Genomic DNA, 144179 nt, shown 5'->3' with positions numbered 1-144179 from the left:
CAAAGGAGAGGGAGGGGATGATAAGGATGAGGAGGGAGATGACAAAGAGGACAAGGAAGGACATGATGACAAGGAGGGTGGAGATAGTGGGGGAAAGATGGAGGGGATGACATTGAGGATGGGAGCGCATTTGATAGGGATGAGGATATAGGGATGGATACCCCAACAATAGATATAGATGAGGGTCCTTTAGATATGCTAGAGGAGATTCTAGTGCTTGTACAAGTAGGTCATAAAGAGCTAGAGGTTCAGATGATGGAAGTGATTAGAGAAATCCAAAGTGAGTTAGAGGAGTGTCAGATACCCTGGGATTGAGAGCAAGAAATATTCACAAGAAAGATTAATAAGTTAAGGATTGAGATAGACCAAGCTATAGTAGAGAGGGATGCAACAATAGCCTCTCAAAATATAGTAGTACAAAGGACACATAGATTAGTGCAAGAGTATAAAGACTTCATCAATAACATCAAGGATGTATCCATTCAAGAGGTATCTAGGATGGTGGGTGAGGCACCTGCAGAGGCATAGTACTGGAGGATTCATTATGAGATGGTAGTTCCTTAGGAGTGGAGGGTAGAGAGATATCAAGCATCAAGATCATAGTCTCGGTAGACATAGAGGACTTAAAGTATTAGAGGAGTGATAAGACCGATGAGGTCATCATAGACTGGCGAGGGGTCATCATCGAGCCCAAGTAGGGGCCTTGAATCTAGAGATAGCATAGGTTGACACAAATACACTCTTATGTAAAGGCTTTATTTATTTATTATTGATATGCTCTTACAAGGTTTATGCCTATGGGTAGTTAGTCTAGGTGTAAACCATGATCATGTACTTTGATACTTTTTTGAGACATTTATGATATGCATCTATGTTATGATGACTATATGAGATGTATTGCATACATGCTTATTATGGATGCATTTATGTTTTTCTATGTGAACTTTATATGATGACATCATGCTTTGGTTTATCACATGTTATGCTTAGAAAATGCTTTCTTTTTTTCCCACATGTTCATCTTGTAAAATAAATGCAAATGAAATGGAAAATGATGTGAATGCCATACATATATATGTATTGTTTTGGGATTTTTGGACTTTTGACATATGAAAAAATGCTAGATGAGGATGTTTTTGTTGCATTAGAGTACTAGACCATGGTGGTAGTGGATGAGAGGGACTTTATAAGATATAGGATATGAGATGAAGACCACTTAGTATGAGGTGATGAATTTTTTGTTTTCATAAAGTATGCTATATGTCAAATGAGATTTATTTGATATGGAAAATGGAATGCAATGCATCATGGCATAAAGAGCTAGAGCATAAATAAAATACTTTTTCTTAAACAAGTACAATGTAAAAAAAGAATGACCTTAACCCTCTGGAGGCATATATACATGCCCTAGAATCTCAAAGGGACATTCAACAAACAAAAAAGAAAAAGACAACCATGAGCCATCCCGACCACTCTTATGGATTCATTTATATCATTGAGTGGCATAGGAACATGAAGAAAAAATTAAACACTCACTAAACAACATGAGCCAACATCTATTCTCATCCATTATTTCTTTCTTTTAGTGTATTTTTTATTTTTAAAGGTGTTTATCAAATTGATTATGTGGTAGGTTTGATTTTTTGGTTCAGTTGATAAAATCATAGTGGAAATTTGAATTGATAATTGGTTCATGTTGATTAGAGGATGTTTCAAAGTGTGATTTTTGTTGAAGTGCAGTGCTTTGAGTTTTGGTTTGCAAATGCACAAGTGTTTAAGCAAAATGTGATTGCCCATAGTGATGACTGACAAGGTTTATTGCAAATTTTTGGTGGTTTTTTATTTTATTTGTACGGTTTTTGTGGATATTTTATGTTTTTTTTTTGCTAATATTTTTAGGACATTCTACAATTTTTAGAGTTTATTTCAAGATTTTTTATGTTTTTAACGAATTTTTTAAAGAATTTTTTATGATTTTTATTAATTTTTTTCCAAAAATTATATGATTTTTTGGTCTTTTCTTAGGATTAGTATATGATTTTTATCAATTTTTTTCAAAACATTATATGATTTTTAGGTCTTTTCTCAAGATCATATTTGAATTTTTAGGGATTTTTTTTAGGATCATAAATGATTCACAAATGTTAACTCCAATATGATATATGATAAGTCCAATGGATAATGTCTTGATAAGGACATGCCCTGGGTTCAATTTTAAATACACACACTGTGTAGGTAATATGACTTCAAACAAGATACAAACTATGTACAAAGGCCAAAGATAGAGTATGTGCTAACTATTGAGACTTGGGTAGGATAACAAGAGGTATTAACTAGTTTGTAGGCCATGATCAAGGACTAGGGATGCCTTGTAGAATGAGGGACGTGATTAGGGAATAAGAAGGGGAGGAAAACTAGATGGAGGAGAAACAACTAATTACACATGACACTTTTTTGCTAGGTTTTCACCATGGTACTTTCCCAAAGTGCATGTTTTCCAGGTTTTCACTTATGTATGGAAATTTTCTATTGACTCAATTTTTCTTGCCAAGATGCATGTTTTCCAAGTTTTCATCAAGGAATCAATTTTCTCATGACATTTCTAAAAAAAATTGAATATATATTTTTAGGACTTTTTTCCTTTTTTTGATAAATATTTAGGACTTATAGATAGAATCAAGTATGATACTTGTAGAGATGCATACCATTGATGGATACATGTAGTGGTTTTCTCTCCTAAGCTACACGATGATATAATCTAGATCCAAACATTGTAGTGACTACATAGAGTCATTACCAGTTAGGTTCAAATTTTCCTAATTTCTCTTTGTGTTATTGGGTCTTATAGTTCATCTTCAAGACCAAATTTTTGATCTCAAAGTGATTACCTCAAAATTTCTTTGTTATAGTTCCTCTTTAGTCAGTTTTAGTAAGCTTGTAAATGTTTTAAGGTAGCTCACCTCCACTCATCTATCATTTCAAGTTCATGTATTTTGGATACTTTGTAGTTCTCATCATCAACAATATCTTATAGAGATACTCTTTATTAATGGATTTTAAATCTCAATAGGAAGGCTAGCCTTAGTGCCATAGACTAGAAAGTATGGTGTTGTCCTAGTGGGAGTGCATACACACACACACACACACACACACACACACACACACACACACACACACACACACACACACACACACACACACACACACACACACACACACACAAACACACACACACATTCTATAGGCCCAAAGAGATGGATTTAATTAAAAGTGTTAGTCTTGATGAGATTGATTAATTGTATTTTGGAGTATCTTGACAATGGTATTATTAGATGCTTCTACTTGACCACTACCCCGTGGATGATAAATACTAGAGTATCCATCATTGGTATTGTACATTTCACAAATCTTGTCAATGTCCTTGTTTTGAAATGAACTACCATGATCAGTAATAATGGCAAGAGGGACTTCATAGTGGCATATGATATGATTTAGGATAAACCTTGAAATCTTCTTTCTAGTATTAGAAGTTAGAGGGACAACTTCAGAAAACTTAGTAAAGTATTTAGTTGTGATAATAAAATTATGGCTATTAGAGGAAGGAGGATTAATATCTCTAATGAGATCAAACTCCCACTATAAAAAAGACCATGGAGAGATAACTAGCTAAATTTCTTGCATTGGTGCATGAATCAAATTACTACGTATCTCACACTTATGAAATATTTTGGCAAAATTGTAAGCATCTTATTCTATGGTGGGCTACTAATATCTAGCTCTTACCATCTTCTTGGATAGACTCAAACCATTGAAATGGTCTCCACATATTCCTTTGTGTACCTCATTTAAGGTAGTTTTGGCTTCTTGGGAATCAAGGCATATGTGAAGAGTTTGGTCAAAGGATCTCTTGTAAAAGGTATCATTGATGATGATGTATCTAGTAGCTTGAAGGATAAAATCTTGACATTCATTCTTGGATAAGTTAGGAGGTATGATTTTTACATGTTGGTAGTCATAACTATCTTGGTACAAGGGGAATTGGGACCAACAAGTTCACACACAAATTTGGATTGAGAGAGATCAAATGCAAGAATCAAGAGTTGTTCTACTATAAACTCACAATATTCAACATTTTGTGCCATATCATGAATCATAGAAGAAATAGTGGCCATAGCTTTGAATTTCTTATTATGCTTTCTAGTAAGTTGAGGAAAAGAGATAGTGACAAAGTTAGACTTGAGGAATCTATCATCTATTTGTAAGGTACTAGCTTATCATCTTTGGTCTCATAGTCACCATTTACTTGTCAAATGAATAATTGGGAATCAATGTATACTTTTAGATGTTGTATATTCCATTGGATGGCTAGCTTCAATCTTGTTATCATTGCATCATATTTTTCTATTTTTTCGTATAGTTAAATGCTATCTGATATGACTTAGGGATTATACCCCTTGAGGTGTGACAAACATAATACTAGCTCCTAAATCATTTCTTGTGTCCAAGCCATCAAACTAAAGAGTTCCATTCATAAGGTATGTCCATGTTAAATATATCTTCATCTTAAAAATCTATTAACATGGGATGATCATTTTCTATAGGTGCTTCTTCTAATTGATCAACTACCACTTTCTGTGTGATTTATTTTTGATCCACATACTCTATGTCAAACTCATTGAGGATCATAACCCATTTGGCTATGCTCCATATGAGAGAGGCTTTAATTAGGAGATAATTATGAGATATTTTGATGGGTCTAACTTAGAGATGAGCATGGTTTTCTGATGTAGTATGTATTGCCATAGCTTTTGGGCTACAAAGACAACATCAAGGCATGCTCATTCAATGAGTGAATAGTTTAATTCATATCCCACAAGTGTTATATTGATGTAATAAATGGATTAGTCTCTCTCATATTCATCATTGTATTTTGAGAGATCTCCTAATGTTTTAGATTACAATAAAAGCAAGTTTTTAAGGGACCAAAAACCCTTTAGAAAGACTAAAGACAAACAATAAAGCACCACCAAGTTTTACAAGGACCTGACAGCTAAAGTTTAAAACATCAAAACTAGGTTTTATAGGGACTTGAAACCAAAAGTTTAAACCATAAAAAATGACTAGGTTTTACAAGGACCTAGAACCTATAGTTAAAACAAGATGGAAACCAAAAAGAAAAAACCAAAAAAATTGCCAAAACCAATAACTAGCACACCCGCTCCATAGCTAGTAGATACAATAGCTCTTTGATAATGCTCACCATCTCTTTAGCTAATCCTATAGAGCTCTAGATAATGTCAGTTGGAGAAATAACATGATCCGCAAGAGCCTCAACAACCTTTTTCCTTGTGTTCTGCTTGGTTCTCTTACTAGGGTCACCTAGACTCCCCAACCCTACATTACCAAGAGACATTATCTTCTCATTACTCTTCTTAGCTAGACTGGATGTTGTAACACATAGAATGGAAGTGACTTGTTCCATGTTTTGACCACTTTCCTTTATAAGTTAATGAAGCTCTTGCTCATATAATTTAAGCTTATCAGGGATGTTACCAATTTGCACTTCCATCTGGATTCTCCTAGTGCATTCAACATCTAATTCTTTCTACATAACTCCCATTTTCTTCTTGAGTACCATTATTTCATTATACAACCAAGAATCACTCTAAAGAGAAGTCTCCACTTTAAGCTTAGTACTTTGAAGAAAGGAAAGTTTAGCATCATCCCTCCCATCAACCACATTCCTAGGCTTAGAAGTGGTCATAGTATTGATCTAGGTATCGATATTAATGTCTAGATTCTTCATTCTTTCCTCATTTTCATCTTTACTCTGGCTATTGTCCTTACCCACAGGTCCTTTATCATCAATCTCCTTACATATATCCTCCTCCATTTTCTCCTTATTGGAATTATGAGAAGGGTGATCACTTTTTTTATCATCATCCTCCTCGAGGGTTTTCAACCCACATTTGAGTATGTATTTCTATCCTTACTTACCTCAACATTATCTTTATTAGTAGACACCCCTAACTCCTAGAGTATCCATCTAGGTTAGAACTAAGATCCCCCATTTCCATTTTCTCATCATTGTCTAAATTCTCAGATTTAGTAATTTCCTCAACATGTTTCTTAGTTCTCTCCCATCTAAAAACCTTCTTGCTGACACTAGCCCCTTCTTCCACCTTAATTCTCTTAGAGTGGGGCTCAATACTAGACCCTTCCATTTTTCAAGAACTAGAGAAGTCTTTATGTTGGAATACTTTAGAATAACTGAGAGGTTGGGGGGGGGGGGGGGGGGGGGAATTAGTTATCCAAAGTCTAGATGAATAAACAAATTTTTTCATAGCATAGTGAATGCATAAAACATTTATACTTATGCATGTATCCATAAGATTATGAAATCTCTAAAATCTTGTAGGTTACTACCTAATCAACTTGCACAAATGTAAAGCATGAAACATAACAGATTCATTAGCACACTTGACATAATGATTACGTGGAAACCCAATTTGGGAAAACCACCAGTAACATGCTACTATTTTCACTCTTCTAAAGTGATGCTTTGTAAAAGGCCAACCCTATTAAAGGATTTCAATCATCCTATTAGTAATGAGCCTTGTTAATGGACTGTAGACCATTCACTTGGAATGTCACCTAATTAAAGAATTTACAAATGACTATTAGATCAACCTTAATCCAAAGGATTTATCCTAGACTGATATAATTGTTAGTGTTGATATCTGATTGAAAAGATCATTGTTGAGAAAGATTATTGAAAAGAAGGAGATTGTTGAAAAAAACTATATGTTTCAATCATTGTTTTGTCACTGATGTCAAACCTGCTATTTTCTAGTAAGAAAAGTTCTTATAAGATTCAAGTACTATCACTTAGTTGATAGATGAGGAGGATTTGATCAATAAGAGGTAACAATAGCACCTAGAGGATAGGTTGAGTTATGATTATGTAATGAAGTACAAGGATTAGTTAAGACAATGATGACATGATGTATTGATAATCTACTCAAGGTTACAAAAGATGGTTACACTTAGAAAGTTTAGAAGAACAAGTTACACAAAGTTTTTTTGGTAAGTTTGACCAAGTGGATAGTAGGTTCCAATTGAAGTCAGTGCAAGCCAAGCAAAAAATTAGTTGGAGCTGAGTAAAAGATTCATTCTAGTGTATGCCAAGAAAAATAGTTAATGCCGAGTAAAGTTTATTTGATGCTAACTTTAGTAGGTGTTGAGTAATTTCATAGTGGATGCCAAGTAACATAGTATGTGTTGAGCATTAGAAGGTTGATAATGTCGAGATCTACATTATTTAAAAGATTAAAGATTAGATGAATCTAAGCTAAAAAGTTTTTTTTCTTTGATTTTTTGAACTAGGTGGAAGATAAGGTTGATGAGCTAGTGACACAAAATTTGAGGTAAACTAGTTTGAGGTGAATTCAAGTGGATTCTAGAAGAAGTTTCTAGAAGAGATATGAGATATGGGGTAGATACATTGTATCCTACCTAATTCATTCGAACCCTAAATCGAGATGATGGAAAATGAGTGGGAAAATATCTTAATTTCCTACTTATAGGAATGTCTGGTCATGAAGCAAAGTTGTCATGTGCGAGAACCTAAGGGAGACAAAGAGTCAAAGGTTTTCCTTCACCAAGTGACCTAAGAGAAGAGTTTGCAATAGCATGTTAAGAAAGAAGGCTTGAGGAGATGAATTCTTGAAGAGTGAACAAGCTATTAGAGCTACAAAATATGAAGGCCAAGTAGAATTGAGGACTAAATAGAGATCTATAATCTACAAGAGAAGTTGTAAGTTGTATCAAATCAAAACTCTACTATTACTCTCTAATAATTGTATCAGTATAGGGTAAATCCTTTGGATTAAGGTTGACCTAATAGTCATTTGTAAATCATTTAACTAGGTGGCATTCCAAGTGAATAGCCTAAAATCCTTTAACAAGGCTCACTCCTAACAAGGTGATTGAAATCCTTTAACTGGGTCATATTTAATAGTGTGTATTGTGTAGGGTTGGCCTTTCACAAGGCATCACTTTAGAAGAGTGAAAAAGAGTAGCATGTTATTGGTGGTTTTTGCCAAACTGGGTTTCCATAGAAATCATTGTGTCAAGTATGTTGATGAATCTATTATGTTTCATGCTCTACATTTCTGCAAGTTGATTTGATAGTAACATATAAGTTTTTAGTGATTGCATAATTTTATGGATGCATGCATGAGTATGAATGTTTTATGGGCTCACTAAGCTGTAAAAAAGTTTATTTATACATCTGGACCTTGGATAACTAATTCAATCCCCCTAGTTATTCTAAAGTATTCCATTAGTTAGAGAGTTACAATAAGGCTTTGATCTTATATAACTTAGAACTTCTCATGTAGATTATAGATCTCTATCCAATCCTCAATTCTACTTGGCCTTCATACTTTGCAGCTCTGATAGCTTGTTTACCCTTCAAGCATTTATCTCCCTAATCCTTCTTGCTTAACATGCCATTGTAGATTCTTCTCTTAGGTCACTAGATGAAGAAAAACCCTTGACTCCTTGTCTCCTTTAGGTTCTTGCACATGACAACCTTGCTTCATGACTAGTCATCCCTATAAATATGAAATTAAGATATTTTATTGCTCATGCTCCATTGTCCAATTTAGGGTTCGGATGGATTAGGTAGGATACAATGTATCTAACCCATATCTCATATATCATCTAGAAACTTCTTCTAGAATCCATTTGAATTCACCTAAAAATGCTTTACCTTTAATTCTATGCCACTAGCTCATCAACCTTATCTTCCACCTAATTCACACAATCCAATAAAATAAACTTTTTGTCTTAGATTCATGGAATCCAAGATCTTTTAAATAATGTAGCAGCTTGACATTATCAACCTTATGATGCTTGACACATACTTCATTGCTCAACATCCACTACAAAATTACTCAACACAAACTAAAGTTAATTGGTGCTTGAAACTCAACATCAACTATTCTACTTGGCATACACTAGAATGAACTTTTACTCGGCTCCAACTAATTTTCTACTCTACTTGCATTGACTTTTCTTGGCACCTATTATCCACTCAATCAAGTTTGGTGGACAAACTTTGTGTAACTTGTTCTTCTAATCTTTCTTAGTGCAACCAACCTTTGTAACCTTTAGTAGATTTTAAATACATCATGTCATCACTATCTTAGCTGATCCTTGTACTTTATTACATAATCATAACTCAACCTTTCCTCTAGGTGCTATTGTTACATAGTTTGATCAAATCCTCTTCATCAATCAAATAAGTGATTGCTACACCCTTAATATTATTGTATGAATAGTCAACTTTTGGCTATCTTAATCTTTAATTAAGTCATGTTATCATTATTATATTATAATTTAGGTAGGTAGGTCAGCCTAGGTGTTATGAAGGGTTGTGTCTATTCAACCTAAGCATAATTAGGTATATATAGGAGGTTGTGAGTCTTATTTCATCATAATATTGTGAAGTGTGTTCTCATTGGAGATATTTGGAGGTTACCCCATTGAAGTGGCCTATTACTCTCATCTATTATCAAGTATTTATATAATATTTCATATTATTTTTTCTATTGTGCAAGTTATTTCATTACAAGTGGTATTAGAGCATGATCTTGGCACCATAGGGGCAAGATTTTTTCTCAACATTGAGGCAATTTTGGGAAGAGCATAACTTTCAAATTTTAGAAAATTTTCAATTATTTTTAAAATTTTTTTGAATAAAATATTAAAGAATCTATAGTCCAAAATTTAGAGGAATTGGAGCAAATTTGAGCAAATTATTGGAGAATTACTATTTTTACACAATTTTTTGAGATCTTCATATCTCTCACATCTTGCTAAATTGGAGTATAACTTGTATTGGGTTTTTCAATACATAGTAGAGGAGACTAAATTCAAAGCTTGGAGAAATTGAAAAACAAAAATAATCAAGATATTGTAAAATTAGAAAAATTCTCTCTCAAGGCAACAAATTTGCTAATTTTTTTGGGGATTTTTTTTGAGTAAGGATTTCTTGGCCCAAGTAGGTTACAATAAAAAATAAATAAAGAAGATAATTTATATTTCATTTGTGTGATTTATTTCAAAAATATTTGTTTCCATCATGACAGGACCTCCAACAAGAGGCAAAAAGAATTCTACCACACTACTGAAACCCTTTGATCAAGATTGGGAAGCAATAGAGGATAGTGAGCCCAATGAGGAACTTAGTAAGTTTAAGGAAGAGGTTAAGAAGGATATGTGTGACCTATGAGAAGATATATTAGATATATAAAGCATGTTAAGCACCTATATGAATGAAACAAGGAAGGAGCTCTCAAGAAATCAAGGTGAAACCTTTAAATCAACTAATAATGACAAATTTTTTATTAATCCTATGAGATCTAAGAAATTTTTTCCAAAGGTGGATATGCACAAATTTGATGGCAAGGATCCTCTAACATGGATAAGTCAAATGGAGATTTTTTTGAAATACATCAAATCTCATATGGACAAAAGGTTATGATGGCTTCCTTATATCTAGAACTAGATCAATTCATTTGGTATCATTGGCTTTATACTCATAGGAGGAAAAAGGGTCTCATTGTATCATGGTCAATTTTTATAGAAGAACTCCAAGCACAATATAGCAATAGTGTGATAGAAAACTTCTTTAGCCAACTTGTTAAGCTTCAACAAATAGGATCAGTTAAAGATTATATTCAATAATTCCAAAATCTATCCTTAAGAGTGGATACAATTACAGAGGAGAACTTGAATTATTTATTCTTGGGAGGTCTTAAGGATCACATTCAACATGAGGTGTTATACATGTTTTTTCCTAGATTAGTAAATGAGTCTTTTATATTGGCACATAGGGTAGAGGAGAAGTTCTTGATTCTTAGAAAGAAGGGGGCTAATGTAACAAGAGACAAAGGATATTCAACACCTTATCTTCCTCAACCTACTAGGTTGATTCCATAACAAATTGAGGAGAAAAGAGCAAAAAGATTGTGTTTCAATTATGATAGAAAATATAGTTGAAGACATAAATATAATGAAAAGAAATAGTTCTATATTGAAGGTCCAAGTGAGGAAGAAGAGGATGAGCCTGTATCAAAGGAGGATAGGGAGTTAGGTGAGGAATCACATGATTGTCAACAATCATTTCTTGTCATGCACTTTTAGGTTTTAGTGCATGACAAACTCTCAAGGTAGGGGATTTCTTAAAGAAGCAAAAAGTAACAGTGTTGATCGACTCAGTTAGTACTCATAATTTCATCAACAAAAATTTGGCAAATCTTCTAAATTATTTTATATATCCAACCCCAAAATTTTAGGTTTTGATTGCAGATGGGTGCATGGTTAGTTGTTCAAGGAATTTTCATAGCATCAAATTATCCATGGGAGATTATCAACTTGATACCCCAAAGTATGCGATATCCATGGGTGCAGTAGATATTGTTTTGGGAGTACAATGGCTTACTACATTAGGAATAATTGAGATGAACTTCCAAGAACTATTCATGTGATTTCAATCAAAAGGAAAGGTAGTGGAGCTAAGGGGATTGAAGGAAAAATCCCCATAGATGGTAAGCTCTCATCAAATGCAAAAACTTCTTAAGAAAGGTGCAGATGGATTTGTGGCCCAAATATGTTCATTAGAAGTCTTTCAATCTAATGCACTTACTCATCTAGATTTACAAGAAATAATTGATCATAACTTAGTGATTCTTGGAGATATGCCTAAAGGACTTCCTCCTAAGAGGGATCATGACCTTTCCATACAACTAGTTCCATGGAGTTAGCAACCAAATATTAGGCCTTATAGGTACCCACACATAGAAAAAAGTGAGATAGAAAAAAATGTTGAGGAAATGCTAGAGGTAGGAATTATCAGGCATAGCCAAAGTGCTTACTACTCACCTATTGTGTTGGTGTGTAAGAAGGATGAAACTTGGTGCATGTGTCCAAATTATAGAGTGCTCAAAAAGTACACCATTAAAGATAAGTTTCCTATTCCAATAATTGATGATCTTCTAGATGAATTAAATGGAGCTTTGTATTTTACCAAGTTAGATCTTAAATTGGGTTATCACCAAATTCGGATTAAGGAGGATGATATTTGTAAGATAGAATCTCAAACTTATGAAGGTCATTATGATTTTTTTTGTGATGCCATTTGGTCTTACCGATGTACCATCTACATGCCAAAGTTTTATGAATTCCATTTTTAAGAAGTTCTTGAGAAAGTTTGTGTTAGTTCTTATTGATGATATATTAATTTATAGCAAGACTTGGGAAGAACATTTACATCATGTAGATCAAGCATTACAATTACTTAAAGACCATCAACTCTATGCTAAGCCATCCAAGTGTGCTTTTGGTCTTAAGGAGGCAGAGTATTTGGGACACATAGTATCAAATGAAGGAGTAAAGGTGGAACCTAACAAAAAATAAGGCTATCATGGAATGGCCCATTCAAAAAACTATTAAGAAGTTGAGGGGCTTCTTAGAATAGACAAGATATTATAGAAGATTTTTGAAGAATTATGGTCATATAGCAGCTCCTCTTACAACTCTATTGAAGAACGATTATTTTCATTGGAATGAATCCACTTATGTATCATTTGAGCAATTGAAGAAGGCTATGTGCACAACTCCAGTGCTTGCCTCTCCAAACTTCACCAAGGAATTCATTGTGGAATGTGATACTTATGGAAATGGGATAGGAGTAGTTCTCGTGTAAGAAGGTCAACCAATTGCTTTTTAGAGTCATTAATTAAAAGGTAAAAATCAACTCAAACTTATTTACAAGAAGGAAATGTTAGCAATCCTTCATAGAATTAAAAAATGGAGGCCTTATTTAATGGGTTGACACTTCAAGGTTAAGGTTGATCATGATAGCGTACAATATTTTTTGAAACAAAGACTATCATTAGAAGAGAAACAAAAATGGGTCACTAAGATGTTGGGATATGACTTTGAAATTGTATACAAGAAAAGGAAGGAAAATATTGTGGCCGATGCACTTTCTAGAAAGGATGAAAAAGATGAAGCCTTATTGTGTGCCCTTTCAATATTACAAGAAAATTGGGTTCTAGAAGCCAAAGAGGAGTGGAAAAATGATGTTGCAACAAGTAATCTCATCCACCAAATAAAAAGTGACCCTAGTAGTTCAGATACATTTTGTTTAAAGGGGGATAGTTTTTGGTATAAGGAGTGCTTGTATCTTTGCAAGAATTCCACTCTTAAACACAAGATTCTCAAAGAGCTACATGAGTCCCCAATTGGTGGTCATTCAAGATTTTTGAAGACATTACATGGTCAAGCAAGATTTTTTTTGGAAGGGCTTAAAGGTGATGTTCAAAATTTTGTGGCTAAATGTTTGGTTTGTCAAAGAAATAACGAGGAACAATTAAGACACTAGGTCTCTTGCAACCTTTATCTATTTCTAGCCAATGTTGGGTAGAGGTATCCATGGACTTCATCATAGGGCTACCCAAATCTAAAGGTCATAATTTCATCATCTTAGTAGTTGATTGCCTCACTAAATATGCATATTTTATTGCATTATCACATCCTTTTACAATGAGTATCGTAGAAAATTTTTTCTTGTAGAATATCCAAAAGCTACATGGTACACCTAAGGTTATTGTTAATAATTGTGATCCTATCTTTACTAGTCACTTTTGGAAATATTTATTCTCATGTTTGGGTACTCAGTTGGCTCATAGTTCTTCATACCATCCACAATCAGATGGGCAAACTATGGTGGTTAATAAATGCTTGGAAGGATATCTATGTTATTTCACTTTAGAAAAAAATCCCAATGGGTAGATTGGCTACCTCTTACAAAATTGTGATACAATACTTCTTTTCATAGCTCATCAAGAATGTCTCCATTTTTGGCACTTTATGTATATCATCCTCCTTCCATCACATCATCATTAAAGATGCCACCAAGAGTTCAAGCAGTAGAGGATCACTTGCTTCATCAAAAATAGGTACTTTCAGGACTTAAGGTGAATTTAGCTATGGCACAAATTTGAATGAAAGAACAAGTGGACTAACATTATAGGGAAAGAAATTTTCAAGTTTGGGATTGGGTCTTCTTGAGATTGCATCCTTATAAACAAATCTCAATGAAGCAACAAAAAAAGAATAATAAGTTGTCTCCAAGATATTATGGACTATACCAAATCATGCAAAATATTGGTAGTGCTGCCTACAAGATTGAGTTACCTCTGACAACAAAGAAACATCCAATTTCTCATGTTTCTTGTTTGAAGAAGGTAATTGGGTAGAATATTCCTATTCAAATAGTACTACTAGAACTTGATGAAGAAGGTAGAATAATTTTGGAACCAGAGTGCATTCTTCAAACATGCACAAAGAAATCGAGGAACAAAAACCTGACTCAATATCTCATATAATGGAAGAATTTACTAGTTGAAGAGGCCACATGGGAGGATGAGGAGTTCATTGACAAGAATCTACACTTGGTTAGCATTGAGGAAATTTCTTCTTTCAAGATAGAAGGCATGCTACGCCCTTAATATTTTTGTATATAGGGCTATGAATAGTCAACTTGTGGCTATCTTAATCCTTAGTTAAGTCATGTTATTATTATTAAATTATAATTTAGGTAGGTAGGTAGGCCTAGGTGTTATGAAGGGTTGTGTCTATTCAACCTAAGCATAATTAGGTATATATAGGAGGTTGTGAGTCTTATTTCATCATCATATTATGAAGTGTGTTCTCATTGGAGATATTTGGAGGTTTCCCCCTTGAAGTGGCATATTACTCTCAACTATTATCAAGTATTTATATAATATTTCATATTTTTCGTCTATTGTGCAAGTTATTTCATTATAGTAATAGTACTTGAATCTTATAAGAAATTGTTTTACCAAAAAATAGTAGGTTTGAAATCAGTGGAAAAACAATGGTTGAAACACGTAATCTTCTTCAACAATCTCCCTCTTTGGCATTGATGGCAAACCAAATTGATCAACCAAACCAACCAAATGGTAAATAACTTTGTTCAACCAAACTAACTAGGTTAAAGCAGTAAGATAATACCAAAAAGAAAATTTGTATTGAAATCTCTCCCTCTATCAGTAGCTTCCATCTTCTGATTAGATTACAAAATTGTTTCTTATAACTCCCTCTTACTATATCTCCCTCTGACTAGATAGATTAGGATTTCTCCTTCTTTCTTTATTCTCCTTTAATCAATAAAATCTCCCTCAATAATTATACAAAATGGCTTGATCTATCTCCCTTTTGATTAGTAAATCTCTCTCTCTTTGATAACAATGCCAAAGACATATACTAGAAACTTATCCTTTTAACATGAAGATATAGACTTTGTCAAGTTCATTTAGTTTCTCCCTCTGTCACCTTGCTTGTGTCTAATTTTAAGTTTCAACTTTTTGATTACTTTAAGCAACTCATAAAGTAAGATCCTGTGCACCAATGTGTAACATATGGACATCATCTTGTTTGATGTAGGAAAATCCTCTTGTTACTTAGATAGCCTTTGATAGGGGTATCACCCCTAATTTACTGCTTAGATACTCATGAGCATCCTTAGGTAATGATTTTGTGAAGATATCAACAATTTGTTCTTTTGTGTTGACATATTCCATCTTCACCTCTTTATCTTGAACTAACTCTCTCAAGTAATGATGCTTGATTGCAATGTGCTTTGTCTTTGTGTGCATCACTAGATTCTTTGATATCTTGATAGCACTAGTATTATCACTAGTTTTGTGATTTCTTCCTTCATACCTTTGAGTAGTTGCTTGATCCACACATTGTTTGTATAGTTTACAAAAAAAACAACATATTTAGCTTTAGTAGTAGATTGTGAAGTACAACTTTATTTCTTGCTAGTCCATGTAACTAGTCTCTTGCCTAAGAAAAAGACTCATCCACTAGTGCTCTTTCTATCATCAATGTTTCTAGCCCATTTAGCATTAGTGTAGTCTCTCAATTTAAATTTTTCATTTTTCTTTTAGTATAGACCAAAATCTTCTATTCCTTTTAGATATCTCATTATTCTTTTTACAGCCATTAAGTAATTCTCCTGGGATTAGCTGAGAATCTTGCAACTATCCCTATAGATACTGTAATATTAGATCTATTGTGTACTATTTATTGCAATTTTCTAATCATAGACCTATACAATGTTTGATTCACCTCAGTTGAATCATCATTCTTTAACAACTTGTGTCCTATCACCATATGTATAATTACTAGTTTAAAATCCTCTAATACAAAAGTTTTCAATATTTCTTTGACATACTTTTACTGAGTGATGTATATACCATATTTCATCTATATACTTGCAAACCCATAAAAAATTTGATTCCTCCAAACATAGACATCTCAAAATCTTGCTTCATCTGATTTGCAAAATTCTTACATAAAGAATCTTGACCTCCAAATATGACATCATCAACAAATATTTTAGATAAAAAAATACCTTTGCCTTTCTCTATCTTCATGTATAGATTGTTATTATCATTAGTCCTTTCAAATCCAATCTTCACAAGATAATTATGAAGTCTCTCATACCATGCTCTTGATGCTTGTTTCAAACCATATAGAGCCTTCTACAGTCTACATACCATGTTCTTATTGTTAACAACAACAAAACCTTCTAGCTATTCTATGTAAACTTCTTCCTCTGATATACCATTCAAAAATGTAGATTTAACATCCATCTAATAAACTTTGAAACCTTTGTATGCAGTATAAGCAAGTAGAGTTCTTACTCCTTCCAATCTAGCAATAGGGGCAAATGTCTCTCCATAGTCAATTCCTTCTTCATGTGCATATCCCTTGCAAACTAATCTTGCTTTGTTCCTTGTGACTTCACCATTATCATCTAGCTTGCATCTAAATACCCACTTGGTACCAATCACATTTTTGTCTTCTAATCTAAGAACTAGACTCCATGTTTTGTTCTTCTCTATTTTCTCAATCTCTTCTTCCGTGGCTTTACTCTAGTCAACATCTTCTAATGCATCTCTTACTAATTTGGGTTCCTTCACGCTTAGCAAGCATGTTTCAATTCTCAATATTTTTTTTGTCATTGGTTTAGCACCTTTATCTCCAATTATTTGAGTAGCAAGATGATGTCTTTTGACATATTTGGACAATCTTGGCTTAGCTCTTGTTTCTTCACTTTGTCTTTCAACTTTAGAATCACTGTGTATATCTTTGTCAAGTATCTCAACATCTCTTTCATGTTCACTAATCTTAGAATCAAAATTTCCATTTACTTCATTTTGTAGCTTGACATTTGAATGTAGCTCAGTTCCTAAATGCAATTCGACATGATAGAGTGTGATTCAGTAGTCACTAAAACTTATTGTTGATTTGTAGAATCTTCTTTACTAGGCATTTCTTCATAAAAGTATACTAATGATTTGTATTCTTCTAGCTTTTTCATAGTTTCAACATCATAAACTTTTTCCTATTCATCAAAGTTCACATCTACACTTTCCACAATTTTGTTAGAGTTAGTATTTAAACACTTATAAGCTTTACTTCTTGTGGAGTATCCTAGAAATACACCTTCTTCACTTTTTGCATCAAGCTTTCCATTCCTAATATCTTTTAAAACATAATAGTTACTTCTAAAAACCTTAAAGTATTTTACATTGGGTGAGTATCCATACCATAGTTCAAAATGTGTTGAATGAGTACCTTTATTGATTTGTACACAGTCAAGGTATAGATAGCTATACTTATAGCTTCTCTCCAGTATTTTAGAGAAACATTCTTCTCTATCATAAGTGTTCTAGCATAATCCATTATAGATCTATTTCTCCTTTTAGCTATTCCATTTTGTGGAGGTGTTCTAGGGGTAGATGTCTATCTTTTGATTCCTCTATCATTACAGAACATCTCAAATTCATTTGATGTCAATTCTCCTCCTCTATCTGATCTCAAACACTTCAAACTTTTACCTATTTCCTTTTCAACTCTTGCCAAGTACCACTTAAAAATTTGGAAAACATCAGATTTTAGTTTTAAAAACATGTCATCATCCTAGAATAGTCATCAACAAATAACATTATGTACTTATCTCATTTGTAGCTTTTCACTTCACTTGGTCCACATAAGTTAGTATGAACAATCTCTAGTATTCCTTTAGAGTTATAAGTTTTACTCTTAAAACTTGACTTTTTCATTTTGCCTAATTGACATTGTTTGCATACTACATTATCAAGCTTCTTCAACTTAGGAAAATCTCTAATTTTCTTCATGTTATTGATACTAACCAAGTTATCAAAGTTAACATGACATAACCTCTTGTGCCATAGCCATACATCACCAAATTTTACAACAAGACAAGTAGAATCTTCTATGTCAAGATAGAATAGATTACTTCTAGTTTGATCACATTTTTCAATTAGTTTCCCATTTATGTCATATATCTTAGCAATCTTGTTTTCAAACTCAACCTTACATCCCAAATTATTTTGTTGTTACACACTCAAAAAATTATAATTAAGTCCTTCAACATAGTAAGAATTGTCACACAAAATCTCATCTATGAGTTTGATAGAACCTTTTCCTTTTATCAAACATGGTGCATCATTACCAAATCTTACACTATTTCCATCATAACAATCTAGGGTAATGAACTTACTTTTGTCTCTAGTCATGTGATGTGAGAATCCATTGTCGATGATCCATCTATCACTCTTGTTCACACAAGTCACAAGTGTAGTTGCCTAATCTTTATTAGATTCATCCTTTTTTGCAACATACACCACCTCATCATCATGTTCATTAGAATCATCCTTTATTTCCTTTTCAACAATGTAGCAATACTTCTTGCCTTTGTCTTTGTAGTCCTTGTAGTCTTCATCTCTTCTACTTTTGTATTTCTCACCACCTTTGTAGTTCTTCTTCTCTAGACATCTAGCAGTAATATGACCAACTCCATTACAATTGAAACAAATGATGGGTAACTTTCCTTTGAAATTGCTTTTACCTTTGTGGAATCTTCTTTCTAGTAGTTCTTCAAGATGTTCAACATCCTCCTCATTGTATCATTGTCACTGGACAAATACTTCTTCTTCTTCTCATCAAGTTCTTCCAATGATACCTTAGCTTTGAAAGCAGATTCAATATTTTTATTCTTGTAATTATCAAAGTTAGATAGCTCAAAAGTAGTGAGTCTACCTACCAGACCTTCAAGTGATAACTTATTCCCTAGAGTACATCCCAGTTCTTGAATTGAAGAAACTCTAATATCATAAATAGGTAATAGTGTTCTCAAAATTTTTCTTAAAATAGTTTCATCATCTATATTACCGATAGCTCCTCTTATTTCATTAACAACTTCTTTTATTTTTTAAACATATTGAGCAATATTCTCAGCTTCTTCCATTCTCATATCATCAAACTTACCTCTGAGACTTTCATCTTTGGCTCTAATGACATTTGTATCTCCTCCATAGATAGTAGTTAGGTCATCCCATATTTTCTTTGCACTGTCAAAACCTTTGATATCATCAAAGTCGGCATAACTTAGGGAAGAAGAAATCTCTAGCATTGTCTACTTGTACTCTTTCTTCTTTCTCATATCTTCAACAGTTGGGGCACCAATAGGATCAACATGTTCCATAGAAATAGTAGATTATGCATGATCTCCAAGTCCTCAAAGGTGTAGCTTCATCAAAATTTTCCATGCAGGAAAGTTATCTCTATTGAGCTTGGGTACTTCTCTTTTAGAAATCTTGATCATTGTGCTTCTAATACATTTAAACTAGTTCTCTCACACAACTTGGCTTAAATACAATTTTTTGAAATACTTTAGAATAATAGGAGGGGGGGGGGGGGGGGGGGGTGGTTAAATTAGTTATCTAAGGTCTAGATGAATAAACAAAACTTTTCATAACTTAGTGAACCCATAAAACATTTTTACTCATGCATGCATCCATAAGATTTTTAAATCTCTAAAATCTTGTAGGTTACTATCAAATCAACTTGTAGAAATGTAAAGTGTGAAACATAATAGATTCATCAACACACTTGAAACAATGATTTAAATGGAAACCCAATTTGGGAAAAACCACCAGTAACATGTTACTCTTTTCACTCTTCTAAAGTGATGCCTTGTGAAAGGCCAACCCTATTAAAGGTTACAATGCACACTATTAAATGTGACCCTATTAAAGGATTTTAATTGCCCTGTTAGGAGTGAGCCTTGTTAGAGAAATTTAGACCATTCACCTAGAATGTCACCTGGTTAAAAGATTTACAAATGACTATTAGGTCAACCTTAATCCAAAGGATTTAACCTAGATTGATACAATTGCTAGAGAGTAATAGTAAGGCTTTGATCTAATAAAACTTACAACTTCTCTTGCAGATTACAAATCTCTATTTAGTCCTCAATTCTATTTGGCCTTCATACTTTGTAGCTCTGATAGCTTGTTCACCCTTCAAGCATTTATCTCCTCAAGCCTTCTTGCTTAACATGCCATTGTAAACTCTTCTCTTAGGTCTCTAGATGAAGAAAAACCATTGAATCCTTGTCCCTCAGGTTCTCACACATGACAACCTTGCTTCATGACCAGTCATCCCTATAAATAGGAAATTAATATATTTCATCGCTCATTCCCCAACATCCAATTTAGGGTTTAGATGGATTAGGTAGGGTACAATGTATCTAGCCCATATTTTATATCTTTTATAGAAACTTGTCCTAGAATCCATTTGTATTCACCTAAAAACAATTTGCCTTGAATTCTTTTCCACCATCTCATCAACCTTATCTTCCACCTAGTTCAAACAATCTAAGAAAACAAACTTTTTGGCTTAGATTCATTGAATCCACAATCTTTTAAATAATATAGCATCTCAACATTATCAACCTTGTGATGCTCAATACATACTGCATTACTTGGCATCCACTGTAAAATTACCCACCATGAACTAAAGTTTAGTAGTGCTTAGCATCAACTAAACTTTACTTGACATCAACTATTTTGATTGGCATACATTGGAAGGAACTTTTACTCAGCTGCAACTAATTTTCTACTTAGCTTGTATTGACTTTTCTTGGCACCCACTATCCACTTGGTTAAGCTTGGTAGACAAACTTTGTGTAACTTGTTCTTCTAATCTTTCTTTGTGTAACTAGCCTTTGTAGTAGATTATCACTATGTCATGACATCACTATCTTAGCTGATCCTTGTACTTCATTACATAATCATAACTCAACCTTTCCTCTATGTGCTATTGTTACATCTTTTGATCAAATCCTCTTTATCAATCAAATAAATGATAGTACTTGAATCTTATAAGTAGTTGTCTTAGTAGTAAATAGTAGGTTTGATATCAGTGAGAAAACAATAATTGAAACACATAGTCTTCTTCAACAATATCCTTCTTTCAATAATCTCTCTCAACAATGATCTTTTCAATCTATTTTCAACGCTTTATAGCCTTAATTTTACAATAGTTTTCAATAAGTAAAATTAAACCTTCATGAAGCATAGGACAAGACTCTTTCTTTCTATGTGCATAAAGGCTTAGAAGTAGAGAGTATTTCAAAAAAATAGAAATGAAATCCTATCTTTGTATCTAAAATGATTTAGGAAAACAAAGTGAAATTTATGGACTCTCTTCGGCCTACCATCAAGAATAAAATATTCATGGATACATGATAGCACATCCCTCCAGATAAATTTAATTTGATTTAGTTCATAGAAGTCCTAATTTTTCTCCAAATTCTTCTCTTCAGTTTCCTTCTTTGGAAATTTCTTGAATTTTGCATTGGATATACTAGTCTCCTTACTAAATTTGATCCCTTCCATAGGAAGCATCGTAACCTCAGTAATAAATTCTTCAGTCAATTTCACCATAACCCCATGCAAAGTAACCATATCTTCAAACCAATTTTTGAAAAAGGCTTTCATAATGTCAGGTTTATACCCATGAAGCCTTTCAATGTAGGTTGTCACCTTACCTTTCTACAAAATCTCCCACACAGAGGCCTTAGCCTTCCATACCCTACAATTTCTTGGCTCTTTCTTTCTTGGTTCCCCACCCATCTCAAAAACCTAATATTCTCTATAAAAATCCATAGAAGAAAAAACTAGAAAAGGTAATAAAGTATTGAAGATTACTGAAGAGCTAATAACTTTACTTACATGCCAAACACAAGTCATAATAGTGCAAAGGTACTTCCTAGGGAATCTCAAATTGTCCTCCATAAAACCACCACTCTTCTTCATAAATTTTCCAATCTTAGAAAATCTTCCATTCTATAGCATGTGTACTATCATAATTAACAATCATTGTTAGCTCCACATCCTTGCATAGGTCAACATGCCACCTCAACTTTCTTTCCCAATAGACAACTTGGTTGGCAATCCAATTGGCAACTGAATTACCCTCTTAGAAAATATGGGAGAATATAACATTATTAAATTTGTTAATAAGGTTTTTTGTTTCCATAATACTTGCTTCAATAGTCCAAGTAACCAGATTCTTATTATTGAGCATATTAATAATGTTAAGTGAATCTCCTTCCATCCAAAGATTTCAATAACCAGTTTCCATAGACAACCTCATAGTATATAGTGTTATCATTGCTTTGATTTATGGCTAGTAGAAATCCCAATAGGGATGGCAATAGCATCAACAATTCTGCTAGTATGGTCCCTCAAATCCCCTCCACAACTAGCATTTCTAGGATTACCTTTAGCATCACCATCAAAGTTACCTTTAATCCAATCCATAAGAGGAAATTACCATTTAACATTCTACCTCTGATCATCCATTTTGATTTTATAGCATTTAGGCTGCATAGGATTATTGATTTGGAAATCATCACTTAGTTTTCTATGAGAAATGAAGTTTTCCTTGATAGCTCTAATTATATTATGACCAAGAACGCACTTAGGAATTCTCTTGTCTCTAAAAATTCTATTATTTCTTTCTTTCTAGATTCCCCACAAGAGATGGGGAAGAGTAATTTTCCATAGAAAACCAATATTAACCTCCTTAGATGGACATGTCCAACTCTGGAAGCATTGATCAATATCATTCTATTGTATCCAATCTAAATTCCAGTAGTTAAGGATGTGACTCCACACTTTTTGACTATAATTGCAATTTAAGAAAAGATGATTTCTATCTTCATAGTCTTCTTTACATAGGCTACATCTGTTAACCACATTAACCCCTCTTTTTTTGCAAATTGTCCAAACTTAAAATTTTATTTTGAAGCAAGATCCAAAAAAAAAATGTTTATTTTAGGAATAAGACCTTTAACCAAAGCTTTAGTCCATAAAGTTCTAAATCCATTTTCCTCTGTTCTAAAAATAGTAGAGACTTTAAAACAACCTCTTGGTTCAAACCCCAAACCATTTTATCTTCCATATGAGGATAAAGGTTAAAGGCATTCAAGATTAACTAAATACTATAAAAAACTTTATTACTTTCAAGAAGGTTAACCCATTCGTTATTAATCTAATAACTCTCCAAAATAATACCAAAAGTCTATTTACATCTATCAACAAGAGTTCTATCCTCATAATCCTCAATCAAATGATAAGAAGGAGATAAAAAATTAGGATAAGAAAGAAAATTAGACAAAGAAAGAGCATTAATGAGGTATTTATGTTTCCAAATAGTGCTCCACTCCTTGTTGTCATGATGAATTCTCCAACCTTTCTTAGCAAGAAGATATTTATTCATATTTCTAATAGACCTAATCCCCAGACCACCATCCATTTGAGGCCTACAAATTTGGTCCCAAGCAATTAAAGCCATTCTCTTCTAATCCTCAGAACTAGACCAGAGGAAGTTCCTTTGAATTTTTTCAATAGAATCAACATATCTAGTTGGAATCCTAAAGAGACTCTAAACATATGTAGGAATACTTTGGAGACAAGATTTGAGAAGAATAATTTTACTAGCATGACTCAATAAATTACCTTTCCATCCTGCCAATTTCTTGATGAAAATTTTAATAAGATCTTCCCAAAAAGAATTTGAGGGATTAGGCTCCAGAGGGAGACTTAGATAAATACAAGGAAAATACCTTATGAAGCAACCAAGAATATTAGCAATCTTACTTTGTCTGGAGATAGGAGTATTGATAAAATACAATGAACTCTTATTCCAGTTGATTAGCTGACTTGAAGAAAAAGAATAGCTGACTTGAAGCAAAAGAATAGAGGTTAAGGGCCTTTTTGAGATTCCTTGCTTCCTAACCTGAACATTTCCAAAAAAAAAGTATTTTCCAAAAATTGTTCATGGTAGAAAATAAGAGGATGAGAAGAGGGTTGCAAACCTTTGATTTCCCCTAGAGAAACCAACTTCCTAATATATTTGCCCAAGAAATCAACTATAATAGTGAAGATGATAGGAGATAAAGGATCTCTCTATCTCAACCCCCTAGTAGGTTTAAAGAACTCTAAGGAACATCCATTAACTAGAATAACAATCATAGTAGTAGAGATCATCTACAAATTTATCTTCACCATATTAATAGTAAACCAAAAGATAATAAGATCTTATGAAGAAAGGACCATTCAACTCTATCATAGGCTTTAGCAATATCAACTTTCATAATAAAGCCCTGATTATTAGAAAGGGATAAAGAGTGAATATTCTCATGCATAGATATCATAGAATTAAGGATTTATCTACTAGGAACAAACAAACCCATTCTATTGCTCAGAAATAAGAGAAGGCAATAGAAGCAACAACCTCAAAGTCAGGAATAAGGCATAAGAAAGAAGAATTAATTTCCTTCAACATCCTTTTAGCCTCAAAAATTTCTTTAGTGACATTACACACATCTTTCCTAACCAAAGTCTATTCCTTTTAAAAAAACAACATAGGAAAACCATCCAGCTCTGGTGATTTATCCCAGCCTAGTGAACAAATAGCCTTATAAATTTCCTCTTCCTTAGGGAAAGAACACAACATTCTATTTTTCTCTTTAGTGACCAAAGAAGGAATAACATCCAACAACTCTTCTTGATGATTCAAGTCAATATTAGGATCCAAAGACATCAAAGAAGAGAAAAAAGAGACCATTTACTTTGAGATTTCCTTTTCCTTAGTTAAATTTGTGCTACCTTTATCAAGAATTGAAATACAAGTTTTACCTCTATGTTTTAAAGTAGATAAATGAAAAAAATTACTATTTCTTTCACCTTCATCCAACCAAACAGATCTAGATCTCCACCTCCAGTAAATTTCTTCTTTAGTAACAATATCATGATAATCCACCATCTTCTCATTTTCTTCCATCACTAAATCCAAAGAGTACCCTTTCCTCTAAATCCTATCTTGGATTAATTAAAAATCCTCTTTGATTTTAGATTTGTTATAAAAAAATGTTACCAAACATCTTTTATTCCTAATTTTAATTTTCTTTTTGACATTTCTAAGTTTAGAAGCCACTTGAAAAAGAGCAATTCCTTCAATATTAATCTTCCACCATTTAGCCAACTAGTCTTCAAAATGTGGATGTTGCAACCACATTTTCTCAAATCTAAAAGGAAAATTATTTTTATTATGGATAGTCTCAATAGTAAAAATTAGAGGAAAGTGGTTTGAACCAATCTTTTGAATAGCCTTAAGATTACACACAAAATCTTTAGTCTAATCTAGAGATATAAGAACTAGTGAGCTTGGATACATTCACCACCTTTCCTTTTGTTACTCCAAGTGAACTCAATATCATGAAGATCTAAATCCATTAAGTCTTCCTTGTTAATAAAATCAATAACATCCAGCCTACCATCCAGCTAACTAGTATTTCCCCCTTTTTCATGCTCATGAAGTGGAACATTATAATCCAACAAAAAAATCCATCTACCATAGTAATAATTACTCTTTATGTTAGAAAGATTAGCCCACAAATTTTTCCTTGCACTCTTGATGTTAGGTGCATACACATTGACAATATACCAATCATTATTTTGGGAAATACTCTTAAATTTGATCACCATAAAATGTTTATTAGCATTCAATAAGGTACCTAAGAACAAAGATCGCTTCCACAAAATCATTGCTCCCCCTAATGTTCCTTTTGAGCTACTAGCCATTATGGAGTAATTGTTTAAAGATTTAAGCTTTTTAGCTTTTTCTTTATCCATTTTGGTTTCTTAGAGCATTAAAATATCTAGCTTATGCTTTCTAACAAAATTTCAAACAATATCCAATTAATGAATACTATTCAACCCCCTTATATTCCAAGTGATAATATTCATCATAATTTTTTTTGGGTAAATTCCAAAATAGTTTCCTGTTTCTCATCATCAATATTCTATAAACCTTCACTTTCTCTAGTTTTTTTAGTTGTTTTCCTTCCAAGTTTCTCTAGAGAACCAACATTCAGCTTTAGTTTTGGAAACAACTCCAATTTACTACTTTGAGTCTCCACTCCTTTAGAAATGGTATTACCTTTCTTTTCTATTTTCTTTCTTTGAGTTTGTTTCTGTTTGGGTTCCTTCTTTTTAGAATTCTCATCCATTTCTTTGGATTTAAGGACATTCTTAAAGGAAATAATCTCTTGAAAAAGGGGAGAAACTTGAAATTGAAATTTAGTAGTCTGTGTTTCCTCTAAAGCCAGAGATTGAATCTTTTCCTCAAGATTTCACCTTCCTCTATCTCTTTTAATTCTTCTAGATCTTCTCATTCTAATTCATTTATCTGATAGATAACCAACTAATTCATAGATTCTACAATATTCTTAATTGAATCTTGATTTTCAAGGATATCTTTATCCTTAATCACATTCTCAGATATTGGTTTAGGTTTATATACCTTTTTTTGGATCTTTACTTCTTTCTTTTTCTCCACATTGGCCACCTTAGGTTGAATCTTGCTTTTGAAAGGGAAATTTTTTTCCCAATGACCCTATTTTTTACAAAAAGCAAGCATTTGGGAGATCTTCAAAAATTATCTCTTGCATCCTTTTACCAAGTTTTGAAATCAATTCCACCTTCTTGGGAAGGTCCTTCAAATGAGCAACTTTCACATAGATTCTAGCACACTAAAGGTTTGATTTTGAAGCCATGACATTGTCAATAGCAACAAGTTCATCAAGAGAGCCAACTATTCCTTTAAAAATATCTTCATGCCAAAATTCTAAGGGTAAACGAGGAATTCTTACCCATACCAAAGTAGTAAGGAAGAAGGTATCAGATAGATACATGTTTGGATCCCATTTTTGATCATAAGAGTACTATTACCAAACAACCAAGGTCCACCACAAAGCATCATGTTCAAATCTTTTTTATAGGTAAAAAAAGAGGAAAAGAAACCATTCATCATAGGTGCTATGTCAAATTGACCACGGATAACCCATTTATTTATTCATGTTTCTCGAAGCATCAATATCAGGCCTAACCTCCAAAAATTTTCCATCTAGTGTACAATCCATAGTCTAGATAGAGAAATCAACAATCAAATCTGGTATAAATATTTTAAACTCACCTTTCTCCTAGTAGGATCTTGATGTGACCAGAGGGAAAGATGATTTTCTTCCAAGTTTTCTCCAAACAAGGAAGATTGCTTCCTTTAATCATTTGGAAACTTCTCCTTTGTCTAGTCCTTTTTCCTACAAACATTTTCATTCTAATTCACATTCTCCAAAAAATTATTTTCCTGCACTAGGTCCCATCTAAAAATGTGATAGGAAAATAGGGGAAAGGAAAGAGGATTTCCATCCCCACAACTTGTAGAACAGGAACCTATAAGTTTGTCTTTTTCTTCCAATGTTCCATTAGACCCTATAGAACTTGGAAATATCCTCGCTTTTCAATTCCCTATCCATCCTCAATTAGACCCTACTGCTAAGTTTCCTCCTTCTAGATTCTTGCCTTATAGAGCTCTAACCATTTCAAAAAAATTGATATTGAGAGCTCCTAATGTTGTTTGTATAGCATAGATGTATCAAATAAATGCTTTTCATAGAATAAGATATGTTAGAACTGGTGGATTCAAAAGATATTCTTTGAGCTATTGAAAGGAATCATCACATTGGTTATTCTCTTGAAAGGATACTCCTTAACATGTTAGATGGTGAAAGGAGTGGTATTAATATGCCTATTGTGCAATTAATTTGCATATAGACTGTAGCTTCCCTTGTAGAATTCTTAATGTTCTTAAATTGGTTGGAGGAGGCATTTCAATTATAGCTTTTACTTTTTCACGGTCAACCTTGATGTCTCATTAAGACACAATATATCCTAGGAGTTTTCCAAAAACAACTCAAAAGGCACACTATTTAGTATTTACTCTAAGCTTATAGCCTTCCATTCTATTAATATTTTTCTCTAAGAAGTCAAAGTGATCTCTTGTTTTAGGGGAGTTTCATAGTAGATTATCTACATATTCTTCCATTAAGATGTGCATGTAATTGTGGAAGATAGTATCATCACTCCTTGGTATGTACCCTTAACATTTTTAAGGCCAAAAGGCATGACATTCCAACAATATGTTCCCCAAGGACATCTAAAATTTATTTTATGTTGATCTTCAAGAGCTATTTTGATCTCATTGTATCTCGAGAAGCCATCCATCAATGATAACATCTCATATCCAACTTTCATATCTACAATGATCTATATTTGTTAATGGAAAGTCATATTTAACACATTCTTTGTTGAGATCATGGAAAATTGTACATATTCAAATGACCTAAAGTGTTTTCTTATAGGTACCAGATTAGATATCTACTCAACATAGTCAATGGGTCTTATGAAGCCAACATCCATTAGTTTATTCAATTATACTTTGACAAGGAGAGCTACTTGGGGATGTATTTTTCTCAACTTCTGATTTATGAGTTTTTCTCCTAGTTTTAATAAAAAAATGATGTAGAACTAGTTTAGAATATAAGCATGACATGTTTGCATAAGATTAGAAGAACTTGATTTTTTTTTCTAGAAATAATTAGGAAAATTCATCCTTCTCTTCTTTTGACAAAAATTTTACTAAGTGTATGATCGTAGGATTGTCAAGTGTTCCTAGATCTATTTGTTTTGTCATTTCAATAAGAAAGGCTAGCTTTTCTTTAAGTGGGGTATGTCCAATCTTTCATCCCTAGGTGCCTCAAAGAGGTTTTCACCCTCAGATACATCATTTACTTTTACTTTTTCATGGTTTGATGTTACCTCTCAATTTTCACCAAGAGACCTACTCTTGTTTTTTTTTCATTTTTTTCAATTTTGCAACTAGATGATGGAGTTGACTCCCCAAAATATACCATGATATTCAAGTCACTAGAAAATCATAATTTGTGGTTACCTTGTAGTTTTCCTTCACAAAGTTCAAAGATTCTTGCAATGGCATCATTAGTTTAGAATCAATCAAAGGTCGGTGGTCCTTGTTGGTCCCAATCTGAGTTTGGGGTGGATTAGGGAAATGTGATCATTGGTGTTAAATAAGTTTTGGTCAAAGTTAAAGAAGTGGGTATCACTGTAATATGGATCATGGGCTCCATACTCAAAAGCAAGAGGACTTGGGTCCCCATGTTACCTTTAAGCTTTTCATCTAATTCAAAATACTCAAAGATATCTACAACGTTGAATATAGGTGAAATATCCATGTTTTCTAGTAATTCAACTTCAAAGGCATTTCTACTTTTAAACTTCCTTAGAATCTTACAAGGACCAAACTTCTTCATTTTTAGCTTATTGTAGGTACTACCTAGAAATCTATTTTTCTTCAAGTGAATCATTATCTTATCAACAAATTCAAAATATTTAGGGTCTTCCTCTTATCCACACTCTATTTTTATTCTGGATTGCTTGTCTTCCAAGTTCCTTTTAACTTCCTCATGTAAATTCTTCATGAAATTTATAAGCTCTTTAGCTTCAACACTTCTCTTTGTCTCAAGGTTCAGGTTCCTCAATTTAGTGGTTCCTTTAGGACTCATTCTAATAACTATCTCAAAAGGTATCTTCTTGGTGCTTCTATTCACATAATTATTGTATGCAAATTTTTCTTGTGCCAAAATCAAGTCCCAATTAGTAGGCTTATCTCCAACCAAACATCTCAATAGGTTACCTAGAGTTATGTTCACAACTTCTATTTGTCCATCTATTTGCAGATAAAATGTAGAACTAAGATTCATCTTTGTATTAAGATTCCTCCAAAGTGTTTGTTGACTATTTTTGCCCCCATTTGACCTGACATTGATAACTGATCTAAGATATTTTTATTGGGTTGGATTATTTGTAGATGGTTAACTTCATGCTATAGTTGGAGGCTAACAATTCATATTAGCCCAGTCCCTTTTTTGATCAAGTTGACTTGGTTTTTTCTTTAACCAAGTTGCAATTCTCCTTTCATTGAGCTGGCTTGGTTTGTTCTTGGTTGGGTTGACTCTTGCTATAAGATTTGATGACTCTCATGTTTTATCAAGCTATTTTCCCATCTTGTCAAAAGTGCAAGATGTTTCCATGTGTCGCCATTATGGTGCTTCCTCATATTGCAAAGCCTTCTCAATGCTCCAAAGCCTAGAATTGTGTCATGTTGCCATGCATCACCATTTTGGTATTTTCTCACTCTGTAATGCCTTCTCAAGGCTCCAAAGTCTAGAACTACACCACATGGTGGGGGGTCCCCATATTTTGTGCTTTATGCATCCTTTTTTGGAATAAGTCTCCTAGTGACATCTTAGTTATCTAGTAGAAATAGAGAGGATCTACATTGATGATTGTGACTTATCTTTTGTTGAGGAGATTTCACGATGAATCTGGGATGTTTGTTTCAAAGAGAAGATATTTATCAATGACTAACATTCATTTTTCAGAAATTAGATCCCCCCCATGGTCAACTCTACATGTTACAGGTGGATAACATGTCATGTTATCCCTTCCCATAGTTTTTTGCTAGCAACATGAATCACTCTCTTCTAGCTGACATGCCATTAGGGCCAGTTCTTCAATTCCTAGCTACTTCTTGGGCCTTTATTGGCATGACACCATTTTACTCCATTCCTCTTTAATGCATATAATGATAAGATTTTAGTAATTTGATCTCTTGTAGTTAGGTGCACTTGTTTTTCCCTACATGTCACTTCTAGCAACAATTACACTTCATGATCAAATTTTCTTTGTCATTCTTTAGTTATTGCTTCCTCTACAACTCAACTCCAACTAGTTAGGGTTCAAACTCATTGTGAATAGTAGGGTTATTACTAAACTCCATAAAGGAAAGTTGTAAATATGTTTACAAGGGTTCTTCTCTACTTGTATTTTGTAGTAGCATTATGTTCTACAACTTTTGCCTCCCATTAATGAAATAACGCTTTCATTATCTGTTCTTTCCATTCATTATTTTTGCATGTATATGCCTTGTGGTGAATGCTTCCTTTTCTATTTTTCTTGATTCATATGTTGTGTTAAGCCGGCTAGCAATTGCTACATAGTGAAATATCTTTCCTTTCATCATTTTAATCAGCTCCAAACCTACATGTGGTTCCTTAGAGATAGAATAGATTTAAGAATAGTGTATTTTGGGTGTTTCATTGATGTGTAGTGTAATTATAGGTAGGGTTGTAACCACATTTCAAATTTGGTGCAACATCCCCTTTCTATTTCAACATTTTAATATCTATTCTCCTTCTCCCTTTTCATCTCAAGTGGTAGTATAGGTGCATCTTGATTGTAAAGAAACCAACCTTCTCTAGAGATTCAGCCTCAGAGTGTAAGTGCCACACTTGGAAGTTGTTTCTATGTTACAAAAGGTCACTTGAGGGTCATACCTCAAGTAACGGTGTAGAATTTTGAGTCAAAATTTTTTGGCATGTTTGGTGGGATAAATAGATTCAGCTACATAAGTCTACTAGCTAGCTAGCTGAGATGTATTCATTGAGGAATTGGGTGTTTTTTTTATTTCAATGAGCCTTTAGAGGAATTCATCTAACACCATGGTGACTCTACACATCTACCACTTTCAAAAGACCATGTGCTAGTATGATTTTGATTTTTTATGTTTCTTTAGGATTTTTATGAAGGTTCTTATCTAAATTATTTATCATAGATCCCCTTCATAGAGATACCTCCCACTTTCCCCCATATCATGAAGAGGCTATTCCTCAGTCCTCCCATTCTCTATATCAACCACAGTCTGGTCATGACTAGCCAAATTATTAAGATCACTAGGAGGCTGATTTTAGTCCAACCCATCACATCATCTATGACCATGAATATGTGAAAATTTCCCCCTTCAAGTTTCTCATAGTCCAAAAGTTCCAAGAGTAGCAAGAGAGGAAGAAAAAATCAAGACTATGTATAGACTCTTCCTTGATTTCAGCTTCCACTACAAAATCAAATAACCAGCCTACTAAGCCTTCTATAGAACCCTATAATGATCTTAGGTAAAAGATAGGAGAGCTTTATGACCACATAATTAATTTGGGCCTTTGATTTTTTGAGATTGATAGGATTTTTTAATACATTCATAATCCTTATGAGGATAAAGAATATAAAAAAATTTCTTATGTTATGCTCATTATGACTTCTTGGCTTAATGATTTTTGTAATGAGAAGGAGACATGGGAGAATGACACCATGTTGTAATGTTTTTAATGAGGCTCACCAAGTCCTCAATATGTAGTAGGAGGAAGAGTTAAGATAGAGGCAATTTGAGGACGATCTTCTAAGAAGATTGGCTATTGCAAAAGAAGAGACAAGGCTCAAGATTTCTTAGGTGTAAGAAGTTGAAGAACAAGAGCATCCAAAGAGAAAATTTTCTAGCTTTAGGCATAGTAGTCCTCCTATTATACAAAACTCCAAACAAGAGCAAAAGGCCCACTTGCAAGTAATATTTCCAGATCCATCTAAAGAAGAGCCACCCAAACACAAGTTTTCTAACTCTAGAAGGAGTGAGCCTCCCTAGATTTCCATTCCATGCTACAATGATAAAGAGCCTACACTTACTCAACTTAGAATTGAACAATTGCTTATGAAGAGGAAGGAGATAGATGAGGATGTAGTGGTTCCTTCCCTTGAGGAACCAAAGATAGTTGATCAAGCTTTAGATGGGGAAGAAAGATCAATCCTTCTACAAGGAGAAGAAGATCAAAACTATCAGTTGTAGTAGGAAGTCAAGCATGAGTAGAATGAAGAAGAAAAGATAAATGTAGGTTATGATTTGGAAGATGATTTTTCTAGCATCATAACAATTTTTTTCTCAAGGCTTGACACCATACTAGTGACTCCCTACGAGGTGGCTCATGAACACAATGAAGACAAGGTGGAAACTATTTCTTCACAAGATTAGGAGTCACTTCCAAACCAATAGGATACTACCATTGTAGAGCACATCAGTGTGGTTAGGGCCAATTGCTTAAACCCAACACCATCAAGAGGATACCCCATAAGGCATCCAATTCTACAACAATGCAAGTTTCCCTTAATCATGCTCATTCTAGAGAATGAGGAAGATTATCACAAGAGAAAGCATATCTTGCTCAACAAGAAAATGCCTCAGTACTAGAAAGGTTCATTGTTTTCAACATTGGGAAGGAGATATTCCATGCAGCATTATGCTTGTCATACTTGCTGATCCATTTAGCTACCCATGTGCATATGAGAAACAATCAGCTTGTAAGGAATGGTTGCTACTTCAAAAAGCCAGTCAATGGCTTTGTTTGATTTTTTGCATTGTAAATACTTGTATGTAGTAGAGTAGGTGTTTTTCATCTTTCCAAGCAGTGCATGACCATAATTGCTTCCTTGTGGATATAGCAATTTTTTTAGTTTGTTGGTTGCAAAGGTAAATTTTGTGAAGTTGTAGCAAGGACAATGTAACATTCTCATTGGTGACTCCATGACCAATAAATTTCTTAAGGCCCCTAATCCTATGCTTAGCAAGAAATTATCCCCTCTGAGTCACCAAGAATATTGACTTTTTTTGCCCCCATTTAGCTTGACATTGATAACTGATTTGAGATATTTTCAGCGGGATGGATTCTTAACAGATGGTTAACTTCACTCTAAACTTGGTAGCTAACAATTTAGGTTAGTTTCATTCCTTCATTAACTGATTTGACTCAATTTTTACTTTAACTAAGCTATAATTCTTCTTTTTCCAAGCTAGCTTGGTTTGTTCTTGGTCAGATTGACTCTAGCTATAAGATCCAATGGCTCTCATGTTTTCATGACCTATTTGTCCATCTTCCTAAAAATGTGATATGTTTCCATGCATCACCATTCTAGTGCTTCCTCATATTGTAAATCCTTCTCAATGCTCCAAACCTTGTAATTGTGTCACATTACCACATGTCATCATTCTAGCATTTCTTTCTTTTGTAGTGCCTTCTAGAGCCTCTGAACTCTAGAACCATTCCCTATGGTGGGGGTCCCCCACCTTTCATGGTTTGTTCCTCCTTCATTGGAAAGAGTATAGTAGTGACATCGTAGTTGTCTAATAGAAATAAAGAGGATCTACATTGACAACTATGACTTATCTCTTGTTGGTGAGATTTCATGATGCATCAAGGCAATTTGTTTCAAAGGGAAGATCTTCATCAATGACCAACACTCTTTTTTAGGAAATCAGATCCCTCCCCCCACCCCATGATCAACCCTACATGTTGTGAGTGGATAACATGTCCTATTATTCTTTCCTATGGTTTTATGCCAGTGACATGAATCAATCTCTTATGGCCGGCACACCATCAGGGCTAGTTCTTCAATTTCCAACTACTTCTTGGGCCTTGATTGATATAACACCATTTCACTCCATGCCTCTTTAATGCATATAATGATTAGATTTAATAATTTGATCTCTTGATGCTAGGAGCACTTATTTTTCCCTTCTTGTCTCTTCTAGTGGCAATTACATTTTATGATCAGATTTTGTTTCTAATTCTTTGGCTATTACTTCCTCTACAACTCAACTCAACCTTTTTTTGATTTGAATTTGATGTAAACATTAGAGTTGTGCCTGAACTCTATGAAGGGAAGTTTTAAATATGTTTTCAAGGGTTCTTCTCTTCTTCTTAATGAAAAATTTGTTTCCTCATCTCTTCTTGTTATTCATTATTTGTGCATGTATGTGGCTTATGGTGAATGTTTCCTTTTCTATGTTTCTTGATTCATATATTGTGTTAAGTCTCCTAACATTTTTTGCATAGTGAAATATCTTTCCTTTCAACATTTTAATTAGCTCCATACCTACATGTGGTTCCTCAAAGATAGAATAGAGTCAAGACTAGTGTATTTTGGGTGTTTCATTCATGTGTAGTGTAGTTATAGGCAGGGTTATAACCACATTTCAATCTCATTGCATCACCCCCTTTCCCTTTCAATATTTTAATTTTTGTTCTCCTTCTCCCTTTTCCTCTTAAGTGGGTAGTGTAGGTGCATCCTGATTGTAAGGAATTTGACCTTCTCCAAAGATTCATTATTAGAGTGTAAGTCCCACACTTGGAGGTTGTTTCCATGTTACACAAGGTTTCTTGAGGGTTATACCTCAAGCAAGGGTACAAACTTTTGAGTCAACAATTTTTTGCACACCTAGTGGGACAAATCGATTCAACTACATAAGTCCACTTTCTAGCTAGGTTGAGATCAATTCATTGAGAAATTGGGTATTTTTGTCAATACAATAAGCCTTTAGAGGCATTCATCTATTACCATGGCAAATCTATGCATCTACTAATTTCAATACACCAAGTGCTAGTATGATTTTGATTTTTTATGTTTCTTCAGGATTTTTATGAAGGTCCTTGTCTAAATTCTTTATCATGGATCCCCTTCATAGATATACCTCCCACTTTCCCCATATCATGAAGAGGATATTCCTTAGCCCTCCCATCTTCTATATCAACCACAACCTAGTCATGACCAACCAAATTACCTAGATCAACTAGAGGATGATTTTACTCAAACCTATCATGTCATCTATGGCCATGAATAGGTGAAAATTTCCCCTTCCAAGTTTATCATATTCCAAGAGTTCCAAGAGTAGTAAGAGTAGAGTAAAAAATCAAGCCTATGTATAGACTCTTCCTTGAGTTTATATTTCCTTAAAATATGAAATGGCCAACCTACTGAGCCTTGCATAGATCCCTATTATGATCCCAAGTCAAAGGTAGGAGAGCTTTATGGCCTTGGATTTTATGACATAGTAAGATTTTTTAATACATTCATAATCATTATCGAATATGGGGATTCTTCTTACACCATGCTCATTTTAACTTCTTGGCTTAATGATTTGTGTGATTAGAAGGAGATGTGAGAGAATGACTCCCATATTTGTAGCATAGGGAAGAGTTAAGACAAAGGAAATTTGAGGAGGATCTTTCAAGTAGATGGGACATTGTCAAAGGAGAGACAAGGCTCAAGCTTTCTCAAGAACAATTAGATGAAGCACAAGACCCTCCAAGGAGAAACTTCATTACCCTTAGGAAGAGAAGCCCTCTTATTCTAAAAAATTCCATACAACAGCCAAAGGCCCACTCATAAGAATTATTTCCAAATCCATCTAAAGAAGAGCCACCCAAACACATATTTGCTAGCTTCAGAAGGAGTGAGCCTTCCCAAATTTCCATTCCATGCTTCAATGATAAAGAGACTAAACTTTCTTAGCTTAAGATTTAGAAATTTCTTATGGAGAGGAATGAGATAGAAGAGGATAAGGTGGTTCCTACCCTTAAGTAACCAAAGATAGCTAATCAAGCTTCTAATAGGGAAGAATGATTAGACCTACTACAAGGAGAAGAAGAACAAATCCATCAGTTGTAGCAAGAAATCAAGCATGAGTAGAATGAAGAAGAGAAGATAAATGTAGGTTATTATTTGGAGGATGATTTTTTCTAGCATCATAACAGATTTTTTATCAAGGTTTGACACCATACCAGTGGCTCCGAAGGAGGTGGCTCATGAACACAATGAAGATGAGGTGGAGATTATTTATTCACAAGATGAGGAGTCACTTCTAAACCAACATGATACTACAACTGGAGAGCACATTAGTGTGGTCAAGGCTGATTGCTTAGACCCAACAACATCAAGAGGATTCCCCATAAGTCATCTAGCTCTACAAAAATGCATGTTTCCCTTGGTTATGCTCATTCTAGAGCATTTGGAAGATTATCACAAGGAAGAGAAAGCATGTTTTTCTCAATAAGAAAATACTTTATTGCTAGAAAGATTCATTGTTTTTAGCATTGGGAAGAACTAGATATTCCATGCAACAATATACTTGTCATACTTGTTGATCCATTCAATTGCCCATGTGCATGAGAGAAAAAATCATCTTGTAAGGAAGGGAAACTACTTTAACAAGCCAATCAATGTTTGTTTGATTTTTTGCATTGTAAATACTTGTACATAGTAGAGTAGGTATTTTCCAGCTTTCCAAGAAGTGCATAAGCATAGCTATTCCCTTCTAGATATAACAATTTTTTTAGTTTTTTGATTGCAGAGGCAAATTTTGTGAAGTTTCAAGTGGGATAACATGTCATTTTCTTTGGTGACTCCATGTCCAATGGATTACTTAAGGCCATTGATCCTTTTCTTAATAGGCACACATCCCCTTTGAATTACCAAGAATGTTGACTATTTTGCCCCCATTCATCCCAACATTGATAATTGATCTATAAAAAATTATCGGGTTGGCTTCTTTGTAGATGGTTAACTTTGTGCTAAAGTTGGTGGTTAACAATTCATGTTAGCTTGGTCCCTTCATTGATTGAGTTGACTTAGTTCTTCTTTCACTGAGTTGGCTTAGTTTATTCTTGGTCAGGTTGAATCTAGCTATGAGATTTGATGGCTCTCATCTTTTTGCAACCTATTTTCCCATCTTCCCAAAATTTTAAGATGTTTCCACACATCACCATTCTGGCACTTCCTCGTATTGCAAAGCCTTCTCAATAATCCAAAGCCTAGAATTGCATCATGCTACCACATGTCACCATTCTAGTGTTTCTCCATTCCAATACCATGTGGTAGGGGGTCCAACCTTTCATTCTTTCTACTTCCTTTATTAGAAGGAGTCTCCTGGTCAACATCTCAATCATCTATTAGAAATAAGGAGGATCTACATCAACAATTGTGACTTGTCTCTCATTAAGGAGATTTCATAATGCATCTGGGTTGTCTATTTCAAAGACAAGACCTTCATCAAAGGCCAACATTCATTTTTAGGAAACCAAATTCCCCCTTCCCCCCTTGCAGTTAACCCACTTTATGTTTCAGGTAGATAACACATCATGTTATCCCTTCCCATTATTTTTTTCCAGTGACATGCATAAGTCTCTTGTGGCTAACATGTAATTAGGGCCAGTTCTTCAATACCTGACTACTTCTTGGGCCTTGATTGGCATGACACCATTGCACTCCATGCCTCTTTAATGCATATAATGATCATATTTAAGTGATTTAATCTCTTATGGCTAGGCACACTTGTTTTTCCTTGCCTATCACTTCCAACATCAATTACACTTCATGATCAAATTTCATTTCTGATTATTTAGATATTATATCCTCTATAACTCAACTCCACTTGGTTGGGGTTTGAACTCAATATAAACATTAGAGTTATGCCTTAACTCTATAAAGGAAAGTTGTAAATATATTTTTTTATGGTTCTTCTCTGCTTTTATTTTGTAGCAACATTATGCTCTACAACTTTTGTCTCCCATTAATAAAATATCTCTTTCTTTATCTCTTCTTATCATTCATTATTTGTGCATTTAGTGTCGTGTGGTGAATGTTTCCTTTTTATTTTTTATGGATTCATATGTTGTATAAAGTCTACTAAAAATTGTTGCATCGTTAAATATCTTTCCTTTCATCATTTCAATTAGCTCTAAACCTACATGTAGTTCCTTAGAGATAGAATAGAGTCAAGACTAGTATATTTTGGGTGTTTCATTGATGCATAGTATAGTTATAGGAAGGTTTGTAACCACATTTCAATCTTGGTGCATCACCCCTTTCCATTTCAGCATTGTAATTTATGTTTTCCTTCTCCCTTTTCCTCTCAAGTGGTAGTGTAGGTGCATCCTAATTTTAACGAAGTCATCCTTCACTAGAGATTTAGCCTTAGAGCACAAGTCCCACATTTGGAGGTTATTTACATGTTATACAATGTTGTTTGAGGGTCACACCTAAAGAAAGGGTGCATATATTTGTGTCAACAGTGTCCTCCAAAAGCAACCAATAAATTTAGTATTCTTGTCTAAAATATTAGTATTAGGAAATCCATGTAATCTCACCACTTCCTTAAAGGATGATTCAACTATGTGTATAGCATCAAATGTCTTCATAAAGGGTATGAAATGTGTCATCTTTGAAAACCTCTAAACTACTACCAAAATAGAATCATTCCCTCTTTAAGTTATAGGCAAACCAAGAACAAAATCCATACCAATATTTTCCCAAGGCTTATTTGTTGGATAATGTTGTCCTTAATGTCACACAAATGTCATATCAGTTATTATTCTTAGCTAACCGAGCTCACTCGGTCATCAAAGAAAATGTGGTAGATAGTGTCAACCGAGCTCACTTGGTCATTGAAGAAAATGAAGCAGTCAGTATTAACCGAGCTTACTCGGTCATCAAAGAAAATTAGGCAGACAAGTGTTAACCGAGCTTACTCAGTCATCAAAGAAAATAAGGCAGACAAGTGTTAACTGAGCTCACTCGGCTATCAAAGAAAATGAGGCAGACAGTGTTAATCGAGATCACTCGGTCAACAAAGGAATTTGGCAAAGACAGTTTCCACCGAGCTCACTCGGTCATCTATGGAAACTCAGTACTTACCAAGTTCTCCCGATGATTGAAGGGTTGTCACGGAGTTTGCTGTATTAACCGAGCTCAGTCGGTTAACACAAGAATTATTTTATGAATAGTATTAACCGAGCAGGGTCAGCCAGTAAAGGGATTTGTTAGTTTGTAATTTTAATTATTTCTAGCTAACTATTGTATTTGTTTGATTATTGGTCAGTGATTCGAGCTGACTAAGATAATCTAAAAGGTATATATGGTCACTCAAGTTGTAAATCAAAAGAAGTGTGAAAAGTTATGAAGGTGCATTATAGTGTGAAATGAAAAGGCGAATGTTGAGAAAAGTCTGATGAAGGATCAGATGCGTTGAAGGAGCTAAAAAGTTGTATTTGATCAGCAAGAATTCGGTCAAGAATAATAGAGATCTGTAATCAGCAAAGATAAGTTGCATATTGTATCAAATCACTTCATTTTTTCTTTCTAATCATTGTAATAGTGAACTCAAAATCTCTTAATAGAGTTGGTTTAACAGCCATTCTATAAATCCTCTAACAAGGTGATAGTTCAGTTGAATTGTTCTAAAGACCTCTAGCAAGGCCACTCCTAACAGGGTGATTAAATCCTCTAACAGGGTCACACCTAATAGTGTGTTTTGTAACCTTTAATAGGGTTTGCTCCTAACAGGGCTCACTTCGGAAGAGTGAAAAATAGTAACTAGTTACATTGGTGGTTTTTCCCATATTGGGTTTCCACGTTAAATCTGGTGTCTCTAGTGTTCATGATTGCTGAATTGTTTTTGGTTATCAGTTCTTAATAATAATAATTATTTGCTGCATTATCAAGTTTCAGTAATTTGTAACTAAGATCAAGCTTTTAGACATCTAAGGGACTGTGAAATGTTTTTGTGGTAACTGGTTCACCCCCTCCCCCTCTCAATTACTCCATTCTCATTTCCAACAATTGGTATCAGAGCTTTTGGTGCTTGCAGGAAAATATTTCAAGGTTCTAAGCCAAAGATCAAGATGTCTTACAAAAGAGAAATTCCAAAACTTAATAGAGATAACTTCTCAGCATGGCAAGGATTGATGAAACTTCATCTGGCTACTGCTTGTGATACTAGACTGAAATACCTTGAAGAAGAATATGAAGAACCTTCTGACACATTGTCAGTTAATGATATTGTTGAAAAGAAGACTCACAATAATATGATGATAGACATAGCATCTGCTCTCAGCTATGAAGAATTTGATGACATTAAGGACTGCAAAATTGCCTTTGACATGTGGAACAAGCTAAAAGAGATCTATATAGGAGATGATAATGTGAGAAGAGAAAAAGTAGAAAGTCTAAGAGGACAATTTGATCAAATGAGGATGAGAGAGGATGAAAACATTGCAAAGTATGTTGAAAGAGTTAAAGCATGTGTAAGTGCAATCAGGGCAACTAGAGGTGACATCAAAGGAGAAATAGTTATAAGCAAAGTTCTTAGAACCTTGCTTCCTGTTTATGTAGTTAGAGTCTCTGCAATTCAGGAAAGAAGGTGTGAAGCAAATCATAAGATAAATCTTGAGGCCATAGTCGGAAGACTAACTGCATTTGAACTAGATAACTTTGACAACTATGTTCCAGCCTCCAAAAACATTGAATCAACATTTCAAGCCAAGCTCTCACTCAAAGAGAAAAACAAAAAGAAGATAGAATCACAGTCAGAAAGTGAAAATGAATCAATCCAAAGTTCAGACAGTGATCTCGAAGTGATTGAAGCTCTACTAGCAAGGAAATATTCTAGAGGCAGAGGAAAATACAAAGGTAAAGTTCCTCTAATATGTTTTTCTTGTGATGAAATTGGTCATATTGCAGCAAGGTGCCCAAACAAGAAAAACAATGATGAAAAGAAAGATCACAAATGGAATGGAAAGAAAGACTTTAAATCATCCAAGAACAAAGGTAAGAAATCATCTTTCATGGCTGAAAATTCTAAGGATTTTGATAATAGTGAGGATGAAATTGTTTATATTGCTATTAAAGATGACTCTGACAGTGATGACGAAGATAAAATGGCTCTTATCTCTTATGTAAGTAAGAATGATACATGGATTATAGACAACGATTTCTCACATCATATGACTGGTGATAAAACTAAGTTTGATCAGTTTGAAGACTATGATGGTGGCAGTGTAAGGTTTGGTAATAATGAATCTCGTTTCATAAAAGGAAGAGGAAAAATCTGTCTATCCAAAGAACTTATATGTAATAATGCCTATTGGGTTGAAGGTCTCAAACATAATTTGCTAAGTGTTGCACATTTACTAAATACTGGATTCAAGGTGGAATTCATGCATGGAAAGGCAAGACTGTTGAATGAGCAAGGAAAACTGATAGGATCTAGCACCCAAACTAAAGGTAACTTGTTCTATCTAGAACTTGGTAAATGCTCATGTTTTATTGCTCAAATTGAAGAGAGTTGGTTATGGCATAAAAGGTTGTGTCATGTCAATTTTGATAATTTGGTAAAAATAAGAAAATTCAAGAAAGTAAGAGGCATTCCTAACATTAAGAAACTGTAGGTTGGTCTATGCAAGAATTGTCAGATTGGTAAAATGGGAAAGACTAGTTTTAAAGGTAAAAACTATCAGTCTGAAGATATAATAGAAATTGTGCATACTGATTTATGTAGACCCATTGGAATAGAAAGCTATACTGGAGAAAAGTTTTTCATTCTTTTTGTTGATGACTATTCAAGAATGATGACTATCATGTATCTAAGGAATAAATCAGAAGCATTTGAGAAATTCAAATGGTATTTGGCAAGAGTAGAAAAAGAAACAAGGAAAAGGCTGAAATTTTTAAGGTCAGACAGAGGTGGTGAATTCATTTCACATGAATTCAATAACTTCTACATTGAAAGAGGTATTAAAAGACAGGTTTCAGCACCAAGAACTCCAGAACAAAATGGAATAGCTAAAAGAAGAAACAGATCCATTATGGATTGTGCAAGAACCTTGATGATAGGGAAAAAAATTGCTATCAAATACTGGAAGGAAGCCATCAACACAACAGTTCATACCTTAAATCGAGTACAGTTGAAGAAGGACTCATTCAAGACTCCCTATGAATTATGGTAGGGCTACAAACCCAATGTAAGTTATCTGAAAGTATTTGGAAGCAAATGTTATATTTTGAAAGAATCTAGAAAAGGAAAATTTGATGTAAAAGATGATGAAGGAGTATTTTTGGGATATTCTTGCAAAAGAAAAGCATATAGATGTTTAAATCTATCCACTCACAAAGTTATAGAAAGTGCACATGTGAAAGTTGATGAGTTTGCAGACAAATCAGAAGAAGAAAGCAAAAAGATACCTGAAGACTACAAGAGATTTGTTTACATTGAACCAGATACTATACCAAGTATACCATTCACTCAAGAATTCTCAACTCCTGAGTCTTCAGTAACCAAGTTGCAAATAGTTCAAACTGAGCCACAGCAACATTCAGACACTACCGAGCAAGTATCTACCGAGTCTGAAGCAACCAAGCCAAAATAGCCTGAACATGAAATTGAAGCACCAGAAGATATCAATGAAACTCATTCAAGAGGTAAAGAACCTGTATTAGCTAAATATGTCAGAAGACATCATACACCAGATCAGATCATTGGAGACAAATCTGAAAGAACCCTGACAAGAAGTAAGTTGAAAAATACTTGTTTACTTGTTGATTTTGAACCTAGAAGTATTAAAGATGCATTGGCAAATGATAGTTGGATTGAGGCAATGAATGAGGAAATAAAACAGATAGAGAAGAACAAGACATGGACTCTTGTACCCAGGCCTAAAGATAAGAATATAATTGGAACCAAGTGGGTATTCAGAAACAAGTTGACTAAAGATGGTAAGGTATCCAGAAAAAAAGCTAGATTGGTATGCAAAGGATACTCTCAAGAAGAAGGCATAGATTATGGGAAAACTTTTGCTCCTATTGCAAGATTGGAAGGAATCAAAACCTTACTTGCATATGCTGCTCACAAAGGATTCAAAGTTTATCAGATGGATGTCAAGTCAGCATTCCTCAATGGAATACTGGATGAAGAGGTTTACATTGAACAACCTGAAGGTTTTGTTGATCCAGATAAAAGGAACATGGTCTGCAAATTACACAAGGCACTGTATGGTCTGAAACAAGCCCCTAGAGCATGGTATGAAAGATTTCATAAATATCTTATTCAGATTGGTTTTCAAAGAACTAATGATAATAGTAGCTTGTATATAAAGGAAGGACCAGATAATAAGATTGTCTTGGCAGAAATATTTGTAGATGATACTGTTTTCACAGGGAACGATGATCTTTGCAAAGAATTTTTAGAACAAATGAACAAGGAATTTGAAATGTCTATGTTTGGTGAAATAAAATTCTTTGTTGGTCTTCAAATTTAACAAAATAAGAATGGCATCTTCATTACTCAATCAAAATACATCCAGGAGATATTGAAAAAGTTTGGTATGGAGGACTGTAAACCTGTTGGAACTCCTATGTGTACTGGATTGAAGCTTACCAAAGATGATGAATCCAAAGAAGTAGATCAAACATCATATAGATCTATGATTGAAAAGTTGCAGTATGTCGTTCATACCAGGCTAGATATTGCTCTTGCGGTTGGTATTGTTGCAAGATTTTCAGCAAAACCAAGAGAAACTCACCTAATGGCAATCAAGAGAATAATGAGATATTTGAAAGGAACTAAAGATTATGGACTATGGTACAAATTTGGAGTTAATTTGGATTTGAAAGTTTTTACTGATGCTGATTGGGTAGGGAATCTTGATGATAGAAAAAGCACAAGTGGAGGAGCATTCTTTCTTGGAAAGAGATTTGTTTCTTGGACAAGAAAAAAGAAAAATTGTACATCCCAATCTACAGCAGAGGCAGAGTATGTTGCTACAGCAGTAAACTATTCCAACATTGTTTGGTTTAAGCAGTTATTACAAGGAATGAAGATAGAAATCAAAGAACCAGTTGTTATGTTCTGTAACAATACTAGTGCAATCAACATATCCAAGAATCTAGTGATGCATTCCAAGACCAAGCATATTGCAATCAAATATCATTTTGTTAGAGAATTGGTGCAAGACAAGGAGATCAGATTGGAATATGTTCACACAAAGGAACAAATTGCCGATATATTCACAAAGCCCTTATCTAAGGATGCATTTTTGTATCTTAGAGGTAAGTTAGGGGTCATTCCCCTATTTGAACTTCACTAAAATAAGTTTTAGTGATGCATCAATGCATATAAGATTGAAGATCTATCTGTTGATGTAGTTTAATCAAAAATCATTGCATATGAATCAGTACTAAAGGTACATTGCAATTCACTTTACTTCTGTTATCTTTGGCATGTGTTGTCAAAGAGGGAGAGATTTAATGTCATATCCTTCTGAAATTTGTGAAATTTGAAAAATCTGCTATGAAGTTCCTTAAAAGAGGGAGACTATTAAAAGAGGGAGAAGTCTGTTATCTTGTTGGACTTATTTCAAAATTTCATTCTGTTATGACATGTTGTGTTGCCATCAATGCCAAAGAGGGAGATTGTTGGATAATTTTATCCTTAATGTCACACAAATGTCATATCAGTTATTAGTCTCAGCTAACCGAGCTCACTCGGTCATCGAAGAAAATGAGGCAGATAGTGTCAACTGAGCTCACTCGATCATTGAAGAAAATGAGGCAGATAGTGTCAACCGAGCTCACTCGATCATTGAAGAAAATGAAGTAGTCAGTATTAACTGAGCTTACTCAGTCATCAAAGAAAATAAGGCAAACAAGTGTTAACCGAGCTTACTCAGTCATTAAAAAAAAAAAGGCAGACAAGTGTTAACCGAGCTCACTCGACTATCGAAGAAAATGAGGCAGACAGTGTTAACCGAGATCACTCGGTCAACAAAGGAATTTGGCAAAGACAATTTCCACCGAGCTCACTCAGTCATCTATGGAAACTCAGTACTTACCAAGTTCTCCCGGCGATTGAAGGGTTGTCACGAAGTTTGCTGCATTAACCGAGCTCAGTTGGTTAACACAGGAATTATTTTCTAAATAGTATTAACTGAGCAGGCTCGGCCAGTAAAGTGATTTGTTAGTTTGTAATTTTAATTATTTCTAGCTGACTATTGTATTTGTTTGATTATTGGTCAGTGATTTGAGCCGACTAAGATAATCTGAAAGGTATATATGGTCACTCAAGTTGTAAATCAAAAGAAGAAGTGTGAAAAGTTATGAAGGTGCATTACAGTGTGAAATGAAAAGGCGAATGTTGAGAAAAGTCTGATGAAGGATCAGATGTGTTGAAGGAGCTGAAAAGTTGTATTTGATCAACAAGAATTCGGTCAAGAATAACAGAGATCTGTAATCAACAAAGATAAGTTGCATATTGTATCAGATCACTTCATTGTTGCTTTCTAATCATTGTAATAGTGAACTCAAAATCTCTTAACAGAGTTGGTTTAACAACCATTCTATAAATCCTCTTAGAAGGTGACAGTTCGGTTGAATTGTTCTAAAGACCTCTAGCAAGGCCACTCCTAATAGGGTGATTAAATCCTCTAACAGGGTCACACCTAACAGTGTGTTTTGTAACCTTTAACAGGGTTGGCTCCTAACAGGGCTCACTTTAGAAGAGTGAAAAATAGTAACTAGTTACATTGGTGGTTTTTCCCATATTGGGTTTCCACGTTAAATCTGGTGTCTCTAGTGTTCATGATTGCTAAATTGTTTTTGGTTATCAGTTCTTAATAATAATAATAATTTGTTGTATTATCAAGTTTCAGTAATTTGTAACTAAGATCAAGATTTTAGACATCTAAGGGACTGTGAAATGTTTTTGTGGTAACTGATTCACCCCCTCCCCCTCTCAGTTACTCCATTCTCATTTCCAACATTATCATGTATAGGAAATGGTGAATATAATCCCAAATTCTATGTAGTTCCTTTTGATGTTTGATAAATTCTACAACTTCTTACCATTTTTTGCACATCTTTATATATCCATGAGAAAAAGTATCTATCTACAATCAACTTTTCTATTTTATCAATCCAAAGTGTCCAACAAGTCCAACACTATATTTTTATTTTTTTATGTTCTCTAGCATAGACCATTTAGGTATGCACAACTGAATTCCCTTAAACAACATATCTTCATGAATGAAATAATAAATCCACTTGTCCTTCACCATCTATTCTTTTCAATATTTTCAAAGTTCTACAAAATTAGGATTAGTTTCATATAAATACTTCAAGTCATCAAAACTAAGTACCTTAATTTTTTATTTTAGTCTATAAATTCCTTCCTCAACTCAAAGAATTAGCAACTTTATTTGAATTTCCACTCTTATATTTCAAACAAAATAAAAAGTGTTTCAAAAACTCAACCCACTTCATATGTCTTTGATTAAACTTATTTTGACTTCCCAAATACTACAAAGATTTATGGTCAATATACAATACAAAATCCTTAGGCATTAAATAGTGTCTTGGTTTCTTCAAAGCTTATAGTGTAGAATCCTTGACACAAACTAAATATTTTATCTTAGCATCATTCAACTTCTCACTAAATAAATCTACAAGTCTTCCTTCTTGACTCAAAAAAACTCCAATTCCATTTCCACTAGCATTGTATTTAACTTGAAAAACTATACTAAAATTAGGTAAATCAAGGGTAGGAAATTCTAAAATCTTTTGTTTCAATGTTTCAAAACTCTTCTTTACTCCATCTGTCCATTTGAAATCCTTTCTATATCATCTCATTGTTTTAGTAATAACATTACAAATGGAACTAATTTTTTTGATGAAATTTCTATAAAACCTTGCTAATCCATGAAATGATCTTACCTCCCCAAAATTATTAGGTGTAGGCCAATCAAGAATAACTTTCACCTTCTTAGGATGCATCTTCAAACCATCAGCTTAAAATAAAAACCAAGATACAAATTATCTTCCCTCATGAATGAACATTTCTTCAAGTTAATGAGTAGTTTCTCCTCTTTTCATATCAAAATACTTGTCAAACATGCTTAAGATGTTCATCGTTAGTCTTATTGAATATCAAAATGTCATCTAGATGTATAATCAAAAATTTACCCAAGAACCTCTTCAAGATCTCATTCATCAACCTCATAAAAGTACTAGGTGCACTAGTTAAACCAAAAGTCATAACCAACCATTCATACAACCCTTCATTAGTCTTAAAAGTAGTTTTCCATTCATCCTCTTCTCTAATTCTAATATGATGATAGCCACTGTTCAAATCAATTTTGGTAAAATATTTTGCTGCACTCAAAATATCCATTATGTCATCAATCTTAGGAAAATGCAATCTATATTCAATTGTTATCTTGTTTATAGCTCTAGAATCAGTTTACATTCTCAATTCCTCATTCTTCTTAAGTTCTAATACAATAGGCACTACACAAGGACTCAAACTTTCTCTAGTCAAACCCTTCTCAAGTAGTTCTTGCACTTTCCTATTATCTTAGGTGCATGCTCTAATTTGTCTTGTTTCTCAATATTTCTAGGAATCAAAGTAAAATAAAAATTATGTTCTTTCATATCTTTAGCAAATTGATTACTTTCAACCAAACATACTCTAACTATGGTATAGTGACTCTCCTTAGGTTTCTATACTAAGGGAAATAACATTTATTTCTTTCCATCTACCCAAATAGTATATTGATTCAATCTACTATCATGCAAAGTTTGTCTATCAAACTGCCAAGGTCTACCCAAAAAAATATGACAACAATCCATAGGCATAATATCGCACAAGAATTTATCATGATAAATTGAGTTTAACAAGGCATTGTTTACTTACAAGTAACTTATGCTCCTTTTAGATTGAAACAACATGATAAGGCTTAAGATGTATCAATCTCTACAACTGTAATTTTTTAACCAACTCTTTAGATGCCAAATTGTCAAAACTTCCACTACCAATGATTACCTTACAACATTTTCTAGCTACCTTACATCTAGTTTTGAACAAACTTCTTCTTAAAATAGGTTCTCCATAAATTTCCTCATTCCATAATATTCTTCTTAGCATCATATTTTTACCATTTTTAGGTTTGTTAGGTGTTTCAACAACTTCTTCATAAGACAAAGTGCTTATGTTGTTACCTTTAATATTCTTTCCAGAGTTAGCACATGTAAAGGCCCTATTTCCTTCTCTAGATTCATAACAAGTAACTTTAAACCAAGATCTTTCTTCTCTTTTCCACCATTATTATTCCTTGTGTAACCAGTATAGCTACCTCTAGTGTAGTTACCTCTTCTACTAGTAGGTTCTTCCTTTCTTTATCTTGAATTAGATTGTTAGATATACCACCTTCTCCATATGTTCTTCCTTTTATTCTTTGAAATATACCACCTCTATTAGAATTCCTTATAATAATAGAGAGGGGGGGTGAATTAGTTATTCAAGGTCCAATGATGTCCAATACAACTTTTTCTACAAATCCTTAATGGCACATAATTGAAATTATCATGCATGGAATTAAACATTAAACAATCATGAAAAGTAAAGATGCATCACACCATAACACTAAGGATTTGATAACCCAGAAACCCTCTAGGAATAAGAAGGTAAAACTAGATTGGGGCTAATACCCACAAAATAATTGCGCAATTGATTTCAACCACTTTTGATGGTTTTCCCTGTTAAAGGTTTTGCACATTATAAGAAGTGACCTTGTTAAAGGATTTAAGAACATTCAACTTAGAATGTCACCCTGTTAAAGGATTTACATAGAGTTGTTAGACTCACCCAAGTCTATTGGATTTACAGTTACCTTCTCAAAAGAATATTTCATCCCTCTCTAAGGATCTCCTATCCTCCTCCTACGAATCTCTTATCCTCCTCCTAAGGTTCTCTTTATCCTTCTCTTGAGGATCTCATTCTCCTTCTCCTGGGGATCTTCTATCCTTTTCCTAAGGCTTATCCACGTAGCTGTTAAGCTAACCTAGCAATGTAGGATTTCAATATCTAATACAATGGTAAGAAAGTATTAGAAAGGTTTTGACCTAATATAGATTGCAACCCTAACTGTGCAGATTGTAGATCACTTCTTCAGTCCCTTTCTTTGCTTGGCTTCTCTCCCTTGTAGTGTTGATAGCTTGTTCACCCTTCAAGATCTATCTCCTTGAGTTCTTCCACTCATTATTCCAAAGCACTCTATGGTCACTTGATCAACTCAGAGTCTTGATGCTCTGTTCTTACACCCCTTGGCTTCTTCACATGATCACACTTTTGACCAATTCCCTCTCATGCATGGACACTTGATCTCTAATCTGTAACTCCTTATAAAGAAGTTATGTTCTTCATTTCCCACTCAAATCTTTGAGAATACGGTATTGTTTTCCCTCCAAATTGTTTCTTCTAGAAACTTCATGATAAATCCTTTAGCATTCACCTTGAATTGGTTTGCATGGATTACATAGAATTCTGTGACATCTACTCATCATCCTTATCATCCAACTAATTCACAAAATTCAATGTAAAAAAATTATCATTGCTGATCTGGTGAATCTTTGACTTTAAAAAATAATGCAACAACTCGGCATCATTGGTTTACTGATGCTCAACACCTTCTGTGTTACTCAGCTTCTATTATTATTTTATTGGCACTTAGCACTTCAAGAAATTCTATGTTACTCGGCACCTGATCTTCACTCAACACTTGAAAGTTGCTCAATACCTAAAGATCACTCGACACCTAATCTTCACTCAGCACCTGAAGATCACTCGACACACACTAAATTGAACTTTCTCAGCTTCAATTGAGAATCTTTTCAGCACTAACTAGCTAACTCAGCTCTCTCGAATGAACTTAGTTAATCCTTACATCTTTGATGTATCTCAGTGTAACCATCCTCTTTGTCTTAGAGTATATCATCAATACACTATTTTATCAATGGCTTAGTTGATCCTTATACTTCATTAAAAAATCATAACTTCAACCTTTCTCTAGGTACTCTAGTTACATCTTATTGATTGCCACCACCTTGTCAATCAATCAATTGATAGTATTTGGATCACTAAAGCAATTGTCATTCCTACAAGTAGCAAGTTTGACATCAATGACAAAAAAATGATTGAAAACATTTTTACCACTTCCATTAATCTTCATTCATGATCGTTTCAATCATTTCCAAAAATCTCCCTCTTTGGCATTGATGGCAAACCAAATTGATCAAATGATTAAGCTGATCAACTTAGTTACCACCAAAATTACATACATTTTTTGCTTGGTATATAATTCCTTCTTTTGCTGATACAAATTGAATCCTTTGTTTTGCTTCTCCCTCTTGACTACTACATTCTTACTCTTATGAATCTCCCTCTTTCATATACATCGCTCATATATATCTCCCTCTTACTTTTTATTAATCAGTTTCTCATATATCTCCCTCTTTGACATAAATGCCAAAGATGTAGCATACTCAACATGTTAAATATAAGCTTTGCATCTTCATGTTTTCTCCCTCAGTCATCATGCTTGTGACTGATCTGGAATTTATGTACCTATTGTTATCCTCTATAACATCCTTCTGATGTTGCAATGATCTACTCATCTTTGATGCAGGGAAGCTTCTTTATTCCTTTAGACTACTTGGGTTAGGGGCATTACCCCCAACTTGCCTCTAAGATATTCATAAGCATCCTTGGGCAATGGTTTGGTGAAGATGTCTGTAGTTTGTTCCTTTGTGTGAATGTATTCCATCTTCACTTGTTTGTCTTCCACCAATTCTCTGACATAGTGATACTTGATTGCAATATGCTTGATTTTTGCATGCATTACTAGATTTTTGGATATGTTTATAGCACTTGTATTATCACAATACAGTATCACGGGTTTGGTTACCTCTTCTTTCATTCCTTTCAATAGATATTTGAGCCACACAATGTTTGTGCAATTGACTACTGCTACCACATATTATGCTTTTGTAGTGGACTGAGATGTGCATGTTTGTTTCTTGCTAGTCCAAGTAACTAGCTTTTTACCTAAGAATAGTGCTCATCCACTTGTAATTTTCCTGTCATCAATGTTGCCTCCCCAATGTGTGTCTGTGTATGCATTGAGCTCAAACTTCTCATTATTTTTGTAATATAGGCCAAAATCATTAGTTCCTTTGAGATACCTCATTATCCTTTTTATTGCCATGAGATGATTTTCTCTAGGATTAGCAGAGAATCTAGCCACTTTCCAACTACTAGTGCTATGTCTAGTCTACTATGTACAACATATTGTAATTTTTCAATCATGGATCTGTACAATGTTTGATTGACTTCAACTGATTCATCATTTTTAGATAGCTTATGTCCTGTTGCCATTGGTGTGCTGACAAGTTTGGAATCTTCTAATCCAAACTTCTTGAGTATCTCCTTGATCTATTTTGATTGTGTCACAAATATACCATGTTTTAGTTGATGTATTTGTAATCCTACAAAGAACTTGATTTCTCCAAACATTGATATCTCAAACTCATGTTTCATTTTGTCAGCAAAACTTTTGCAAAGTACTTCCTTTCTTCCAAAAACTATCTCATCCACAAATATTTCAGATACAAGAATATCCTTACATTCTTCTAATTTGATGTACATGTTGTTGTTGTCATCAGTTCTTTCAAATCCTATTTGCACCAAATACTTGTGAAGTCTCTCATACTAAGCTCTAGGGGCTTGCTTTAATCCATATAGAGCCTTATGCAGTTTACATACCTTATTTTTGTTCTTTTCATCAATAAAACCTTATAGTTTCTCTATGTAGACTTCGTCTTCAAGTATACCATTCAAAAATGTGGACTGAACATCCATTTGATAGACTTTAAATCTTTTGAAGGCTACATATGTGAGTAAGGTCCTTACCCCTTCCATTCTGGCAACTGGAGAAAAAGTTTCTCCATAGTCTAGTCCTTCTTCTTATGCATACCCTTTACAAACTAGTCTTTCCTTGTTACTTTTGATTTCACCATTTTCATCTAACTTGTTTCTAAACACCCATTTGGTTTCAATTACATTCTTGTCAGCTGGTCTAGAGACTAAGGTCCATGTCTTCTTCTTCTCAATTTGTTCTATTTCTTCTCTCATAGCATTGTACCATTCATCATTTGTTATGGCTTCACTTACTATTTTTGGTTCCATTTTGCTAAGCAGACATGTTTCACTTTTGAGTCTATTCTTTGTCATTGGTCTTGCCTCTTTATTTTCAATAATTTGTGTTGGAAATGATTGGAAAAGATCATAAGGGAGATTGTTGAAAATAACTGGAGAGATTATGCATAAAAAGTAATGGAACTAATAAATAATGTTCTCAATCATTGGTTTTTCATTGATGTCAAACTTGCTACTTGCAGGAATGACAATTGCTTTAGTGATCCAAATACTATAAATTGGTTGATTGACAAGGAGCAGGCAATCAATAAGATTTAACTAGAGTACCTAGAGAAAGCTTGAAGGTATGATGTTGTAATGAAATATAAGGATCAGCTAATCCATTGATAAAAAAGTGTATTGATGACATACTCTAAGACATAGAGAATGGGCACACTGAAACATATCAAAGATGTAAGGTTTTAGCTAAGTCATTTGTAAAGTCTAATTAAGTTCATTAGAGAGAGAGAGAGAGTCAAGCAAGCAAGTAAGTGCCAAACAAATTCTTAGTTGAAGCTGAGCAAGTTCACTTTTAGAGTGTGCCGAGTAAACATCAAGTGCCCAGAATGAAACAGGTGCTGAGTAAAGATATAGATGCCGAGCAGAAAAAAAGTGCCAAGTAAACATCAAGTGCCGAGCATGAAATAGGTGTCGAGTAAAGATATAGATTTTGAGTAGGATACAAGTGCCAAGTAACATAGAACAAGACGAGTATCAGTAAACCAATAATGCAAAGGTCCTGCATTATTTTGAAATCGAAGATTCGCTAGATCTGAGCCAGCAAGGTTGTTACCTAGAAGTTTGTAAACTAGATAGAAGATAAGAGTGATGAGGTGGTGGCACAAAACATCATGTAAAAAGGTTTTTAGTGAATACAACTGGATGCCAGACAAGGTTTCTAGATGAAGAAGAAATATGGGGTAGATACATTGTATCCTACCTAATCCATTGAAACCCTAAAATTGGAGAAGGAGAATTGAGTGAGAAAGATATTTCAGATTTCTATTTAAGAAGTCATAAGGTCAAAAAGCAAAAGTGTGGTGGTGAGAAAGTATGAAATCATGAGCTGCTGAAGAAAAGTGCTAAGGAGTAAGAGAACAAAGAATACTCTGTTTCGCTGGATGACCACAAATATGATTGCATTGGTTTGATGAGTAAAGAAGACTCAAGGAAACAAAGCTTGAGAGGAAGACACGCTAACAAAACTGAAGTGATTAAAAGACAAGCAAAGGATTGAACTAAAGTGTGATCTATAATCTACAAGTTATGTTGTAAGTTGAATCAGGTCAAAGCTATTGTTGTTACTTTCTAGCAATTGTAACAGTTAAGATAAAACCTATGGACTTAGGCTGGTTTAATAGCCATGTTGTAAATCTTTTAATAGGGTGACATTCAAAGTGAATGTTCCAAATTCCTTTAACTAGGCCCATTCCTAATATTTTGGTGAAATCCTCTAACAAGGTCACATTTAACAATGTGTTGTAGCCTTTCACAGGGCAGGCTTTTCACAGGGAAAACCATCAGAAGTGCTTAAAATCAATTGTGCAGTTATTTTGTGGGTATCATCCCCACCCCTGTTTTACCTTCTTATTCTTGGAGGGTTTTTGGGTTATCAAATTCTTAGTGTTATGGTGTGATGCATGTTTACTTTTCTTAGTTATTTCAATATTTAAATTGCATGCATGATATTGTCAGTTATGCACCATTAAGGATTTGTAGAGAAAATAGAAAAGTTTTATTATGGCATTTGGACCTTGAATAACTGATTCACCCCCCCAACCCCCCCCCCCCCCCCCCCCTCTCAGTTATTCTAAATAACTATAACAATTTGATCTGCAGGATGATTTTTTTTTACATACTTTGCCAATATTGCTTCTTTCCTTGTTTACATATTGTCTCTTTCAAAATCTGAATCTTCATGTATATTTTCATCAGGTATTTGTTCATTTTCTTCATGTTGGTTCTTATTAGAGTCTTAATGAACATTCTCTGTATTCTATAGCTCGGCTTCTAAATGTGTCTGTTGTTCGACATTCACTGTCTATGATTTGGTAGATAATGGATTTTGTTGTTGATTGTCATTCTGAGTTGCAACTTCACCATTATTAGGTATACCTTCATAAAAGTATACAAAGGTCTTGTATTCTTCTACTTTCTTGGTGTCCTCAACACTTTGAACTTCTAAAAGCTCATCAAACTTCACATTTGTGCTTTCTACTACTTTGTTAGTGTTAATATTCAAGCACTTATAAGCTTTGCTTCTAGTAGAATAACCAAGAAATGTGCCTTCCTCACTTTTTGCATCAAATTTTCCATTTCTAGGCTCTTTATATATATAGCATTTGCATCCAAATATTTTGAAATGTTTTACTTTAGGAGAATTCTCATACCACAATTCAAAAGGTGTTGTATTTGTACCTTTCTTGACTTGAACTTTGTTGAGTGTGTAGACTGTAGTACTTACAACTACTCTCCAATACTTGAGTGCAACCTTTTTCTCCATCATTAAGGTCTTGGCATAGTCAATAACTAATATATTCCTTCTCTCTACTATACCATTCTGAGGTGGAGTCCTAGGTGTTGATGTATGCCTTTTCATTCCTCTTTCATTGTAGAATTCTTCAAATTCTCTTGATGTGAATTCACCTCCTCTATCAGATCTGAGACATTTTAGGCTCTTTCTAGTCTCTTTCTCTACTTTGGCCAAGTATCATTTGAACACTTGAAATGGATCTAATTTTAGTTTCAAGAACATGACTGTCATCATCCTTGAATAGTCATCTACAAATAGCATTGTATATCTGTCACCTTTGTAGCTTTGCACTTCAATAGGACCACACAAGTCAGTATGAACTAGCTCTAATACTTCATTAGAAGTATACGACTTTCTTTTGAAATTTGACTTGGTCATCTTCCCTAGTTGGCATTGCTTGCAAATGGTGTTATCAGGCTTCTTCAACTTTGCTAGAGCTCTGACTTTCTTCATTTTGCTGATGTTTATTAGATTGTCAAAATTTACATGACATAGCCTCTTGTGCCATAACCATATATCATCAGTTTGAACAATGAGACAAGAAGCATCTTCCATGTCAAGGTAAAACAAATTACTCTTAGTCTGATCACCTTTTCCTATTAGACTTCCTTGAGAATCATAAATCTTAGCAACTCCTTTTTCAAATTCAACCTTACATCCTATGTTGCCTAACTGTGAGACACTTAACAAGTTATAATTTAGGCCTTCAAAATAGTATGCATTATCACATGTTATCTTTTTAGTAAGCTTGATACTACCTTTCCCTTTGATCTAACATGGTGCATTGTTACAAAATCTAATAGTATTTCCTTCATATTGAGTGAAGGTAATGAACTTACTTTTGTCTCCAGTCATGTGATGAGAGCATCCGTTGTCTATGATCCATTTATCATTCTTTTTCATACAAGTTACCAGTGCAGTTGCTTCATCTTCATCTGATTCATCTTTCATAGCTACATAGACTACTTCATCATCATTCTTGTCAGAGTCTTCTTTAACAATGTAGCATCTTTTGTCTTTACCTCTATAGTCCTTGTTGTCGTCTTTCTTGTTCTTTAAGTTACCTCCATCCTTGTAATTTTTTTTTTTGTGTGCATCTGGCTACAATGTGACCAACTTCATTACAATTAAAACAAATGATTGGTAGGTTACCTTTGAATTTGCATCTTCCTCTATGAAATCTTCTTGCTAGTAATGCCTCCAATTGGTCTACATCATCTTCATCAATGCTACTGTCACTAGATACATACTTTCATTTTCCATTATTTTTCTTTGTTTTCACCTCATCATTGTCTTTTATCTTCATCTTGGCTTTGAATGTAGATTCAAAGTTTTCTTGCTTGTAGTTGTAAAAGTTGGATAGCTCAAAGGTAGTGAGTCTTCCAATTATTCCTTCAAATGTCACTGTGTTGCTTGGTACACACTTTTTCTCTTGGATGGATAATACTCTTATAGCATATATGGGAAGCAAATTTCTCAAGTATTTGCTACATACTATTTCTTCTGCTAACTATCCTTCTAGGATTCTTATGGCATTGACTACTTCCTTCATCCTTGCACTGTATTGAGCAACATTCTCTCCTTCCATTTTCATATCGTCAAAATTTTTTCTTAGGATTTCTCTTTTGGCTCTCTTGACATTATCATCTCCTCCATAGATTTTTGATAATGTTTCCCATATATGATGTGTAGTATCACATCCTTTGATGTCATCATACTCAGCATAGCTTAGAGCTGAAGCAAAATCTAACATCGCTTGATTGTGCTCCTTCTTCTTGCTCATGTCATCTAAAGTGAGGAGTCCTATGGGGTCTACATGATCAACTGTAATTGAGGTATGTGCATAGTCACCTATTGATCTGAGGTGTAGCTTCATCAGACTTTTCCATGCAACAAAGTTGTCTTTATTTAGCTTGGGAACTTCTCTCTTGGACATCTTGATCTTCCTACTACTAGTACCTTGAAACAAATTAGTAGTGGGCACTCTGATACCAATTGTTAGACTTATTTAGAATAACTAAGTAGGGGGGTGAATCAGTTATCCAAGGTCCAATAATGTCCAATACAAATTTTTCTACAAATCTTTAATGGCACATAACTGAAATTATCATACATAGAATTAAACATTAAATAATTATGAAAAGTAAACATGCATCACACCATAACACTAAGGATTTGATAACCCAGAAACCCTCTAGGAATAAGAAGGTAAAACTGGAGTGGGGGTGATACCCACAAAATAACTGCACAATTGATTTCAACCACTTTTGATGGTCTGCCCTATTAAAGGCCTGCCTTGTTAAAGGCTTTACACATTGTAAGATGTGACCCTATTAAAGGATTTACATAGAGCTGTTAGGCTCACCCAAGCCTATGGAATTTAAACTTACCTTCTCAAAAGAATCTTTCATCCCTCTCTAAGGATCTCCTATCCTCCTGCTAAGGATCTCTTATCCTTCTCCTAAGGATCTCTTTATCTTTCTCTTAAGGATCTCTTTATCCTTCTCCTGGGGATCTTCTATCATTTTTCTAAGGCTTATCCAACTAGCTGTTAAGCTAACCTAGCAATGTAGAATTTCAATATCTAATACAATGGTAAGAAATTATTAGAAGGGTTTTGACCTAATACAAATTGCAACCCTAACTGTACAGGTTTTAGATCACTTCTTTAGTCCCTTTCTTTGGCTGGCTTCTCTCCCTTGCAATGATGATAGCTTGTTCACCCTTCAAGATTTGTCTCCTTGAATTCTTCCACTCATTATGCCAAAGCACTCTGTGGTCACTTGATCAACTCAGAGTCTTGATGCTCTTTTCTTACTCCCCTTAGCTTCTTCGCATAATCACACTTATGACCAATTCCCTCTCATGCATGGGCACTTGATCTCTAACCTATAACTCCTTATAAAGAAGTTATGTTCATCATTTCCCGCTCAAATCTTTGAGAAAATGGTATTGTTTTCCCTCCAAATTGTTTCTTCTAGAAACTTCATGATAAATCTTTTAGCATTCACCTTGAATTGGTTTGCATGGATTACATAGAATTTTGTGACATCTACTCATCATCCTCATCATCCAACTAATTCACAAAATTTGATGTAACAAACTTATCGCTGCTGATTTAGCGAATCTTTGACTTTAACAAATAATGCAGCAACTCAGCATCATTGGTTTACTGATGCTCGACACCTTCTATGTTACTTGGCTTCTATTATTATTTTATTGACGCTCGGTACCTTATCTTCACTTGGCACTTGAAAGCTGCTCAGTACCTAAAGATCACTCAGCACCTAATCTTCACTCGGCACCTGAAGATCACTCAGTACACACTAAATTGAACTTTCTCGGCTTCAACTTAGAATCTTTTTAGCACTAACTAGCTAGCTTGGCTCTCTCCAATGAACTTAGTTAATCCTTACATCTTTGATCTATCTCAATGTGTCCATCCTCTTTATCTTAGAGTATGTCATCAATACACTGTTTCATCAATGGCTTAGCTGATCCTTATACTTCATTACAACATCACAACTTCAACCTTTCTCTAGGTACTCTAGTTACATATTATTGATTGCCACCTCCTTGTCAATCAACCAATTGATAATATTTGGATCACTAAAGTAATTGTCATTCCTACAAGTAGCAAGTTTGACATCAATGACAAAACAATGATTGAAAACATTCTTTACCACTTCCATTAATCTTCATTCATGATCTTTTCAATCATTTTCAACAATCTCCCTCTTTGGCATTGATGGAAAACCAAATTAATCAAATGATTAAGCTGATCAACTTAGTTACCACCAAAGTTACATACATTTTCTGCTTGGTATATCTTGGTATATAATTCCTTCTTTTACTGATACAAACTAAATCCTTTTTTTTGCTTCTCCCTCTCGACTATTGCATTCTTACTCTTCTGAATCTCCCTCTTTCATATACATCGCTCATATATATCTCCCTCTTACTTTGTATTGATCAGTTTCTCATATATCTCCCTCTTTAACATAAATGCCAAAGATGTAGCATATTCAATAGGCTAAATATAAGCTTTGCATCTTCATGTTTTCTCCCTCTGTCACCATGCTTGTGACTGATCTGGAATTTTTGTACTTGTTGTTGTCCTCTGCAACATTCTTCTAATATTGCAATGATCTACTCATCTTTGATGCAGGGAAACTTCTTTATTCCTTTAGACTACTTGGATTAGGGGCATTACCCCCAACTTACCTCTAAGATATTCATAAGAATCCTTGGGCAATGGTTTGGTGAAGATGTTTGTAGTTTGTTCCTTTGTGTGAATGTATTCCATCTTCACTTTTTTGTCTTCCGCCAATTCTCTGACATACTGATACTTGATTGCAATATACTTTTTTTTTGCATGCATTACTGGATTCTTGGATATGTTTATAGCACTTGTATTATCACAATATAGTATCACAAGTTTGGTTACCTCTTCTTTCATTCCTTTCAATAGATATTTGAACCAAACATTGTTTGTGGAATTAACTGTTGCTGCCACATATTCTACTTCTGCAGTGGACTGAGATGTGCATGTTTGTTTCTTGCTAGTCCAAGTTACCTAAGAATAGTGCTCCTCCACTTGTGCTTTTGCTGTCATCAATGTTGCCTCCCCAATGTGTGTCTATGTATGCATTGAGCTCAAACTTCTCATTCTTTTTGTAAAATAGGAAAAAATCATCAGTTCCTTTGAGATACCTCATTATCTTTTTTATTGTATTGAGATGATTTTCTCTAGGATTAGCAAAGAATCTGGCCACTATTCCAACTGCTAGTGTTATGTCTGGTCTACTATGTACAACATAGTGTAGTTTTCCAATCATGGATCTGTACAATGTTTGATTGACTTTAGCTGATTCATCATTTTTAGATAGCTTATGTCATATTTCCATTGGTGTTCTGATAGGTTTGGAATCTTCTAATCCAAACTTCTTGAGTATCTCCTTGTGTATTTTTATTGTGTCACAAATATTTCTTGTTTTAGTTGATGTACTTGCAATCCTACAAATAATTTGATTTCTCCAAACATTGACATCTCAAACTCATGTTTCATTTTGTCAGAAAAACTTTTGCAGAGTACTTCCTTTCCTCCAAAAACTATATCATCCACAAATATTTCAGATACAAGAATATCTTTTGTTGGATACAATTGTTAATTGTGTACTGTCTTTGATGTTACACAAATGTCATATCAGCCATCAGATAGAGTCTACCAAGCTTAGATGGTTAGGAAAGCAATTTATAGTGACTATCGAGCATTCCTAAACATTACATAGTAAGTTAGCTCTTACAGAGCTCACTTGGGCATCAAAGGATTTTGTAGCAGAAAGTTAATGTTAACCGAGCTTCGAAAGTTAACAAAGGGAAAGTCAATGTCTACCAAGTTCACTCGGTCATCGAAGAGAAAGTTAGCTCTTACCAAGATCACTCAGTAAGCGAAGGAAGGTTAGTGTTTACCAAGTTAACTCGGTCTTTGAAGGAAGTTGCAAGGTTTGCAGTGTTTACCAAGCTTCACTTGGTTAACGCTGGGGAAACCATTTTGGAGCAGTGGTCACCGAGCTGGGTTGGGTAGTGAAGAATTTTATTGTTCTAAAGAATTATGTTTAATTATTTTTTGCAATGTTTGTAGTCGACTAATTTAATATTTTTTAGTTGTTGTAACTTGTATCTGAGCCAACTTGACAATCTGTAAGGTATATATGAAAGGTCAAATTGTGAATTCATAAATATGTAAGAGTGTGGATGCATAAGAGTGAATGTATGGATGTAAATGGAATGAGCGAATATTGAATATATGAGAAAATATTATGGAAGGATTAGATATCTTTATGGAGCTGCAAAGTTGTATTCAATTAGTGAGGATCTAGTGAAGTAGAATAGAGATCTGTATTCAACAAAGATAAGTTGCATATATTTTAGATCACTTCATTGTTGCTTTCTAATCATTGTAACAGTGATTCAAAATCTCTTAATAGAGTTGGTTTAACAACCATTTTGTAAATCCTCTAACAAGGTGACAATTCAGTTGAATTGTTCTTAAGACCTCGAACTAGGCCACTCCTTACAGGGTGATTAAATCCTCTAACAAGGTCACACCTAACAGTGTGTTTTGTAACCTTTAACAAGGTTGGCTCCTAACAAGGCTCACTTTAGAAGAGTGATACTTGGTGCTTTTTCTCATATTGGATTTCCACATTAAATCTAGTGTCTCTTGTGTTCATGTTATTTCCTTTATGCATACATGTTAATCACTTTAAATACTTAATAAGTTAACAGAACATCTATCAAGTTTTAGCATTTATTTGTGTGGTTATCGAGTGTTAGCAACAACTATATTTTAAGACATCTAAAGATCTATGAATTTATTTTTGTGGTAACTGATTCACCCCTCCCCTATCAATTACTCCATCTCTATTTCCAACAATTGGTATTAGAGCTTTTGGTGCTTGCAAGATAAGATTTCAAGGATCTAAGCCAAAGATTAGGATGTCTTATAAAAGGGAAATTCCAAGACTTAACAGGAACAACTTCTTAGCATGGCAAGGGTTGATGAGACTTTATCTAGCTCATGTTGGAGACACAAGACTAAAATACCTTGATGAAAAATATGCAGAACCAACTGGTACACTATTTGTCAATGATATTGCTAAAAAGAAGACCCACAACATTATGATAATAGATATAGCATCTGCTCTGAGTTATGAAGAATTTGATGATATCAAGGACTATAAATCTGCTTTTGAAATGTGGAAAAAGCTAAAAGATATCTATGGAGGAAATGATAATGTTAGAAGAGCCAAAGCAGAAAGTCTGAGAGGACAATTTGATCAAATGAGACTGAGAAAGGATGAAAACATTGCAAAATATGTTGAAAGAGTCAAAACATGTGTCAGTGCAATCAAAGCATCTGGAGGAGATATCAAGGAAGAGACAATTATAAGTAAAGTTCTCAGAACTCTACTTCTCATTTATGCAATCAGAGTTTCTACAATTCAAGAAAGAAGATGTGAAACAAATCATAAGATAAACCTAGAGGCCATAGTTGGAAGATTAACTACATTTGAACTAGACAACTTTGACAACTATGTTCCAACTTCCAAGAACATTGAATTAGCATTTGAAGCCAAGCTTTCACTCAAGGAGAAAGGTAAAAAGAAAAAGGAATCTCAGTTCAAAAGTGAAGATGAATCAAACCAAAGTTCAGATAGTGATCTTGAAGAAATAGAAGCCCTTCTAGCAAGGAAATATTCTAGAGGCAGAGGAAAATACAAAGGTAAAGTACCTCTAATCTATTTTTCATGTGAAGAAGTTGGTCATATTGCTGCTAGGTGTCCAAACAAGTAGAAAAAAGATGAGAAGAAAGGATACAAGTTCAATGGAAAGAAAGACTTTAGATCATTCAAGGATAAAGGTAAGAAAACATGTTTTATAGCTAAAGATTCTAATGATTCTAATGATGAAGAAGAAGATGAAATTATCTACATTGCTATAAAAGATGAGTCTGATAATGATGAGGAAATGACACTCATTCTCATATGAGCAAAAATGATATATGGATCATAGATAGTGGTTGTTCTCATCACATGACTGGCAACAAAACTAAGTTTAAATACTTTGAAGACTATGATGGTGGTAGTGTAAGATTTGGTAACAATGAACCTTATTGTATAAAAGGAAGAGGGAGAATCTCTCTAACCAAAGAACTTATATGTGATAATGCCTATTGGGTAGAAGGACTAAAGCATAATTTGTTAAGTGTGACACAACTACTCAATAATGGATTCAAAGTAGAATTCATGCATGGTAAAGCAAGACTACTGGATGGCAAAGGAAAGCTGATTGGATCAGGTACTCAAGCTAAAGGTAACTTGTTCTATCTTGAACTAGGTGAATGTTCATGTTTCATTGCTCAAGTTGAAGAAATTTGGTTATGGCATAAAAGATTGTGTCATGTAATTTTTGATAATTTGGTAAAGATAAGAAAATTCAAGAAAGTAAGAGGCACTCTTAACATAAAGAAACCTGAGGTCGGTCTATGCAAAAATTGTCAGATTGGTAAAATGGGAAAGACTAGTTTTTAAAGTAAAAACTATCAATCTGAAGATATATTAGAAATTGTGCATACTGATTTATGTGGACCCATTGGAATTGAAAGCTATACTAGAGAAAAGTTCTTCATTCTTTTTGTTGATGATTACTCAAGAATGATGACAATCATGTATCTAAGAAACAAATCAGAAGCATTTGAAAAGTTCAAATGGTATTTGGTCAGAGTAGAAAAGGAAACAGGGAAAAGATTAAAATGCTTGAGGTTAGACAGAGATGGAGAATTCATTTCACATGAGTTTAATAACTTTTGCATTGAAAGAGGAATCAAAAGACAGGTATCAGCCCCTAGAACACCCTAGCAAAATGGAATAGTTGAAAGAAGGATTAGATCCATCATGGATTGTGCAAGAACTTTAATGATTGAAAAGAGAATTGCTATCAAATACTGGAAGGAAGCTATCAACACTGCAGTTCATACCCTAAACCAAGTACAGCTGAAGAAAGACTCATTCAAAATCCCCTATGAGTTATGGTATGACTATAAACTTAATGTAAGTTACCTTAAAGTATTTGGAAGTAAATGTTACATTTTGAAAGAATCTAAAAAAGGAAAATTTGATGTGAAAGGTGATGAAGGTATATTCTTTGGATACTCATGCAAAAGTAAGGCATATAGTTGTTTGAACATGTCTACTCACAAAATCATAGAAAGTGCACATGTGAAAGTTGATGAGTTTGCAGAAAGGACTAAAGAAGAAAGCAAAAGGGAACCAGAAGATTATAAAAGGTTTGTCTTCATTGAACCTGATACAGTACCAGTTACATCAAAGAATCAGGAATCTTCTACTCCTAAGTCATCTGTAACTGAGTTACAGGAAGTTAAAATCGAGCCATAGAAAACTGAGTTAAATTCAGTGACTATTGAGCAAGTGTCTACCGAGTTTGAAGGACTCGAGCCAAAATCTACTGAGAAAATATCTACCAAGACAGAACAGATAGAAGCTGAAGTTGAAATGCAAGAGGATAATAATGAAATTCATTCAAAAGGCAAGGAACCTATATTAGCTAAGTATGTTAGGAGACATCATTCAGCAGATCAGATCATTGGAGATAAATCTGAAGGAACCATGACAAGAAATAAGTTGAAAGGTACTTATTTACTTATTGATTTTGAACCTAGAGATATCAAAGATGCATTGGGAAATGATAGTTGGATTGAAGCTATGAATGAAGAGATAGAATAGATTAAAAAAAAGACATGGACTCTTGTACCTAGACCTAAAGACAAAAATGTGATTGGAACTAACTGGGTATTCAGAAACAAGTTAGATGAAGATGGTAAGGTATCAAGAAACAAAGCTAGACTAGTATGCAAAGGATATGCTCAAGAAGAAGGAATAGACTATGGAGAAACTTTTTCTCCTATTGCAAGATTGGAAGGAGTCAGAACCTTACTAGTATATGCTACTCACAAAAGATTCAAAGTTTATCAGATGGATGTCAAGTCAGCATTCTTCAATGGTATACTAGATGAAGAGGTTTACATTGAACAACTTGAAGGTTTTGTTGATCTAGATAAGAAGAACATGGTTTGCAAATTACATAAGGCATTGTATGGTCTGAAACAAGCCCCTAGAGCACGGTATGAAAGATTGTAGAACTATCTTATTCAGATTGGTTTTCAAAGAACTAATGATAATAGTAGCTTGTACATAAAGGAAGGATCAGATGATAAGATTGTTTTAGTAGAGATATTTGTAGATGACACTGTGTTCACAGGAAATGATGATCTTTGCAAAGAATTCTCAGAACAAATGAACAAGGAATTTGAAATGTCAAAGTTTGGTGAAATCAAATTCTTTGTTGGTCTTCAAATTCAACAGAATAAAAATGGTATCTACATCACTCAATCAAAATACATCAAGAAGATATTGAAAAAGTTTGGAATAGAAGATTATAAACCAGTTGGGACTCCTATGTGTACTGGATTAAAACTTACCAAGGAAAATGAATCAAAAGAAGTAGATCAAACATTGTATAGATCTATGATTGGAAAGTTGCAGTATGTAGTTCATACTAGGCCAGATATTGCCCTTGCAGTTGGTATTGTAGAAAGATTTTCAGCAAAACCAAGAGAAAATCACATAATGACAATCAAAAGAATAATGAGATATTTGAAAGGAACTGAGGATTATGGTTTATGGTACAAATTTGGAGTTAATCTGGATTTGAAAGTGTTTACTGATGCTGATTGGGCGGGAAACTTTGATGATAGAAAAATTACAAGTGGAGGTGCATTCTTTCTTGGAAAGAGGTTGGTTTCTAGGACAAGCAAAAAGCAAAATTGTACATCCCAATCTACAGCAGAGGCAGAGTATGTTGCTGCAGTAGTAAACTGTTCTAATATTGTTTGGTTTAAACAGTTGTTGGAAGGCATGAAGGTGGAAATCAAAGAACCAGTTGTTATGTTTTGTGATAATACAAGTGTAATCAACATATCTAAGAATCCAATGATGCATTCCAAAACCAAGCACATTGCAATAAAATATCATTTTGTCAGAGAATTGGTGCAAGATAAGGAGATCAGATTGGAATATGTTCATACAAAGGAACAAATTGCTGACATATTCAAAAAACCATTACCTAAGGATGAATTCTTGTATCTAAGAGGTAAGTTAGGGGTCACTCCCCTATTTGAAGTTCACTAAAATGAAGTTTTAGTGATGCATCAACTCATACCAGGCTGAAGATCTATCAGTTGATGCAGCATAATCAAGAAATATTGCATATGAATCGATACTAAAGGTACACTGAAATTCATTTGAGTTGAGTTTTCTTTGGCATGTGTTGTCAAAGAGGGAGAGTTTTATTGTCATATCTCTCTAAAATTTGTTTAAGATAAAGATTTTTCTATGAAATTCCTTCATAGAGGGAGACTATTGTAAGAGAGAGAGTTTTCTATCTTAGAGGGATAATTGTTATGTTGACATATTGTGTTGCCATATAAGAGAAAGACTTGTTTTCAAATTTTATTCTGCTTTGAAATGTTGTGTTTCCATCAATGCCAAAGAGGGATATTTTTGGATACAATTGTTAATTGTGTATTGCCCTTGATGTTACACAAATGTCATATTAGCCATCAGACAGAGTCTACCAAGCTTAGATGGTTAGCAAAGAAATTTATAGTGACTATTGAGCATTCCTAAATATGACACAGTAAGTTAGCTCTTATCGAGCTCACTCCGGCATCAAAGGATTTTGTAGCAGAAAGTTAATGTTAACCGAGCTCCCAAGGTTAACAAAGGGAAAGTCAATGTCTACCAAGTTCACTCGGTCATCGAAGAGAAAGTTAGCTCTTACCGAGATCACTCGGTAAGCAAAGGAAGGTTAGTGTTTACTGAGTTAACTCGGTCTCTGAAGGAAGTTGCAAGGTTTGCAATGTTTACTGAGCTTCACTTGGTTGACACTAGGGAAACCATTCTGGAGCAATGGTCACCGAGCTAGGTTAGGCAGCGAAGAATTTTATTATTCTAAAGAATTAAGTTTAATTGTTTTGTGCAATGTTTGCAGCCAATTGATTTAATGTTTTTCAGTTGTTGTAATGTGTATTTGAGCCAACTTGACAATCTATAAGGTATATATGAGAGGTCAAATTGTGAATTCATGAATATGTAAGAGTGTGGATGCATAAGAGTGTGAATGTATGGATGTAAATGGAATGAGAAAATATTGAATATATGAGCCAATGTTGTGGAATGATTAGATATCCTTATGGAGCTGCAAAGTTGTATTTGATTAGTGAGGATCTAGTGAAGGAAAATAGAGATCTATATTCAGCAAAAATAAGTTGCATATTTCAGATCACTTCATTGTTGCTTTCTAATCATTGTAATAGTGATTCAAAATCTCTTAACAGAGTTGGTTTAACAGCCATTTTGTAAATCCTCTAACAAGGTGACAATTCAGTTGAATTGTTCTTAAGACCTCTAACCAGGCCACTCCTTACAGGGTGATTAAATCTTCTAGTAGGGTCACACCTAACAGTGTGTTTTGTAACCTTTAATAGGGTTGGCTCCTAACAGGGCTCACTTTAGAAGAGTGAAAATTGGTGACTAGTTACTTGGTGGTTTTTCTCATATTGGGTTTCCACGTTAAATCTAGTGTCTCTTGTGTTCATGTTATTTCCTTTATGCATGCATGTTAATCACTTTAAATGCTTAATAAGTTAATAGAACATCTATCAAGTTTCAACATTTATTTGTGTGGTTACTGAGTGTCAGCAGCAACTATATTTTAAGACATCTAAAGATTTGTGGATTTATTTTTGTGGTAACTGATTCACTCCTCCCCTCTTAGTTACTCCATCTCTATTTCCAACAATCCTTACCTTCTTATAATTTGATGTACATGTTGTTGTTGTCATCAGTTCTTTCAAATCCTATTTGCACCAAATACTTGTGAAGTCTCTCATACTAGGCTCTAGGGGCTTGCTTTAATCCATATAGAGCCTTATGCAATTTACATACCTTATTTTTGTTCTTTTCATAAACAAGACCTTTTGGTTGCTCTATGTAGACTTCCTCTTCAAGTATACCATTTAGAAATGCAGACTTAACATCCATCTGATAGACTTTAAATCTTTTGAATGTTGCATATGCCAGTAAGGTCCTTACTCCTTCCATTCTGGCAACTGGAGAAAAAGTTTCTCCATAGTCTAGTCCTTCTTCTTGTGCATACCCTTTAAAAACTAGTCTTTCCTTGTTCCTTGTGATTTTTCCATTTTCATCTAACTTGTTTCTAAACACCCATTTGGTTCCAATTACATTCTTGTCAGTTGGTCTAGAGACTAAGGTCCATGTCTTCTTCTTCTCAATTTGTTCTATTTCTTCTTTCATAGCATTGAACAAGTCATCATTTGTTATGGCTTCACGTACTATTTTTGGTTCCATTTTGCTGAGCAGACATTTTTCACTTCTGAGTCTATTCCTTCTCATTAGTCCTGCCTCTTTATTTCAAATAACTTGATCTGCAGGATGATTTCTTTTGACATACTTTGCCAATACTGGTTCTTTCCTTGTTTGCATATTATCTCTTTCAAAATCTAAATCTTCATGTATATTTTCATTAGGTATTTGTTCATTTTCTTCATGTTAGTTGTTCTTAGAGTCTGAATGAACATTCTCTTTATTTTGCAGCTTGGCTTCTAAATGTGTTTGTTGTTCGGCATTCACTGTCTACGATTCGACAGATACTGGATTTTGTTGTTGATTGTCATTCTAAGTTGCAACTTCACCATTGTTAGGTATACCTTCATAAAAGTATACAAAAGTCTTGTATTCTTCTACTTTTTGGTGTCTACAACACTTTGAACTTCTGCAAGCTCATCAAACTTCACATTTGTGCTTTCTACTACTTTGTTAGTGTTAATATTCAAGCACTTATAAGCTTTTCTTTTAGTAGAATAACCAAGAAATATGCCTTCCTTAGTTTTTGCATCAAACTTTCCATTTTTAGACTCTTTATATATATAGAATTTGCATCCAAATATTTTGAAATGTTTTACATTAGGATAATTCCCATAACACAATTCAAAAGGTGTTGCATTTGTACCTTTCTTGACTTGAACTCTGTTGAGTGTGTAGATTGTAGTACTTACAGCTTCTCTCCATTACTTGAGTACAACATTTTTCTCCATCATTAATGTCCTAGCATAGTCAATAACTGATCTATTCCTTCTCTCTACTATACCATTCTGAGGTGGAGTCCTAGGTGCTAATGTCTGCCTTTTGATTACTCTTTAATTGCAGAACTCTTCAAATTCTCTTGATGTGAATTCACCTCCTCTATCAGATTTGAGACATTTTAGGCTCTTTCCAGTCTCTTTCTCTACTATGGCCAAGTACCATTTGAACATTTGAAATGCATCTGATTTTAGTTTTAGGAACATGACTATCATCATCCTTGAATAGTCATCTACAAATAGCATTGTGTATTTGTCACCTTTGTAGCTTTTCACTTCAATAGGACCACACAAGTCAATATGAACTAGCTCTAATACTTCATTAGAAGTATAAGTCTTGCTTTTGAAAGTTGACTTGGTCATCTTCCCTAGTTGGCATTGTTTGCACATGGTGTTATCAGTCTTCTTCAACTTTGGTAGAGCTCTGACTTTCTTCATTTTGCTGATGTTTATTAGATTGTCAAAATTTACATGACATAGCCTCTTGTGCCATAACCATATATCATCAATTTGAAAAATGAGACAAGAAGCATCTTCCATGTCAAGGTAAAACAAATTACTCTTAGTCTGATCACCTTTCCCTATTAGACTTCCTTGAGAATCATAAATCTTAGCAACTCCTTTTTCAAATTCAACCTTACATCATATGTTGCCTAACTATGAGACACTTAACAAGTTATAATTTAGGCCTTCAACATAGTATGCATTATCACATGTTATCTTTTCAGTAAGCTTAATACTACCTTTCCCTTTGATCTGACATCGTGCATTGTTACCAAATCTAACAGTATTTCCTTCATATTGAGTGAAGGTAATGAACTTACTTTTGTCTCCAATCATGCGATGAGAGCATTTTCTATCTATGATCCATCTATCATTCTTGTTCATGCAGGTTACTAGTGCAGTTGCTTCATCTTCATCTGATTCATCTTTCATAGCTACATAGACTACTTCATCATCATTCTCGTCAGAGTCTTCGTCAACAATGTAGCATCTTTTGCCTTTACCTCTGTAGTCCTTGTTGTCCTCTTTCTTGTTCTTGAATTTGCCTCCATCCTTGTAATTTTTCTTTTGTGTGCATCTGGCTGCAATGTGACAAACTTTATTACAATTGAAACAAATGATTGGTAGGTTACCTTTGAATTTGCCTCTTCTTCTATGAAATCTTCTTGCTAGTAATGCCTCCAATTGGTCTACATCATCTTCATCAGTGCTACTGTCACTAGATACATACTTTCCTTTTCCATTCTTTTTCTTTGTTTGTACCTCATCATTGTCTTTTATCATCATCTTGGCTTTGAATGCAGATTCAAAGTTTTTTGGCTTGTAGTTGTCAAAGTTGAATAGCTCAAAGGCAATGAGTCTTCCAATTATTCCTTCAAACGTCACTGTGTTGCTTGGTACACACCTTAGCTCTTAGATGGCCGATACTCTTATAGCATAGGGGTAAGTGCACCAAGTTGTGGTGCCAAAAGGGGGGTATAAGTGGACACCTTTTTCCTGAAATCAAAAAAATTTGGACTTCAACAAGAATTTGAAGATAGTTATGCTCAAAATTTTAAGATATGACAAAAACAAAAGTCGTAGTCCTTTGAATCTAGTTTCTAAACTACTAATTTTTTTTCAAAATGGTTTAGTTTTAGGTCCTCAAAAAAAGGGGCCACAAAAAGTGGTACTGTTTATTCCAAAAAAACATAACATAGTACAAAGTGTGGCCCCCCTAAAATTTTAACTTTTTTTTTGAAATTCTTTAATCGCTCTAGTCAAAAGTTACCTAACACTATGTAGTTTATCCCAGATTTTTCGGGTAATTTTATAATGTGTATTTTTTTTAAAATTAATTTTTTAATTAGACCCATCCCAAAAATGTGAAATATCTATGTTCTCCCCCTAGAAATGATTGAAAAATAATCTAAAATCAAAACTTCTTTTTTTCAAAGTGTGTAGAATGGAGTCTAGTTTCTAAAAAACTAAGTTGTTACAAAATTCGATGAATGAGCTAAAATCTACAGCCCAATTAGTACATGGTGGTTTTTGACAAAAAAAGAACATACATTCAAAAGAAATTATAGATGAAAGACTTAAAATAGTTCAAATTAAAAATAAATTATATGGTTAGATAGCTAACACAAAGACCTATAATGTTATGTAACCTGATCTTATCAATACCCAACCATGAGGAATCTTGAAAGGGAGCACACAAGAAAAATCAATCATTTTTTGTATGTTTGCTAGAAAACACGTCTCAGACCTATTTATAAACTCCAAACCTTTGGGTTGGATCTCCAAGGCAAAACCAAGCCTTAGACTTGGTTTTAATGCAAAGGTTTGAATAACCTGTGCGCCCTATAGCGCGCACGTGCTATTAAAATGCTTTTGAATTCAAAGTAGTGCGCATGCGCTATAGTGCGCATGCACTATTGAGACCTAAATTTCAAACCAAAACCAAGAGAGAGCTAGGGGGGTGGGGCGAGGGAATGGCTATTTGTGTGTGTGAGAGAGATAGAGAGAAAGTAAGGGATAGGAGAGGGGAGAGAGGAAGTGAGAAAGAGTAGGGGTGGCAAAGAGAGTATCGGATGGGAGATAGAGGAATTGAGAGAGAGTAGGGGTGGCAAAGAGAATACAGGATGCACGAGAGAGGAAGTGTTAGAGAGAGTATGGGATGGGGGAGAGAGATTGAAAGTAGGGGATGGGAGAGAGAGGAAGTGTGAGAGAGAGTACAAGTTGAGAGAGTGAGATTGAGAGTAGGGGATGGGGGAGAGAGAGAGTAGGTGGTGGGAGATGGAGTGGGAGAGGAAGAGTGAGAGAGAGGAGGATGGGAGTGCATGTGTGTGAAAGAGAGAGAGTAGGGAATGGGAGAGGGGGAAGATAGAGTAGCTTGAGAGAGAGTAGGGGATGGAAGAGAGAGTAGGCAATGGGAGAGGGAGTGGGAGAGGGAGAGAGAGAGGGGGGATGGAAATGTGTGTAAGAGAGAAAGAGAGAGAGTGTGAAAATGTGAGAGAGAGAGAGTAGAGAGGGTAGGGAGTAGCAGAGAGAGAGTAGAGAGGGAGAGAGTGAGAGTGAGAGAGAGAGTGAGAGTAGGTAGTGGGAGAGGGAGAGCAACTGAGAGAAAAAGTAGAGGATGGGAGAGGAGAGAGGGAGGATGGGTGTGTGTGAAAGAGAGAGAGTAGGGAATGACAGAGGGGAGAGAGAGATAGAGAGAGTAGGGGATGGGATAGAAAGAGAGTAGGCAATGGTAGAGGGAGTGGGAGAGGGAGAGAGAGGGTGCATGGAAGAGAAAGAGATTAGGCAATGGCAAAGGGAGTGGGAGAGGGAGAGAGAGGGGGGATGGAAGTGTGTGTAAGAGAGAAAGTAGGGGATGGGAGAGAGTGTGAGAGTGTGAGAGAGAGTAGGGGTGGTAGAGAGAGAGAGTGAGAGTAGGGGATGGGAGAGAGAGGGAGAGAGTGAGAGAGAGAGAGATAGTAGGCGATGGGAGAGGGAGTGGGAGGGAGAGAGAGAGAGGGGGAATGGAAGTGTGTAAGAGAGATAGAGTTGGGGATGGGAGAGAGTAGGCAATGGGAGAGGGAGTGTGAGAGAGAGAGAGGGGGGGGGGAATGGGAATGTGTATAAGAGAGATAGAGTAGGGGATGGGAGAGAGTGTGAGAGTTTGAGAGAGAGTAGGGGGTGGTAGAGAGAGCTTGTATAGGATGGGGGTGAGAGAGAGAGAGAGTAGGGGATGGGAGAGAGTGTGAGAGAGAGTAGGGGATGGAAGAGAGAGAGTGAGAGTAGGGGATGGGAGAGAGAAAGTAAAGAGGGAAAGAGAGTACTTGAGAGAGAGAGATAGTAGGTGGTGCAAGAGGGAGTGGGAGAGGGAGAGAGAGGGGGGATGGGAGTGTGTGTGACAAATCTAGAGAGTAGGGGATGGGAGAGGAGAGAGAGAGAGGGGGGATGGGAGTGTGTGTCTATGAAAGAGAGAGAGTAGGGGATGGGAGAGGGGAGAGAGAGATTAGGGGATGGGGGAGAGAGAGTACGCAGTGGGAGAGGGAGTGGGAGAGGGAGAGGGAGAGAGGGGGAATGGGAATGTGTGTAAGAGAGACAAAGTAGGGGATGGGAGAGAGTGTGAGAGTGTGAGAGAGAGAGTAGGTGGTGGCAGAGAGAGCTCGAACGGGATGGGAGAGAGAGAGAGTGAAATTAGGGGATGGGAGTGTGAGAGAGAGTTGGGGATGGGAGAGAGAGAGAGTGAGAGTAAGAGATGGGATGGGGGAGAGAGAGAGAGTAGAGAGGGAGAGAGAGAACCTGAGAGAGAGAGATCTAGTAGGCAGTAGGAGAGGGAGAGGGAGAGAGATAGGGGGGATGGGAGTGTGCATGACAGATGTAGAGAGTAGGGGATGGGAGAGAAGAGAGTGGGGGGATAAGAGTGTGTGTGTCTGTGAAAGAGAGAGAGTAGGGGATGGGAGAGAGTGTGAGAGTGTGAGAGAGAGTAGGGGGTGGTAGAGAGAGAGAGTACAGGATGGGAGAGACAGAGTGAAAGGATGGGAGAGAGTGTGAGAGAGAGTAGGGGATGGGAGAGAGAGAGTAGAGAGGGAGAGAGAGAACTTGAGAGAGAGAGATAGTAGGTGACCTGGGAGAGGGAGTGGGAGAGGAGGAGAGAGGGATGAGAGTGCATGTGAGAGATCTAGAGAGTAAGGGATGGGAGAGGGGAGAGAGAAAGGGGGGTGGGAGTGTGTATTTGCAAAAGAGATAGTTTAGGGGATGGGAGAGGGGGGAGAGAGAGAGTAGCCCAAGAGAGAGAGAGAGTAGTAGATGGGAGAGAGGGGTGGATGGGAGTGTGTGTAAGAGAGAGTAGGGGATGGGAGAGAGTGTGAGAGAGAGTAGGAGGTGGCAGAGAGAGAGAATGGGATGGGGGAGAGAGAGAGAGAGAGAGAGAGAGAGAGAGAGAGAGAGAGAGAGAGAGAGTAGGGGATGGGAGAGAGTGTGAGAGAGAGAGTAGGGGATGGGAGAGAGTGTGAGAGAGTAGGGAGAGGGAGATAGAGAGAGGGGGATGGGAGTACATGTGAAAAATTTAGAGAGTAGGGGATGGGAGAGAAGAGAGAGGGGGGATGGGAGTGTGTGTGTGTGTGTGTATGTGTCTGTGAAAGAGAGAGAGTAGGGGATAGGAGAGAGTGTGAGAGTGTGAGAGAGAGTAGGGGGTGGCAAAGAGAGAGTACGAGATGGGAGAGACAAAGTGAAAGGATGGGAAAGAGTGTGAGAGAGAGTAGGAGGTGGCAGAGAGAGAGAGAGAGTAGGGGATGAGAGAGACAGAGTGAAAGGATGAGAGAGAGTGTCATAGAGAGTAGGGGATGGGAGAGAGTGTGAGAGAGAGTTGGGGATTGGAGAGAGAGAGAGAGAGAGTAAGAGTAGGGGATGGGAGAGAGAGAACTTGAGAGAGAGATAGTAGGTGGTGGGAGAGGGAGTGGGAGAGGAGGAGAGAGAGGGATGGGAGTGCGTGTGAGCGATCTAGAGAGTAAGGGATGGGAGAGGGGAGAGAGAGAGGGGGATGGGAGTGTGTATCTGCAAAAGAGAGAGTTTAGGGGATGGGAGAGGGGATAGAGAGAGTAGCCCAAGAGAGAGAGAGAGAGAGTAGCGGATGGGAGAGAGGGGCGGATGGGAGTGTGTGTAACAAAGAGTAGGGGATGGGAGAGAGTGTGAGAGAGAGTAGGAGGTGGAAGAGAGAGAGAATGGAATGGGGGAGAGAGAGAGAGAGAGAGTAGGGGATGGGAGAGAGTGTGAGAGAGAGAGTAGGGGATGGGAGAGAGTGTGAGAGAGTAGGGAGAGGGAGATAGAGAGAGGGGGATAGGAGTGCGTGTGACAAATCTAGAGAGTAGGAGATGGGAGAGAAGAGAGAGGGGGATGGGAGTGTGTGTGTGTGTGTGTATGTCTATGAAAGAGAGAGAGTAGGGGATGGGAGAGAGTGTGAGAGAGAGTAGGGGGTGGCAAAGAGAGAGTATGAGATGGGAGAGATAGAGTGAAAGGATGGGAAAGAGTGTGAGAGAGAGTAGGAGGTGGCAGAGAGAGAGAGAGAGTACGAGATGAGAGAGATAGAGTGAAAGGATGAGAGAGAGTGTGAGAGAGAGTTGGGGATGGGAGAGAGTGTGAGAGAGAGTTGGGGATTGGAGAGAGAGAGAGAGTAAGAGTAGGGGATGGGAGAGAGAGTAGAGAGGGAGAGAGAGAACTTGAGAGAGAGAGAGATAGTAGGTGGTGGGAGAGAGGAGAGAGAGAGAGTAGTGGATGGGAGAGAGGGGTGGATGGGAGTGTGTGTAAGAGAGAGTAGGGGATGGGAGAGAGTGTGAGAGAGAGTAGGAGGTGGCAGAGAGAGAGAATGGGATGGGAGAGAGAGAGTGAGAGTAGGGGATGGGAGAGAGTGTGTGAGAGAGTAGGGGATGGGAGAGAGAGAGAGTAGAGAGTAGGGGATGGGAGAGGAGAGAGAGAGAGGGGGATGGGAGTGTGTATCTGTAAAAGAGAGAGTTTAGGGGATGGGAGAGAGAGAGTAGCAGATGTGAGAGTGTGAGAGAGAGTAGGGGGATGAGGGAGAGAGAGAGAGTAAGAAGTGGGAGAGGGAGGATGGGAGTGTGTGTGAGAGATCTAAAGAGTAGGGGATGGGAGAGGAGAGAGGGTGAGAGAGATAGAGAGAGTAGGCGGTGGGAGAGGGAGAGTGAGAGAGAGTAAAGGATGGGAGAGGGGAGAGAGAGAGTGTAGGGGATGGGAGAGGGGAGAGAGAGTAGGAAGAGAGAGAGAGTAGGGAGGGTGGAGAGTGATGTGTTCTCACATAGTGCGTACGAGCTATAGTGCGTATGCACTATAACACGTACGCACTGTGTGAAATCACCTAAAAATGGTCAAAAAGCAACTTTGGGGACCGTTTCATTCATTCTCAGCTTTTGGTCTGTTTTGCACTCTGTTATCTCGACAGAAATCATGGGTTTCAACATAGAAAACAGTCTTTCAAGGTGGTAAACACTATTTCAAGCTAAAAAACACTATTTAAAGGTGGCAAACACTTTTGGAAGCTAGCAAACACCAAATTCAATCATTGGATACACAATTTGAAGACTTTTTTAATATTCCTTGTATAGAAAAGGTTAGTGCAATCTATTTTAAATATTGTTTGTTGATATATAGATACAAATTTGATTATAATTTGACATGTTGTTTAATATATAGTGAATTCATTGAAATTTGTATGTTTCAATGAAATGTTATTTCGAAATGGTTAGAAATTTGACAAGTCATTTTATATATATATTGTGTATTCATTCAAATAATTATAATTTTTATATCTATTTGAATAATTTTTAATTTACGCATTTTAAGTAATTCAAATGTTTGAATAATTTGACATGTAGAAATCATCATCATGCCAAGGAAGAAACCAAAAAATCAAACAAATGAAGATAGGGAGAGAGATTTGGCAATTAAAAGAGATAAAATAAAATTACTACGTGAGCAAAGAAAATTGCAAAGCAATAATGAAGAATTGACTTTTGAAGAGGATCAAGAACCACCGGTACCAAGAAAAAGAGAGGAAGAATTGGAAAGATAAAGAGAACGAACGAGACTATTACACTCAAGAAGACAATTGAATTGTGAAGCTACACCATCTTCTAATGTTGGAGTCATATCGTCCGCTACACCATCTTTCAATGTTGAAGTCATATCATCCTCTCATATTGAAGAGACACCGATTTGTAGATCTGACGATATACACACTCCATCATGTCATGTTGAAGGCACAACATCAACACATCAAGTAGGTGATATTTCATCTTTTGCATCTTATTGCCAAGGCACATCATCTTCGATTCAAGGTACGCAATACACTCAACCTTATGTTGATGTTCAAAATGTTGAGAGAATTGAAGAGATTATAACACCTTCTAGAATTCATTTTAGAAGACCAAAATATTTGATTGATATTGATAGTAACATTTTGAAATCAATGCCTGACAAGATTAGCAAGCGTACTTGTCAAAGAAAAGTTAATCGTATGTGGAGATTATTTTTTGATGAATTAAATATTACAGGTCAATGCCAATTATTTTTTGAAATGATGAGGAATTTAAAATTTAGGCCTATCATGAAGATTCTTGGGCTAAGAACGATGGATGATTCAAATGAAAAAAACATTGTAAAGAATCTAATGAATGCTTATGACAAAGTGGGTTCTAAATCATGCACCAAAGATAGTAATATCGCAAAACGAGTACTTACATCGACAATAGTAAGTAGCCAAATGAAGAAAGCTCGACTCATGAGAAATACAAGCAAAACATTAAAAATTGGTAGAGGTACTCTAAGGAGAGCCATGCTAAGGCGTGAGAGATTGGAAGATCCAACAAAAAATGAGTTATGGACATTTAGCGGTAGACTACCACGAAAAGATAAAGAAATTAGTGAAGCCTTGAAATCATTGATCGAAGATTTTTAGAAAAATAACACACGTGTTTTCCCTAATCAAAGAGATGTTGTAAGAAGGAGGATTGGTAGCCAAAATCGCGAACCACATGCGAAACATTTTTTGGACACAACTTAGACACAATTTTTTGCAAAATTTATTGGTATGTATCCTCAAATTCGAATAAGTCAAAGATTTTTTGAGATGGGTAAACCTTTTTATGTGAAGATAAATCACACATGCACAACTTGTTGTTGTAGGATACATATTGAATTTTCTAACCATTTTGATGTTTTTAGACATATATGTGTAATTTTGCATTCTTAGTTTGTTTTGCAGGATTGTGACATAAATGAGCCACCAAGATCTTCAAGGGAATTAATATCCAACATTTTATGTGAAATAGGGGACGACCAACAATTTTACAAGACATCATGCTTGGATGGTACGTGCTTATTTTGTGGTTCTTTGCAACTTTTATCAACTTGTCAACATATGGATAGTACACATGCAATTGGAAATGAAATAGTAGATTACGGAAAATTTAAGACAATGACATATGCTCTAAAAGATGGGAAACATGGTAAAAGATGTGATTTAGTCATTGAAAAGATTCTAGTGTATGAGTTCATGAAGATTTTTCGTGAAAACATTATTTACGAGTATGCAAGGCATACCCATAGAGCTCGATGGCTAGATTTGCAATTCAAGTTGTGCAAGGATACGTTTCCACTGGATACCATTGTTTCGGTTGTAGATTTCGTAGAGAACTACACACTACAACCACAAAATGAGGTGCAAGCAAAGTATTATACTTCTCAACAGGTTTCCATATTTGTTCACATAACATTCATGCATTCACCTACAAGTACAGAGGATGACAGGAAGATTTTTAGGGAGTACCATTTTTACATCAGCGATGATCAATCACATTCTATGGAGTTCGTACATGGTTGTTTTCAACTATTTTATGGAGATTTGGCTAATAGGGGCATCACATATCGTCAACACATTATTTGGTCAGACAATTGTGCATCTCAATTCAAGAATGCACGGATGTTCTATTGGTTGAGCAGGATGCACAAGTTGTGTAGAATTCAATACATGTGGAATTTCACAGAGGCTGGTCATGGAAAGGGAGAGCATGATGGTGCAGGTGCATGCATCAAAAGAGCCTTAGCTTGTGAAGAACTAAAGTACAAAGATGGAGCAATATTGACAAATGCAAAATCCATCGTCCAGTGGTGTAACGCTACAATGGGTCCAGGTAAGGAAGGTGAGTCAACGGTTCGTAGATTTTTTTGGTTGATAGATAATACTAACATTGCACCATATCAGGATTGTTGCACACTAACAGGATCCAATGAGTTGCACTCTTTTAGAAGCTCTGATGCAGGTTCATGGAGTATCCACACACGAAAAATGGCATGCTATTGTCCATCATGTGCAGAGGAAAATTGGGATGACTGTGAGTCGACTGAATGGGTGGACAAATGGGATATACGAGTTTTGGACGCAATTGACACCTATCGCCCCCCACAAGCACTAGAAATGGTACAGATGGAATCATCTATTGAATTTGACCGCTTGTATGATCTAGTGCAACCTGGTAATATATATATTTATATATCTTTGTAATTTCAATATGTAACTTTATAACTTTTACCCAAGTATTTTCTGAATTAATGACCGCATTTTGTACATTTGTCACTGTAGGCCATGTTTTTGCTGTTATTGCACCTAAAGACAATGAAGAAGGGATGGATTATTATTTGTGTCGTTGTGTTCAAGCCAAACAAAAATTGGATCACTCGGTTATAGATGGTGAAGGTTTAGAGTACCATGTCGGTGCGATGGTTGTAACCGGCACATGGCTTAGACGATAGTCTATGAAGAACCCTAACTTGTGGTTATTCGAGGATTGGCAAACAGAGAGGAAGATTCTTCATTATTCAAATCTTGTTGTCGCATCAAATTTCCACTTGATAAAATATGGTGGAAAATCACATAATAAGAATCTTTGGAAAGTTCGCGAGTCAGACCATGAGGCAATACTTGAGACATTAAAATGTCGAGCAGATCCAGTTGGCTCATTAGATTGAATACAGAGAGAGGGAGAGAGAGAAAGAGTGATCAACTGGATCCAAATACATTGTTGCAACCTCTTCCCCAAGACTGTCCACATGACTAAGGTGGACCGTATTGTTATGATGCGTAAGTGATGAGATTTAGTTTAAATCATAGATTTTATGTTTTGATTTGTTCAGAATCTAGATTTTATGTTTTGATGTCTCCAATTTTTTTTAAGCTAGAACAATATTTTTCATATTTTCTTATTGTGACGATATTTTTCTTTCATTGCATGTTCTCTTGGATGACAGGAGGGAGAGAAGAAAAATAAGTAGATTTCCAAACAGCCAGCCACCCTTCTTCATGTAATTTATTCATTTAAGGTAAAAGTCTCATTTCCTTTGTTTGGCTTTGGTATTTGGTTATTTAAAGTCATTATTCTAGTTGGACCTTCGTATGTTTGAATTTGGGATTGTTTAGTGTCTATTTGTTATGATTTTACTGAATTATTAATTCTATGATGTTTCTATTATTTAATTATTTAAAATAAATTAAAACTTTTTGTATAAAATTATTATTTTTTATTTCTATCTATTTGTTATGATTATTTCTATTATTTAAAATAAATTAATTCTATAATATTTCTATGATGAACTATTTATATTTCTAAACTTTACATATTATAAATTAGATATCTCTCGACTTAATTTACCAAAAAAATTAATTAAAATTTTAGGTATGCTAGTAGTACACCATGACCAACAATCAAACTATTATAACAATACAAATACATTTAAATAGTAATGTAACAATGGTTTAGTTCACATAAAAAAAAGTCTATTTTAGATATTCTAAATAAATCACAAAACTTTATCGCTTCAAAAAAATTAGAATTTCTCCCATCTACTTGAGTTCCCATCAATTGTCCATAAAACTGGGAAAGGGAATAGGTGTTATGCTCCCAATCCCAACATCCTCCTATCCACTACTAGGAGATGTGTGTAATGTAGGATTCAGCTCCATCAACTTAGTCATTTTTTTCACTAGTTGATTGGGACTCTCACCATTTGTTGCCAACTATGGTGACAATGCTTGGGGTTACACTTATTAAGTAAGAATATTTCCTAATCTAGGGATTAGAGCATTGAACATATTTTGTCCATAACTCCTCAACAAAGTGTTAATTGGTTCATCTAATAAGCCATTGATTTTTAGGAAGGATTCAATAGTGATTTCCTCCCCCTCGCTTTACAACTCATCAATATTTGCATCATTTACAACTCTTGTTTGGAGAAAACACTAAATCCACCTTGGGACCAATCACATACCCCTTTTTATGCACTCAAATTTTAGGGAAAACTATGCAAATACTTCTTAAATGGTTTCAACACTCGAATTTTCAGATGGAAATGGTTATTATAGACTCAAACCAACAAGAAAAATCCCAAACTTGAGGTTTCTCAACACTCAACAATCAAATTTCAAAACTGTTACCGGCACTTACTACTAGGACAATTTCTTTTTTTTGCATTTTTAAACACTCTTTTTGGAGACCTACAATAACCTCTCTCTCTTTTTGGAGATCACACTCCGTTTTCATTTTACGACGCCATCTCGGGTGATGCTGAAACTTGCAATGTTGGCTAGTACAAAGTTGCCAACTGCCAAATCTCTCTCACCTTTCGTCGTGGGATCGAACTGTCTACTCCGTTAGCTCCAAGTGGCCGAGTAAACCTTATCCCCAACCTCGTCCTATCCCCTTCAGTGCTCGAACGTTCTTAGGCACGCCAATCCGGAATGTCCCTAAGGGTCACTAAATGCCATAGGGCTGCAATCTTTGACAGGGCATATCTTGGAGCTTGTGCGAGGTATGGATGCGATTCTAGTTCCTACAGGACCGTGTTGTAGAGACCTACAATAATGTCTCTCACTTTTTGGAGATCACACTCCATTTTTGTTTTACAATGCCATCTCAAGTGATGCTGAAACTTGCAATGTCGGCTAGTACAAAGTTGCCAACTGCCAAATCTCTCTCACCTTTCGTCGTGGGATCAAACTATCTGCTCCGTTAGCTCTGGGTGGCCGGTTAAACCCTATCCCCAACCTCGTCCTATCCCCTTTAGTGCTGGAATGTTCTCAAGCATGCCAATCCAGAATGTCCCTAAGGGTCAGTAAATGCCATAGGGCTGCGATCTTTGACGGGGCATATCTCGGAGCTCGTGTGAGGTATGGATGCGATTCTAGTTCCTACAAGACCATGTTGCGGAGACCTACAATAAACTCTCTCACTTTTTGGAGATCACACTCCATTTTTGTTTTACAATGCCATCTCGGGTGATGCTGAAACTTGCAGTGTCAGCTAGTACAAAGTTGCCAACTACCAAATCTCTCTCACCTTTCGTCGTGGGATCGAACTGTCTGCTCTGTTAGCTCCAGGTGGCTGGGTAAACCCTATCCCCAACCTCTTCCTATCCCCTTCAGTTCTAGAATGTTCTCAAGCACGCCAATCTGGAATGTCCCTAAGGGTCACTAAATGTCATAGGGCTGTGATCTTTGACGGGGCATATCTCGGAGCTCGTGAGAGGTATGGATGCAATTCTAGTTCCTACAGGACCATGTTGCGCAGACCTACAATAAAATCTCTCACTTTTTGGAGATCACACTCCATTTTTGTTTTACAATGCCATCTTGGGTGATGCTGAAACTTGCAGTGTCAACCAGTACAAAGTTGCCAACTGCCAAATCTCTCTCACCTTTCATCATGTCCCTAAGGGTCACTAAATGCCATAGGGTTATGATCTTTGACGGGGCATATCTCAAGCACGCCAATTCAGAGGGAAGTGACCATCTTACACTTATCCAAATGTTGTGGCTTATTTGTATCCATGAGAGGTTAATGGAGTTAAGCTTGTGAGCATTTGTGAAGGAGACAAATATGTTCACTACCAAATTTTTGGCAGATTTTTTGGGGATTCAAAAACAAAGATTAGTGTAGGATTAGATATCCTTAGCTATCCTTTATTCATGCAAAATTGGTGACTCTGTATTTTATCTTGTATAATATTTGAATACAGGGTTTCATTATATACAATGGATTTGGTTGCGAGAGAACCATGGGAAGCTCATATTGGGCCCTTTGCTTTGTCTAGTATTCATCTTTACCCAAGGGTCAAGAGAAATCATCCCAACACTTGATGGAGGAAAAATACAAGATCTAGATGACCACATCAAAGAAGTTACAATTGCTTGTGGAATTCTTGGCATGCAAGAAGAGGATGTCTTCATCAGATTATTTTCTTGTGGCTTTATTGAGAGTGTTGCTAAATGGTTTTAGAATTTGTAGGATGGTTGTGTCACTTGTTGGAATGATCTCAAGGTAAGATTTATTTAGATATTTAAGCCTACAGCTGATGTTGGCAAGTTATTAATAGATTTCTTTCAAATTCAAATGAGGAAGAGTGAAATTATGAGGGATTTTGTATATAGATTCAATAGATGTACTAGAAAAATTCCTCCATCCTATTAACCAACTGAAAATAAGCAATTGTGTATCTTTAGAAATTGAAATTAAATTCTAGTTAAAGCTCCAAGAAATGCATAATTTGGAAGATGCTAAAAAAGAAGTTGCAAAGATAGATGATGCTATGCTGATTAGTAGAATGAAATATAAAAATTCAAGCTATGTGAAGGCAACACAATCTGAAAATTATCATAATATTTATCCCAAAAAGATGCCTTTACAAAATAAGGTTGAAAAGAAAGAAGAAAAATCTTCATCCCCCTTTCTTTTTCATTATAAAAATTTAATGATTTTCAATCAAAGAGACTTTCAAACACCTCATGTTGTTGAAGGGAGATTTTCTAACAGTGCAAGAGCTTATCACTTGCATGTTGAATATGACAATGAACACATCTCTTAGCCAACTGATTGGTGAATTTCTTAGCTGTTCCTCCTATTGAGAAGGAACTTGTTGATAATAAAATTAATGAAAGTTTGTCAATGGATGCCCCTTTTCTAGAATTTGATTCTTTTATATTTGAAGCTTCTAATATCATTCCAACCATTGATGTTAATCGAAGAAACTTGATAGATCAACACAAGCAAGAAGGGATTGATGGAGAGAAGATAAAAGATATTCCTCACCCTAACAGACAGATAGAATATGAGGCTTTCTCATTTGATTATACACCACATCAAGAAGAAAGGTTGCTACTAGAAGCATTGGAGGATCATGAAGACATTCAAAAGAAATATGAAGAAGGTTTATACATTTTTATGCCATCCCATAATAGGATTAATGGAATTATTCCAAGTGGAATACGAGGATGAAGTGCTTAGTACTTATTTGGTGTTGGAGATATTTATCTTTGAAGAAGAACTTGGAAGTGTATTCATTGTAGATGAAATTTTAGTGAGCCTATATTTAGACTACAAAGATAACACTCTAAACACATCTTTCCCCAACCATTCTCTTGTCAAAGGTGTAACTAATTTTTTTGAGATGGTGGATCTTGGTGTTGGCAATACGAACTAGCTCATTCCAAATGATGCCAAAATGTTGCAACCATAAGTTTATAATGCAAAATGGCTCTTTGGGCTTGGTATATTTTTGAAGAAACTTAAGCAATGTGTTGTTATTGAGTCTTTTCTTATGATTGCCAATAATGATATATCTTGCATATAAAGTTACAACTCCCTCAAAGGATATTCAATGAATAACATTGATGGTATGCCTTTAATCGGAAGGCACAGAAGGCAAGCTATCATCTATCCATAGACATGAGGTAGATGAGAGAATTTACAAATAAGAAAATACAAACTAAGAACTCAAAGATTCTAAATTAAATATTCACAATAAGCAAATCAAGGGGAAAGATCAAAATGATTTATTTTAGATTGTGTGATACACGAAACTCAAAGTTTTCCTTATATGCACAAACACAATTTACTCTATAAAGTTTATCAGAGATAACCAGACTGGTAGAAAGAACAACACATCTCAAATGAATATATTTAAATACAAAGATTTGAAATATATTGCATCTCCTCTCTGATAAAAGATAACAATTCACAAACTATCGTTCTTATTCACGCAGAAAGCCCAATCTAAAAATGAAAAAAATGTTTATAATTTTCCCTCTACCATTATTACAAAACTAAAAAAAAATCCTTCTTCCTCTTTTTTTGTATCTACTGAAGATTTGTGGGTTTGGAAACCTTAGAAACATATTGGTTGAAGTTGTTTAAGGTGTGTAGAGGTGGAGGAAACAATTGGTGAAGGTAAATCCAAGTTTGGAGTCTTTGGTGGCATTGTGTGCATTTGGGAACACCATTTTGGAAAATATCAGAGATCCTTCACGCTGCCCCTGTTTCCAACAATGTAAGAATAATAACAACTATTTATTAAACTTTTATTTTTACCTTAATCTAGTTACTATAGAATAATAACAATGCATTCCAATCAACTGGTGATTATGTTACAATCATTAATGTATGAAAACACAGAAAACTATCAGTGATTATGTTACATTTATGATATTTAAAATGACTTTTTTTGCAAATAATCCATCTTTTCTCTACTATCTCTGACATTTTTTAATTGATGATAAAGAATGGTGGTTATGTATTGAAGCTTAACAAATGGAGAGCTTCTCAAGCTACTAATTTCTTTCATGGAGTTCCTAATAAATCTCAAGGTTCTCATTTAGGTGACCAATTGCCTGGAGGTCCATGAATATTGCCTGATAAAGTTTATTGCCAGGAGGTCCTAATCGATCTTGACTAATAAAGTTTATTGCTAATCAATATTGTATCAAAAATTCAAACTAATTAGGTATTGAATTAAACTTGATAAACAAATGATAGAGAAGGAAAACTTTAAGCATGAACAAGATCATAAATCATATGACGATGACATATTGCAAATGATTAACTTATGCTTAAACAGTGATAAATTTTATTGTTACTCAATATTCTATCAAAGTTTCAAACATATTAGGTATTGAATTTAATGTCATACATAAACATATCTAATTTAATGTCATACATGCACATATCTAATTTAATGTCATACACGAACATATCTTATTTAATGTCATACATGAACAAAAATATAATATAAAATGATAACCAATAATGTCATGTACATTAACAAACACATAATATATTATGATAACCAATAATGTCGCATATGAACAAACATATCATATATTAACCAATAATGTCATAAGTCGAATAATGTCATACATCAAATATAAAATGTCATATACATCAAATGTGTATCGAATATGTCCATTGATGCCTATATATATATATATATGTCTAGATCAACTATATCTTTTCCTTCCCACGTGGGGAAGGAAACAAATCTCTCGACGTCTTCTGTCGTCGTGTCGAGGGAGATGGTGGAGATGATAGGGTCCTCCTGACACGCTCGCTCATCCTCTTGTTGAGGCTCTTCTCCAACTCAAGCTAATACAAACAAAGTAGATATGAATCAGTATTTATTATACGTTGAAATCAAATATATGTACACACAAAATCAATTATTTTCTTACCGCCATCAAATAGTCACTCTGTACGTCCACCTCGAAGGCTCGTGGACGATCAGACGTGACGAGACCCTACAAAAATTCAATAAATATAATCACTTATAAATAACATTAGAAATTTTGAGACTAACTATTATAAACAACAACTAAAATGGAGAAAATTCTTTCATACCTCAATCAATGGCTATGAGCTAGCCATAGTTGCGGCCACTCCATGATCAACAGACTGTCGGAGATGAGGAGGTGTGTCCGACGTCATGAGCTGCATGTCATACAATACACGTTACATGTAACATGAAACATGAAAAAAATATAATCAAATGAATTAAATTAACATGAAACAACTGTACCTATACGAAGCTCGTACGATGTCTATGCTCTGAGTCCATACTAAAGGTTGAGGGTCCTGTGGAGAACTGATGCACATGCATAATTTTTTTTGTCAATCCTTAATATGATAACTTAATAAATATATGTATTAATTTAAATGATTAAATTGATACATACCTCTGGACTCGTGGAGGGGACAAAAAATGGGGCCGGAGCATCGCTGCTAGGCTCGGCAACACTCTGACCCTGAATTTTGAACAATGTCAATAGATGCTAATTAATTAATCATTCACTATACATATGAAATGTGATCAAATTAGTAAATTATAATTGTAATTTATTTGTGTTTCAATGCCAAATGTTTCGTTCAAGAACTGATCAGTGACGAGCCCATCATCCACAACATCTCTAGCATGAGTGCCAAATGTGCATAGGGATCCGCATAAAGTGCACATGTGACCACGACACATAGAAGGCTCCCCCTCAACTAATGGGCCCATGGAATGGATGAGGGTCTGCGTCAAAGCATTAATGGTCCCTAGAGTGCTAGCCTCTACATGTTCCTTCACAACTGAAGGAATAGTCACATGCTCACGTTGTGGCTTGACCACAGGTGCCCTAACTACATTAGGGTCATGACGTGCTCCCAGCCTCTCGAATGATGACCCCCCACCTCTACCCTAGGAGTCTAATAGATCAAAATAATTGGGGATCTCCCCAAGGACAAACTCACAATACAATTTCTTCAAAAAATACATTGGGACCTCGTGATTGTTGCAAGGATAGGCATCAAAAACCATCCACCATCTATCCCAAAAATGATTTCTCATAGAATCATGTATACACCAATGGATGGAGAACCATTTAGTACCCTCTTCAACAGTATTTTGCTCATCGGGTTTTCTAAATAATGCACATATTGAACCTTTTGGTATTTCTTTTTTTTTAACATCTTCATATGACAATTTATTTGCATTAAATCTTTTTTGTTCTTCCCTCTTAACCCGCCAAACATCTAACTGACCATTAATTGAGGCTATCTAGGTCTTAATGGATTCGAGGGATGATGCCAATTGAGCCCTCATTGGATTGGTTTGTCCAGCTTGTTTCAACCGACCAATGAGTCCTTCTAATTCAATTTTGCCTATCTCAATTTCATTTAATATATTTTCTTGTGTGCCTGGTGGAGGTCTTGGAATTGGTTCGGGTTGTGGAATTTGTTGTTCTTCAGGAGGGTTTTGTGGATTTTGGTTTTGAGGTTCTTCAGGTTCTTGAGGGTTTTGTGGATTTGCCGGTTGATTGTGGACATTTCTTGATAAAGAATCAATTGAAATCCAAATGAATAAAAAAATCTAAATAAAAATTGTAAAAACCCTATAAAACAATATGAAAAACATATAAAATAATGCAAAGTCAAGTTTAGATTACATATGGCGTTGGCGTCGGCGTGCTAGTGATCTTGGATTTTGTCGGCGAGGAGGCATATTGGCAAGGGATGTTGAAAATGAATTGTTTTCCAACTCGCGTGCGCGCTTCCCTTATAAATAGTAAAAATCACTATTAATATGATGGGCCGCGGGTGTGCAGCCCATCATTTATAAAAAAATTTGCTTTTTAATAGCGCGTACATGCTATTGTGCGTATGCACTATTGTGCGTACGCACTATAGCACGTACGCACTATGGTTTGGGTAACCTGAACCATAGTGCGGACGTGCTATAGTGCGTACGCACAATAGCGCGTGCGCGCTATTGAAAAATGAAAAAAAAAAAGGCTTGTCATCTTTTTGGCACCACAACTCGGTACATATGCCCATAGATGGGAAGCAAATTTCTCAAGTATTTTCTACATATTATTTCTTCTACTAATTGTCCTCCTAGGCTTCTTATGGCACTGACTACTTCCTTCATCCTTGCATCATATTTAGTAGCATTCTCTCCTTCTTCCATTTTCATATCATCAAACTTTCCTCTTAGGCTTTCTCTTTTGGCTCTCTTGACATTATCATCTCCTCCATAGATTCTTGATAATGTTTCCCATATCTGATGTGCAACATCACATCCTTTGATGTCATCATACTTGGCATAGCTTAGAGTTGAAGCAATATCTAACATCGCATGAGTGTGCTCCTTCTTCTTGCTCATTTCATCTACAGTGAGGGGTCTTGTAGGGTCTACATGATCAATTGTGATTGAGGTCTTTGCATAGTCATCTATTGATCTGAGGTGTAGCTTCATCAGACTTTTCCATGCAACAAATTTGTCTTTGTTTAGCTTGGGAACTTCTCTCTTGGACATCTTGATCTTCCTACTACTAGTACCTTGAAAAAAATCAGTAGTGGGTGCTCTGATACCAATTGTTAGAATTCTTTAGAATAACTGAGAGGGGGGGTGAATCAGTTATCCAAGGTCTAATGATGTCCAATACAACTTTTTCTACAAATCCTTAATGGAACATAACTGAAATTATCATGCATAGAATTAAACATTAAAAAATCATGAAAAGTAAACATGCATCACACCATAACACTAAGGATTTGATAACCCAGAAACCCTCTAGGAATAAGAAGGTAAAATTCGAGTGGGGGTGATACCCACAAAATAATTGCGCAATTGATTTCAACCACTTCTTATGGTCTGCCCTATTAAAGGCTTTACACATTGTAAGATGTGACTCTATTAAAGGATTTAAGAACATTCAACTTAAAATGTCACCTTGTTAAAGGATTTATATAGTGTTGTTAGGCTCACCCAAGTCTATGGGATTTACAATTACCTTCTCAAAAGAATCTTTCATCCCTCTCTAAGGATCTCCTATCCTCCTCCTAAGGATCTCTTATCCTTCTCCTAAGGATCTCTTTATCCTTCTCTTGAGGATCTCTTTCTCCTTCTCTTGGGGATCTTCTATCCTTTTCTTGAGGCTTATCGACCTAGCTGTTAAGCTAACCTAGCAATGTAGGATTTCAATATCTAATACAATGGTAAGAAAGTATTAGAAGGATTTTGACTTGATATAGATTGCAACCCTAACTGTGCAAATTTTAGATCACTTCTTTAGTCCCTTTCTTTGCTTGGCTTCTCTCTCTTGCAATGTTGACAGCTTGTTCACCCTTCAAGATCTATCTCCTTGAGTTCTTCCACTCATTATGCCAAAGCACTCTATGCTGACTTGATCAACTCAAAGTCGTGATACTCTATTCTTACTCCCCTTGGCTTCTTTGCATGATCACACTTATGACCAATTCCCTCTCATGCATGCGCACTTGATCTCTAACTTGTAACTCCTTATAAAGAAGTTATGTTCTTCATTTCTCATTGAAATCTTTGAGAAAACAGTATTATTTTCCCTCCAAATTTTTTCTTCTAGAAACTTAATGATAAATCCTTTAGCATTCACCTTGAATTCTTTTGCATGGATTACATAGAATTTTGTGACATCTACTCATCATCCTTATCATCCAACTAATTCAAAAAATTCAATGTAACAAACTTATCATTGCTGATCTGGTGAATCTTTGACTTTAACAAAAAATGCAGCAACTCGGCATCATTGGTTTACTGATGCTTGACACCTTCTATGTTACTCAGCTTCTATTATTATTTTACTGGTGCTCGGCACCTAAAGAAATTTTGTGTTACTTGGCACCTGATCTTCACTCGGCACTTGAAAGCTGATCCGTACTTGAAGATCACTCAACACCTAATCTTCACTCGGCACCTAAAGATCACTCGACACACACTAAATTGAACTTGCTCAGCTTCAACTGAGAATCTATTTAGCACTAACTAGCTAGCTCGGCTCTCTCCAATGAACTTAGTTAATCCTTACATCTTTGATGTATCTCAGTGTGTCCATCCTCTTTGTCTTAGAGTATGTCATCAATACACTATTTCATCAATGGCTTAGCTGATCCTTATACTTCATTACAACATCATAACTTCAACCTTTCTCTAGGTACTCTAGTAAAATCTTATTGATTGCCACCTCCTTGTCAATCAACCAATTGATAGTATTTGGATCACTAAAGAAATTGTCATTCCTACAAGTAGCAAGTTTGACATCAATGACAAAATAATGATTGAAAACATTCTTTACCACTTCCATTGATCTTCATTCATGATATTTTCAATCATTTCCAACAACCTCTTCCTCTCTATCTCTAATCATGTTTCTTTGCCAAAATATCTTTAGCTTTCAAAGCATACTAATACGCTTCTTCCACACGATCCATTTTAACATAGTTGATATCATCTTGAATTGATGTCCTCAAACCATTCATGTATCTTGCCACCTTCTTAACTTCATCATCTACATGTCCAAATATGATATGCAATTTGTAAAATTTCTTAGTATATTCCTTCACACTCATTGCTTTTTGTTTAAATTTTGCATCTTTCTCAATAAGTTAGTTTGATAATCAACAAGGAGAAACTTCTTCTTCATCTTCCCAATATCTTTCCCATGTCTTGATTTTTATTTTCCTCTCTTTTGTCTCTTAGTTTGAAAATTATCCCAGCAAAGTGAAGCATGACCCTACAACTTTGTGATTGTTATCCTTAATTATCTTCTTATTATTAGGAGTATCTTCATACTCAAAGTATTTATCCATCTTAGTAATCCAATCCAACACAACATTAGTTTCAAGTCTTCCATCATAGAAAGAAACTTCTATAGAAAGGTTAGCATTTTCCCTAGATAAAACTCTAAGGAGTATTTCTTCATCTCGTTCAACCTCAAGTTTGGGATTAGGATTTGGTGTTGCGTCTTCATCATCACTAATGTCTTCAAGATGTACACCTCTTCCTTTCATTATCTCTATAGCTTCAAATCTCACTGTAATTTTCCTCAACATATCCATTATAGCATTATCAAAATTTCCTCTACCATAAACCATTTTGATAATAGTTCTTACAAGATTGTAACCTTCTGCAAGTTATAAGTTAGATTCTAGATCTACCACCCTACAACCAAATTCAATAAGGTTCTCCATGATCCAAGCCAAAAGAAATAACTTTCTTTGGTACCACTTGATGCAAAGAGAGTGTAGGGAGTCTAAAACAACATGTGGAATAAACTCAACTTGCAAACTTCACACCCCTACTCAGAGTTACAACACATAGAAGCTACACATTAATAGAATGAAACCACAGAGAACAAAAGGCTAGATGTAACATATTTTAAGTATGATTATTTAACTTTGTATATAGAATAACCATAACATGTTTGACTATGAGGCCTTTTGAGTTGTGGCCTTAAAAAAAATAAGAAATATACAAGATCGAAGCCTTAGCTTGCATCTTCTATCTTATCCTATCCAAGAATGCTACTGATTCTCCAATCTATTATAATATTCTTACTAACTCTTGAAAATCTCCTTCTCTACATCTAACCAGGCTTCTTTTATAGCTATCTAAGATACAAGTCAACTATTCAAGTATTAATTAGAAGAGTGAACAAAAGAACCCACACAAATGGTCATAAAGAACCACACGCACTTGAAGGTAGGTCCACACATGTGCTAGGATTCAGCTCCTAACTACACAAGATGCCATGCAAGAAACCAAAATTGTGCCAATTAGATCAACTATGCATAAGATGAAATTAAAAGAAGCAATGACTACTTTGTGAACAATGGGCTAGTATAAAATAACTAGAAATATTTTTTATTGATGCAAGATCGCTTACAGACCCAAGATGCCCCTACAATAGAAAGAGAAATTTTGAGAGGGGAGGGGGGGGGGGGGGGGGGTGAATCAAGATCTCCAAACCTTTTATCACTTCAAACATAAACCATACTAAGAATAATTTACCAAATCCTCATTAAATTTAATCATGTAACATCATGTAATACCAGATCTAATCAAGTACTAGCATGAATAAAACACCTGAGAAAGTAATAACACTTGACATAAGATTTAGTAATGCAAAAACCCTCCAAGGTAAAGGTAAAATTAGTGTGGGGGTGACACCCACAAAATCTTCACTACTATAGTAACAAAGTGCCTATTGGGGTTACAATTTCAATCACATTTGATGATCTACCCTGTATGAAGCCTTCTCTATTAAAAGATAATAATATTGTTAAGTCTATGTTTACAAAAGGATTTGAACTTCACAATTAAGTAAGCTTTATGTTAAGATATTTACAATAGGCCTGTTAGGACCACTCTGTTTAGAGATTCGATTGATACACTGATTAGAATGTAACACTACCTTGATCCTTTGGTTTACACTAAAGTTATAATAATATATCTTCTCTATCCAATAATTAATCACCTTAATGTGACTTATCTATAATATCTCATCACTACACTGCTCGGTCACCTTATTCCTTCAACATTGATTCTCCTTCAATTTTACATACATGCATTTCTCTAACTTACAACTAAATTTTCTATCTTGTAACCCTTATTTTATAGCCATCTTACAAAGCTTCTAGAGCATAATCAATGATCCACATTCATCCTTTTTTTCTACTTAAGCTTTCCAATTTTCTGATTGGTTCTTCATATTACATAGGGATTAATAATGTGGAATTATATGCATAATTACCTCCTTGTTCTTTACCTTAATCAAAGAAATGTGTTTCATTCTCAACAAAATAATTTACATAAAACAAAATTCCATTCCAAACTAATATATATAAACTATATAACTAGGCACATATACCTTCCTAACGCTTAATTGTGCTTCATTCCTCTTGCTAATCCTTGGCATAGACTTTGCTCAAATTGAACCATTTTCTCTAAATTTCTTGGATTATATAACACTTGGATTATATGATGTGTTTCTCTATAAATATATTGGAAACAGCTGAATGATTGATGACTATATGTTGCTTAGCACAAACTGAACTTGTACACTTCTTCTCTTTATAACTCGGCCTTCATTGTGACTCACTTAGAATATTGACTAACCAAGTCTACCTTTTGAATTACTAAGTGTTTTTCACTAATAGACAATACTAATATTTACTTTAGGGTAAACACTCTAGAATGAACAGTAATGAAGAGTAGATAATCGATAGCAGTTGTTCACATTGCATGACCCATTTGATAAGAGGAAATTAATTAAAATAGAAGAATGCAATGGAGGTACAATAAATTTTTGTAACAATGGTCCTGATGTTTTAGATTACGGTAAAAATAGGTTTTGAAGGGACCCCGGAACCCTTTTACATCCTCAAAAAAGGAAAAAACATGCTAACAATGGTCCTGATGTTATGAAAGGTAAATTTATTATCAATGATAAAACATAGTTTGAAGATGTTTAAATTTTTGAAGGACTAAACTACAAAGTGTTAAGTGCTTCTTATCTAAACAACAAAGGTTATAGATTAAAATTCAAGAAAATAATGTGATGGATCATTGGAAAATTAAGAGATGTGATTGTACTAGTGAATAGACAAGAGGTAACTTATTCCAACTAAAATCTACTATTAAAAGTTGTCTAATTTATAAGGTTGAAGATTCTTGGTTGTGGTATAAAAGGTTATGTCATATCAACTTTGATAATTTGGTCAAATTAAGTAAGATGATTGCCTAATATATAGAAACTAGACAATGTTATATGCAAAGAATGTTAGATTAGAAAGTTAAAGAGCTCTAGATACTTAGTCAAAGTTACACTTTTGAAGGTATTTTGAACATAGTTCATATAGATCTATATGGACCCATAGCTACTCAGAGTCATCATGGATTCAAGTATTTCATACTATTTTTTGGTAATTAGACTAGAATGATGTATATTTTTAAAGTTCAAATCAAAAGCATTCTACATGTTTAAAGTCTTGAAAGCTATAGGAGAAGGGGAATTGATAATAAGCTAAAAATCTTGAGGTCAAATAGAGGAGGTGAGTTTACTTCACATGAATTCAATATATAGTGTGAGGAACATGGAATTAGAAGACAAATGTCAGCCCCTAGAAGATCATAAAAAAATGAAATTATTGAATGAAGAAATTGTTCAATCATTAATTGTGCAAGAACTTTGATATTACATAAGTTGTAGCTCAAACCTTTGGAGATAAGTGATGAGATGTGTAGTCTATACACTAACCAAGTACAACTAAAGCAAGGTATGAAGAAAACACCTTATGAGTTATTATATGGAAGATCCCCTTTGTGAGTTATTTCAAATCATTTGGAAGTAAATTTTATAAAAGAATAGATGATTTTTTATAAAAAAAATATTTCAAGATCAATAGATGAAATAATATTTATAGGTTATTCCACTAGGAGAAAAACCTATCAATGCTTTAACAAAGAAAAAACAAGACAATGAAAAGTGTGAATATGAAGAGTGTTGAGTACTCTAAACAAAATAGTGAGTCTAGTAAAAAAGAACTAGAAGAGTATAGAGGATTTGCCTATAAGCAACCTATTGAACATGATGATATAACACAGCTAGTGGTAGAAAAAGAAAATATACATGAACCATTTCAAGTCATTGAAGAAGCTCCAAGACCACAACTAGTGTTACCAAGGTATGTCAAGCTTAATTAGTCCCCATATTAGATAATTCATGATAAAAATGTTGATGTGTTAACTAGAAAAAAACCAAGGGAAAGTACATTTATGTCATCTCAATTTGAACCACAAATAGTAAAAGATGTTTTAAAGGAAGAAGATTGGGTATGAAGGAAGAATTGGAATAAATTGAAGAAGAAAAAATGGACTATAGTTCCCATATCATTGAACAAAAATGTAATAGGAACAAAATGGGTTTTCATAAATATGATGGATGAAACAAATGAAATGGTTAGAAATAAAGCAAGGCTAGTTTTCAAACACTATACACAAGAGGAAGGACTAGATCATGAAAATATATTTACATCTATAGAAAAATTTGAAGTAATCAAAATATTACTTGCATTTACTACTTATAAAGGATTCAAATTCTATAAAATAGATGTCAATTCAACATTTCTAAGTGGTATATTAGAAGAAGAGGTCCACATAGAACAACCTAAAGGATTTTTAAAAATAAAAAGGAAAAGACATTGTGTGGATTATAGAAGGCATTTTATGTATTGAAACAAGCTCCTAGAGAATGGTATGAGAGGTTATATTCATACATAATCAAGATTGGATTCATAAGGACAAGTGATAAAAATAATATATACCTAAAGGTAGAAAGTGAAGAAAAGTTTTTTATTGCAAAAATGTGTTGATTATATTATCTTTGGAATAAATGATGTGATGATTTTTGAATTGTTAGAAGAACTAAAGAATGAATTTTAAATATCTATGATTAGTGAGATCAAATTCTATATAGGTTTTTAGATTTATTGACTCAAAGATGGCATATACATCAGTCATTCCAAGTACATAAAGGAAATATTGAAGACATTTGGATTGAAAGATTCAAAACTAGCTGGTACTCCTAAGATTAAAGGATGCAAGCTATCTAAGGAAGTTGATACAAAAGAAGTGGATGAGATATTGTATAGATCTATGATTGGTAAGATATAATGTGTGGTGCACAATAGACCAAATATAGCACAAAATGTTGGATTAGTATAAGCAAGGTTTTTGTCCAATCTAAAGGAATCAAATTTTATTGCAGTTAAGAAAATCTTCAAGTATCTTGAGGGGACTTAAGAGTATGGATTATTATATGGACATGGATATTTCACATAAAGTGCATTTTCTAATATTAGAAATGTGGATGACAAGAAAAGCATGAATGGTGGTGTATTCTATCTAGGTGAAAGACTTATTTCATGGACAAGTAAGAAACAAAATTGTGTATCTCAATATATAGATGAAGAAAAATATATGATTGCTAGAATAAATTGTATATATTAATTTGGATACAAATAATTATAGAAGAGATATAGGAAAAGGTTGATCAACTAGTGGTTATCTATTGTGATAACATAAGTGTAATAAATATTTCAAATAATTAGTGATGCACTCTATGACCAATCACATAGCTATCAAGTTTCACTAGCTTAGAGAGAAGGTTCAAGAAAAGGAACTAAGGATGGAATATGTGCCAAGAAAGGAATAAATAGTAGACATATTCACTAAGACATTAGTCAAGGATATGTTTGAGTACCTAAGAGTTAGGTGAGGGGTAATTATCTCACCTAAGTTGAACTTTAAAAAAAAAAAGGTTGCATCAATTAAAGTGTAGTCAATAAACTTCTTGAATATTCAAATTGATGTGTGGATTCTACACCTTAGGGGGAGAAATTATAGAATGAAGAGGTGTGTACTGAATAAATAAAGAAGAATGGAGAGAAAATTTGAAGAATAGGTAGAAGAAAAATAGATAGATTATGGTGTACCTTACACCTTTGGCATTATTTTCAAAGGGGGGAGATTGAGAAGAGAACACTCATTGGATAAAATGAGAATATGAAGAAAGAATGTGTCAAGGGAGATAATGAGAAGATGAGAATGTACAAGATAAAAAGTTTGAGATGAAAGGAAAGGAGAACTTGTACAAAATTTGATGTACAGGGAAGTGTGGTGAAAGGGGGGAATTAGAATTAAAGAAAACTAGACAAGTCAAGGTGAAGATAGAAGAAGAAATCATGTATGTGTTCTATGTATTTCCATCTATGCCAAATGGTGATATTGTTGGCATAACTAATGGAGTTTATATAATAGGTGATGATGTGATCATGCAAAGAAAAAGTGATGATTTTATTATGTGATGATTAGTATTGTGTTGTTATTGTTATCAACTATTGACCTAGTGTTATTAGTATCTTTCAAAGTATAATTAAATGTATGAAGCTTTAGTATGTTGCTTGTGTAAAGAAAAATGAGAGGATTGGTGAAGTAATGATAGAGCTACTATGATTTGATTGGTTTATCAAATCCATGATGAATTGGGAGGAATGATCATAGGAGGATGTTCCCTAGTTAGTGGAGTTGATTCCATTTTGATAGAAACTCATTATTATTATAGGTAAAATATTTCCAAGATGAAAATATAAAAGGTGAGATAGTTTCAGGTTAAGATATGTGATTGGTGAAGTTGTTATAAATAGGTTGATGCAGAGGTAGACATTTTAATAAAGAGTGAGTTCTTGAGTAATGATCAGTTGGTTGGAATTAATGGAAGGAGTCATAATTGTAACAACTTTTAATGAGTCAGTTTCAATCATATGGTGTAAATATAAATGTGAGGTGATGTCATCTATCATAGTAATCAAGATTGTGTAATGTGGAGAATATTCTAGAGGAAGCTCATGACATGTCAAAATATGTTTGACCTCTAGTACATAATAATATGAATTAGTGGTGTGATCATGATAGGTGAATCATGACATAAGATAACATCTTATGTAGTTGGATATGAGTTCTATATTTGAATTTCCCAATGGTAATACATTTAGGTTTTTGTTAAGCTAGTGGAAGTGGAAAAACTATTATAATAGATAAAAGGATAGGTTTTGTTGTTGTTGATCATGGTCCAATTGGTGTGTGAAGAAATGGAAAGTGTAGTCTAGCCACAGAAGAGAGAAGTGAGTTCAGAAGAGTAAAAGAGATGAAGCATATTTGAATAGTTAGAGGTAGTGTTATTTTGCAAATCATTATTTTTGTTGTTCACTAACAGTTACAACAAGTGAAATCCCTTAACTAGGTGGATCCTAATAGGTCCTCATTGCAAATCATTTAATAGGTGGCACTTTAGCTTTATTGTGTTTACTCCTAACATGATAAATATCCTAATAGGACTAGAGGTAAATTCTTTAATAGGGTGGCACTTAATTATGTCTTTGTAAACTCCTAACAAGGTTAAGCTCCTAACATGGTGCACTTCATAAGAGTGTAAATCATTTTTGGGTACTAATCCTCATTGTGGTTTTGATTCAAGTTGGATTTTTGTGTAACTAAAATATATGTGTCAAATGTATGCATGAATTCATGTGTTGCATGTTTCATTTTATGCTTTATTTTTTATCACCTATTAGTTGTTTAAAAGGAGTCATTTTTTTTTGATTTGTTGATTACTAATTCACTCCCCACCCCTCCCCCCTCTTATTAATCCAATCACTTAGGAAAAACATTAGTTTACTTTTCTCTTTTATTTTTGAACTATTTAGACTAGATACTAATGGCCTACTTCTCTAGAGATAACATGAATTTTATTATGCTCATAGGGAGCATACATCCCCAAAAAGAGCCTCTATTACCACACCAAAATTTGCATTTTGTTTTGTTTTATGTTTGTCTTAACATATTATACTAACCTTGATGATCTATTATAATTATAAAAACCTCTATAAATTTATTTAAGTTATTTGATGTCATTTAATTTTATGACAAGAATAGTTACTTTTGGTTCTTAATGTGTAAGACTAAATTTGATAAACAATTATCAAGATAGTATATATATGTGTAAAGTAATAGTAAAAGTATAACTTAATAGAGTAGCTTTTATGAATCAACATAGCTCCAGGCACAAAAGAAAAATAGTACTTTTCTTTTTCTTTGAATTAGGTCATTTCAACTTCTCTTAGTTATACAAATAGATTTTTTAGCATCACCAAAGGTTACTCTGATAGCATGTAGATGACCAAAAGTAGGAGATTAACTAGTATAACACATTTGGATAAGTTGTACAAGAGAAAAAATGAAAAATATTGATATGATATACACCAATAATGGAATGAATAGGAAAAAAATTTACATAGGGACAACATACCCTAATAGAGTCATTAGAAAAGCATAACGTTGTTAGAGAAAGAAATTTGGAGTCACACCAACACCTGATAAGTTAGTCAGAATAACTTACACTAATGGATATCCCAAATGAGAAAGCAAGATCATTAGAGAAAGTATCCTTGATAATAGTTTTTAGAATAGCTAATAAACATGGGAAAATAATATAAACATCTCTCTAATACCTAATGGCCTTATCAAAATAACCTATAGAAACATGATACCATATAAAAAAGAAATTAAATCTAGATTTCTCTTGGGAATCATGAGAATATATTTACATTGAAGAGAAAAAAGTCTAAATCTATTGTGAAACCCAATAAAACTATCAAAATAAGTTATGTCAATAAGATAACAAAGAGAATTGTGAGATATGTGATGTCAATGGCTATGTTGAGAAAAGATGTACAAGATCACTAGGAATGCAGTGCCAATTTGACATACTAAGAATCAAAATAAGCTATATTGATACAAGAATGTTAGACTAATATTACACAAGTGAAATATTAATTTGGAATCTACATCAATACCCAATGAATTTATTAGTTTGACTTATGCCAATGAACATACTATTGAGTTGTCATTTTGCATGATGCTTAACAACAAGAATCCTTTCGAATTCCTCTCTTGAAAAGTTAATCAAGGATCAACTCCAAGGTTTTAGGTGATCTTAAGACCTACTAAAATCATACTTAGTTGAAGATAAATGTATTTTTTCATAGGGATGCCTTTGCTAGTTCTGACCAATTTTAGATAAGATGTTTAGTTTGCTTGCTATCTCAAAAAGTAACCACAAAAGAGATATATTTTTGGCATTTTTCATTTTATGAATGAGATGCAATATATCAATGTAACTATATGAATTCCTAAGTTAACCAAGTGTTAGCAAAGAAAATAACAAAGATAAGGTAATGAGAGATGAAAGGAAATAACTGTAAAGGGAAGTTCCTAATGGACATAAACCAGAGTAACAACATGTCTGCAAGATAAATCATCAAAACAATTGGATAGGAAACCAATAAAAATAGGAGCAATACTTCCTCAAATCCATTGATGCAATCATTGATGGGAACTTAGTAAAAGCTAAAATATATTTTACTTCTCATCAAATCACAAGGCCATTGAAGGTGCACTCATGCGAGAAAAGAAGCTATGTAAAAAAAATAAGGTGATTGCTACTCCAACTCAGTACATCATAGGAGTTCATCAACACGTGACAAACAACAAAACTAAAATATTGCATTCTCAAATCAATACAAAAAAACCATTGGCTCCATTATTATTTATAAAAAATAATTACAAAAATAACACACTCTGGAAAGATTAACTACACTTGGAATGATAGCACCAATATCATATATTTTTGCATCAAAGTAAGAACCTAGAATAAATATTACATTCCTCAATTTATAAGAAATCATCTCCTTAATTTGTGTTGAGAGTTAGAGATCTCTTAATACAAAAATATGCTTCTAAAATAATAAAAAAAATCTAATTATGTACAAACTAACTCTCTAAATGGTGATAAGTAGGACTCTACCCTTGTTTATATCAATTAATTGGTGCATGAGTCTTTACATGTCTTAAAACAAGGAAAGAAGGAGAAGATGAGAAGAAGGAAGATGTAAGAGGATCTGAGAGTCATTGGAGGCTCTAAATATAGAATCTTGACCTTCTCTAGGCATTTTAAGAGTTGAATTATTGTTAGAATGTGTTTTCAAAGTATGGAATGCTCTAAAATAACAACTGGCAGTTAATTGTTAGCACACTATTACTTCTTCAAAAAATTTGGTGCACCTCTATGAAAAATGAACCTTGCACACCTTGGTGGCAAGTTCAAAAAATTAAAAATTTTCCCCCAAGTGTCAAAACTGAAATTCTACCTTCTTATCTTTCTTCCCCTTTATATCAAACAATGTTTGGATGTTTTCTCTTGAATTTCTCTGTAATCTACGACACTTTGGTAGCATCTAGAAAATCAAAAGTGTTATACTTATATTTTATTATTTTCTAGTAATTGCTAACCTCCATACAAATATCCAAAAAATCCTCAAGCTTAGTCTCTAGCTCTAATAGTTCCTCTTAAGTCCTCAAAGTTTGTTTGATATCTTCCTTTGTCAAAGCATCTCCAATGGTTTTACAAAACTAATGGATAACTGATTACACTAGAATGAGGTTAGTTTTTGACTTGTCTTCAAAAATATCAAGGTAGGCATCATTGTAATACTTCTTCGCTTCTAAAATATTCTCTTGTGCTTGATCTATTAGCTTCTTTATACTTTCATGTAATGTCTCCATTAATTTATTACTACCCACTATCTTTTCAATCCAATCCTCTAACTAATCCAATTCCTCAACTAAGTACACCTTCATAAGTGTATGATACCTTTGACCCCTTATTGATTGAAGTTCTTGGAGGTCCTTTCCCCATGCATGTCTCTCATCTAATAGCCCAAAATCCAAGTTTAATATAGACACCAACTATTCTGAACTAGACTGAACATGGTGCAATAGGTTCAAATTAGCCTATATAATTTATACACCTTTATCCTCAAATTGTCACACTATTTATGACATGCACCCAAAAATGAATCTATCTATACACTCCCTTATCTCTCCTCTCTAGTGTTGTATTGAGAGTAATCTCTAGAGTATCTAGGTTAATGGGGCCTACTACTTCATGTAAATAACCTCTCATAAGCTCATTTTGTCTCATCGGCATTATCAACTGAGACTCCTCTTTGTCCATATGTCTAAACACTTCCTTTATACTTGTAGTGGTTAATATCTTGGTTGTATCTACCATGGGTCTCCCTACTAGGACCTCCTTAATTTGATAATTTGTAGGGGTCAAGTCCTTAGGGTCAACATGTAGAGGAAGGATGCCCATATGTACAAGTAAGTACTCATCTTGGTTCTTTATTATGAAGGCCAGTGTTTTTGAATCACCTATAGGTGGCTTAGGCTTCTTGATAGCTTGGACTAACTCCTCCATCCCCTTGTCTATAGTTACATTTAGCTACCTCTTTTGCTGGACCGTAACCTCCCTCTTTATCCAAGATGGTGTAGTGCCCATGGGAGACATATATTTGGCTAAATAAGAGTCTTTCCTTGCTAGCTCCTTTCCCTTATTTCTCCTTTCTAGATTCATCTCCTTCTGAGAGAGATCTATATTGAGATTCCTTGTGTCTATTGTAGGAAAAGTTCTTTCCTTTGTATCCTGAGAAGTTTTTTGAGGTTCTTCAAGAATTTTTCCCTCCTCTAATACTTCATCGACTAGCATTTATTCTAGCTCTTCTTCATCCACTACTTGTTCTTCTTCAATAATAGGAGGGAGAGGAGTGACTGAGCCTTTATCCAAGAACGAGAGATCCTAAGATGGTGGTGATGGTATACCCAGAGACCCTTGTGGTAGAGGTGGCACTTGGTTCCAATCCTCTCCCAAAGGTTGCTTCATAGGTGTATTGTATATCTTATCACCCACCATTTTAGTGCCCATAGGCATAAAATCAAAATAAAAAATGTTAAAAACATATGTTTCTTTCCCTTCCCATTCTTTGATTAATTGTTCCTTCTCATCTTCTAAAGATGTAACATTAGTAGGTTTCTTGGAATGGATGGTGGCATTATGGTTGAGCTTCTCCTCCAATTTTCTATTGTAGTCCTAGATAAATGAGTCCTTTGACTTAGGGGATATTATCTTCTTCATCTCCATCTTATTCTACATCTACCTTAGAGATGATCTTAGGAATTTGAGGTATGGGAAAGACTTTCTTCTATAACTTCGCTCTTCTTGTCTTTTTCAATGTAGGCTCAGCTTTAGCCTTCTTGGCAATTGAAGGGGAGGCTTCTTCCTCTAGACTAGCTGGTGGCACTTCTCATGCTTCTTCTTCTAGCTCATGTTCTTGTTCTTTTTCAGGTGGGGGTACTTGTTCAGTCTCTTGGGCTTGAGCTACCTCTTCATCTTAAAGCTCTTCTATCTTAGGCTTAGCATTGGGTATGTTGTGGCTTGAAAGGTAATAACCTATGGAACTGGGTCAAGATTAAAAGTCTTCTTGATCCATTCCCTCATCAACTAAATCATGTTCCTTTCCCTGTGATTTATATTTGCATTTGTGATCGACCTATCATAGATTTTATCATGCTTGTACAATGAATCTATGACATCTTGAGTGTTTTTTTGAATAACCTTGAGAATGACCTTTATTTTTAAAGCCTTTTCCACCAAATATAGAGTCTTCCTACAATAATCCCTTGTTTGGATATCATAGTGATTAATTATGTTCATCCAATGGTCTTCTATAGCATCTTTGTGCACAAACTGCTTCCCTGTCAAATGCTAAACTCTACCAATATTTTCAAAATAAGGGCTTGGGGATTTGTAATCCTCCAAAGGATATTGATCCCAGTTTGAATCAAAGGTCATAATATATTGTTTCTGCTTGACCTCAAATGCAGTTATAGTAATAGATCATACCCATGTCTTCTTATGTTATTTTATCACTCTGTCATATGTAGATGTGGGTTGTCTTGAAATCTCCAATAAGATGAGCCTATCTAATGGATATCTCAAGATTTTCTTCAAATTCACGATAGTACCAACTATACACTCAATTTGTGTCACACTCTAAACCCTTCCATCCAAGTGATTCCATGAGTTCAAAATGCTTGGATGCCAAGTTAGAGCTCCCTATCCATGGAGTGCAATGATGCTTAAGATAACATGTAATGGGCTCTCAACAAAGCCTTAGAAGTGCATTCCTTTCTAGTAAACCATGCAATTGGGGATTCCAAAGATAAGATGCAAGAATGAAAATGTCCACAAGGATGTAATACAAAATGTATATTAAGCTATATGAATATGCAAAATGCAGCTATAGTAACAAGATGAAATGTGTTACAAATTCAACTATTAAGCTATGTGATTTAAGCTATTGCAAAAGAGAACTAAGATAAATGAAACTAACACTAAAATTCCATATGATTATAAGCTAGCATATGATGGATGAGAGATTAACATGAGAAGTAGAAGTTCTCCACAATAGCTCTTCAAGAATTTGAATGATAAACCTATAGCATAACAATACTCAAGAGTGTGGATCCTTTGACAAAGGGAGAGCTCTCTCTTTTAAAGTCATATAGATGGTGGAGATCAAGGTCAAAATGGTGGATGATCAAGGGTGGAGTTGAAAAATAGGACTAATCCATGTGCACACTCAAGTCAACCAATAAAGTAGAAGTTGACTTCCCATATAAGACAAAACTCACAAAGCCTTTTCTTTTAATGTGTAAAATAGAAAAAAGGACTTTATGTGTGCAAATTGAGTGGGTTAGAAGAATGAGGTCTTTTATTTAATTAAAAGGGGACATGTTCTTTTAATCAAATAATGGATTTAGGATAGCATAGTCAAACTATAGGTTATAATCAAATAAAATTATTTATAGCAATTTGGTTTAGGCAAATGATTAATTAATCTAGCCAAAAATGTTGAGAAGGGGGCTAATAGTCTAGATGACCATTTCTAGGTGATTACATTTTCCCCTATTTGACTAATGTGTGATATATTTGGGAACACATTACATCAAAGAAAACAAAAGCTAAGTAAGCAACAATAGAGATATATGATTTCAAAGAATGAAATGCAAAAAGAGATAGCAATTCATTAATGTACAACCTGATAGTGATAGTAGTGAACGCTAGGAAAGAGATGATGTCAAAACTCAAGAAGAATTCCAACATTAAGCAAAGAAGAATGACTGAGAGAAAATGAAAAGATCAAACATATGCTCCTAAGAAATAGATAGTTGTAGCAAGTAATGATAGAGTATTTTTGCCACCTTGGGATCGAAATTGAAATGAGGCAAGGGGGATGTAGAAATGAGCTAGATATGAGAAAATAAAGATATAAAAAAGTCCATGATCATATATAGATGATTAAGACCAAAGAGTGATCATAAGGAAATGGTAGAATGTCCTAGTTTGACCAAAGTTGACCATGAAGGATAATGCATGAAAATTAGGTCAAATTAAGAAGAAAGATGATTTAGACATGAAAATATGAATTGGAGTAGGTATTATGTGTAGAAATGATGAAGACATGAGGAAATGAAGATGCCCCAGCAAAGATTCAAAGATTAGACCTCAAAAGGGTTAGCTAACTGTATAGAAGAAGGTAGAATTTTAGAATTCAATTTTGACTATCAAGATGAACTTGGATTTTGATTTCAATCCCAGAAATGAATCCAGGATGTCAAAATTAGCTAGGGGTTTTTGTAGAATTTTGAGGAGTTCAAAAAATGGGTTGAAATTAGGTCAAAAGGCTATATAAGGCATCGAAGTGTCATTTTCAAATCATTTTATCTTTTGTGATTTTTGAGAGCTTGTGAGTGGTTGAGAGAGAATCATGTCTTTGGTAAACATTTTGAATCATCAGCATTGTTTCAAGTGTAGTCAATTGCATAACTGGCCAACCCACTACAAGCCACCATTTTTGACTATTTTCCACTTTTTTGAGCATTTATGACCATTTTTTGCATGTTTTTAGAGTTCAATACGAAATATTGTGTGATAGTTTAAAAATTATCACATAAGTACTTGAAAAAATATTGTGTGATACTTTACATTAAAGAATGTATCGCACAACTTATTTAAAGTTTGTTGCATGAGCCATACCCAAATGTCACTCAAACTAATGCAAAATGTCACCCAAGAAAAAAGTATCACATGAGTATATTAAAAAATGTTGCACAAAATTTGATCAGTATATTGTGTTGCCTACATATAGAAAGAAATGTCACATAGTCTGTGTTTGGTGTTTTTTATTAATTTTTGCATTCTTGCTGATGTTTTTTGATGATTTCCTTTCCTCTATTATAGATGGTATTTTTGGTGCTTTACATTAGAGCCCCCAAAGTTGTGGGGTTGTAGGTTTTAGGGTACCTTAATGATGATGAGAATACTACCATAGTGAGTATGGAATTGAGGTGGGTCATGAGGATGCCCCACATACCGATAAACCACATGTTGTTGATTGCACTAGCCGAGTGATGACATATCAAGAACAACACCTTTCATTTGTCTACTAGAGAGGTGACTATTAGTTTAGAGAATGTGTACCGCATTCTTCAAGTACCTTATCATGGTGATCTAGTGAATTCTAAATTTGATTATTGTTTTAGATTTTTAGGTTTTGATATCCATGTGAGGTATGTTAATGCAAGGTTTGGTTAAATATCACAGGTATACTATGGTCATACCCTAATAGAGGGGAGAGAAGTGATGCAGTAGATGTTCTACGACATCACCATTTTAGATTTCCATTTGAGTTGGGAGTGACTCATTAATGAGTATGGGACTAATTACCCACTATAATCACCTAAAAATGGTCATCTAGACTATTAGCCCCCTTTTCAACATTTTGGCTAAATTAATTTAATCATTTACCTAGACCAAATTGCTAATAATCAATTTATTTGATTATAACCTATAGTTTGACTATGTTATCCTAAGTTCATTATTTGATTAAAAGAACATGTCCCCTTTTAATTAAATAAAAGACCCCATTCTTCTAACCCACTTAAAGTGCACACATAAAGTCCTTTTTCTATTTTGCAATTAAAAGAAAAGGCTTTGTGACTTTTGTCTTATATGAAAAGTCAACTTATATTCTATTAGTTGACTTGTGTGTGCACATGGATCACACCTATTTTTGAATTCCACCATTGATCATCCACCATCTCCATCTTGATCTCTACCATCTATATGACTTTAAAAGAGAGAGAGCTTTCCCCCTCAAAGCATCCAATCCATTTTTTGAGTATTGTCATGCTGCAGGTTTTCTAACAGGTTTCTTTGGAGCTTTGTGGAGAACTTCTATTTCTTGTCTACATTCTCTCATACCATGGCATTTTTAGCTTAGATTCATGTTGCATGTTAGTTTAGCTTCTATTTTGAAATAATCTCTCACATAGCTTAATATTTGGATTGTAACACTCTCACCCATGCTTAGGATAGTTGCACTTTTCATATTCATGCTAGCTTAATCTTTATTTGCATTGCATCCTTGAGGAACTCCTTGGGACATTTGCATTCTTACATCTTGTCTTTGGAACCTCCCATTGCATGGTTTACTAGCAAGAAGAGTATCTCTAAGGCTCATCTGAGAGCCTTCTTATTCTGGAAATAAACTCTCTTGCACTTCATGGATAGGGAGCTCTAAGCTGGCATTCGAACATTCCAAACTCATGGAATCATTGGGATAGAAGGGTTTAGAGTAGAACACTTTCGAGTGTACATTTTTGGCATTCACCATGGGACACTTTTGAATGTAAGTCTTGAAACATCTTGATGAATCACTTGTCAAAATTCAGCTATTATTTTATTCTAGCTATCTGCTATTGAGCTTCTCGCTCGTACGCTAGGCTCGAGTCACTCGTACTGTAAGATCTTGAGCACTATTTGACAAGCCATCTATCACATTTTGACAAGTGACTAGTCCTGATCGTAAAAGCTTCAAATTCGGCTCGCTTTTCTTGTCCTACTAAAAAAAGACAAATTTTTACATGCTGGTCACAACTAGATATCAAGTTGGTAATAATAACCACACACCTTTTACTTTCAAGCAATTGGAAACACCACCCAAACGTCCTCACAAACAACCTTGTGATAAGAATCTTGAATTTTCTCAAACACAAACGGCCAACATTCGGCACAACCCACTTTATAGTTATGAAAATCCATTTGGTACACCCTTTGAGACACCCAAGGATATGAGTGGTATAGTCACTATGGTGCACCCTCATGAAATTAAACATCACTTAGAAGAACAAGCACATGAAACCCAAAAGACTTTGGAGGCTATATATGCTATGGAGAGAGAAAATCAATAAGTTGAAACTGACAATCAAGCACGCTATGAAGGATATAAAGGAACTTGTCCTCGGAATCCTTTTGAGAACAATGATGGTAATCACATGCCTCCAAGGACTCCTAGAGTTACCACTGGTGCATGTCCTTCACCTAAACCATTCATCATAATAGTGATGAACAAGTAACTAGCAAAGACGTGATCAAATTTCAACAAGATGGCTTCACCCAAAAACTAATGCTCAGAGCTTTAGAAGAAAATGGAGACCAATACTTCTGATACATGGTAGCTAGGGGATGGAAACTCCCTCAAGGTTTTGATGTTGAGCATATTATTCCAAAACGAGAGCCCACTGAGGCTGAAATCTGAAGGGAAGAAATACAGGAACTAAGGAAACAATTTGCACAACTGCAAACTTCAAAAGAGCCACCAAACAAAACATTTGTTGAATCAATTTGTGCTCTTCCATTTGATAGGAGTCTATACATGCTGCCATTTCCTAAGGATATAGAGGTTCCTAAGTATGAAAAATACAATGGAAATGGTGATCCTCACAACCATGTGAGACATTTCTATGCTATTAGCATGGACTTTATGCATGAAGACATCTTTCTTATACATCTGTTCCCCAGAAGTTTGAGAGGACAAGCCATGGAATGGTTTACCAAATTGAGTCCCCCTCTCAAAATGTTTGATGAACTTGCACAACGCTTTATCCAGAAATATTCATACAACATTCAACATCCTGTGACTGTGCTAGACTTATGCAACATCAAACAAAAACCAGGAGAATCTTTTGTAATATACCTTCAACGATGGAGATCTTTATACTCTTGATATCCTCAGTAAGTGCCTGAGGCTGAAAAAATTGACATTTTTGTCAATACACTTGTACCCAAATTATAATTTGATCTAAGAAAATAGTTATTCACATCCTTCAACACCATGGTGGAATCTATCTTGTATATATCTATGATCCTGAAAAAATCCTAAAAATCAGAAAATGTCCTGAAAAAAGATCATCTTAGTGAAAACCTAGCAATAGGCACTTTGATGTATCACCAAAAAAATCAAAAAATAAAAAATAAAATAAAAATTTGAAAAAAGTCCTAAAAAAATCTGTCAAGTGATGAAAACCTGGAAACAAGCACTACTTGAAACCCTTGCAGCTATGTCTATCAGTCTCAATCATCCACTTCGCTACACATTTCCTAGCTTGGACTTATTTCTTGTCCTCATCTCAGGGGCATAGCTACTTGGCCTTTTGAGGTTTTCTTGTGCATTAGGGTTTCTTTGAAAACTCACAAAATAGTGTTTCTCAACACTACCCCCACCCACTTTGACATCAAGGGTTTCTCAACACTTTTTAGATAGTTTACCTATAGTCTTCGATGTTGCAATATTTCTCACTATCAAAATCAAGTCTTGAAGAAATGGCCAAGTGACTTACACACACACACTTTAAACACTTAAACGACTGAGCTATGCTAATCTTTATCTACTTTGTGTGATGTCTATGATGATTTCTTTACTATATGTTCCATCCCTAATAGTCTTTCAAGGATGTCATTGACTAGAAGACTGGGGGCATGGGGCATGTTTTCTTGATTTCTGCTTGTGGGTATACTTTGTTTGTCTATAGTGTTGTAAGCATTTATGCTTGACCTATTCAACATTTTAACTTACAAATGTATCATCCTTGACTATTTCGCAAGACCACACTTGGGGTTTATCCTGGCGCTTATGCCTTGATACAAGTGTAATCTTGCTAAATTAAACTTAGGGAATCTAATCACATAGTTATCTTGACTTACATGTCTCTGATGCTTAGATTGGATTTCCACATACCTATCTAATATCGATCATATTCATATCCTCATAGTTATACTAGTGATGGTTGTATGATCTCATGATGTCCCTAATAAATGCTCAATGATGAAATTAAGAGTCTAAATGTTATGTGCTTCTTGCTAGTAAACCACTTTGCATATTAGCTTGCATTTTAGGTTCATTTTCTAGCTTAGCCTTGCATTCTTGCATATGGGGAGAGCTCTCTCTTAATCTTTTCATAGATATATTGGCTAACTCCTTTCATATATTTCTTTACTTTCTTCTTGTTCATGTATTTTCACCTTCTTAATCTTTTGCTTCATCTCTTTTCTATCTTATCATCACATTATATAAATTTTTGACCTCTTAAATAATTTTGACATCTTGGATTCATTTTCGGGATCAAAATCCAAATTCGAGTTAATCTTGATGGTCAAAATTGTCTTTTAAAATTATACTTTCTTCTGAGTAGTTAGTTAACCTTTTGACGTCTAATCTCTGAATCATCACTGAGGCATCTTCATTTCTTCATATATTCATCATTTTTATGCTTTATATCCACTCAAATTCAACCTTTTCATGTCTAAAATCATCTTTCTACTCATTTTGACCTAATTTTTATGCTATATCCTTCAAGGTCAACTCTCGTCAAACTGGGGCATTTTATCAATTTCTTATAGTCATTCTTGGATTCTAATCATCTATATGTCATCTTGGACATTGCTATATTCTAATTTTCTCATGTTTAGCCAATTTCTGCATCCCCTTACCTCATTTCAATTTCAATCCCAAGGGGGCAGAAATACTCTATCACTAATTGCTACAGCTATCTATTTCTTTGAAGCATTTGTTTGATCTTCTCACTTGTTCTCAATCTATCTACTTTGCTAAGTGTTAGAATTCTTCTTGAATTCTAACATCATCTTTTCCTAGTGTTCAGTACTACCACTATCAGGCTGTACATTTAGGACTTGTTATCTTTTTCTACATTTCGTTCTTCAAAATCAGATATCTATATCTATCACTGCCTACTTGGCTTTCTATTTTCTTTGACATAATGTGTTTCCAGATCGATCACACATTAGTCAAAGAGGGGCAAATGTAATCACCTAAAAATGGTCATCTAGACTATTAGCCCCCTTTTCAACATTTTGGCTAAATTAATTTAATCATTTACCTAGACCAAATTGCTAATAATCAATTTATTTGATTATAACTTATAGTTTGACTATGCTATCCTAAGTTCATTATTTGATTAAAAGAACATGTCCCCTTTTAATTAAATAAAAGAATCCATTCTTCTAACCCACTTAAAGTGCACACATACAGTCCTTTTTCTATTTTGCAATTAAAGAAAAGGCTTTGTGACTTTTGTCTTATATGACAAGTCAACTTATATTCTATTGGTTGACTTGTGTGTGCACATGGATCACACCTATTTTTGAATTCCACCATTGATCATCCACCATCTCCATCTTGATCTCTACCTTTTGTACAAATTTAAAAGGGAGAGAGCTTTCCCCCTCAAAGCATCAATCCTCATTTTGAATATTGTTATGCTGCAGGTTTTCTAACAGGTTTCTTTAGAGCTTTGTGGACAACTTCTCTTTCTTGTCTACATTCTCTCATGCATGGCATTCTAGCTTAGCTTAGCTTTCATTTTTACATGTAGCTTAAATCATATAGTCTAATAGTTGGATTGTAACACTCTTATACATGTTTTAGCATAGCTCCACTTTGCATCTCATTCTAGCTTAATCTTCATTTGCATTGCATTCTTGAGGAACTCCTTGGGACATTTGCATTCTTGCATCTTGTCTTTGGAACCTCCCATTGCATGGTTTACTAGCAAGAAGAGTATCTCTAAGGCTCATCTGAGAGCCCTTGAACTTGAAATACACTCTCTTGCACTCCGTGGATAGGGACCTCTAAGCCGGCATCCAAGCATTTCGAACTCATGGAATCATTTGGATAGAAGGGTTTAGAGTGGGACACTTTCAAGTGTACACCCACTACCACACTAATTATGTTTTTTAGTTCCATAGGCTTTGGTTACTGACAGGGACAAGAAGGGCTTCCCACTAGGATGGGGTAGACTTGTTTCAAATCTAATTATGTAGCCTCATAGGATGGCATGGGGACCAGCCATACTTGCAGATATGTATAACAAGTTGCATGAGGTGGTATACCATGAGGGTCACTCTTTGACATGTGGAGCAATGCTAGCCTAGATATGGGTGTGGGAGCACATTGTTGTCATCTAACTATGGGTTCACCACAAGAGTGCAACCAACCCTACATCTTTAGATATACAAGGTTTATATGAAAAATCCATAGTAAAGATGTCACATATAATTGGCAGATTTTAGATGAGTTGACAACATTTGCATGGTGACTATACCGATATTGTCATAGATGGTTTGACTCCTAGGAAGTGGATTATATGCAGTATAGTAAACCACTGGTGGGCAGGCACTCAAAGATAGTGGAGAGATTCATGATTAGTTGAGTATGGCAGTAGTTTGTAGAGTGGTAGGTGGTTTGAGTAGAGATGATGACTTATGTGTGGTTCCATTGAGATGAGGCATAAGGTTGGCTTCCCATGCTAGATTATCAAATAGCCATTTGGTAGAGAACATCCTTGGTTCAGACACCTTAGAATTATTGTCTAGATGTAGCATATGCAGGGGTAGACCCAACATTTTTGTACGAGAGGCATAGGCATCCATTCCCTCAATCCATACAACCAAATGCTTTACTTTTAGCAATAGGACATGGAGGAGATGACAGTGGAAAAGGTGGAAGTGGAGGGGCTGATAGATGGAGGTCAAGAGTGGTTCTCAATTAGGGAGGAGACAGACATGGGTACAGGCCACAAGGGAGGAGGAGGATGAGGTAACACTGAGATGATGGAGAGTAGGGTGAGTGGTGGTGTAGGTAGAGTAGCCAACTATGGGGGATGATGACCAAGATGCTAGGATCTGGGCTCTAGAGGCAGATCTATAGATATCTTGAGTGACTATTATTGTGTGTGACCAATAGCTCATAGATGAGCAGGTGCAAGGAGAGGAGCTCTATAGGGATACACTGCTAGGTGAGAGTCATCTCATCATGGGGCATGAGTTGTGTATTATTATGCATCCTACAAGGGTGTGGTGCCTTTGAGATAGGGACTTCCTAATTACTCAAAGTAGGATGGAAAATCAAAGGGAGTGATATAACCCCCAGATAGGAGACAGGCTCCCCCACCAGAGCCACCACTAGCTAAAGGGGGTGCAAATCAGTATTAGGCCTAGGTTGATAGTTTTTTATTGTACTCCGTGTATTTTTTAGACAAATATCCAAATTTTAGATCTCACATTTATATGCATATTGTGACACATTGATATATATGAGATACTTGATTTGATTGATAGATTTTGTGTACTTGTCTCATTTTGATGGATGTTTCAACATTTTAAGTTTTCATGTGATGTTTTAGTTTCTTGCTCATGTATGTGTTCATGGATCTCTATCATTTATGATTTTTATCTCTTATGTGTATGATATAGACTTATGTTTTGAAAACATGTAACACTTGGATAGATCAAATGTGATTTTTAGATTGATCCCTTATAATGACATGATAGAAAAGAGATGAAGTGAAAGATCAAGAAGATGAAACGACGTGATCAAGAAGAAAGAAAAGAAAGATATGAAAGAAGTTAGCCGATAATGTTTGAGAAAAGATGAAGAGAGAGCTCTCCTCATATGAAGGAATGCAAGCTAATATGAAAAAGTGGTTTACCAATAAGAAATGCATAACATTTAGACTTTGATTTCATCATTGAGCATTTACTAGGGACATCATGAGATCATACAACCATCACTAGTATAACTATGAGGATATGAATATGATCAATAATAGATAGGAATGTGGAAACCCAATCTAAGCATCAAAGACATGTAAGTCAATATGGCTACATGATTAGATTCCCTAAGTTTAATATAGAAAGATTACACATATATCAAGGCATAAGCGTTAGGATAACCCTTGAGTGTGGTCTTGAAAAAATAGTCAAGGATGATATGTTTGTGAGTCAAAGTATCAAATAGGACAAGCATGAATTCTTTAAACATTGTAGATGAATAAGTTATACCCACAAGTAGAAAGCAAGAAAACATGCCCATGCCTCCAATCTTCTAGTCCATGATATCCTAAAAAGACTATTAGGGAAGGAACAAAGAAAATAAATCATCATAGAAAAACACACAAAGTAGATAAAGTTCATCATAGATTGGTTATTTAAAATTTTAAGTGCATGTTTTTATTTGGCCATTTCCTCAAGACTTGATTTTGATAGTGAGAAATATTGTGACATTAGAGACTATAGGTAAACTATTTGAAAAGTGTTGAGAAACATTGTTTTGTGAGTTTACAAAGAAACCTTAATGCTTAAGGAAACCTCTATAGGCTAAGCAGTTGTGCCCTTGAGATGAGGACAAGAAACAATTCCAAGCTAGGAAATGTGTTCTAGAGTAGGTGATTGAGAGTGATAGACATTGGTACAAGGGTCTTAAGTAGTGCCTATTTCTAGGTTTTCACCACTTGGTAAAAAAAATTAGGACTTTTTTCAATTTTTTGTATTTTTGTATTTTTGAATTATTATTTTTGATACATTAAAGTGCCTATTGCTAGGTTTTCACTAAGGTAATCATTTTTTCAAGACATTTTCTAATTTTTAGGATTTTTTTAGGACTAATAGATATGTACAAGATAGCTAAGCTACAACCTCTAAGCATAAAACTTCTTCAAATGTTGGACATTGATAGTCTCTATAGGTTCTTCCCCTTCAAGTGTAGATAGTTGATAAGCACTAGACCCAAATACTACTATGACAATGTACGGGCCTAACCAATTAGGTTCAAAATTTCTCTTTGCTCTCTATGATGTTGATTTTTTGGATTCTATCTAAGCACAAGTTCCTCTACTTGAAACATATGGGAATGAACTTTCTTGTTATACTGAGTGACATGCACTACTGATAAGCCCTCATGTGATCAAAAGTAGCCTTGCGACATTCATCAAGAGTTTCCAGTTCCTGTACTAGTATAGCTCTATTGTCTTCAATAGTTATCAACCCATGTAAGGAGACTCACAAGGAGGGGATCTCAACTTCTAATGGAAGGATAGCCTCAAAGCCATAGACTAAGGAAAATGGTATGGCCCATATACGAGTATGTATTGTAGCTCTATTGGCCCATAATGTCAGATTAATCTATAAATGTCAATCTTTCCCTAACTTGTAAATTGTTCTATGTAAGATTTTCAACAATGTCTTGTTGGAGGCCTTAGCTTGGCCATTCCCTTAAGAATAGTAAATTGAAGACCAATGTTGTTTGATTCAAAATTTCTTACACAATTATTTGAGGTCCTTGTACTTGAATTTTCCTTAATTATTAGTAACAATGGAGGAAGGAGTGTTGTAGTTACAAATGATGTGATTTGGTATAAATAGGAAAACATTTTTTCCTGTAGCAACAAATAGTGGCATAGCCTCAACCCATTTGGTGAAATAATCAATTTCTATAATGATGAACTTGGATAAATTTTTCCTACCAAGTCAAAGGCCTATTGCTAAGATGGCCAATATTCTAGTGAGGGAATGAGCTCACACCTAGGAGAATGAATTAAGTTGCCATGAAGTTGGAACTTCTCCTAGGACTTAGCATAATAGATAGCATCAAATTTCATGGTTGGCCAATAATATCCCTCCCAAAGCAATTTTTGAGCAAGTGCAAAGCCATTGGAATGTCCCTCACAAATACCATCATGGACTTCAATGAGTGACTTTTTAGACTCTTCTAGCTCTAGATACCTAAGCAAAATTCTATCTAGACCCTTCCTACACAAGTCACTAGAGACCAAAGTGTAATGTGAGCATTATGAAGGAGGTGACACTTTTGGTTGCATGTGAGGGTTTTAGGAATAACTTGATCATGCAGGTAACAGAAGATAGCTGCATAGTAGGAGGAATTGTGACCTACAATAGTGTAGATCATGTGTTTATTTGAGGAATCATAAGTAGGATGATGTATTTCTTCCACTAGGAACTCAAATCATGATTCATGTTCTTATAGTTGGAGGATAGATGCTAGTGTAGCCATAGCATCAGCAACTTTGTTTTCTGCTCTAAGAATTTGCTAGAATGTCACAAAAGTGAAATAGTTCCTTAGAGCATCAATCAACTTATTGTAAGGTATCAACTTGTCATTTTTGGTTTGGTATTCATTCTTCACATGATTAATACCAAGTTGGGAATCTCCATAGATGTGCAATTTAGTAAGTCTTCATTCAAGAGCCATTTTGATCCCATTTGTTAATGCCTCATATTCTACAATATTATTGGTGCAAGGGAATAAGAGTTTGTATGATTTAGGGATTGTGTGACCATGAGGAAAAATAAACGAGATGCTTGCTCCTGCCCCATTTTGTGTGAGAATTATCAAAGAACATTTTCCAAGTTCTCATTGAGGCATCTAGAAACTCAATTTGCATAGGCATTGTATCTTCTATAGGAAAATAAGCCAATTGGTCAGCTATTACCTACCCTTTGATAGCATTGTGTTTGATGTACTATATGTCAAATTTTGAAAGAATCATCATCCATTTAGCTAGACGGCTAGTAAGTGAAGCTTTTCTTAACAAATATTTCAAAGGATCAATTTTACCAATCAAGTGAATTGTATGTGCTAACATGCAATGTTAGAGTTTTTGAGAAGCAAAGACCACTGCAAGGTAGGCTTACTCAATATTAGTGTAACATGTTCCTTACCAATCTCATCACTTTGTGCTAATAATGCTCCCAGAGAAGAATTTATAGCTAAGATGTATGAAATCAAAGGTTTTTCCAAAATGAGTGGCATCAAAACTAGAGGGTTATCTAAGTACCCTTTGATTTGGTCTCGACTTTGTTGGAAATATTCATTCCAAATATAACTAGAGCCTTTATGCAAATTCTTGTTAAAAGACTAAGCTTTATCAGTGAATCAAGTGGATCTTAAAGACCTCAAAAATTTAGCTCACTCAAAATCTCCCAAAATTGACATCAATGCATAGAGCACAGCGAAATATTCCTAAAACAATTTAAAGTGTGTCAAAAGGAGTCTGTTTGCTTGAGATATGCTTGGTCAAAGTTTGGGTGAAACTAGCAAATCAGAAGTTGACCAAAATGGTGAAATTTGACCATCTCAAAAATGGTCAACAATGGATTTCAAATGAAAGAGCTCATCAAAAGCTTTCCAATGGCATTCATTTCATCATAAATGATGTCCATATGTAGAAGTTATGCTTGTTTGAAGTTAGAGGGAAAAAGGTTGAAAATGATGACATCAGCATTGATGTCATAATCCCAATCAGCCCAATCAGCCCAATGACATGGAAAATCAGCCCCATTTTGAAAAATGAAAATGGTCTTTTGAACATGATGAATATATTTTATTTTTTCCAAACCCCTACATAAAATATGGATTAGAAATAATCCCTAAAAATATGGGAATGGAATATATCCAAACCCTTTTCACCATACATTTCAAACAAATATTATTATTTGTTTGATTAATTATAGGGGTGTTTTCATTTGTATGGCTTGTAATTATAAAGGCCAAAATAGGGAGTTATTTATTAATTATTTTTGGGGAAAATGGTTATTATGTATGTTATTTGGTTTTAGACCAAATAAGGAAAATATTTTCTTATATAAAGGGGGATATAATTTGTAAAATGGACGAGGGACATTTGGAAAGAATTTTGGCAGTTAAATTCTTTTGTGAAGAATTAGAGAGCTAAGTGGTCTCATTAATGAGATAAGAACTTAGTGGAGTTCTCTTGAGCGGATTTTTCATGACCTTATGTCATTATTGTAATGGCTTAAAGCCTATTGAATTCATGTACTCTTATGAAAGAGGGAGATAGAGAGTTACAGTTATATTGCTTATTATTGTAAAAAGTGGTGAAGGAGCTATGCACGAATATGTTGCTAGCAAGTTCTTTTCATTGTAGTTTGGAAGTGAGAAGCATATTGTAACTCCATGGAAGACCATGGTGATGTATGAGTTTTGTATCATAATAATGGCATCAATCTTGTGAGTTTGCAGATCCAAAGACATAGCTAGAGACTGGTGAACTCTGAAATCAAATCTTTTGTCTCTTGTTCTTTTTGATACATATTTTTATCCACTTAGATATTTTATGTGTTTTATGTATTATTTTCTCAGTTCACAAGCAATTTTAGTTACGATCTTTAATTTAAATCTGTATCCTAGTGAATCTTAAAATTGTAAGTGATTCATAACAAGGAGTTTATAGATCAAGTTTGGTATCAGAGCTAGTCTAACAAGTTGCAAATTGTGAGATACTTGGAGCAGATTCAAAAAAAGTGAGGCAAGATGGCTTCACATAAGGAAAATCATTTTCCTTTTGTCCTTGATGCAAAATTTTATGAGGCCTTCATGGTGATGAAAGCCAGGGTTGATGAGATGTATGAGCAATGGAAGTTTGAAAAACAAGGCTTCTTGAAGGAAGCTAAAGATGCAGACTTAGCAAGATTTCCTCATTCTTCTTATTCTCTTCTTTGTTCTCTTGGTGACTTTTAGAAACAATCTTAAAATTTTAGAATGAGATTGTCAACCAAGATGGGCAACAAAGGAAAGGGCCTCAGAGTTCATGAGCAAAGAATGGTTGAACTTGTGAAGGTGAAAGATAGACCTCTTGATGCAAGATTGGGGGTTGGTGAAGGAGAATGCTCCCCTGCAATGGATGCAAAAAATTCTCCAAAAGAAGAACAATTTGAGAGAGGAAATGGCACATCATGTTCAGGCAGTGGTGACACATGCAAGATGTCCAAGAGAAGAGCGAACACAAATTATTCTCAACATGCATGCACCAAGGGTGACCATGAAAGGTATAGAAAGCCTAGTAAGTCCAATGTTTCTTTTGATTATAAGAAAGTTGGCCATATAGAAAGTTTATGGTTTAGAAAACCATGTACGTTTTTTGGGTTGAATAACCATAATGTTGCCAAGTATTGGAAAAGAATGGCTTTGTATAGGAAGGTCAAGTCAACCAGTAAAGAGATTGTGCATCAAGACCCATCTCCAAATTAGAAGAAAGAGAAGGGAAAGAAAAGTTGGATGTTGAAAATACCTTTCTCTTATTGCAACAAAGGTGGACATCAAGAAGCTAACTGTTGGAAGCTTCATCTAGAGCTTTGCCCAAAAAAGGACAAGAAGAAGATTGCAGTTAATTCTCTATTGGTGAACACTGGGCAAATGAAGAGGCTCATTTATGTGAGAAAAAATTCTTCACTCATGTCTATAAAGGTGGGAAAGCAAGATGATTCAGAGCATGAAAATGATGTAGTTGCTTGTATGCCTAACTATCATGTGCTTTAGGGATCATCAATGCCACAACATGAGGATTTGTCATGGAAACCTATTAAGAGGATCAAGAGTATTTTTAGCTCATTATCATTATCATCTTTGTATTTGTTAGTGCTACTAATGTGTTGTACAAGGATAGTAGCTCGGGTAATTAATATAGAAAGATGTAGGAAAATGCAAATGTGTAGCAATTTGATTGTAATTTTCATAATTATTGTACAACTTTTTGGTGAATTAGGTGCACAAATAAGGTGGATAGATACTGGACAAGTGGGAAATTGTTTCTCTCACTTACTATTTGATTAAGAACCTTTTGGAGGTCCAAAAGTTCCTTTAGTGGGGAGGAATGATCCAAGTGGATCTTAAAGACCTCAAAATTTTAGCTCAATCAAAATCTACCAAAATTGACATCAATGCATAGAGCACGAAAAAATATTCCTAACATAATTAGAAGTGTGTCAAAAGGACTCTATTTTCTTGAGATATACTTGGTCAAAGTTTGGGTCAAACTAGCAAATTAGAAGATGACCAAAATGGTGAAATTTGACCATCTCAAAAGTGGTCAACAATGGATTTCAAATGAAAGAGCTCATCAAAAGCTTTCCAATGGCATTCATTTCATTAGAAATGGAGTCTGTATGAAAAAGTTATGCTTGTTTGAAGTTAGAGGGAAAAAGGTTGAAAATGATGACATCAACATTGATGTCATAATCCCAGTTAGTCCAATCAGCCCAATGACATGGAAAATCAGCCCCATTTTGAAAAATGAAAATGGTCTTTTGGACATGATGATTATATTTTTATTTTTTCAAAACCCCTACATAAAATATGGATTAGAAATAAGGGAGGAGGAACTGAAGTTTGAGGAGGTGGTTAAGGAGATGCAGGAGGAAATAAAGGAGGAAAGTGGAAGGAAGAAACACAAGAGGGAGAGTTTGGAGGAAGTGTGCTCTCAATTTGAGGAGGCATCTGTGCTGTCCCTTTCTCCTATCCATCTCCATCCTGAGAAGCAGAAAGAGGAGAAAGCTGGGGATGTAGAAGAGGAAGTGTAGACCAATGATAGGAGGAAAGCATGGATCAACTTCAATGTCAAGACTTCCAAGATGGGCATCTTCAAGGAGGCCATGAATCCTCAAATCCTCATGGACAATCAAGAAGAGCAGTGGCTGGAAGAACTAATTGATTCGGCAATTGTGGCTATTTCGGATAGAGCCAGGGAGATAGGGATGAACCTCTTAAATAATGCTCGCAAAAGTATGATTGATAATTTTAGATCAATAAAATGGCTTTTTCACAAGCTTGAGGAGGTTAAAGATTAGGTGAAACATATTGAGGCAACAAGGAAAGGGATGGATGCCAACAGGAGGATGGATTCAGCTGACAAGCTCAGTCTGGTAGAAAAAAGGATATACAACCTGGAAAACTACAATCACAACCTTGTGAATCAAATGTTCTTCTTGTTAAGCTCCATTAACAACAACATCATCTCTCTCATGGGCTAGATCAAAGATAGAGAAATGTACAAAGATGAGGATGGAAAAGACAGGGATGAGGCCAAAATGGAGGATGACTCTGCAAAGGACAACTTTATTCCTGATTAGGACTAGGGGAATCAAAGGGTACAATAGATGGAAACAAAGGAGAATCAACTAGCCTTTGAGGTTGATTAGGTTATGCATGATCTAAAGTGAAAGAATGAGGAATAACTCTCGCCTGTTCTTTTGTTTATCGTTGTCTTTCAGCCTTTTCTTCTGGCTTTAGGCCATGGCTTTGCTTTTTTTTTTTCATGGTCTTTTCTCCGAACTCTTTCCTTTGGCTAGGCTTATTGCTTATTATTAGCCTATGAACTTAAACTTTTTTGGCTAGGCTTTGACGCTTATTATTAGCCTTTTTTTGTTTTAACTGTTGGGTTTTAGGTTCCCTGTAAAACCTGTTTATCTAATCAAAAAAAAAAATGGATTAGAAATAATGCCTAAAAATATGGGAATGGAATATATTCAAACCCTTTTTACCATACATTTCCAAGAAATATTGTTATTTGTTTGATTAATTAAAGGGGTGTTTTCATTTGTATGGCTTGTAATTATAAAGGCCAAAATAGGGAGTTATTTATTAATTATTTTTGGGGAAAATGGTTATTATGTTTGTTATAGACCAAATAAGGAAAATATTTTCTTATATAAAGGGGGATATAATTTGTAAAAGGGACAAGGGACATTTGGAAAGAATTTTGGTAGTTAAATTCTTTTGTGAAGAATTACAGAGCTAAGTGGTCTCATCAATGAGATAAGAACCTTGTAGAATTCTCTTGAGAGGATTTTTCATGACCTTATGTCATTATTCTAATGGCTTAAAGCGTATTGAATTCATGTACTCTTATTGAAAGAGGGAGATAGAGAGTTTCAGTTATATTGCTTAGCATTGTAAAAAGTGGCGAAGGAGCTATGCACGAATATGTTGCTAGCAAGTTCCTATCATCGTAGTGTGGAAGTGAGAAGCATATTGTAACTCCATGAAAGACCATGGTGATGTATGAGTTTTGCATCATAATAATGGCATCGATCTTGTGAGTTTGTAGATCTAGAGATGTAACCAGAGTTTGGTGAACTCTGAAATCAAATCTTTTGTCTCTTGTTCTTTTTTATACATATTTTTATCCACTTAGATATTTTATGTGTTTTAAGTATTATTTTCTCAGTTCACAAGCACTTTCAGTTATGATCTTTAATTTAAATCTGTATCCTAGTGAATCTTAAAATTGTAAGTGATTCATAACAAGGAGTTTATAGATCAATTAGCCAACTAAGAAATGAATCTTCTAATGGATTGTAGACATCCTTGCAGACTTCTATGTTGACTAATATTTCTTAGAGGAGGCATTTCCATGATAGCTTGGAATTTTTTAGGATTGACCTAAATGCCTTTTGCTAATATAATGTAGCCTAGCAATTTTCCAGATGATGTGTGTCTCATTTTTTTGATTTTTCTAATGTGTCATCAACATAGTCTTTCATATTTTTATGCATCATATCATGGAGGATGGTGGTCATTTCTCTTTGATAGGTAGCACCAAAATTTTTAAGCCCAAAGGGGATGTAATTCTAGCAAAAGGTTCCCTAGGCACATGTAAAGATTATCTTTTCTTGATCAACTAGAGCAATCTTAATTTGGTTATACCCAAAAAATCCATCCATTAGGAGTGCATTCATAACCCGTCATCATATCCACTATCATATCTATGTTGGCTAGTGGAAAATCATCCTTAGGGAATTACTTTTTTATATCTCTAAAATAAATACATACTCAAATGGATTTATCATGTTTAGACACAAATACAATGTTGGAAATCCACTCTACATAATCAATACCTCTGATAAAGTTTGCACTCAAGATTTTTTCCAATTTTTCTTTGACCAATAGGGCTACATGTGGATGCATCTTTCTCAGATTTTTTTTAATAGGTTTTACACTAGGAGAGATAGATAAATGATGCATGATTAAATATGTATCAAATCCTACCATATCTGAGTATGTCCATGCAAAATTGATCTTCTTGTCTTAAAAGAACTTGGCAAATATCTCTTCTTCTTTAGCTGGAAATGACTAAGCCACATGGATAATTTTAGGAAATTATTTTGTCTCCAAGTTGATAGGATATGTAGGTTCAATGAGAACCAAAAATCTATCCTAAAAATAGCTTGGTAGACTACCAAGTGCCTCACCCGTGGGTGCCTCAAGGAGGTTTTCACCATTGGCTATGACTTTGTTTTTACTTTTTTTAGGTTTAGATACTGCCACAAAGTGGTTTTCACCATCTAACCATTTTTATTTTTTTAAATGTTTATGACTAAGGTACTTGACATCCAATTCTATCATATTAACTATGGGTTCACTAGTGAAAGAAGTGACAGGTTTAATGGCATTTAAGTAGCAATCAATCTCATAGTCACTCTAAAAATATGGTATTTTAGGTCTTTGATGTTGGATGGACCAATCTATGATATTGGGGTGAATCAAAGAGAGTGATGTGGAAGTTTTGAGGTTGTTGATATGAAAGGAGTCATCTCTGATGACATGCAAAATTGAGCCTATTGTGAATGTTGCAAAAGAATCCAGATCGGGAATAGACCTAGAGGGATTAGCATAATCCACTATAGTAGTTTGCAAACCAAACTCATCTAACCATACACTAGACTCATCAACTACATTTGATTTGGAAGCATAGGGTTGAATAACAACCAGCCCTAATTCAAAAGATGTGTATGATAGGCTTTCCCATTCATACTTGTGAGACTTTGGACTTTGATCTCTAGGAATTAAGAAAGAAATTTTTTGTATAACCATCCTCTATTTATATCTTCATGGTCAGATTCATCTTGTTCCTACTATTGAGAAGTGGAAGCTTCAACATCATTATGGGTAGGTAGTTAGTGTTTCTTCTCCCCAAAGGAGAGAGATGAGAGGCATGAAACCCTCATCTTGCAAAGTGGCAGCAACAAAGGGAGGATCATCATCCTCTAATTTGCTAGACATGGGCACTCTTCTATTAAATGTTGGTATTTCATCTTCTAGCCCAAAACATAGGGTAGCAGTATCTTGAGTTTCATGACCCTAAGTTTGACTTAAAGGTTTGACTAGAGATTTTTTGTTACTAGTTAAGGGCATGTGGCCCTAATAGCCCATGTTTACGAGAAGTTTCTATCCTTTTCCATAGCATTTAGGAGGGATGGGAATACTAATTGTGACTTACTCCTCATCTTCCTCTTCCATATATATTCAATCTTTTATTTCTTGTCCCTCTTTTTTAGCTTCTAGTGGAATTGACGATTGCACAAAGGTACCAAAAAGAGTCATTGTAGAAGTTGAAGGCTTCTTGTCGGCAGAAGGTTTCCCATAAGATTGATGGGAAATCGCTAAAGTAGCAATAGAGTCTAGAGTGTACTCGCCCATACCTAGGCTCATCATTTTCAATTTCTATTCACACTCTATAAAGGATGGTGTCAACTTATGAAAAGAGAAACTATGTGGATCTAGTGTTTCTACAGTAGATAGCATATTGATAGGCATTGAGTTGTCACTAGGGATAGAAATTTTAGTATCATTAAATGGGAACTTCATACACTAATGGTACATGGAAGGTACTACTTTCATGTCATGAATTTAGGGTCATCCTGATAGTAGATTGTATGCAATCAGTATGTCTAGGACCTAGAAAACAACATCTTTCTCAACAAGATTGATTGATTAGAAGCACAATTAGACATTTGGAACATCTTTTGACCTCATCATAGGCTTTGATAGTAATCTTGCACCTAGGATTAATGGAAAATTTAGACATGCCTAATTGTTGGATCACATTAAATGAGATGATTTTCAACCCTACACCATTGTCTATCAAGAATCAGCAAACGTGAGTATAGAAGATTTGGACTTCAACATGGAGGGTGAGATTATGGAGATGGCTGAAATCTCAATCATCTTCTTCAAAAAACATGAGATAGTGGGGTGAAGAGATATGGTTCACCATAGCTTGAAATCATTCAGTGTCAATATCTATAGGGAAGTTGGTAGAACATAAGACCTTTTCAAGGATGTCCTTGTGCAAAGGGGACAATTCTAACAACTAGAAAATGGAGATTTGATCTAGGATATGTTGTAGTTGGCTGACAAGGTCATAATTAGATATTGTTGAGGTAGTTTCTTGTTTAGAGGATGAAGCATTCTTAGGGTCATTAGAAAATTTTAGGACAACTTTAAATTGCCCCCAGTGATAGTGTTAAGTGGTTCACTCTGTGAAGTGGAAGATTCAGTCATTCAAAGTAACACCTTAGGTCTAGCTTTGTTATGGTGTTGGGGAGCTTTTTATGTTTTGAGGACAACCTTAGGTCTTTAATCCTTAGCATCATAATTGGGTCATTTTTTATCATTAGAACTTTCCATGCATAGATACTCAATAGGCTCAAGCATGTTGATAATGTTATCCATGTTATCATAGGCATAGTTGATCTTAGCTTCATGATACTTTTTAGGAGCATTGGAAGTTTCACCTTTCTCATATTTAGGAAAGGGTTTCTTGAAAACTTTATGGTCATAATTTTTAACAAGACCATCTATGACAACTTTACAAGCCTCTATGAGATCTTGAATAACATCTTTGAGTTTATAATAGTGTTCAGTGTTATAACCTTTGCTTCTGTGATAACTACAAATATGACCCCCTTGCCACCAAGGAGGTCTAATGGGTGGGTTATTGGGGTAGGAATTGTCTAGAAATGTCACCATTTTATTTTTAGTCAAAGTCTTTAAGATCACTTTGTAAAATTCAACCACTGGTGTATAAACTCATCATTTTTTAGTAAACTTGGTGTTCTTGTCATATGTTTGTGGTGTTGAAGCTTCTCGTTGTTTTGTAGTATAGATGGCATTAGAAATGTTAAACACAGGTTCCTTGGTTTTGGGAGTTTGACTACTCTATCATTGACAACATATTTTTTTTTATTCTAAAGTTTTCCTTTGTCTTTGTTTACAACAATATCACCCTTTTTTATAGCAACATCTTCAATGTGATATGCACTCTGAACCATTGCATTAAAGGATGTGAACAACTATTTTCTTAAGTCAAAGTATAGTTTAGGTACAAGCACGTTGACAAAAATGTCAATTTTTTTAGCCTCAGGAACTTGTTGAGGGTACCTAGAGTATAAGGATCTCCATCATTGAAGGTATGTTGCAAAAAGTTCTCCCAATTTTTTTGATCTAGCACAAGTCCAACATATTTATGGGATGTTGAACTTTATAAGGCTATTGTTGGATAAAGCATTATACAAGCTTGTAAAATATTTTCAGAGGGAGTAAATTTTGTGAACCACTCCATAGCTTACCCTCTTAGATTCCTATGGAACAAACACATAATGTAGGAGTCTTCATGCATAAAATCCATGCTAATAGCATAGAAATTCCTCACATGATTATGACGATCACCATATTCATCATATTTTTCATACTTAGGAACCTCTATATGCTTAGAAAATGGTGGCATGAATAAACTCCTATCAAATGGAAGAGCGCATATTGATTCAACAAATGATTTTTTAGGTGACTCTTTTGAAGTTGCAATTGTGCAAGTTGTTTCCTTAATTCTTGCATTTCTTCTCTCAAGATTTCAGCATCCATCAGCTCTCATTTTTTGATTATTTTTTGTACATCAAAATCTTGATGGAGTTTTGATCCCATTTTTGTCATATACTAGAAGTATTGGTCCCCATTTTGCTCCAAAGCGTTGAGCATCAATTTTTGAGAAAGCTTGTCTTGTTGAAATTTTATGATATCTTCACTAGTAATCTCATCAACACTTTTGTAATGTGATTGTGATTGTCTAGGTAGGGATGGTTATGCCCCCACATTGACTCTAGGAGTCCTTGGAGGTGTGTGATTGTCATTATTGCCACCAATGGGAATGTGTTCAAAAGGATTGTCATAATAGTCTCTTCTAGTTTCCTCATCATGTGTATGAGGGTTAGGCTCAGCTTGTTGATCAGCTCTTTTTCTAGCATGGATAGCTTCCCTAAGTCTTTCATTTTTAGATGCTTTCTCTTCTAAGTAGTGTTTGATTTCCTGTAGATGCATGTTGGACAAATTATTTTCACTCGTGGGTGTGTTAAAGGGTGTTCCAAATGGGTTCTCCAAAATATAAAGTGGATTATGTCAAATGTTAGCTATTTTTGTTTTAATAGAATCAAGATCTTCCACACAAGGTTGTCTACAAGGATGCCTAGCTAGTGTCTCTAGGTATTCAAAAATGAAAGGGGAATTACTATCATTACCAACCTAAAATTAGTTGTAACTAACATGTAAGGATATTTCCTTGCTTAATAGAACAAGAAAAGTGTTTTAGATTTGAAGCTTGTATAATCAATAATAATCACTTGTCAAAGTAGAATAGATGGCTTGTCAAAAGTGATCAAGAATTTACAACACTAGTGACTCGAGCCAAGCAAGCAAGCAAGAAGCTCAATAGTGAATAGCTAGCATAAAATGATAATCAAATTTTGATAAATGATCATCAATGACATTTTGATACTTACATCTAGTAGACTAGACTCATCTTCTCAACTTGGGATAGCACCTAACATACTGATTTGAGACCAGATGTAGGAAGGAATGTGGCAATGAGACCCTAGAATAGTTAAAACATACTACAAACATAGTTTTGGAAGAACAAAGAACCAGGCAATATTTGTCTAGAATCTAGGCAACAATGAGACAACAAATTATATCATACGACATAGTTTGTAACACCAGGGTGAAACTTTCTTCTTGGGAAAAAGTTCACCTAAGTTAGGATGATAGAGTTCAGTATAGTAGGGCGATAGACCTTAGAATAGTTGGGTGACACAATTGTTGAAAAAAATGTTGTGCAATATTTTAATTGAGTGACACAATTGTTAATTTTGTGTAAAAAGGACACTTTTAACTCCAAGTCATTGTGTTTTGGTTTGATAGTCAAATAGTTTTCAAACCACATAGTTTCAAATTCTAGTCCATGTTGAATAACAACAAGGTTTGCAAATAGTAGGGGGTTTTAGCATGTCTTAAACAATTGAACAAGGGTCAAAACAACCTTTCCAATACAGATTTATGATATCAAAACAACCCTCCTACCAATTTTATCAAGATGTTTGATTTTTGAGAATATTTGCACATGTCAACATGTTCAAAAATATTAGCCAAGCAATCTACCTTAGAGTCATAGTTCATTACTCAACAACTTGGCCCACACTAAGTGATCCTTCACCTCACACCAAGTGGTTACCCACAAGAGATATTATCTTTGTCATGGAAGTTCCATAAGCACAACCAAGGGAACATAGATGGTGAGTGTAAAATCTTGGGGTGATCTAGGTAATCCACTAGGATCGATCCTTGCAGTAAGAAGTTTAGAAGAAAAATAGGGTAGCTACTAACTTAGGGTGTTTAGAAAGGGCTTTCATTTATAATGTTCCTCTTGCACCCAATTATGGGACACCCCACCTTTAGGCGGGTGATAAACCTCGTGGTCATAAGAGAGCCTTAAGAATTCTTGCTTAGAATTTTCCTCATGGTTCCAACCCCAGAAGAAATCATACCAAGTGAAGACAAATAATACATCTATCAAGGTTTTGTGTCCTTGATAGCCTTGAGTTTAGAGTGGGTTGGAATAGTTGGGTTTGCTTGTCCCCACTTGGTTCATTCTTCTTGTTTTTGCAAGAGTAGTCCCTCTAAAGGTTGTTAACTAAAATAGACTGGGTTCACTTTCAAGAGTCAAGTTTTTTTATTCACTGCAAGGCTGAAGAGCATACTCCCCTATCTTGATCATTTCCCTTAAACATGTTAAGAAGATCTAATTATTCCCTTATTTTTTAAATCCAAAAGCAAATCAAGATTTTTGATTCACCACAAGGGTGAAGAGCATACTCTCCTATCACCAAAGAACCCCAACCACAAGTTTAATGTGCCTACAAAATGAAACAACTAGTAGATGCCACACATGGAATAAAATAAAAATGAAAGAAAGTTTGGTTTTTATGTATTGGGCAGCCCTACAAGAAAATTTTAGTATCCCTTGAACATTTGAAGCTTTAACATGCATTTTTTTCAAGGAATTTATGCAAATTTTTCAAGGTAACAACCTACAAGCACAACTGTTAGCCCTACAAGTTAGTCCAAAAATAGCATGAAACATGCAAATAGTCTACTTTCAAACAAGCATAGACCTATAAAATCTAGAAAGTAGTAAGAAACAACCAAGAAGCTTACCAAACAACTCAATTTGTAAGAAAATTCAAGATAGGTGATAGTTTTTTCTGGAAGTTTGTCGTGCAATACTTCTCAATATATTCATGTGATAAAATATTCCTATGTGATATTTTTGCCTAAGTTGGGCAAAAAAACTATCTATACTAGAGCAACATTGTTAAGTATGAGAGTGTGATACTTTTATAAGTGTCATACTACAATACTAATAAACTTTGCATGATACTGGGAAAATATCTCCCAAATTCTACAACTATAAAAAAAGAAAATTTGCAGACAAAATGCAAAAAATGTAGAAATATAACAAGATGAAGAGAAAAACTAAGATGTTCTACCCCCACGGTGGGTACCAAAAATGTACACTTGATTTGTGTCACACTCTAAACTCTTTTATCTAAGTGATTCCATGAGTTTAGAATGCTTAGATGCTAGCTTAGAGCTCTCTATCCACATAGTGCAACAATGTTTAAGATAACATGTAATGGGCTCTCAGCTAAGCCTTAGAAGTACATTCCTTTCTAGTAAACCAATCAATGGAAGGTTCTAAAGACAAGATGGAAGAATGAAAATGTCCACAAGGAGTTCCTTAAGGATTCATTGCAAAATGTAGGTTAAGCTATATGAATGTGAAAAATGTAGTTATAGTAACAAGATGAGATGTGTTACAAATCCAACTATTAAGCTATGTGATATAAGCTATTGTAAAAGAGAACTAAGCTAAATAAAACTAACACTAAAATGCCATATGATTCTAAGCTATCATGTGATGGATGAGAGAATGAGATGAGAAATAGAAGTTCTCCACAATAGCTCTTCAAGAATTTGAATGATAAACCTATAGCATAAAAATACTCAAGAGTGTGGATCCTATGACAAGGGGAGAGCTCTCTTTTAAAGTGAATCAGATGGTGGAGATCAAGGTCAAAATGGTGGATGATCAAGGGTAGAGTTTGAAAATAGGATTGGTCCATGTGCACACACAATTCAACCAATAAAAGAGAAGTTGACTTCCCATATAAGATAAAAGGCACAAAGCCTTTTCTTTTAATTTGTTAAATAGAAAAAAGACTTTATGTGTGCACATTGAGTGGGTTAGAAGAATAAGGTATTTTATTTAAGTAGAAGGGGACATGTTCTTTTAATCAAATAATGGATTTAGGATAGCATAGTCAAACTATAGGTTATAATCAAATAAATTGATTTATAGCAATTTGGTTTAGGCAAATGATAAATTAATTTAGCCAAAATGTTGAGAAGGGGTCTAATAGAATTACTATTTTTACATGATTACACCAGCTAGCCTTAGGTAAGTGAATGTTTTGAACTAGATGTAGTAGGTGTCGATCTCTACAATCCTTGTTGCTACCTCTACTAACATTTGTTTAGCATAATCACCCTCTATAAATTAGGTGATTTAAAATATAAAAGCATCATTCACAATTTGGTACTCCTTTCTTTGATATAAGAGATTCTTCTTTACCAACTAAGGATATACCACATAGGCCCAGGCATTAGCATCTTGCATTCTTCCCTTCTTATATAGTCCTTGGTAATCAATTATCCTTGCCACCAATAAGCCCATCAAATATGATGTCATATAAAACTTGTCATTGGCTTTAACTCCTACCAGCTATTCATCTAAGTTTTCACTCAGCATTGTGGCCCAATCAATTGGCATTTTGGTTGTTTTGATGCTTTCTATGAAATAAACCATCCAAATAGGAAGATTCCCTATTGTTGGTAGACCCATGACTCTTCTCAAAAGTAGAATGGATTATTTGATGTCATCCTTCATAGATCACCTAGTCATCTCTACCTTTCTAGCTCTATGTCCTACCAGTTCTCTATCAATAAAAAATGATGATTGTATGATCGTTGTGGCCTTCTTGTCATTGTCCCTATACAATCTTTCTACTTGATGATAAGTTATCTTCACATGCTGATAAGCTCTAGGAAGATGGAATACTTTCTCAATATTCCTAGGTCTAAGGTTCAGGACTATCTCACCTATGACACTTTTAACAACTCTTTCTTCTGACACATAGTTTTCTGCCAATGCCATAATAAGCTCTAAGGATTACACTAATGTAGGATGAGATGTTACATTAACCAATTTAGATTGGATAAGTGCAAAGACCATTATGGACCTCTCTTGGGACTTATTGTAGAGTATAAGGAATGTGTTCCAATCTATGTGTCCCAATTCAGTAACTCTAATTTTTGAATGTCCATCTTGAAAATATGATTTCTTTGGTGCACCTTAAAACTTGAAAACAATGATTCTTGGAGCAATCTTCTCTACAAGAGAGGATGATGAGGAAGCCATTTTATCTGCAAAAAATTATATAAAAGCATTAGTTTGAAAAGATGAAAAGCAAAACCTAATTACCCAAACATTAAACCCAAAATATTAGTCCAAAAAGATGAAAACCAAACCCTAATTACCCAAAAATTAAACCCAAAACATTGAAATAGTAGAAAACTAGCTCAAATCCTCCCTTTGAGACCTAGAATGTAAATTAGCACACCTTGTACACCTTTACAGGTGTGTTACATGTGCTTAATAACCCTTACATGGTCATTTTGTGTGTAGTTGTGCACATGTGTAGGTGTGCACCCTAATGGCATGTGCACATGCACATATGGGCTACTGCACACATGCATTTGCATTGTGCTACATAAGGGAGGATAAGGCTTAGTTTTCCTTGCTTTATTGAGGGTGTGCACTTACACACCTTGATGGGGTGCCCATGTGTGCACCCAAACACTTAGTATTTAAAGCACACAAAAAGATTCACATCTATGCACCATTATCTCTATTGTTATGATGTTTGTGTAGAAAGGTACACATGTGTGCACCTTGGGGAGGTGCACACATGCACACGTTTCCTTATATTTTTTAGGTTCTTTAGGTTTCTATGTAAAAAGGTCAAAATGGTGCATAGATATGCACCTTGACAAGGTGTGCATCTGCTCACCATTTTCTTAGGAGTTTTTCCTTAGAGTTTTATATGAAAAAAGGTGTGAACATGTGCACCTTGGATAGGTGCACATGTATGCACCTTGGATAGGTGCACATGTATGCACCTTTTTGTGTAATATAACTTGTGCTTTATGTGTGTGTAGGTTTTTCACACCTTCAAAGGTGCAGAGGTATGGGATCAAGGAGTGCAAAGAGAACAATGAGGAGATAGGAGGGGGTCCCAGGCTTTTATAGCCCCAATGTAGTACACACCCTTTGGAGGTGTGGACTTGTACATGTGTGTAGGTGTATATCTCCAAAGGGAGATGGAAGCACACTTGTGTACCTATGGTAGGTGTGCATGTATGTTAGATGCACTAGTACACACTTTAGCACAAAACTCTTATCAAATTCTCTCATTTTGACTCTTGGGTTTCTTAGTCAGAGGACAAGGGATGAACCTAGACTCAAGGTGAAGCTCCAAAATGACCTAGGTCTCAGACTAGGGGTTTGGGAGACAAAAAAATTACATGGGTTCCCCATTTCTAGAAGAAATGGGACGTGCATTGTGGAACCACAAAAAATAGCCCCAACAAGAAGGGAAGAAATGATAAAGGAATTTCTTCGTTTGCAAGAATTATTCTAAGATGTTTCAAATACCAATTGAATCCAAAACACTTCAAGCATATTTTAAGTTTCTTCATAGTCAAAACTTTAGAATTTTGAATCTTCAAGTTCAGTGTGTGCTTAGTGTATTCATTTCCTTTGACATCTCAAAATTTAGTCCATCATGAGATTTTAGAAACTTGGATAAAATCTTCCACCCCACCAGTCCATTCATCAAGAATCCTCAAAAAACCTATTTATCAATCACTTATTAGATCAGATGAGAGAATCCATTCTGAGGGCTCATAACAGGTTATCAGTTTTTACATTTGAGGTCCTAGGTAATCTTCTAAGTTTTTATTCATGGAGTTTGCATGTTTCCATTTGATTCTTCAATGAAGTGATTTTTATAGATATTGGATAGCCATTTTGGATTGCATATCCCTACTATAAGATTACCTTTCTCAGACCATTCAGAACCTTTCATTCTTAACACTGCCTTTCCCTTTTTTTTTGTTTTCTTTTTTTACCCTTACCATGCTTAGACCATGTGGCCAATGCATTGGTCTCATTTCTCTAATTATTTCTTTAGTTGGTAACCTTTGTTTTCTTCTTTTAAGAACTTTATGGAAACTCTCATGCCAAACAGTGACCTTAGCAATTCCTTGATAAGGCCTTTTGTTTGAACCGGTAGACTTCTAACTATCCCTTGATGCCATCAACCTTGATTTGAAAATACCAAGATATTTGATCTTTTAAATTTGCAAAGTGTTGAAAACTATTGATCTATAATTTTGATTTCAAGACTAAAAGTCCTCTACTATTGCAAGTAACATCTATTCTCTAGCTGGTACAAGAAACAAAATCATATGAATGCTTTGAGAGAGAAATACATCTTCCCAAAAGTCAAAACCAAAAAGAGTGATTCATGGAATGTGTCACAAATGAGTCTTGATTGCACCTACCACCTAGACTGACACGACTGTAAAAGAAAACACATGAATTTCAAATTAAACACACAACTAGAAAATAAACACACTTGAAGAAAGTAAATATTCTTGCAGAGAGTAAACACACTTGTAGATTTCTTTTAGGCCTCAAAGTAATCTTTTAGGAACTAGCCATTAACGGGAAATGGGACCAACTCCCCTTGTAGTGAACTTAGCTTTAAAATATTTTCTCCTAAAATATTCACAATATGATAAGGGCCAATCCACAAGCATTAAAACTTAGTTTGACTACTTGGTTTTTCTTTTGCTTTATCCTATAGGAGAACAAGGTCAAATATTCTAAAAGATTTTATCCTGGTCTGCTTGTTGAACCACCATTTGATGGCATCCTGATGTTTCACCATATGCTCCAAGGTTTTTATTCTTTTCTCATCCAATTCCAAGAGATTCATTAATTTTATTTTGAACTCTATCTATATCCTCAGCATATCCATTCATAAATTTCAATACTAGAATCTTGAGATTAAGTGGGAACACTAGTTCTTGTCCATAGATGAGTAAATAAAGGGATGTCCCCAAAGCATTTTTTATCCTCACTCTATCTATCCATAATGCATATTTCAGTTGAGTGAGTCAATCTCTCATATTTTCCTATAGCAATTTCTTTATCACCACAATCAAGTTCTTATTGGTGGACTCAACCACACCATTCCCTTGGGGATAGTAATTTGAAGAGAACTTGATTATAACCTAATTATCTAGTGCCCATTGAGTAAGGAAGATCGATGCAAATGATGATCCATTATTCATACTAGGAAGAATGACATACCAAACATTGTGACAATTTTTTCTTCCAAGAAAATTGTAACCATCTTTGTCATGCAATTTCCAAAAGTTTTAGCTTTTTTCCAAAACATGCTATGCCTATAACTGTGAGAATGAACATATGCCTCATAGATGATGGTGGGTTTACTTGATCAATAAAATCTAGCCCCTACTTAGCAAAAGGGCATACCTCAAATGTTGTTTGTAATGGCATAGCTAGATGCCTCTCTTTGTTTCCACTTGTCTAACCCATATGGTAAGAATGTACATGTTCAAATGTATCCTTAAAGGTGGTAGGCCAAATATAACCTAATCTCAAAATCATATGCACTATATCTTTTGTCGATCCATGTCCCATGCCATATCTATCATGATACTATTCCAAAACCTCTTTCACTTCTTCACATCCCAAGCACTTCAAATAAATTCCCTCATAGTTCCTTTTGTAAAGTTTTATATCTTGCAATATGCAGGTTTCACATTTCATCTTGAGTCCTCTGAGCTAGGAACTACTCATTTGGTTGGGGTATTTGTTCTGCAAAAGATAGTAAACAATATCTTGATACCAAACATCATTGATTATTCCTTGATCAATATCTACTTGAGACACTATGATCTCTCATTGATTATTAGTGTTGATTTCATCATCAAATTTGATTTTATTATCATTACCAATCTCATTATTAGCTATCATCTTAGCCAATCCTAGTCCTCTTACCAATTTCATTATTTGGATCTCCAAATCAAACTCTTGCAATATAGCCATCCATTCTGCATCAACAATATCTTGATTGCATGATTAGGCATAGTTGCATATATCTTACTTCTGAGTATATAGTAGCATAACTTCTTATTTTCTTTTATCAATGTGAAAAACTATTTGTCTAGATTAGAATAGTTCAACTCAATATTCTTTAGCAAGAAACTCATAAATTCCTTAACTCTCTCATCCTCTTTTTCTTTCATTTGAGTAAGAATCCAAGCACATGAATGTTCTAAAGCAAATGAGTAGACTGTGAATGGTAAATCATAATCAAGACTTACAAGAACTAGGGCTATAGATATTGCCACTTTGATGTCTTCAAAAAATTTCTTTATTTCAGGAACCCATTCACTTTTTACTCCTTTCTTCAGAAGATCATTAAGAGGATGCACTATCTTAGCAAATCCACTAATGAATTTACATACAAATTTGATTTTTCCAAAGAAAGATTTCAACTCTTTATGACTATAAGGAGGTGCCAGATTAAGATGGCCCCAATCCTTTTAGGATTAATAAATATTTCAACTTTAAAAATAATATGTCTAAGAAACTTTCCTTTGGTGAACCCAAATGAACATATTTTGGCATTTAGTGATATACCATACCTTTGACATTAGTTGAAAACTTGCTTCAAGTCTACAATGTGAGTACTCCTTTCTTTAGAAAAGACAGTAAGGTCATCCATGTACATGACTATGCACTTGTTTATCATCCCTTTGAATGCTTCATCCATCTCTCTTTGGAAGGTAGCTCTTGCAATAATTAGCCCAAAAGGCATTCTTTGATATGTGAAGGTTCCCCATTTTGTCATAAATGCCATCTTCAACCTATCTTCTTCATCTACCATCACTTTATTATATTCATAATATCCATCTAGAAAAGAAATCATTTTAGACCCACTCAAAATTTACAACACTTCACTGAGTGAGGGCAATGGGTAATTATCCCTCTAGGAACCCAAGTTCAAATTTCAAAAATCCACACAAAGGAAAATTTTTCTAGACCTTTTCCTTACTAGAACCAAGTTATAAACCCATGTAGAATGTTGGATTGGGAAGATAATTTTAGCATCAAGTAACTTTTGTACTTCTTTCATTAACAAAGGCTTAATTATGGGATTCACTAGTCTTTTCCTTTGATGAAAGGATTTTGCATCTAGCTTCAATAGAATATTGTGAGTGATGATCTTAGGATCATAGGTCTTGAGTTCTTCAATGCTCCATTCTATGATGTCTTTATACTCTGTAAGAAATTGAAGCATACTTTCTCATTCTTGAGGATTACAAGATTTTTTTATTCTGGCCATCTTTAGATCTTCTTCCATGCCTAAATTGTATGAGTCACATTCTTTAGCCCCTTTTTCTTCAACATTCCTTTTACTATGTGCTAATTCATCTAGATCAAAGATGCATTCTAACTCCACCATTCCCTTGGGAATGGTATTGGTCTTCAAATTTATAATTCCATCTTCATCCTCTAGCTCATCTTCTCTAGGTTGATCATTGAGAGTAACATCAATATCTTGTCCCTTAAAGAGTCCATTACACATGATAAACTCAAGAATATTTTGGTCATCTTGGAACACTTGGAAGTTTGTGACAGTATCTAGAATAGTTGGGGCAGCAAACAATTCAACTTAAAATATCTTTAACTTTGTCCTTTCAATGGAATGCACTTGCTGAAATTCCAAGAGCATCAAATACCATGTTCTTTTTCCTTGGGATAGACCTTATATTCAAGGCCTCAAAATATTCCAACAAGTCCCAAACTCTTTTATAGTATGTAAGTAGTCTCCTATCGTTGCATGAGTATAATGATTTTACTTTTTTGATGACTAACCAAGAGTCTCCTTCAACTATGAGAGCTTTGACATATTTCTCCAATGCAAAGAGGAGTCCATGAATCAAGGCTTCATACTCTACAACATTGTTAGTACATCTAAACTATAAATGATATGATACATAAAAAGTCTTACCTTTGGGATTAATTAGCTCAATACCTGCACTAGCTCCTAATTTGCATTTAGAGTCATCAAACTTGAGTGTCCATATAGGCTATTCTTTGGGATTTCTAACCTTTCACTTGTTTGTATGTGGCTTTTCCTTGGCTTGAGATTTAAAGGATTGTTTCTTTGGGAACTATTGCAATCTTTCACATAGAGGACTTGGTGAGTTTCCATAGTTTATCTTGCATATAGGGGTTGTTTGTTTTCCTTATTAATTTTGAACATCCCCAATCAATTTAGTGATCTTATCAATCTAAGGTTTTGGATGAATGATCATTGAGGTCCAATCTTGCCCTTTTACATTATGTCTCCTACTTTGGACTTTAATCATTCTAGGTGGAGGATTGGATAAGCCCCCACTATCTAAAGAAGTGTCACTATATGATGCATTAGAATCTTCCTATTCTTCTTCATGAATCTTAACCAATTCATATGTTTTTGTAGAACTTGAACTTTCCTTTTGTATCTCATTTGGTATTTGGCCATCTTTCAATTGCATTACCTAAGTGAGCACCTTAGCTACTACTTCCTAACAATGTATTCAAATCTAGAATGACTAATTTTGTGTAACCTACAGAATCTTGATAGAAGAAAAATATTTAGGTATGCTTCTTCTCCTAAGCATTGTAAGTTTTCAACCACACTATCTACAAACTAAGCAATGAGTTCTTCTTTTGGAGTAGTAATAATAGATTCTTTATTCACATGGTCAATTTTCTTAGCTATATTTATGTCAAGAGACATTACTTTATAGGAGCCTAAATCAGCTTGGAAAAATGTTGCCTTATTTGATGTGTTGTATTTTGTGATCATCATCATAAGCTTTGGCTCATCATTAATCTTGATCTAATTATTTGGTCCTTTCCAAGATAGCCATAATTGAGTAAAATCAATTGAAAACCATCTCTCTAGTACCTTGTCCATTCTCTACTTAGAAATAATCTGTAAGTTTTAGGAATTTCAATGTCATGTATGTCCATAATATCCTAAATTTTGGGGTCTACAGCCAACTGTATTCTAACATCTTTCAATACCAAATAACTTTTACTTACATCTTGTCAAATTGTATCACCATTTAATTTAAGGGTTGAGGAGTGACTCCCAACCTTTGAGCTATTGAATGTAGCATGCCATTGAAAGAAGATATTGAATCTATAAGAAAATTATGGAGGTTCTTTCCAAAAAAAATTGAGACCAAGTGAAAAAGGAGGCACTTTAGCCTTGTCTTTATACATAGTAGGCATTACCTCAGAAGTAACTTCTTGTGATGTTTTATCTTGAGGGATTGTATTCACATTTGGTGTTTCCTTTGCATGATCTACAGTCCTCAACACTATTTCCCTCTAATTAGGACAACTTTGTAGCATATCAAATACAGGCATATTAGCCTTGGTTCTCTTTAGATCTTCTACTACATTGTATTTGTTTAGTTTTCCACGTAGAATTATTCAGGATTGTAGGTACATTTTCTTGATTTTGATTTTGTTTTCCAACATAGGGTGCTCTAGTAGGTACTGGGTTATTATTAGCTCTTGGATCAAGAGGTGTTGGATGCAAAGTAGGAGGAATCCCATCAGTCATGGGTTCCCTTCATTTACACAAATTGTAAGTATTTTGATTATCATTTTGAAAAGCTAGCATCTCTTCTTATTGAAGAATCGATTCTTGATGGAACAAAAATGTGAATTCTTCACTAGCTAGTTGTTCCATTTTGTTGATTTTATGGAGAATCATAAGAATCTAGCACCATAGCATTGTACTACATAGGGACTCACCATTATTTCTTTGTGAGTTCTGGTTCACCTCTTTATTTCAATTGAAATATGGACCATCATCATTAGGTATATTCTAATTACTGTCATACTGATTGGTGTCCACATATTGGGCAGTGTTGTTGTTATTATCTGTAGGAATGCTTCCATTATTTGGATGAGTGTTCCATTGTTGATTTTGTCTTTAGAAACTATAGTTGCAATCAAGGGGATTGAAATTATTTCCTCCATTGTTATTTCCTGCATTATTATTTCTTGCATTGTTGTTTCCACTAAAATTCTTATTGTAGTTATGACTGTAATTGTTGTTGCTGTAAGGACCGAGATTTTTTCTCAAAAAATTGTTATTCTTGTCCTATGAAAACCTCTAAAGGGTCAGCTCATTGGTAATTTGAGACATGGTCTTCTTCATTTGACCAAGCTTAGATGCAACACTATTCTCTATTTTAGTGGATGTTGTTGCCTTTTGCTCAAAGAAAACAGCTTTTTGAAGTTCATATCCTAGATATGTTAAATCTAGAACTTGTGGAGTGGGTACCTACTATAGTGGAATTGTATTCCTTGGTATGAATTGACTAAGCATCATTGGTGCTCCAATAGGATATGTTGGTATTGTGTTAATAGCTTGAGTGGGGGCATCAACCATCCTCCATTAGGATTGGCTTGTTTTGTGAAGGTAATTTCTTTTTAGAGGACGTTTTCCTATGCAGTAAGTCTTCTTAGGAAAATAGATGTAAGATGGTCTATAGAATTTAGACAAATCTAAATTGCAGCTTCAACCAATATAGTGAATGACATTTCTAGGTTACAGTATGCCATATGATAGCAATGATTGAATCGTGAAACCATTTTAGCTAGGTCCCTTTTGATTGATATGAACTAATGATGTATCATAGCTAGGTTGATGAAAGTTTTGAATTATTCCAATAATAATTTTTTGAAAGTGTCCCAGTCTCTGACACATCTTAGCGGTAAATTGATGTACCAATCAAAGGAAATTTCTCCCAATGAGTATTAGAATAAGAGAAGAACCACATTCTTATTAGCAATTTTCTTAAAATTGTAAATTTATTTGAATACCTTGATGTGATCTTCAAGTATTCTTATCTCTCCATAGATGAACCTTGGGAAAAAATTCTTAGGATTCTTAGGAAGGTTATTGAGTACACCTATCAAGTTGATTAGTGAGTCTACAACATTTATGAAAAGGCCATCAGTGGAGGATTTGGTGGAATGGCAAGTGGTTATTTTGGAGGTGTAACTAAGGAAGATGATGAAATGTTGAAAGAAGTGATAGAATTCAAGAAATCATTTGTCACTATGAGGCTTACAAAAATGACTGAGTTTTGGGAACTCTAGCTCACTATTTGAAGATCTTAGAGCTGAAATGGGAATGTTGGATTAGGATCTTCTAGCTTGTGTTAATTATGGACAAAAGAGCACCTCTCTAGAAGCACACTTTCTCAAAAATAGTGCACCTTGCACACCTTCAAACATAGATGAAAGATTTTCTAAACTTGTAAAAAGTGCAAAATTTTGAATTTGCAAGTTGTTCCTTTCTATTTCAAATGGTAGGAGGCCCTTCTAGCACCAATTATGTTGAGCTATCATTTTTCACAATTCTTAGCAATAGAAATCCTTTTCGAATTCCTCTCTTGAAAAGTAAATCAAGGATCAACTCCAAGGTTTAGGTGATCTTACAACCTTTACTAGTACATTTGCACTTGTTTTTTCTACCAAAATTTTTGACCAAAGCTACGATTCCTTCTTTTTTTGTTTTCATTCCCACATTGGTTGAAAATAAAAAATTTATGCCCGATTTGGTCAAAATTTTGACCAACCTATGTTTTCCCAAGTTGAATTTTGACCAACTCAATGTTATAAGAAAAAAAGAAAATGTTTCATTCATTCATAGGTAAAATAGAAATAATTTCATTTATTTGCAACTAAAATAGAAAAAAATTTCCTTCATTTGTGGATATGAGCACAGGCAATGGAAAAATTGGGATTCATTCACACATCAGGTGGGCTTTTCTCATTTTGACTTTGTATAGATCTGGCTACATACACTTGGGCCCTACACTACAATGGCATTAGGACATAGCCAAATCTACCCCCCATGCCCTCAACTATCAATCTCAATCTACAACCTGTCGCTCCCTCTGCATTCATGCATTTAAACTATAGAATAAGAGTTCCATTTCATTTTTGGGCATGGTTTTAGGTTCTCCAACTTCTCTAGAGATTCTCTTGCAGAATGTACACAAATTTTTTGATATGTCATCAAAATAAATTATTACTTTTGCTTGGATGATGTAATAAAAACTAGAGAATGTTTCTTTGAAACATTTTATGGCTTCCGACCAGCTCCATTATCCACAGCTATGAGCTCATTCTTCTAGCATTGACACTAACAGTTTAAGGTGAGCAATATCCATTTTGGTATGTTCAACATCATTTTATTCAATGGAGAATATTTGTTCATTTTCCCTATGTTTGTAGGTTTTCATTGTCTCTTCAATTAGATGAAAAATGATTTAGATTAATTTGATCATTTCTTTGATTCATCTCTTACTATTAATTTTTGTGGGGTATTCAAATAGGTAGATCTATGTCTAATGTGAATCATGGACTTAGCCAAAGTGTTTAATTTAAATTATGTATTTTATTGTACCATTTTCCTTGCTATTTTAGTCATGGGATACTTGCAAGAAGTTGGCTGTGAAAGTTATTCTCTAAATAATTCATCTCTATCTTCCTCTGCATATTACTATTGAAATAGTAGGGGGGAAATTGAGTTCCTAGTTAAAATTTCATAGCTTTTCATAAACCAAATTGAATACCAAAATCTTGTTATAATCATCACACTAATTCTCTTTCCCACTCTAGGGTTCCAAATAATCAAATAAGTTTGATCAGTTAATCAAAACTATGAAGCAGATTATGACTATTACACAATGGTTATGCACATTTAATTTTAATGGGTATTAGTTCAAGTTCTATAGCCTCACATCTCTTGCCAATTTTATTAAAAATAAAAAATTAACATTTGCAAGAGATGTGAGGCTATAGAACTTGAACTAATACGCATTATTGAAGAGTAACAAAAGTAAATGGCTAAAAATGCAATGCAGTGGACGTGCAGACAAGTCTTCTGTCCAATAAAACTTGAGTCATATACCTGATCTATTTTAATCACTTCCCCAATGAAAGATTCATGAAATTTATCTTTAACATATTGCATAATAGTTTCCAATAGAAGGAACTGATAAACCAATAGGTTTAGAACTAAATTTGAATTATGAGTTTGTATTTTCCTTGAAATAGGTAGTAGCTAACATCCACTTCAGAACTTGACATTCCTTTGGAGACAAAATTATCATCTCTTGGGAACATCAATATTCTCTCCTCCTTGAGGCTCATTTGTAAATCCAAGGCTAGAGGCATCAGTCATAAAGTATAATGTTCTTCTAGGATCTAAAATGACCAATGTAGTCAACCACTTAGACAACAAAGAAGCATTTAACAACCTCATAGAGATCCCAATAGGTTGGTTGAGAGGATAGAATTGTATCATCCATCTAGGTATTGTCCCAAAAATGAATTATCTATCCATCACCAACTTGCAACTTTAAGCCTTGTTGAAACACATCTTGCAATCAAGGATGCTATTCCATATCTTGGACCCACTAGGGATCCCTTGCATATTAAGGAAGTGATGGAACCTTTCCTTATTTAGGTATTTTAAAAACATGATGTCACACCAAGAGAGTTTTTACTTGATAAGGTTCCATTGAATCTTTGCAAGAAGGGCTTTGTTAAGATGAGGGATTTTATTGATGCCTGGTCCTTCCATTATCTTTAGCTGGCAACAGAGTCCTAGTTGACCAATGCCACTAAGGGAGGCACTTAGTTTTTCTTCCAATTACTTTTATATATTTGATGTTTTAGTTGGCTATTTAACCAATACCTATTCAATACCTGGGATATTCCCTTGCTCTCCAATGAGAATATCTTCTTCATTAGTACTTATACAACACAATTTTCAAGCATTGAAATAACTTGGAAATCATGGCCACTATAGGATCTTGTTTCTCTATCCATGCAAATTGTTGAGAATAAATTTTTCTTTCAACATGGAAATGAGATTTATCACTTGAACTGTGATGTGTACCTCCAACTCAACCACAAAAAATCTCACAAGGAAAGATTAAATCTGATACCACCTCTTCCATTGGAAAGATTGCTATAGATCAACTAGCCTCTAAATGATGTGCATGAATTGTAAGACTGTTAGATGGATTTGTATGTAGGAATTTTGGGAAAGAATATAAGGAGATTTGTTTAAATGTAATAGTGATATAACATCAATTATTTTCTCCTAACTTGTATGTAATTTGATGATATTCGGTAAAATTATAGGCTTTTTGAGTCATAACATAGTACGTGAAATCTTTTCATTATATCTCATTTCTTCATATCCATTTACATCTAAATATTAATAAATTTTCTAGTTTTTATTTACTCCAAATGCTGATAGAGTGTTGACACACATTATCCTTAAAATAGTCACTGATTGTTGGCATATAGTAGCTTGGCCCGTCATAATAGAAGTTTGACCATTATTGTGAGTCATTCTAAATGTTATTGCTCATTAATACAAACATGCACTTTTTTTGGTTCCTCAATTCTATTAGTTCAAATGTCCTATTATTATGTAAAGGAGTATAGGCACCTAACAATATCATTTAAAGTGATTTTTGTAGTTAAGTCAAAATGTTTGCCCACATTCTATGCTTTATGTAAAACTGCAATTTTTTTTTTCCACAAATAAAAATGTAGTTTAAGTTGAGGTGAATTGATTGTTTATTTGTACATTTATTACTCTATTTTCACCTTTATTGTGCTTTAACTTTACATTGGCTCTCTTTTGAGCAATTATTTTGAGAAAATGTTAGTTAAACTCTAGTTTGATCAATTGATTAGGAATGACAGTTCTAATATCACCATTAAAGGTGTATGGTA

At 34.7% G+C, this 144179-nt stretch overlaps 1 long non-coding RNA gene across 1 annotated transcript; it reads right to left on the bottom strand.

Annotated features, from left to right (window-relative positions):
• Window positions 1-86548: 86548 nt before the first annotated feature.
• Window positions 86549-86999, bottom strand: LOC149557061 (uncharacterized). The gene is made up of 3 exons (XR_016352382.1): window positions 86857-86999; window positions 86700-86765; window positions 86549-86611 (listed from the first exon to the last, which is right to left on the bottom strand). It is a non-coding gene; the product is annotated as an uncharacterized LOC149557061 (long non-coding RNA).
• Window positions 87000-144179: the final 57180 nt, after the last annotated feature.

Source organism: Cupressus sempervirens, chromosome 5, assembly GCF_028749045.1.
Source record: "Cupressus sempervirens isolate cs-2001-9-10 chromosome 5, ASM2874904v1, whole genome shotgun sequence".
In the NCBI taxonomy this organism is placed as follows: Eukaryota; Viridiplantae; Streptophyta; class Pinopsida; order Cupressales; family Cupressaceae; genus Cupressus; species Cupressus sempervirens.
The sequence above is the reverse complement of the archived record's forward strand: the minus strand, read 5'-3'. Positions and strand labels throughout refer to the sequence as shown.